Source organism: Balaenoptera borealis (assembly GCF_965194805.1).
Source record: "Balaenoptera borealis genome assembly, chromosome: 1".
NCBI classification, from domain to species: Eukaryota; Metazoa; Chordata; class Mammalia; order Artiodactyla; family Balaenopteridae; genus Balaenoptera; species Balaenoptera borealis.
The window spans coordinates 114,003,307-114,125,202 of record NC_138860.1 but is presented as its reverse complement, the minus strand read 5'-3'; the positions used below and the strand labels follow the sequence as shown (position 1 = coordinate 114,125,202).

Here is a 121,896-nt window from a genome sequence, read left to right as displayed (position 1 = left end):
ACTGAGCCCACGTGCCGCAACTACTGAAGCCCGCGTGCTCTAGGGCCCGTGCTCCACAAGAGAAGCCACCACAATGACAAGCCTATGCACCACAACAAAGAGTAGCCTCCGCTCACCTCAACTAGAGAAAGCCCACACACAGCAACGAAGACCCAACGCAGCCAAAACTAACTAACTAAATAAATAATTTTAAAAACCCCTTAGATATCATTTTCTCTCCCTTTACATTCATAGAACTTGCAATTATTCAGGGCTTGAGCATTAATTCTGTAAGCTAATTCAGAGACCTCAAATCCCTATTCTTCTCTTAAGTGCAACTGGCCTTTAGGTTATTTCCCTGCTCATTAGTACCTCGACCACAGGATGGACAAGGAAAACAAAAGCTCTGTTCTTTTCTAAACGCACTCCTGGAATATAAATGACTGGTGATGCAATAACTCATGTCCTTTATTTAGAAAGGAAGTAGATAGAAAAGAATTAAAGATGAGATATGTCTGGCACAGCTCTCTGTACCAGGCCCCACAGGCATAGCAAGACTGAGGCAAGTCCTGCTTTTAAAAAGCAAATATATAAGATCTTTTTCCAGGTTCTTGGAATTTCCCTCCATTCATATTTGTGAGCATGATTAGAACTGCCTGAACTTTGGTGCTTTCCGTGATCGTTCCATTTTGTGAGCCCAGAAAAGTAGCACACAGGCAATGTCCATGTTTCTATAAAACCTCCGTTTTATTGTATATTCTTGGGTTTGCATTATTTCATAAAAAACACATGGAAAGTTAACGCTACCCTGGCTGCATTCACAAAAGTTCAGACTTACTGAAATATTCCCAATTAATCTATCAACCACAAATACATAAGGTGAATATAACAGCAATTGCCTTGCAGAATTATTAGAGGATATTATTAGAGAATTACAGACATGGATAATGTATGTAACACAATGCCTTGCATATTAATAGATGCTCAATAAATTAGACTATAATAAAATATATTCAGCAATGATAATAGTCTTAATTATTTAAGTATTTATAGTACTTACTAACAAATTTATATCATTATTAGATAATTCAGAAGTTAACTCAGAACCTGGAAGTACGTCAAGGTCATTGTCCCCTATATCCAGTTAGTCACCATTATCACCTACAACTCTGAGAGCACCCAGGAGTCCTATATAAGCTAGAACAAAAGTGCTTCAAAACCCCATCTAAGGTTCCTTAGTATTTCTACCAGACTCAGTCTGCCCTCTCTCTGCCTTCCATATCTTTTTATTTCCCATCCATAGCTTGATTCCCCCCCTCTTCCCCTACCCCTATGGATTAGTAACCCTGCTTTTAGTCATAGCTATAATCCTGGCATCCCTTCAAGGCACAATTTCTGTAATCTCATCAAAGAAAAGAAGTAACCAACACACCGCCTCCACCCTTGCTAGAGCCTTGTCTGATGGTAGAGAAAGTTTGGGCACCAGACTCTACTGATTCTGATACAAGTAACAGACACATTTTGAATTAGCTTCAGCAAAAGGAATTTATTGGTAATGATTCTGACTCCAATTCCAATGTGTGTGTGTTCACGGGATTGGTTCCCCACACCACCAAGCAATTCTCCTACACCAGCTGAGCGTGCTACAATTCAACTCAATTCTGACACTATCTACCTGGGGATAGTGTCCGATTCCACAGGGTAAGGGCTCAGTCCCACAGGACTGTCCACTCCTGCCTTCAGACACCAGTCAAAAGTTCAGGTTATCACTTGTGCTTCTGACTAACCTGCTATACATTGGAGGTTCCAATAACCCCTTTCTTGGGTTCAATTAATTTGCTAGAGTAGCTCACAGAACTCAGAGAAACATTTTACTTACTAGATTATCAATTTATTATAAAGGGATATAACTCAGGAACAGCCAGGTGGAAGAGATATAGAAGGCAAGGCATGGGGAAAGGGCATGGAGCTTCCATGCCCTCTCCAAGCATGCTACGCTCCCCAAATTGCCATGTGTTCACCAACCTGGAAGCTCTCCAAATCCCATCCTTTGGGGTTTTTATGGAGTCTTCATTATGTAAGAGGCATGATTGACCAAATCATTGGCCATGAGCAATTGATTCAGTCCCTCAGACGTGGGGGGTAGGGATGGGGAATAAAAGTTCTGACCCTCTAATCACAAGGTTAGTTCTCCTGGCAACCACCCCTTATCCTTAGGTGGGCTCCAAAAATTACCTCATTAACATAACATAAGACACATTTATAGCTCACATCACTTAGGAAATTCCAAGAGTTTTAGGAGCTCTGTGCCCAAAATGAGGATGAAGACCAAATACATACATCTTACTATAAATCACCCCCCACCCCCTTCTATCTCTGTCTTTGTTCCAAAGCTGCCCTCAGTTTTTATTTTCATGTGGCCAACATAGCTTCCAAATTTACACCATCTTCGCTCTTGGGAAGATTTCAAACCTACTAGATGACTCAATCCAAATTTCAAATTCTCAGGAAAGGATGTGATTGGCCCAGTTTAGGTGAGGTGTAATCCACCTTGGTCCAGTCAGCTATGGACAAGGGGCAGATTCAAGTAATACAAATATGGCAACAGAGGGTCCACTTTTATGTTCTCAGAGAAGGGATGGGTCGTCAGACCTGAATGGTGTCTCCTACATCATGTCTCACCCATTCTTCCCTTCTTTTCCATTCCCACTGCCACCATTCCTGGCCCTTCAAGTCAAGTAGGCCTTCCCATTCATTTCCCCCAAAGCTTTCCTCCTCCTTTCTCTTCCACCTCTGACTTTTTTCATTCACTTTCACCTATTTTTGTTGTTGTTGTTGTTTTTAACTTTTTAAAAAATTGAGGTATAATTGACATATAACATTATATTAGTTTCAGGTTCCAACATGATGATTTGATATTTGTATACACTGCGAAATGATTCCCACAATAAGTCTAGTTACCATTTGTCACTCTACATAGTTACAAATTTTTTTTCTTATGTAACTTCCGCAATTTACTCTCTTAGCAACTTTCAAATATGCAATGCAGTATTATTAACTATAGTCACCATGCTACACCTTACAACCCCATGACTTATTTTTTTTATAACTGGAAGTTTGTATCTTTTGACCTCCTCCCATCCCTCTCCCCTCTGGCAACCACCAATCTGTTCCTTTTATCTATGAGCTTGGTTGTTTTGTTTTCTTTTGCTTGTTTGTTTGTTTTGATTTTTTAGATTGCACATATAAGTGAAAGCATACAGTATTTGTCTTTCTCTTTGTGATTTATTTCACTTCACATAATGCCCTCAAGGTCCATCATGTTGTCACAAATGGCAAGATTCCATTCTTTTTTATGGCTAAGTAGTATTACATTGTGTATATATACCACATCTTTATCCATTCATCATCCATCAATGGACACAGGTTGCTTCCATGTCTTGGCTATTGTAAATAATGCTTCAGTGAACATGGGGTGCATATATCTTTTTGAATTAGTGTTTTCATTTTCTTCAGATAAATACCCAAAAGTGGAATTGCTGGATCATATAGTAGTTCTATTTTTAGTTTTTTGAGGAGCCTCCATACTGTTTTCCATAGTGGCTGCACCAATTACATTCCCACAGTACATAAGGGCTCCCTTTTCTCCAGTTCCTCATGTGACATTTGTTATTTCTTGTCTTTTTGAGAATAGCCATTCTGACAGGTGCAAGGTGGTATCTCATTGTGGCTTTGATTTGCATTTCCCTGATAATTAGTGATGTTGAGCTTCTTTTTCACCTCTTTATTTTTAAATTTTTGGTTCATACCCCAGCTTTTATTTCTGCTCCTGGTCTCTTTGTGATTTTGTGACCCTTGACCACTCACTGTCACATTAAACTTCAACTTGCCCTTATGATTTGTGACTCAGCTTACTTCTCTTGGTCCAGCAAATCCACTGGCCATCTCAGATGAAGGGTTCTGCTATAGTCCTAATCCCTCAGAACCCCATTCCCTTCTCCTCTGCCCATTTCAGCAATGGTCCCATGAGAGGGAAGACGGAGAACATGAGCCTGCAAACTGCTTCCAGATGAGTACAATATTCCTAAAACACTTCTTAGATCATATCACTCCTTGCCTCAAAAATTCTTCCATGATTCTTTAGCCTGATATTCAAAGATCTTTCAGAGTCAGGCTCCAAGCTATTTTCCCAACCTTTTCTCTATTTCCTTAATGAAGGGTCTAATCCACACACATTCTCTGAATGCTTTGCACAGAATTGTATTGTAGGTCTATTGTATACCTGGCACCTGGGAAGCAATACATACTTGTTTCCTGTATGAATAAATGCAGAGTAAATGTCGGTCTGGCATAAGTTGATTTATTTGACCTTGAACAGTTTTTACAGTATAGCTATATGGAAGATGTGAGAAATTACATTAAACCTATACTGACCCTATGGCATATGTTGGTGCTGGTTTTTAAACCAAAATTCTGACAACAGCATATTTCCTATTTGTCTTTTTTCATAAAAATAGAGTGCAGAATATGACAGGAAAACATCTTAACTATTTGCATATGCTGGTTGTTTGAATTCCAAGCTAAACAAAAGTTTACTGTATTTCTAAATCCATCCTTTACTAGATGCCAGTAACTTGGGCTGTATTGTGAAGCCATCTGTAATTTTTTGCCTCTAGGATCTTTTGGCCTCTGGACAATACTGTTGCTTATCCTCTTTATCAAGTTTAGCCAAGTAAAATGAGACAAAGCCTGTTTTGTATGCTATAAGAGCAACCGCTTCAAGTTAAATTCTTTCGAGTCTGTTCTCACATAATTTCGTGTCACAGATACAAAAACCTTGACCTTCATTCTCTAAAATCTGTCTTTTGAAAGGTCATAATGAATCACAATACCAAAAAATGATGTAAGCATAAACATTTTTTGCCGATGTATGAAGATACTCTTGTCAAAGGAATATTTTACTATGAAATATACTATATCTGTTTTAGCTCACCACATAAACCAACTTTAGTGTGGGTATCAATAAATACTTGTTAAATGAATGAATGAACAAATATGGAAAGTAAGAGAATCATGCATTTCCAGTCAATGACAGCTACATTAAATGGAGTTAGATATAGGTTAATTAATTTTAAAAGTAATTAAAGAAAATAAAATACCTAGTTGTGCTAACTAAATTTATTCTATATTATTCATTCCATAACTGTCTTTCTACCCTTTTCTTTTATCTTCTCTAAAAAAGAAAATTATATTTAAAAAATTTTAGTGTTAAGATTTTTCAGTTTTTACATTACTGTATAAATTTATAATGCTTATTCACTGCTTCCGTATTGAATTTTAAAATATGTTTTATCTTGGCATAGTGACCTTTGAATTATTTTATTCAACTTTTTAACTGTCATGTATGCAAGGTGGTGTTGGGGCAGGGGAGGCATTGTGTCTCAGCCTGAGTTCCTAAAACTGATGCTGTGACGAATTTTGGATGAAGCTTTCTCAGGCTACTTTTGTAGTGGAAAAGGGCTGTCTTTTTAAAGTGTCATTCAATCCTTGCCTTTTTAAAAATCATAATCAAAATCTCTTTAAATATTCTTTAAATTTTAGAAATAGATTTTTTAATATATGAGGCTCATTCATTAAGCTAAGATTCCAATAAATTTTCACTTATAATATTGGAAATCTTATTGCCAATTATGTTAAATTTATGATAATATTTTCAAGCTTTTAAAATATATCTAATAATACTAATAGCTAACATTTTTTCAGGGTCCTTGGTCTATGTCAGATACTATGTTGGGGCTTTAACGTGAATTATCTTACTTAAGCCTCACAATAACCTTATTTGTGCCCATTATACAGATAAGAAAACAGTAATTGAGAAACAAACAATGCTCAAGATCATACAGCTGGCAAATGGCAGGACCAGGATTTGAAACCAGATCTGTCTGATGCCAAAGCCTCCAGTTTTCAAATCTGCAACATTATGGCGAAGTCCCCTAGTAACACAATCCTGAGAGAGGGCATTTCAGAGAGGCAAAGCCTTGAAGGAGGTTGATTGCTTTGGCATACCTTCCAGGTCTTCAGTACAGATTAGTATTTGCCTGCTTGCCAGAGGCAAATAGAAATGGTACAACAGGAGAACGAGTTAGAAGCCATTGCATTTCCAGGGTTCGTGCACTACAGCAGCTGCTACATCCTGGTATACCGGATTCTTGCCCTTTGGAAAGTGGGTTACAAACAGTTGTGCTCAATTATGAGGTTTAGATGAAAGAGAATGGAAAGTCTGGAGAGCTATTTTAAATTGTGTGAGCATGAGGATGTGGGGATGACTGTTTAAGGAGAAGTAAAGGGACCCTCTCCCTGAACCTCTCTAGCCCCAAAGGAGAAAATACCCACTACCCTACTGCTCATGGGTACACCTGGATTTTCCTCTTTACCTGGTACTGCAGGAATCAGACATCTCTGGGAATTTTTCAAAGTTAATTTGTCCCCAAAGGGAGTACAAAGGAATGGCATGCTTTTAGATCTCTTTTTGCTGGTTTAAGCCAAGAATGATGCTTCTAGACAGCAGTGGAAGTTGAGTATGTGGCTGAGTGCAGCATGTGGTCCTTTAATTTCACTAGAGTTCCATCCTGCAGACTGAGGCTGTTAGATGTCATCTTAAGTGTGTGTTTAATTTTTCTCAGTTTTGAACTTTGACCTTAATCAGGGCAGGCATATGCAGCTACCTGTTTTTAAATGGGGACACCAGCATTCCTTTTGTGTCAGTGTTTCAGGTCATACTCCTTGGGTATCAGATATTCCCAGAAAAAGTCTAGCATTTCCAGACTTAATTTTTTAAAGTCATCACTGATGGTTCTTGAAAAGAAAGATCCAACTAGCATGCTAAAGTGAAATTTCCAAGGCTGAGTATACAATAACTGTTTAAAAGGTATTTTGCAAAACTCTGATCCAGTTCTTCCCCTCATGTTAAGTAACATATATTTGCCACACACACTCTCCACCCGCTCTTCTAGGAGCGGGCCTTTGGTTTCACATCCCATTCTCATTCCAGCCTCATCACTATGCTGAAACTGCTTTGTTAAGGTCACTAGAAAACTTTATATTGCTACATTCTAAGATCTTCTTTTAGTTATTTTATTGTTGTTGCTAATCCAGTCAAGTTCCTTATCCCCTTTTTATATAGTGAAACATGCATAAATTTAGTCCAAATGAAATGCCTCCCACCCCCTACCGTGGCCGGATAGATGCAGTGGATTTTTCCAAGACTCCTCAAAATCCCCACAGGACATATTGCTGCCAGTGACTGTATCTGCACCAGGTGGAATCTTGCTAAATCCGAGACACTTAACTCCGTGCAGTGCCAAGCCATTTTATACTTGGAACTTACATCACCGTTCAGGAAGTACCTACACGCCTGTCTATAAATGGTTTCTGGTTTTGGCTCAAATTTTCTCCTCATTTTCTTTCTATTTTTTTGGCTGTTCTTTCTTAGTCTCTTATGTCAGCTTCTCATCTGCTACCCAACAATTAAATGTCAGTGTTCCTCAGAATTCTGTCCTAGGCCCTCCACTCTTTGCCCTCTATACTTTCCACTGAGAAAATATCAATTCCCGTGAGTTCAGTTGTCTATACACTGACAAATCCCAAATTTGTATCTCTGGCACAGATCACACTTCTGAGTAACACATTTGAATATGGAACTGCCTACAGGACACTTCAGTGTGGATGTCTCAAATGTATCCCCAAGTCATTCAGTATGTCCAAGACTGAACACACTGATCAGTGTTTCTTACCTGAGTTTATGGCTCCATTATTCATCCAGTTACTCAAGTCATAATCCTGGGGCCCATCCTTGACTCCTACTTCTCCCTCATCCCTCCCATCCAGTCAGCCAATCAAATTCTTAGATATGATTTACCATTGTCATCGTCCAATGGAAAGTGTCCTTGGCCACAGATGCAAGCATCTTAGTCTTTGAGATAGGTATATCTCATTTATGGTTTACCTATTACCAAACATGGAACTGAAGAAAGACCATCACATCTGTGACAAACACTCCCGCAGTGATGATAGTTCACTGCTGGATGCCCCAGCAGTAACATCAGCTGCAGGTTATGTGCAGTTGCTGGCACTAACACCAACTCCATCCATTTCTCTCTCACAGATGTATGACACATGGAACTCTCCTTACTGTAATCCGTACTCAGATTTCATTTTCTAAGCAAACATTCCAGTCTTTGGGACAGTTACTAATATATAGATGTTCTGGCTTTTTCCATCAGTCTTTGTGGGCTGATTAATGTAAGCCACTGATGACAAATAGATCTACGTTGTAAGTGTTGATAAAATCCAGTTTCTAAATCTACAGGACTGAGAGCCAGATCATAGGCTGTGGTAAATTCACCAAGATAATCCATCCTGCGGAGCCTCTTGAAAGGAGGCCAGTTGATCTTGCCTAGAGATACCCATGTGCTTTCCATTTGCAATGTCTCTGAGGTCTTCTTGTGAAGATGCCTAAAGCCCTTGAACATTTGTTGAAAAAAATATACAAAATTGCTTGATTTAGTATAATACATGCACAGACTCCCTTTAGTGATGGGGATTATTTGCAAAAATATGCCAGAATCTGGGATAGCAAAGGGAGTTGTTCACCAGCCATTCAGATTGCCTGGATGTGGTATTCCTCCTACACTGGTAAATATAGTGGCTACACAGAGAATTAACAATGTGGTGTTTCTCATAATAGCAACCTGAATATAAATGCCTTTGTTCATCTAACATTTTATCCTTCTCCCAAAGAGGACTGACCACCATATGAAATATGCCTTTGGGGTCCATTTTGTGACAAGTAACCTCAGAGATGGTTCAGCCCAAATACAGCTGGCTCTAGCACATACAGTGCCCGTCCAAGTCAAGTTCACCATGGCTGCGACACTGAATTGGGTTCACTAAAAGCATCCTGCTGGAATCATTGCAGCCTACATGGGAAACAACTGGCCATTCTCTGTGTGTGGCAGGCATTTTAGGGCTTCAAGGACACCTTTCGTGGCCCATCCAGTAGAAACCACAAACTGCTTTAGGAACTCAGAACGATGAGAAGCAATGAGGCTAAAAAAGACAGGACTTCAAGGAGGAAACAGCATTCCCTGAGTACAAGAGGAGAAGGTAGGGCATTCCAGACAGAGACAAGTTTTGGAAGCAAAAATGAGCTTTAAGAAGACCAGCCTGCAGAAAGCAGAGGGTACAAATCATGCCAAAGTTTGGAAAACAGTGCAAATGGAGGGTTGGTGCCAGATTGTGGAGGGCCTTGAAAGCCAGGAAAAGGGCTTTAATCTTGACCGGTTGGAAAAAGGGAGCATCTTGAGGACAGCTTGGAGAACAGAGACCAAGAATCAGGAAGACTAACCAGATGACTATTGTAATAACCAGGGTCTAAGGATGTGAACTAAACTGGCCGCTGTAAGAAAGAGAGGCATTTCTGAAAGGAAAATGGTACAGTAGAAAATAACCCAATTCACAATTATAACCAGCTATCATGCATAAGAGATAGTGTAGGGCTTGGCACTATGAGTCTCTCAATGGGGTCCATAAAATGTTCATAAGCACCCACCTTGGCTTTCATTCATCACACATGCCTTGACTCAAAATTCTGGAACATTTTCATGTTCCCTATCTGAGCTGCAGATAAGGGAAAGGGGAAAGATTTCTAGGCTTCCAGAAAATTGTTGTCCCACAGGGCAAGAAAATTACCTTGGTTCTCCCTCTTTGTCCCTCATATTTAACGTCATCAAGCCCTGCAGATCCCAAACCTCCCTTGTATCTGCCCTTTTTCATCCATCTCCACTGCCTCTGTTCTCATTGCTGCATCTGGGTTCCTACCATAGATAACTAACACATCACCCATCTTCCTGTCTTGCCCCTTTCCAATATATCCTCCATACTTCTATCAGTGAACTGATAATCTTTGCAAAACTCTAGTCTGACTATGTCAATTCCACTTTAAAATATTAGTGATTTCCTGCTAAATGTGTTTAGAAGGAAGTTCAATCTCTTTATCCTAATATACAAGGGTTATCTTGATTTGGCCCAGATGTTGCAGACAGATGTATTTTGTTTGGCCACATGATATTTTAAGATGTTTGGGAAAATTCACATAAAAATCTGTATGTTAGATTTCTCTTGAAAAAATAACAAAAAAATATTTGACAATATTTGGACCTTCATTCATAATGACCACATCAGGCTGGAGTGAGGAATTGTTGCCCATTTGGACAAAGCATGTGCTCTCTGGTTTATCACTGTCTCCACTCTCCATATTGTATTTTACCCAACCTGCTTCACTCATTCACCTTATCTGCTTAGCTTCGGAAGCATTTTTGTTTGCAGCCTGTGGATACCCTCATATCATCCCCTATTACTTCTTCCCACACCCCTTATTTTACTGAACTACTTATAAGAAGAGGTAATATTGCAATAGGTAATGTAGCTTCCGGACTGTGTGACTTTGTAAATGCTGCTTCCTCTGTTTAGAACATTCTGCCTTTACCCTTTACCTATCTAACACCAACTTTCCTTCAAGACAGTTCAAGGGCTCCTTCTCTAACTTCCCCTTAGTTCCCAGGCTCATTTCTTTGCCCTTCTCTGTAGTTTTCAACTCTTACAACTTGACTTTTATTGCCCCCATCACACCCTATACCTGCTCATTCACAGCACCTATCATAGTGTGCTACAGTTAATAATTAGAATATTTTCCACACTAGACTATAAATTCCTTGCTAGATTTGCATTTCCTTTGCTTGGCACAGTGCCTGGCATCTTATAAGAGCTGAGTAAATATTAAGTGAGTGCTGTTGGAAAAATTTATTTAGAGGTAACAGGCAAAATTAGTAAGTACAAAAAAGAATGTAATGGAAAGAAGAAGAGGACTGAACAATAGTTAGTAGGTGAGAAAAGGGAAAGGAAACAAAGAAGAATTAATTTAGAGGAGAATTTGTCTAAACAATCTTAAAGGCAAAAGGAAGAGAGAGTTTCAAGTTCCAAAGGGAGACTCAGAGCCGTCAAATGCCCTAGAAATACCAAGGATGACGGTATATTGAGAAAGTCCAGGCTTTAAACAAACTGATATCCAACCCTCAGTTCCACCACTTACTAGCCGTGTGATCCAGCAAGTTACTTAAGTTACTTAGCTCTTTTGAAACTCAGTTTCCTAATTTGTCAAATAAAACCTACCGTGGCAAGGGAGTGATTGATTAGAAATAAAAAGCCAAAAGCTGAAAGAACTATTTTCATTAAAAATTCTATCATACACTGGTACCCCTTTATCAGTGTGTGGCAGGTACATTCTCCCTCACTTCTCCATAGAACACCATATAAATTTGAAACCCTCAAGACTTCAGGCCATTGACAGTAGTAGCCAACGGAATTGATAGTGATGCCCAGCAGAAACAATGGTACCAATCAGGAGCAGCAGTGCAGGACAAGGCTGATGCCCATCAAAGCCCAGAGGAAGCAGCACTAGTGCCTGGCAATCTGCAGCAACGTGTGCGTGGTAGATAAAGCGGTACCCAGGAAAGATGGTCACTGGCTGAACTTGTCTGTGAACATGTGAGGCCCCACTGAGGACTCTCAGAAATATTTTAGGGTAAGCAGGGAGTTTTGAAAAGCATTAGTAGGTAACAGCAAAAGCCAGAAAAACTCAGGTTAAATTACCATGGACAGTTGTTAGGATTCAAGATAATGCATAGTAAATTAGCTAGCAGAGCACCTGGCATTTTGTAGGCACTTTATAGTATTCAAAAAAGATGTGTATTGCTGTGATCATTATGAGAAGAGCCAATCATCACAAAGACCTTGTCACAGAAACTGCCTTCCACTTGCTTTTTATAAGTACCATGTTTTACCTTTTCTTTGCCTATGTTTATCTCATCTAAACAATTCAACCAGAATACCAGCTTCTTCTACATACCTGCCCATGCTTCCTATTTTATTCTTCCCCCCATCTTGGATTCCAATGTTGCAAAGTGTCAGAGAAGTCCAGTTGAAAGATTTCACTTCGTTTAGCCAATAAAACATATCTTCTGTCTTATTTGCAATGGAAAATATGCCACCTATTCTAATTTCCCACCCCTTCCCCACCAGGCAGAACCTGCTATCTCCTGAGAATTTCCCCAAAATCTTCAAAATACTAGCAATAGACATTTAATGATGGCCAAGTAGGATGTTCAGTTTTCCTGTCTCTTCGCTAGGAAGTGGAGTATTTCATCTTCTCCACGTATGACCTGAAGGAATAAATGAGCTCCTTCATGTTTCTAATAGTCTCTGCTGATAACTTACTCAACAACCAAAAGATAACAAATTACAGGAGTATGCACTGTTTCTTAAAAAAAATTCCACTCATATAATTTTTATGTGATTGTCTTGATAATAATTTGATTACAAGTTACATTATCCAGTTTTAATGTAAATTCTTTTTTTTTTTTTTTTTTGGCCACACCGCACGGCATGTGGGATCTTAGTTCCCCAAACAGGGATCGAACCTGCACCCCCTGTATTGGAAGTGTAGCATCTTAACCGCTGAACTGCCAGGGAAGTCCCTGCCATATTCTACAAGTTCCTCAAAGCAAAGAACAATTAAATTTTATCTTTGAAATATTGTAAATTATAGAAAGAATTATTTCATAACACGTGACCTCTTAAAATTGTTTGAATAGTAGACATAAATTTGAAGAAATAGAGTCAATATATTTCTTCATCAAAAGTGACCTTTAGGGAGTTCCCTGGTGGTCCAGTGCTTAGGATTCGGTGCTTTCACTGCTGTGGCCCGCCGGGTTCAATCACTGGTCGGAAACTAAGATCCTGCAAGCTGCTTGGCAAGGACAAAAAAAAAAAAAGTTACATTAAATATACTATAAAGGTAGAGTGAGACATTTAAAAGAGTAACTGTAGTGCCATGTACACACAAAAAAAAGCTTATTTATTAACAAAAATTAAAGAACTACGTTTCCTAATAATAAAGCTGAAAAACAGAATTTCCGACATAAAACCAAAGGTTGCCAATGAGGATAACCAACAAAATTGTCTAGCAACAAGAAGAAATGAAAGAAGGCAGGGAGTTGTTCTAAACTCTAGAGTTAGTTCATTAGGTTCTAGGATGACTAGTTGACCTGCTGACTCTCTGACCATTCCTGACAACCTGATCTCCTAAAAAGGCAAGAGGTGCTTCATGGGAAGAGGGTAGTGGACTAGAGCAGAGAATCTGTGTTTACTGGAAATCATCATGGCTTCAGGTCTCTTATTTTGGTCTTCAGAATATAATCAGCCTCATAGAATACAAAATATACAGACATATATGCTGTCTATGGCTAACATATACAAATTTGGTAATTTTGCTAGATATTGTCTTAGTGAAAGATCACACAGTGGTTGAAAAGGAGGATTTTATCTAAGTAGCATTATTTTTATTTTACTCATGGATAATTAAGAACTCTAAATATATTGGTATGAAACATAGAACCACAGATGATTTGAGATTCTCTTCGCCACTACAAGTTGAAAGGGCAAAGGTTTATAAAACCACAGTGATAGATGTGTATAATGAAACAAAGGAGAAATGACTAAATAGTATACATTTATTTATATACATATTGAAGTTATGATTTTAATATCAAAGTAGCTGTTGACTTACATCATCCTACATTTAAAAACAAAGATCCTTCTTGATCTCAGGCTCTTGAATGATTACATCAGGAAAAATCTTAGTAATTAAGGCTTTTGGTGTCTCTAGCATAGCTCCAAATGGGAACATTTTAATAGACTTATATAAACTAGAAATAGGGTGATCACATAATTTATTGTCCAAGCCATGACAATTTTGAGAGAGAAAGGGGGCACTGACCAGATGGCACATGAGGAAATTAGGCATAAACTAGGACTGTCCCAGGCAAACCAGTGTGTGTACTCCTTCTAGTCTAGTGGAGATAAATCCCTTCTCCCATCTCAGCTTTTTATAGACATTTCCCAGTTTCAGCCTTGTCCTACCCCATGGCTGTAAGGTAGTGTGGAGGGAGAAGTCCATCTTTCACCCCTACCCTAATTTCCCCCTTAATTCAAAGAGGCTTCATCTTCCCTTTGAGAGATTTCCTCACTGGCAACATTCAGCACTTGCCTACATGTCCAGCATCAATAAATCAAATGATTATCAAAATCACATACAACATACCTGTCAACTAGAGAAAAGATAAAAGACTTTCAAAGACTAAAGACAAAGAAGATTGTAGATTATCACCTGATGACTCTGCTTAAAATGTGGTGGAATATTATCTATGAAGTATTAACAGATTATTTTTCTTTGACACTTTCCCATCTTTTAACACTTCCCCTCCTTCGTTGCCTCAGGGAAGGGGTGTTACAGAAGAAAGCAGATTTTAAAAGAGCCTCTTCCTTGCTTTTAAGTTTCAAAACCCAGGGCCTCAGGAGACCTGAACAGACTCAGGGCAGTTTTAAGAAAAAAAGAAAAAAGGAGAAAAGAAACAAAAATAAGAACCTGGCTTCAGGCCTGGAGGGTGGAAGGAGAGGAGAGTCAAGGGGAAGAAATAAGATCTTAGAAGCTTGGGGTCCTTGAGAAAAGAGCATCTGCACTTCCTCACCCCATCCCTCAGGTTGAATTGAGACCTGCAGGGGTCTACAGAAATTTGGGATAGGTTTAGGAGAGCCAAGAACAGAGGGGAGGTCCTGCAGGTGGCAGGACCCTGGAGAACAGGCACCTTAGACAGCCTCACCCATCCCCCAAGATGGTGCAGAAAGCATGGAACACCTTCTGTGTGCCCAAGAGGGTGATGAATGACCCTGACACCTTACAGAGTTTTCCACTTCCCAGCAGGTCATGGGAGCACTTGACTCAGCAGCAGAATGACCACTGTTGCCCAAGAGGAGGGGCCAGACCCAAAGGGGGCTTTAGGAATGAGCCTGAGAGCTGACTCAATGACAGCCCGCATAGCGCACAGACTGAAGACTCAGTGAGGCGATGGTGGCCCCAGAGGATGTCAGTTTGGCCAGATGATCTAATGCCCAACCCCTACCTCACACCCTGGCACTCCTGGAACATAGGTACAACCATGGGAAAAGGGAGGAGAAACCCCAATTTAACTGAAATTATGTTTCTGCCATCTGAGGGGAAAGCTCAAAACAGAACTTAGGCTGAGCTAGAGAAAAAGACATTTATATTTCTTATTCATATGTGTTTGTGGATGAGAATTTGAGCCCAGTACATATAAACAAGGACATGCAAAATGACAGATCGTAGTGCGACCTACGCAAAAAGAACAAGGAGGAAGAACATCAACCAGAACAGCTTTGAATCCAGACCTCCTCCACTCACACAGTGAATTCAGATAGGTCCTCCGCTCCTCCATTCTTTTCAAACCACTTTAACCACTATGTTAACAAGTCCTTTCAATGCCATTTCCTTGACACCATCCCCTTCTTTCTATCTCCAGTGCCACTGCTTTAGCCCAAGCACTCACCATTTCTCTTTTGCACTAATGTATTGTATTAATAATAATAACAATAACAGCAACAACAAGCTAACATTTATGTGGGCCTCCTATGTGGCAGGCATTGTGCTGTTTGCTGTATCTCTACTAACTCTTTTAATTGTCACATCAATCCTATGAGGTAGTTACTATCTTTATCCCCATTTCACAGAGGAGAAAACTGAGGCACAAAGAGGCTAAATAAACTATCCACAGCCATAGAGCTAGAAAATGATAAGTCAGAAAATCTGGGCCCAGGCACCTGTCTCCAGAGCTATTTCAAATGACTACTCTATACTGCTTCCTCTTAGTTTCCTAACTCTCCCTGCATCTAATATTGTGCCTCTGTCTTCCACATTATTACCTACATAATCTTTCTAAACCATAAACCTGAACAGAGTACATCTTTCATAAAATCCTTTAAAGGCTTCCCATCATTTTTAGCATAAAATACAAACTTCTTAGAAAGCTGTCATGATTCAGCTCCTGCCTGTCCAGTCCCATCCTATAGGCATATTTTCCTGGCAGTGTAGAATTTTCCTGACATATAGTACTGGCAATATTCCCTGACCCAAATGAACGGACAGGATGTCTCACTCACACACACCCCCAAATTCCCACTTGCTCCTTTTAAGAGTTCACTTATGTGCTTCCGGTTTTGGAAGCATGTTTTTTTATGATCCTAACCTAAAATATATAATAATAAATTCTAATCAGTAACTTTCTTGTCTGGTCAGTGAATTTTTTGTCTATCTTCCCAATACACTGGGAGCATCCTAAAGTCAGGCTATATTTGATTTTATTTGTATTGGGCCAGAATGTGGCAGGCACTCAATACAATTGCCGAATGAAATAATCAAAATATCTTTCATATCCTCATCCATTCGGCTCAATTCAACAATAATTTCACAAATATAAATGCCAGGCACTTTGAAATACTTTCAAATTCAATTCTGCCGGCAATATTATAAGATAGCCATTAGCATTCCAGTTTTAAAGATAAAGAAAACTGAAACTGAGAAGTGCATATAGAATAAAACAAGGTAATAATGTATTATCTTGCAGGATTTTTTGAGAATTAAAAATAACATAAATAAGTACCAAGTACCAAACATAGCAGTAAGTCAATAACTGGCGATCCTTACAATTATTGATCTGTTGTAAGTACCAGGACTTATTAATGTTTCCTAACTATATGTGAAGGCTGGTCCAGATATACCACATCTGCTCATAATTTAAAATTAATGTCTCATGTTTTTTTCCTAAGAACGTTACTTCCATTCTTTACTGCTCATTCTGATCCTTGGTGTTAACCCTTGGTTCCCACAAGGTCCACATTTCTAATATCTACAGATCATTTCACAAAATGAGACACAGCTCCCCCCCTGGGGACCTCCTAACCCCATTTTGCGAAATACATTCTTACATTTTTCCCAGCATTTTAAAAGAATTTCCTTCCTGGCTTTAAGAAACTGGATGCTGCCTGCTTCTCGTCATTTTAAGAGTTGATGAGTTACAGCCTTGCCTACACATGGCCATGGAGGACTGTGAGAGAAGCAGCTGGCTCTGCTCAGATGAACTAAGCAAGACTCCCTCAACCTTCAGTTTCACTCTCCAGCCCCTGTCCGCTAGCACCTGGAAATGCTCATGGGGTACCATAAAATATTTGCTTCCCACTTCAGGGTGGGGTGGGGTTGGCGCTGCCCAGCCCAGATGAGCAGTGTCCAATTTTAGGATGCCAGTCCCAACAGGCTCCCACCCTGACTTCATGCTCCCTCCCTCCTGGCACTTCTGAGCCTTCTCCTCAGGAATTTAGGGAGAAGGGAAAGGAAGAGAGGAAAAGAGTGCAAAGAAAAGCCAGGAGCGGGTCCCAGATGAGCTCACACTCACTCAGAAAAGAGGATCTAAATTTGAAGATCCATTAGAGTAGGAGTGAACGTTGAAGCCAACTAGTTTACTGGTGAGTAAACGTCTTTGCGTTTGGGCCACAATGAAAATGTCTGCAGGTGTGGCAGGAATGAGTCTTTGCAATTTAACAGACATTTTTTACTCCACATTTCCTCATACCTCACAACCCTTCTCTTTACACAGGTGGCAGATAGAATATGAGGCATGTATTACCTCAAAGAAAAGATGACATAGCAGGCCACGTAAAAATTCTTGGCTTATGAATTTCAAATTCATAGGCTTAATAATAATATTTTATCAAACTAAACATTTTGCATGTATTCTCTTATTTAATCTCCATAAATATGTGGTGTGGTAGATAGAATAATGGTCCCCTCAAAGATTTCCATGCCCTAATTCCTGAAACCTGTGAATAGGTTACCTTAGTTGGCAAAAGAAACTTTGCAGATGTGGTTAAGTTAAGGATCTTGAGATGGGGAGATAAGCCTGGATTATCCTGGTGGGTGAAATGTAATCACAAGGGTCCTTATAACAGGGAGGCAGAAGACTCAGAGTCAGAGAAGGAGATGTGATGGTGAGATGAGGTGAGTTGAAGGGGAGAGCAGGGGAGGGAAGGGAATGGAGTTCAAGGAGTCATTCACTCTAACCAGGACCGGGGAACGTTTGTTTACGTGATTTGGACAAGGTTCATGTTCTGTTCTGACATAAGTATAGAGTGGACTTGCTTTTGCCTTGATCCATCCCCTTCACAGACTGGCCTTGTCGGATGTTGCTGTTTTTTTTTTTGTTGTTGTTGTTTTTTTAAAACACAAATATGTTTATTGATGAGTCAATAATCATACAAAAATATTCATAATCATACCAATAAGTCTCATTGGTCAAATCTTTGAAGGAAGATAGATAATCCATTTTTTCTTTTGAAAACGTCAAAAATTCAACATGGATGAACCTTGAACACATCATGTTGAGTGAGATAAGTCAGACAGAGATAGACAAGTAACGTATGATATCATGTATATGTGGAATCTAAAAAAGCCAAACTTGTAACAACAGAAAGTAAAATAGTGGTTACCAGGGGGTGGGGAGTGGGGGATAGGACAGATGTTGTTTAAGGGTACAAACCTGGAATGGGTAGTAAATAATTCCTAGAGATCTAATGCACAGTATAGTAAATATAGACAACAACAATGTATTATAATCATCAACCTTGCTAAGAGACTAGATTTAACAATCCTAACCACTAAAAAGAAAGGATCATCATGTAATGTGATAGAGGTGCTAATTATCACTACAATGGCCATCAGATTACAATATATAAATGCATTAGATTAACATGCTACACACCTTAAACTGTACAACATTATATGTCAAATGTACAGTCAGCCATCCGCATCCACAGGTTCCACATCTGCAAATACGGAGAGCCAACTATACTTTGCCATTTTATGTAAGGAACTTAAGGATCCATAGATTTTGGTATCCGAGCGGGGGGCGGGGGGATCCCTGGAACCAAACCCCTGTAGTTACCAAGGGACAACTGTATTTCAATTTAAAAAAACAGTAAATGAATAAAAAATTTTAAATTCGAAGATCAGAAAGAACCATGCATTTATTCTCTCTTTCCTATATGAACTGTTCCTCATTGATGTGGGGAAGTTTCTTTTTACAGAAGTATTCCAGCTAATAAACAAAGGAGTAACAAAAGTTGAATATTACCACTTTGTAATCCCCAATGAATTAATGATCTAGGCAATGCTCATCAACATTTGCTAATATCACAAAAAGACAACCTCCTCTGATAGATTGCATTCTGTGAAATATTCACACTGAATCTGGGTCTAACCAACCTTCTACACCTATCTGTGAATGTAAAGGAAACAATGTGTTCTCAGGAAAATATTAAATGATGCCATGGAGCTGGAATCAGCAAAATCCAGGCTGTGAAAAAAATCTATGGAACACAGACTCAGTTTCTTCACTCAAAAATTTACAAGGACGGAGGGGAAAATGACTTAAAATAAACTTAAGAGATATGTCAACCAATCATAATGTATGGAGCTTACTTAGATCCCAATGCAAACAAGCAAAATGTGTGTGTGTGTGTGTGTGTGTGTGTCTCTGGGACAACCAGGAAAATGTAAACACTCACTGTATATTATAAAAATAGTTAGGAATTACTGGGGGTTTTTTTTAGGCATAATAAAAATAGTATTGAAATTATGCTTAACTTTTTTTTAATTGAGGTATAGACATATAACATCATATTCGTTTCAGATGCATAAAACATGATAATGAGATATTTGTATACAATGCAGAATGATCACCGCAATGTCTAGTTACCATCCATCACCATAAATAACTACAAGTTTTTTTCCCTTGTGATCAGGAATTTTATGATCTACTCTCTTGCAAATTTCAAAATGCAATTCAGAAGTTATTAATTATTGTCACCATGCTGCACATTTCATCCCCGTGACATATATTTCATAGCTTAAGTCTGTAGCCTTTTGACTCCCTTCACCCATTTCTCTCACCATCCTCAACCCCTGCCTCTGGCAACCACCAATCTGTTCCATGAGCTTGGGGGGTCTTGGGGGTTTTTGGCTTAACTCTTAAGAGTCCTTATCTTTTAGAGATATATAGAAACACTTATGATTTGGACCTGGAATATGTTTCGTATGACCTGGGGGTGGAAATGGGGATGCAAAAGAAGATACAGATGAACTAAGACTGGCCAGGAGTCAGGAAATATAAAAGCTGGATTATGGGTACACACCATTCTATTTTTGTATGTATTTGAGATTTCCCATAATAAAAAGATTTTTAAAAATCAAGGCAGTGTTAGGCAAAAAAGTCAGATAGTAATTTCTGAAAATTAAATTCTTGTTTTTATTCGGTTGTATTAATTAAGAACAAGCAGGGAGTAAATTGATACAGCCACTACGGGGAACAGTATGGAGCTTCCTTAAAAAACTAAAAATAGAACTACCATACGACCCAGCAATCCCACTACTGGGCATATACCCTGAGAAAACCATAATTCAAAAAGAGTCATGTACCACAATGTTCATTGCAGCTCTACTTACAATAGCCAGGACATGGAAGCAACCTAAGTGCCCATCGACAGAGGAATGGATAAAGAAGATGTGGCACATATACACAATCGAATATTACTCAGCCATAAGAAGAAACGAAATTGAGTTATTTGTAGTGAGGTGGATGGACCTAGAGACTGTCATACAAAGTGAAGTTAAGTCAGAAAGAGAAAAACAAATATCGTATGCTAACACATATATATGGAATCTAAAAAGAAAGGGGGCGGGGGTGATTCTGAAGAACCTAGGGGCAGGACAGGACTAAAGATGCAGACATAGAGAATGGACTTGAGGACACGGGAAGGGGCAAGGGTAAGCTGGGACGAAGTGAGAGAGTGGCATGGACATATATACACTACAAAATGTAAAACAGATAGCTAGTGGGAAGCAGCCGCATAGCACAGGGAGATCAGCTCGGTGCTTTGTGTCCACCTAGAGGGCTGGGATAGGGAGGGTGGAAAGCAGACACAAGAGGGAGGGGATGTGGGGATATATGTATACATACAGCTGACTCACTTTGTTATACAGCAGCAACTAACGCAACATTATAAAGCAATTATACTCCAGTAATGATGTTAAAAAAAAAAAAAAAGCAAGGAATATCATTAGAAAGATTACCAGACCTGTAACTTTAAAAGACTGTAATTTTCATGGCAATACAATTATTTCCAGTCATTCCAGATCCAACTTTAAATCACCAAAACTGAAAGCCCATGACAAGTACCTTATATACAACCCTCTGTCCCAAACCCACCATTTTACCTTTAACATATTATAACCTAGACCAAGTCCATAACCTGCCCATGCCACTTGGAGTGCTAGAAGAAAAGAGTCTTCACCGTTGGTACAGAGGTGAGTGCTTTTCCTTCTGAACTTCCACACTCCCCTGCATATGCCTCAGTTATAAACAACACTTTGTATTATTTGTCTCTAGTCTGTCTTCTCTACTAAACAAGAGGCTTCTGGCAGGAATGCATTCCATTCACCTTCATATTTCCAGTATCTAGCAGAATGCCTGTCATGTTGCAGAACTTGAAGCAAATGATTGTAATACTGTTTCTGAAGGGCTGACATCTCCACCCTGAGAATCTGTTCCACTTTGGCAGGAAGGGATTTCTCCACATCTTTTTTCACTCTCCGGAGAAGGAAAGGCCCTAGCACCTTATGAAGACTCTGATAGCCATTCTCTCTCCCTTTCCCATGGTCTTCCTCAAAATCTTCCCAGAACTCAAACTTCTCCGGCATAATAAAGTGCAGCAAGGACCAGAGCTCTTTGAGGGAATTCTGAAGAGGGGTCCCCGTAATCAGGAGCCTATGGTTGGACTTGAAATCAATCAGAGTTTTATACAATAAAGAGTCATCATTCTTCAACCGATGGGCTTCGTCCACTCCCAGAAAGGCCCAGTTAATACTGCCCAGCACAGTCTTATCTTTTAAGAGGATCTCATATGTTGTTATAAGTGCATTGAACTTCAGCCTTTTGGTCTGACAGTGAATCCATTCATATTCTCGTATCGTATTTCTGCTCATCAGGTCACCTATGTAAACCACTACGTTAATCTCTGGTGCCCAGATTTCAAACTCCCTCTGCCATGAGGTGAGGGTGGATAAACGGACGACTATAAGAAAGGGGCCATACAGCTGGTGTTGGTGGAACAGGTAGGAGAGGAATGATATGGTCTGGATGGTCTTTCCTAGGCCCATTTCATCAGCAAGGATTACACTGCTACTTTTGCACCAAGAATGAGCAAGCCAGTTGAGACCTTCTAGCTGATAATCTCGGAGCTCCAGGTTCTCTCCTCCTAAATATGCCGGCTGTTTCTTTAAAGCCACAAATCATGGTCTCTGCTTCAGGGCCTTGCATTCTCTTGTTGGGATGGTTTTTGAGTTGTTCCGACTATGGAAGCTGTCGATGCAGCTCTGGAATTTCTTTCCAATCAAGGCTTCATCTTCCCAGCTGCACTCTGAATAGGGCAGTCCCATCCATTTGCATAGATATTCAGGTTCATTGGAAGGTGCCGGCTTCCGACTGTGAGCTGGAAAATCTGTTTGACCCAGCGTAGATTTGCTCGTCTTCACAGCTATTACTCTTTCTACTATCTGATACTGTTTGTTCAGCTCTGAGGCCAGCTCTTGTTGGTAGTTGAAATATTCCACATCTTCAGGAGTAACCTTCCCTAACCATTGCTTGATTTCATCCTCTTTCTTCTTGAAGTTCTCTAGTTTTTTTAGGCCCTTCACTTTCTGCTGCTGTAAGGACTCTTCACTCTCCCACGTGCTATGGATATACGACCAGCCCTTCCACTTGATGAGGTACTGGACTTCGCCTTCATCCTTTTCAGGTTCAAAGTCACCACTAGGGTCTCCGTTAGCTTCAACTGCATATACAGTAGTAGAAGCTCCAGTGGCTCCTTTCTTTCCCAGCCTTGAATCTAAGACCTTTTCAATAGTTTCACTATTATCCTGCTGTTCATCAACTCCTTCTCCAGTCATTTCAATGAGGTCATCTGAGTCAGTCTCAAAGTCATCGTCTTCTTTATAACTAACATTTTTAGCCGCTCTGCGGCGAGTCTGCCTTTTGGGAGCTTCATCATCTTCATCCTCATCATCAGAAGAATCTTGCTTTTTCCTCTTTCCACGCTGAGCCTTAGGTTGCTTTTTAACAGGAGGTTTGGGCATTGCTCTTCTGGGGACAGGTCTTCTGGCTTTCACTTTTTTTTGCTCTGGTTCGCTCTCTGCACTGGTGCCTTGTTCCTGTTCATCTTCTGAGGGTTCCCGTTTCCATTTTTCTTGTTTTTTCAGCTGCCTCTGGCCTCTTCTTTTTGGGCTCCCACTCTCAGACCCGCTACTTGCCTCCTCCTTAATATTAAATCGTGATGGTTCTTGTCTGCTTCGGTTTGACCGCCTAACCCCATAAACATCAGGATATTCTTCCCACATCTTCTTCACATCAGCTATCCGTTCCTTCTTAGAGGCTGGCTTCTCTTTGGCTTCTGGAAGAACTGGCTGGGATTTGGACCCTCCCGATTCACTTTCAGATTCTGACTCTCCGAAGATTCAGAACTACTGTTTGACTCGCTGCCATGTCCACTTCCTGGATCGCTGCCCTGCTCACTCTCCGACTGGCTGCCTGAGTCTGAACCCGAAGCTTCTTCAGATGCCGAATGACTCGATGCATTGCTGTGTAGCGAACTGTCCTCCTCTTGGCTTTTGTCCTTATTTCTCATCATCTTTTAATTCTTAAATATTAAGGGGGAGGGGGAATCTGTGTTTGCTTTGAAGTCCTGTGCCCAGGTATTTACTGATCCATGTAGTAGGTCCAAAGCAAGAGTCCTATCTAGTAGTAGAAAAATATCAGATCCAAATAATTAAAAATAAAAACAAAATTCTCCGTTAAAAAACAAAAAATAAATAAAATTATCCTCAAATATGTTAACTGGTCAAAAAAATACAGCAACAATTAATCCTGAAACGGGTTTGGAAGAAAAAAAACCTCATTAGGAGAGCGCACAAAAATGGAGGTGCGCCATGGCTTCTAAGCTGGAAAAAACAACCGGATGTTGCTGTTTTGCGAAATTGTTTATGTTGAACAGGGGAACAGTAAGGCCTAGCCAACAGTACCAGGCTAGCTCTTGTATGTCAGGGGCTGCTTCTTTCTCATTTTTATAGTTTGTATAATCATCCATTTGATGTTTCATTCTTTATTTAACTATGCCCTTCTCTTGAACATATAGGTTGTTTCCAGATTTTCAGTATTACAAATAAACCTGTAAACTTAGGCCTCCAGCTGCCTTAAATAATAAAGGAGATTTACTGGCTCCTGTAACTCATATGTCAAGAAAATGGAAAGACAAGCCACAGACTGGAAGAAAATATTGGCAAATCAAATACCTGATAAAGGCTTTGTGTGTCTAACGTACACAAAGAACTCTCAAAACTCAGTAATTTTTTTCTTTTTAATGAACAAAAGGTTTTAACACATTACAAAATATATATATACATTGGGCATACAAACAAATGAAAATATGCTTAGCATCATTAGGCATTAGGAAAATGCACAATGAGATACTACCATACACATATTAGAATGACTAAAATGAAAAAGACTAACCATACCAAGCGCTGGCAAGGATATAGAGGAACTGGAAGTCTCATAAACTACTAGTGAGATGTATAACCACTTTGGAAAACAGTCTGGCAGTTTCTTAAAAAGTTAAACACATACGTACTGTGTTATACAGCCACTCTACTCCTAGGTATTTACCTAAAAGAAAAGGAAATATATGTCATGCAAAGACTTGTATACAAATGATCATAGCAGTTTTATTTGTAATAGTCAAAAACTAGAAACAACCCAAATGTGCATCAGCAGGTACGTGGATAAACAATTGTGGTACATCCATACAATGGCACACTACTCAACCATAAAAAGGAATGAACTTTTGATACATACAACATGAATAAATTTTTTAAATAATTACGTTGAATGAAAGAAGCCAGATGGAAAAAAGTACACCTATTTATATAAAAAGTACATTCAAATTATATGAAACCCAGAAAACGCAGCTAGTCTATAGTGAAAGGAAGCATATCAGATGTTATCTGGGGAATGGGAGGGGTGGGAGTGACTGATTACAAAGGGGCAGGAGGAAACTTCTGGAAGTGATGGATAGGTTCACTGTCTTGTTTGTGGTGATGGTTTTACAGGATATACATACATCAAAACTCATTAAATTATACAATTTAAATATGTGCAGTTTAAATCATTATTTTTTAAAAGGAGGGAGAGTGAGGATGGGCTTCAAAGAAGCCAGTGACTGTCATCAGAGATCCAATTTCTTTCCCATTCTCCACTGTGCCTCTTGGTCTGGAAGACAGAAAGCATCCCCTGATTGACAGGGGATTTCCAAGCAAGATGCCTGAGACCTGAAATTCACCCCAACTGAATATGCTTAGGTCATGTGGCTATTTTCCAAACAATCACTATGGTCAGAGGAACAAAATACAGGGAACTAGGCTCACCACTGGAGAAGGGGTCATATATCTTTGTAGCTCTGATTATTTCCTTGTGAGAATATTATAAGTAGAATTACTCTGAAAAAAAAAGTTACCAAAATTTGTAAGTCTTAATGTCCTGGGGGAAAAAAAAGAAAGGCAGAGTTAGAAGGGTAATTGAGGAGAGTTTAGTGAAGGACTGTTTACAAAGATGTGAGGAAAATTAAGGGCTAATGAAATTCCTGGGGGTACTAACAACAGTGAGAGAGATGGGGAGATGGGGCAGGGAACCTTTTCCATTTTCTAGACCTGAAGGTGAATGGAGGAGCTTCTCTTGCAACCTGGTGAGAGAGAAGACTATGGGAGAGGAAATACGGGTTGCTGCAGCCTTATGTAGGGAACATAGCCAGTCAATTTGGGGCCCAGCAGGGAGGGAGATACGGAAACAAAGCCCCAACCTCTCTTTCCTTCTCACCTCTCTCCTGCCGGTTAACCAACCTTGCCCAGAGTCTGGAGGTTAAAGGATCCTTGGTGATGTGGTCCAGTCAGTAGGGATCAGCTTCCCAGGGCACAGAGTGGAGAAGGGTGAATAGGGGATATTGAACAAAGAGAATATCCAGCACAGTACTTCTTGCTCAGTTGCTTTCCTCAAAGCTACATTTTATTTTTATTCTTTTATAAATTTATGTATCTGTTTATTTATTTTTGGCTGCTTTGGATCTTCATTGCTGCTTACGGGCTTTCTCTAGGTGTGGCGACCGGGGGCTACTCTTCGTCGCGGTGCATGAGCTTCTCATTGCAGTGGCTTCTCTTTGTTGCGGAGCACGGGCTCTAGGCACGTGGGCTTCAGTAGTTATGGTGCACCGGTTTAGTTGCTCCGCGGCATGCGGGATCTTCCCGGACCAGGGCTCGAACCCGTGTCCCCTGCATTGGCAGGTGGATTCTTAACCACTGCACCACCAGGGAAGTCCAAAGCTACCTTTTAAGTTTTTGTATGTTCCTTTCTTAAAATACCGCTGGCAGGTGGTTAATGAGGGACTTCCATGCCCTGCTAAGAAACAGCCTCCTGTCTTATCCCTGTCCCCACATTGTTTGCTAAATATGTTTGAGGTTGTCCTACAACAACTGAAGTTCTCTGAAAGGTAGGACAGCTGGGCATCTGGCAGCACAAATGGGGAATGGCTTTTTACGGGAGTGTCTTGCCAGCTCCAAAGGCTTAAGTCAAAAGAAAGTTCAGATGATCTCTTTCTCTCGGTTTCTGCCCTCTCCCCAAATTCATAAGCAGAATAGTCCTAACTGGATAAAAATGTAAAATAGCAGTCTCCTCAATTTGTCATTAAAAAATGTAAACACATGGTAGGTACCACTGAATGGCCATATTAGGAAATAGGAGAGGAACTGAGAAAAGATAGTGACTTCCTTTCCATCGTAAAACAAAGAGATTCATGCCTTTACTTTCCAAGGTTTGGTATCTGTTATAAAATGATATTGTTGTTTTGTTGGAGCAGTAGGGAGCACAGTCTAAGCAGTGAGTCACTCTGCAGACCAGACTTGTCTGAGTGTGTCTGCAAATCACTAGAAGATGGGGGCCGTGGTGGGGGGAGGTGGGGGTGATGGTGGGAGTCCTGGTCTGAGTCAGAAAGCTGAGATCAGGAACACCCACGTTCAAGGACAGGAGAAGGTGGATGTCTCAATTCAAGCAGAGAGGGCAAATTCACCCTTCCTCTACCTTTTTGCTCTACTCTCTTTTGGTTCAATGGATTGGATCATGCCTACGGGAACTGGCAGGGTGCTCTTTACTCAGTCTACTGGTTCAAATGCTAATCTGGAAACACCCTCACAGACACACCCAGAAAAAAATGTTCTACCAGCTATCTGGCCATTCCGTAGCCCAGTCAAGTTGACACATAAGTTTAACCATCACACTGTGTTTGAAAAAAAGAAAAACCTGCTTTTACTACCTGCCTAACAGGATTATTGAAATATTACACTAAAAAATTTAACGTGAAAAAAAGCACAATGTCTGGTTCATAATAGGCAAAGTTAGTTTTCTTCTTTTTCATACTATCTGCTTCCCCATTCAATGCCACTGTCTACGTAAAACCTCTTTTCATCAGTCATAAGAAGTTGTTTTTAATCACTTGACTGCTTTGTTCATTTTTTTTTCTTTTTGTTGAGATTTCAGCTGCCACTCAGTCAGGTATAATTTGCTAATATCCTTTTGAACATACTCTGATTTAAGTTAAGATAAATGCTGTGTACATTTAAGGAAGGAAGGGAAAATGGGACAGTCACTATAGTGGATTGAATAGTGCCCCCCAAAGACAGGCCCAGCTCCAAATCTCTGGAACCCGTAAATGTGACCTTATTTGAAAAAAGGGTCTTTGCAGGTGTAATTAAGCCAAGAATCTCAAGATGAGATCATTCTGGTTAATCTGGGTAGGGCTCAAATCCAATGACAAGTGTCCTTATAAGAGACACATAAGGACAAACAGGGAGAGAAAACAAGAAGATCACGTGAAGGTGGAGGCAGAAATTGGAATTATGCTGCCGCCAACCAGGGTATACCTGGAGCCCCCAGAGGTTGCACCAGGCAAGAAAGGACCCCTCTAGAGCTTTCAGAGGGTGAGTGGCCCTGCTGACACCTTGATTTCAGACGTCTGGCCTCCGTAACTGTGAGAGAATAAATTTCTGTTGTAAGCCATCCAGTGTGTGGTAATTTATTATAGCAGCCACAGGTACTGATATAAGAAATCACATCTACTGCATGCTAGCGCTCTTACAGGAGCTTCAAACATGCTGTGTCATTTAGCCCTCAAAAGAACCCGTTCAGGTAGTATTACAATCAGTGCCTATTTTTAGATGAAGTAATTTATCCACAGTCAGAGAGTTAATGAATGATAAGCTGAGATTAAATCTAATAACTTTTATCATAAAGCTCATACACTATCCATTGTATCATGCTACCTGTCAAATACATTATGCTATTTAAAGAGAATGTGACATTGAAAAAAAATCAAGTTTTTTTTTTTAACCCATAAACATACAAAGTAGTCTCACCATGTAAGTGTTCATAAATATTTTCCACCTGCTTGATAATTGAATGGACAGGAATGTTTAAGGAGAGATAAGATGACAATACCCTATTAAGTATGTCAAGGAGTGCTACACTTCAGTATTGGTATTTATGTTTCTTTTGAATCTTTTATCTTTTCCTTTAGGTGACCTTAGTTTTTCATTTATTCATTTAATAATTCATATGTGCCAGGTATTGTGCTAGGTGATAGTGATGTAAAAATAAATATTATTCCTGTCCAAGTTACTCCAAAAGGAAAATTAATTACAGCTTATAAGTTGTATAAAATAGATTGTTCAAACCCTTTAACCATCGATAATGTAATGTTGCTAAAATTTTCATACCTTCTGCTCTTTACTGCTATTCAAACAATGAAGATTTCCCACCTTGGTGTGAAACATAAATTTACAAAACCTCTGTTTTACATGTATGCATGGAACAAGTTGTCAATATGACATAAGTACATGTAGTTATTAGTCATGACGATAATGTGTGGGAATGGGTAACGGTCAAGGCAGACCCATAGAACTTCTAAGGTTTTTCATAGTTTAGCTCAGATCATTGCGTGAATTCTCCCAACCCAGGAACAAGAGACTCTGAAGAGATTATCTCATTTAAGCAAGGTGACCAGTCTCAAAAGACTCTTAACATTTCTGTTACTGAAACCTGTTAAACTCCATTTCTATTGAATACCACTCGTAAATGTTGGGAGATAATTTTCTATTGATCTCTCACTTTTCTGCACGTCCTGTTAGTAGAATCACTGATAGCTACTGTTCTAGGCTGTCTTTTTAAGGATGTCTGTCTATATAGCAAACAGCTTGGGACGACTGAGATAGTATTTGTCTCTAGAGTAAAGGGCAGATTTATTTGCTGACCAATAAAATAAAGATCATGTCTTTCACCAGGGAAAAGTTTGAGCAGGTCTGCTTGTGGCCACTCTGGCATGTGCAACTTGGAAGGGAGGAGGGAGTTGACCAACGGGGAAGAGAAAGCAGTGAATAAATACTTGCTTCCTCTTTTAAACCTGCGTGAAAAGTTCTATAACACATTTCAAAAGACCCCTCACAGGATTCTGCAAGATTGTGCACCAGTCACCCACAGGGGTGGCCAGACCCTTAACACATCCTTGTCTTGGCTTCTCCGCCTTCCTGCCTGGTATGCCTGCTCCCTGGAATAACACAGTTTAATAAATGTTACTGGCCTTAAGGGGAATCCACACAAAGATACCATCTTATATGTCTTGGTTTTAGCAATTGTTATTTTCCTGTAAATTAATGTCTGGAAAATTTGAAGAGTTATTATTATCAGTGTTGGGACTAAGCTGTTAGTGCAAAAATCCTGGGTTCTAACAGAATCCAATGCTTTTCGGGTGCCTTAAGAAGGGTGGTCAGTTCCTCTCTTAATTTCTTTCATAGGACTCCCTAATTTCATATTGAAAAAGAGAAAATGTAAACTGATAACCACAAAAGAGCATGGAAGAGAGAAGTGGGCATATTCCATGAATACATTAGTTTCTATAACTGCCTACTCAAGATTAACTAAAAAAAAAAAATAAGAAAAAAGACAGGAAAATTTGGGATGCTGGTTGTTAAACCAGTTTTACAATAAAGTGTTCACTTTGTTCAAGCAAAGTGTAAAGTTTAGGGAACTTATCCTTCATTTTTAATATTCATGATGACTATCCATGGGTAAACTGCAGTGGAAATGTGGTAGAAAGAACTCACTGGCCAGAGGTCTTGCTACAAGGAACTATCTTGTAAAGTTAGCTTGCTTTGACAAGTTCCAGATGTGCTTCATCTGACCAGAATTATTGACATACTGGAGCTGAGCATAGATCAAGGAGATGTGATTTCTTGAAATATAGAAGATGTGTGTTTATATAATCAATTGTTTGTCTTATAGAATCTAAAACTAGAATATATATATTTTTTATTTTAATCATTTTTGGTAAGACTGTTGTTATGCTTTATGTGTGTGTCACATGAAAGAAGGCACCAATCATTTTCATTTCTGGGCCTCTATTTTCCCTTCTCTTTTATATTTTGGTTGCCACCTTCCACCACTTTCTTAGCTATGTGATGGCTTGAAGAGATAGTGGCTATACCTTCTTAAAGCCAATAACTCACTACCTTCAAGGATGGCTAGTAGGCAAGGGACCCTCTTTAGGTCCCTCTAACATATTCTGAGATCAGAGTTACCCTTTCTGAGGAACTTGCAGGTTTCTATAGAGGTGCCATAAAAACTCTCCAAGAAAGTTTATGATGTAGCTTACAATCTGCTCCAAATTTTAAGATACATGTGCTACTCTACCCTTTTCATGTGGATATGGAGAAAGCATGTATTAGAATGTATGAGTAACAACATAAGTGTGACTTAAACTGTTAAGAAGGATTAGAATCATTGCTGTTGAGAACACTGAAGTAATTTTACTGGCTTTACCATAACCCATTACCAGCTATACAAATGCAGGAAGGAAAGGCTCAGTGGATCTTTGCCTTCACTTCAAAGAGGCACTGAGTATTTGCTGCCTTCTCCCTCTTCATATCAAAATTAAATACCAGGGGCTTCCCTGGTAGTGCAGTGGTTAAGAATCCGCCTGCCAATGCAGGCGACATGGGTTCAAGCCCTGGTCCGGGAAGATCCCACATGCCGCGGAGCAGCTAAGCCCATGCGCCACAACTACTGAGCCCGCATGCCATAACTACTGAAGCTCATGCGCCTAGAGCCCGTGCTCCACAACAAGAGAAGCCACCGCAGTGAGAAGCCCGCGCACCGCAACGAAGAGTAGCCCCCACTCGCTGCAACTAGAGAAAGCCCGCGAGCAGCAACGAAGACCCAACTCAGCCAAAAATAAAGTAATTAATTAATTTTTTAAAAAAAGAATGTCACTTCGTTATCAAGAGTCTTAAAAAGAGTATTTAAAACAAAAAAATTAAAGACCAAAATCATTGTCCATCCAGAGTCACACTGTTAAAGACTTCAGGATATGGATTTGTGCCATATTTCCTCCACTCTGCCTTCTGTACTTTTTTCACACGGAGAGGGTGAATTGGGGCTCTCCTATCAAGAAAAAGAAACTACCGTTAGAAAGTACTAGTCTCAATTCTTAACTGTTGTAATTAACAAATACTAGTGCACTTGTATCCTCTCTTTTTCTGTATTAAATAGCTGATTTACTGTATGGTAAAAATTTCTTCTGCACTCCTTAATGGCATTTGTTTAATTCGTATGTTCATGCTAAAATGCAAGCTGAAAAATAAACAAATGGGACCTAATGAAACTTCAAAGCTTTTGCACAGCAAAGGAAACCATAAACAAGACGAAAAGACAACCCTCAGAATGGGAGAAAATATTTGCAAACGAATCAACGGACAAAGGATTAATCTCCAAAATATATAAACAGCTCATTCAGCTCAATATTAAAGAAACAAACACCCCAATCCAAAAGTGGGCAGAAGACCTAAATAGACATTTCTCCAAAGAAGACATACAGACGGCCACGAAGCACATGAAAAGATGCTCAACATCACTAATTATTAGAGAAATGCAAATCAAAGCTACAATGAGGTATCACCTCACTCCTGTTAGAATGGGCATCATCAGAAAATCTACAAACAACAAATGCTGGAGAGGGTGTGGAGAAAAGGGAACCCTCTTGCACTGTTGGTGGGAATGTAAATTGATACAGCCACTATGGAGAACAATATGGAGGTTCCTTAAAAAACTAAAAATACAATTACCATATGACCCAGCAATCCCACTACTGGGCATATACCCAGAGCAAACCGTAATTCAAAAAGACACATGCACCCGAATGTTCATTGCAGCACTATTTACAAAAAAAATAAAAATAAAAAAAAATAAAATAAATAAAATAAAATAAAATGCAAGCTGCTTTTGTGAGGCTCTAAAAGCTGACAAACTTTTTCCATAAAATATTTTAGACTTTGTGGGCCACACGTCTCTGTGGCAACTATTCAACTCTGCCATTGTAGGACAAAAACAGCCATAGATGTTACATAAACAAATGAGCATGGCTGTGTCCCAATACAACTTTATTTATGGCATTGAAATTTGGTTTTCATGTAATTTTCATGTGTCACAAAATAGTATTCTTTTAAAAAAAAGTGTTTTCAATAATTTTAAAATGTAAATTCATTTTAGCTTGCCGTGTGTACGAAAACAGGCAGCAAACTAGATTTGGCCCACAGATCACTGATGCTCCAATATCAAACTTATGAGAGTTACAGTTTATCATTGTGCTTAAAGCTTCAGAGTAAACCATGCCTGTGCCTCCATTTTAAATTCTATTTTAGTATTTTGGGGGAGGGGCAAGGATTTACAACCTTACTGTAAAATTCTTCTTTGGGATAAAATTTGGTATTTAAAACCTAAAATAGAGAAGACAATTGTTCTAAATCTGAAATATCACTAGGACTGAACCCCAACTAACGTTGCTGTATTAAACTATATCTTGCTTAACTGTCTTAAAAATAATGAACATTCACCTCTTTAAGTATTTTAAATAAAAGTTGACTAAATATAATTTTCTTCTGTAATTTAAAAACATACAGGAGGGACTTCCCTGGTGGCACAGTGATTAAGAATCAACCTGCCGGGGCTTCCCTGGTGGTGCAGTGGTTGAGAATCTGCCTGCTAATGCAGGGGACGCGGGTTCGAGCCCTGGTCTGGGAGGATCCCACATGCCGCGGAGCAACTGGGCCCGTGAGCCACAATTGCTGAGCCTGCGCGTCTGGAGCCTGTGCTCCGCAACAAGAGAGGCCAATAGTGAAAGGCCCGCGCACCGCGATGAAGAGTGGCCCCCACTTGCCGCAACTAGAGAAAGCCCTCGCACAGAAACGAAGACCCAACACAGCCAAAAATAAATTTAAAAAAATAAATTCAAAACAGTGATCAAGAGAAAGACAAATAAATCATCAGAGAAAGCTGAGCAAATACACATTTAAAAAAAAAAAAAAAAAAGAATCAACCTGCCAATGGAATCAACCTGCCAATTCAGGGGACACGGGTTCAAGCCCTGGTCCAGGAAGATACCGCATGCCACAGAGCAACTAAGCCTGGCACCACAGCTACTAAGCCTGTGCTCTAGAGCCCGCGCGCCACAACTACTGAACCCGCGTGCTGCAACTACTGAAGCCTGCGTGCCTAAAGCCCATGCTCCACAAAAAGAGAAGCCACTGCAAAGAAAAGCCCACGCACTGCAGCAAAGAGTAGCCCCGGTTCACCACAACTAGAGAACGCCCGCACACAGCAACGAAGACCCAAAGCAGCCAAAAAATTTTTTTAAAAAAGCGAATGGCGGTGCCATTTAAAAAAAAAAAAAATACAGGAATATTAAAAGTTTCATACAAAACTGATATATCATTTAAAATTTTTCATCAAGCATATTTCTTTTCTAGCAAAAGGGCGCCAAGACAAAGGCCCTGAACTTGGAAATTCTAGCGATTTTTCAAAACCTTAAATCATCTTCTTTAAAGATAACAGAAAATGGAAGTCAAACAATTATGACTTCACTGTAGTGGATATTTTTCCCATTAATGGCTGAAGTGAAATTGTCAGCTCATTTTGGAGTGATACAAGATGCTAGCAAGATTTAGTCCCAGGAGATGAAACTTGACACATCACAGTACTTGCTCCTTGACCTCCCTGTCCTAACAGTATTTTACATTATATTGGAGCCCGGTGAATGTAAAGAAAATCTCAACTTTCATAAGTTTGCATTTGAACTTTAAAAATATGAATTTGGTCCTATGAGTCTCTCTGAATTTTAGTGATAATAACAGGATTTATTCCAAAGTGTTTGAAATCTGCATGTTTTAGGGGGGAAAAATATGTTGTTTTCTTTGTATGCTTCAATCACCTTCAAGTATAGCATGTTTATTTCATCTTATGAATACTTTTTCTCCCTTGGTAGATTGCCAGTTATTTCTTACAGATCTTTCCATTCTTCATGTTTTTAATTTTGGAACTGAGTTACAACTACCCACATGTACCACATAGATGGATAGATGAACAAGTATACAAAACAAAAAGAGAGATAAATATTATACTAAATAGGTTGGCTTCTTCTTTTTTTTTTTTTTCCTAATCCTGAGAGATTTGTCTCTCTTTAAACTATGCTACAAAACAGTATGTTCTTTCCAATAATGGAGCATGCAATTACTTATACTGTACTTTCATACTGAATTACAAATTTAACTTAGCCTGAAGCACTTATTTGCTAGCTATGTTAAACAAAACATTTTTGAAAATATAACTGAGGTATACTGGAAAAACTGGATATCCACATGCAAACAAGTGAAGTTGGACTTTTACCTAACACCATATACAAACATTAACTCAAAATGGATCAAAGACCTAAACATAAGAGCAAAAACTATATATCTCTTAGAAGGAAACAAAGGGCAAAAGTTAGATTTGGCAATTTCTTGAATATAACACCAAAAGCACAGGCAACAAAAGAAAAAAAAATAGACAAATTGAATTTCATAAAAATGAAAAACTTTTGTAAATCAAAAGACATTATCAATGGAGTAAAAAGACAACCCACAGAACAGGAGAAAATACTGGCAAATCGTATATCTGATAAGGGATTAATATCCAGAATATGTAGAGAACTCCTAAAACTCAACAAAAACAAAATGCAATTCAAAAAGGGTGAAGAACTTGAATAGTCATTTCTTCAAATAGGATATACAAATGACCAAGGAGAACTTGAAAAGATGTTCAACATCACTAATCACTGGGGAAATGTAAATCAAAACTACAATGAGATACAATCTCACATCCATTAGTATGGCTCCTATCTAAAACAAAACAAAAAACCAGAAAATAAGAAGTGCTGGCAAGGATGTGGAGAAATTAGATCCCTTTATGCACTGTTGATGGGACTGTAAAATGGTACAGCTGCTGTGGAAAACTGTACGGAAAACTCAAAAAATTAAAAATAGAATTACCATATGAGCCAGCAATTCCTCTTCTGGGTATATACCCCAAAGAAATGAAAACAAGGTTTTGAAAAGATATTTGTACATCCAAGTTTATAGCAGAATTATTCATAATAGCTAAAATGTGGAAGAAACTTGTGTCCACTGATCGATTAACGGATAATCAAAATGTGGTATACGTATACAGTGGAATATTATTAATCCACAAAAGGAAGGAAATTCTGACATATGCTACAACATGGATGAACCTTAAAGACATTCTGCTTAGTGAAATAACTCAGGCACAAAAAGACAAATACTGTATGATTCCTCTTTTATGTGGTACATAGAGTAGTCAAATTCATAGAGATAGAAAGTAGAAGGGTGGCTGCCAGGGTCTGAGGGAAGCAGGGAATGGGGAGTTATTGTTTCACGGGTATAGTTTCTGCTTTGCAAGGTGAAAAAGAGTTCTGGAGATGGCTGGTGCTGATGTTGCACAACAATATGAGTGGACTTAATACCACTGAACTGCACGCTTATAAATGGTTAAGATGGGTAAGGTTATGTGTATTTTATCACAATAAAAATTTTTGTTTTAAATATAGTCGAGGTCTAATATAAACCAAGACCTTTGTAAACAAAGAGTCCTGGATTCAGATTCCAGTTCTGCCACTTACTGGCTGGTTGTCGTCAGCAATTTACTTAGTCTTTTCTAAAGCTCATTTTCCTAGGCCATAAAATAGTTTCAATAATTAAAGAATTAATGAGATAGCACATATAAAGATCTTACTACAGGGCCCGACTGAGTGCCTGTGACAGTACCCATTCAATATATCCTTTTCTCTTCTTCTCATTATACCAATAATTCAAACATACATCAAACGGGATTGAAAGGGAATTCTTGGAAGTTTTCCCTTATTGCACTGCTATTGAACTTTCCTAATTTCTATTCAGGATGCCTGGATGAGAGGGAAGTCCCCTAGTTTGGTTGCTAGACTTTATGTCCCTCAATGCCACTACTGTTTACCTATAAATGTCCATTTCTCTCACTATTCCAATTTAAGACTAAGCTTAAACATTATGCACCTACCTCAACTGGAGCTCAGCCCTGAGAACAGGGGTGGGGTGAGAACCATTTATCCCAATTCTCTCTCAACTATCCACCAGGTTTTTAAAAACAAATAGGCCTATTTATTCGAGAGGCAGCAAGCCAAAAAGAAAGTAGTGCCAACAGCTGTCAGTCTCTTTTTGTGAGCCAGCACCTGCATACAGGGAATATCTGTTCTGTTTGTTCATGTTCTCCCACCATGGACCCCAGAGCAGCGTAGCCTCCTGTTTTAGGTGTTTTCTCACAGGAGAGATGTGTCTGGAGGCAAGTGCCATGTTAGTGACCTTTCCTGGCCTGTGACTTCAACTGCTACTAACTCTCATCTTCAGGGGGAAGCAAGCAAAGGTAGAATCCAGTCTCAGTCATCACCCAGACAAGCAGAATACACATAGGAGGTTCCTCCTGTGCCCAGGCTTCAGGCTGTTCCCTCTCCAGCCCCTACTCCACACAGGGCCCCACTGCTCACTAATCTACCTCCCTCAAAAACAGCTACATCAAAAGAAGGGATGTCTTCTTCATTGACTAATTTGTTCCTACATCCACTCATTAGAATCACTGACCTACTTATTATTGCTTCAGCTGTTTTCTCCTGCAAAGGAGACCACATTTGGCAACACTAGAAATAACATTCTTGTGGTCACATCAGCAATGATGAGAACAGGGTTGTTACTTTTGCTTTCTTGTAAACTTTTTAGTTTATAAACAAACTAGATGCGTCTCTCCTTTCAACATCTCTCAAGGAGAAATAAGCACAAACAAAATAGAAAGAACTTGTATGCAGCATAAAGCATCATGTAGGAATAAACTCCTTTTGAAACTTTTTCATAAAGAGACCATGACAGATCATCTATTTCAAGTTTTCACTCTCGCTCGTTCTCTCTCTAAACACTTATTGAAAAGGGCACCTTGCTTATAGCTACTTCCTCCTACACTCTCTCCTAAGTGTAATAAACTTGTGCTTTTCTCTCTCTCTCCTGCAGTTAGTATCCTTTACTAGCTCTCTACTGCCCTCATTTTGAGAATAGCATACAAGAAGCTTCATGATGAGGTTCCTGTGTACTCTCTAGCTTTTCTGCTACCAACCTTTCTCTATTTGTGCTGAAATAATACCAAACAACTTATAGTTCCCTGAGCAGTCCTCTTAGAAAGCCTAAGAGAATGCCTCTTCCTTTCCCCATCACTGGGGAACTTCTATCAAATTTTCAAAGCCCAGCTTGGACTTCAATTCCCCTGGGAAAAGTTTTCTGATTCAGAATTAATAACTCCTTCTTCTATGCACTTATTCCATTCTACTCATTCACTTATTTGACAAATTCAATAACGTTCGACAAATATTTACTGACCTACTTAACACATGTCAAGTACTGTGCTAGAGAATTTCATCACCATTATTGTCATCCTGGCTAACACTCACATAGAGTTCACACTGTGCCAGGCACTGTTCTAAATGATATACATGTACTAATTCATTGACCTGAGTAACAACTCTCTGAAGTAGATACTCTTACTATCACCATCGTGTAAATGAAGCAACTGAATCCCAGACAAGTTAAGTAACTTGCCCTTGCTCCCCCTGGCAGTCCAGCTTCAGAGTGCATGTTCAAGACAAGCCTCATCCATATCGTAACAGAGATAACAAGGCTAATGAGGAAGATGGACATTAACAAGCAATTATAGCACAATGTGATAAAAGAATGAATACAAGATTCCATGGAAGTGTGCATTTGAAGAACTAAACTATTCAGTTGGTGAGGCTTCCCTGAGAAGGATGTGCTTAAAGCTGGGTTGGTGAAGGATGAGTATGGAAACTGTCCACTTCAACCCCTAGATAGACTTCAAACTACTTGAGGGAACAGTCCTCTTTTTAGTTATCTCCGTATGACAGGACCTACTCTACTGCTAGGCACACGAAATGTGAGGAGGTATTATTTACTGAATAAATACATAAATTAAAATGTTAGGTATCTTCTATGAGCTCCACCAGGAGCTTTATTTTTATTTTTTTAACATCTTTATTGGAGTATAATTGCTTTACAATGGTGTGTTCGTTTCTGCTTTATAACAAAGTGAATCAGCTATACATATACATATATCCCCATAGCTGCTCCCTCTTGTGTCTCCCTCCCACCCTCCCTATCCCACCCCTCTCGGTGGTCACAAAGCACGGAGCTGATCTCCCTGTGCTATCCGGCTGCTTCCCACTAACTATCTGTTTTACATTTGGTAGTGGATATACGTCCATGTCGCTTTCTCACTTCGTCCCAGCTTACCCTTCCCCCTCCCCGTGTCCTCAAGTCCATTCTCTACGTCTGCGTCTTTATTCCTGTCCCGCGCCTAGGTTCTTCAGAACCTTTGTTTTTTTTTAGATTCCATATATATGTGTTAGCATACGGTATTTGTTTTTCTCTTTCTGACTTACTTCACTCTGTATGACAGACTCTAGGTCCATCCACCTCACTACAAATAACTCTCGTTTCTTTTCATGGCTGAGTAATATTCCATTGTATATATGTGCCACATCTTTATCCATTCATCTGTCGATGAACACTTAGGTTGCTTCCTACCAGGAGCTTTAAATATTTTACTTAATCTGTATATAACAATTCTGCAAAGCAGTTATTTTTCTCTTCTGAACTACTAATTGAGAAACTAAACTTCAGTTCATTCATGGACCTTTGTGTATTTCAAAATTCCTTGCTGTTCTGCAGTTTCAGAATTGACTCATGGACAGCTCTCTGACTTTTAAATAATTTATAATTTTATTTTATTTTTATTTATTTATTTTTTGGCCATGCCACGTGGCTTGCAGGATCTTAGTTCCCCAACCAGGGATTGAAACTGCACCCTCTGCAGTGAAAGCATGAAATCCTAACCAGGGAATTCCCTATAATTTTATTTTTGAAATACACATTTTCCCCATGAAACTCTAAGTGTTTTTTCTTATGTATATTTTACAATGAAAATCTAGGATTTTATTTTGTAACATGTGGGTTTATTTCATTTACCTATTTCTTAGTCCATTCAATCTGCTGTAACAAAAATCATAGATTAGGTGGCTTAAACAACAAACATTTATTTCTCACAGTTCTGGAGGCTTGGAAAGTCCAAGATCAAGATTTAGACAGAATGAATATCTGGTGAGAACACGCTTTCTGGTTCATAGACAGGAACTATTTATGTCTATTACTATTGCTATGTCCCCACTTGGCAGAAGAGGTGAGGTAGCTCTCTGAGGTCTCCTATATAAGACCCCTAATCCCATTCATGAAGCGCCACCCTCATCATCTAATCACCTCCCAGAGGCCCTACCTCCTAATACCACCACTTTGGGGATTAGGGTTCAGTATCAACGTGTGAAGTGGCTGGGGCAGGGGGAGCGGGGGGAGGCATAAACATTCAGTCTACAGCAATTGCCCTAAGAGACAATTTTTGTTCATATTCAAAAGCTATGTACCTTGAACGACCTTTAAAAAACACGGGGTTAGGGGTGCTAACCCTCTATGCAGTCCAAAATTTTTTACAGTCAGCCCTCTATACCCATGGTTCCTACATAATCATGGTTCTACATCCGTGGATTCAGCCAACTTCAGACCCTATAGTACTGCAGTACATATTTATTGAAATAATCATCATATAAGTGAACCCACACAGTTCAAACCTGTGTTGTTCGAGGGTCACTTGTAATTGCTAAGTTGTCTATCTTTGAGGACTTTCTAAGAGAGTACCTCAGCTTCTCAGCTTAATAGTGAAAATAAAAAAAATAAGTGGGGAGAGGATAAGCCTTCTCATAACTTTTCCTTTTTATACACTAGGCGTTTCTTTCTTTCTTTTCTTTTTTTCTTTTTCTTTTTTCCATTAGTAGGTACCTCCACGAAGAGAGAAGAGATGAACAGAATTATTTGAAAGTTGTGCTGGGAACTTATTCTGCGTTGAATGTACAACTAACCAGGAACTCCACACTCTTCCCAGAGTGAGAGACTGTACTCAACTCAAATTAAGTCTCTACTTGGTGGGCACCTGGTTTTCCCCATACTAGCTGTCTATAATCACTTGGAATCTAAACACAGATCGCCTGGTGCCCAAGTAGTTTGAACCCCACTAATAAGATTGTTCACCCCTGTTGCACATGGGAGACAAATGGGGAGTTTTAAGAGAATCTGATGTTTGGATCCCACCCCCAGAAATTCTTATGTAACTGGTCTGGGCTTCGGCATCTTTAACAGCTTCTTAGGTGATTCTAATGTGCAGGCAAGGTTGAGAACCAGTGTTCTAGAACACTGGACTGTAGATTCTGATCCAGGAGGTATGGGGTGGGGATGAGGTTCTGCATTTCTTTCCTGTGCCTATGTGCTGAAATGGCTGCAAGCAGAAAGTACTAATGGAGCCCAGAGGAGGGGCTACTACTTACTGCCTGGGGAGAAATTGGAATAGGCAAAATAACTGAGCCTGAGCATGGGAATCAGGATATTTTAAATCAGGATAATTTGGTCTTTTCACACCAAAACACAACTTTTCCTCCAGCAAATTTAACTACCCTCTGGAATACTCTTATCTCTGAAATTCCAGTTTTCACCATTCCGTGAACCATCTACCACTTCTATTCTTCTAACTCAACCTTATACCTCCATTATAACCAATCCTTACATTACAGAGAGAGTTCCAATTCATTGTTCCCAGCACTTCTTATCTACCTATCTATTGATTCAACAGTCCATCAATCTATATATATCATTATCTATCACCTTCCTAAAAACTTTCCTCTTCACCTCCCAGAGATTCCGTGGTGCATCATTACAATCACTTCCTTGTAAATATCCTTACTTGCCCCTCTCTGTGTGATGTCCATCCTTAGTTAAATCCAGCTATTCCTTTCCACATCTGCATTCTCTTGACTGAAGTTTACTTGAGGACTCTTGACTGAAGTTTACTTGAGAAAATAAACATAACACTATGCTGTCTGGACTCACTTTAAATTTCTGACACAAATAGAAAATGGGCATTCAACCCTGCTGGCAATGTCACAGTCTTTCTACACTTCACCTCCTCACTCTCAGAAGATACCTCTGGCCTTCTCAGTCCTCCAACCTTTAATACCCCCTTCTTGCTGAAGACTTCATCTCATATTTTATTAAGAAAATTGATGTGATCAGGTAGGAGCTATCTTATTCTCCCACCCAAACACAAACCATTGCATCTGAATTAAATCTTCTGTCTTTCCCGCCTGTTAAAAGGTTGGGAATCTGGGTTCTTTTCAAAGGTCCATCCCCCCTCCTTATGCTTTGGATCCATTCCTTCATCCTCCTCTATAATTTCATTCCTGTAGGTATTCCCTTTTTCTCCAGCATCAAATATTTCTTTCTGCATTACATCATTCCCACAAAAATATAAGCATTTATCTGCCAACACAACATCAACAACAAAAAACTTCCCTTGCTCTATTTGACCAACTATACCCACCATCCTATTTCTCTGATCTTCCCCCTCCAAAAAAACAAAAACAAAAAGAAAACAAAAAACAAACAAACCCAGAAACCAACCAACCAACGAAACAAAACCTTAAGACTTGTCCTACTTGTACACCTTTTGTTCTTCATACACTTCAGTCTTTCTGCCTCACTATACCTCTGAAACTACTCTTGCCAGAGACTAATGATTGCCATGTTGCCAAATCCGTTGTCACTTCTGTCCTCGATACTTGACTTCCATGAAGCATTTACTATCGTTGACCACTCCTGTTCAATTATAAAACGCTCTCCTCTTGATTACTATGACATCACCTTCTTACCTCACAGGTTATTCTTTCTCATTCTCTTGCTGGTTCATCTTCCTCCTCTGCCCAACTTTGAAATGTTGGAGATTCCCCTAGCCCAGTTGTCTATCTACAATCTTTGATTAGATAATCTCATCTAGTCCCAAAGTTTTAAGTTTCATGTATAAACTCATAACTACCAAATTTATGTCTCCAGCCTAGAATCCATTCCAGACCAGTATATTCATCTGTTTACTTGACATTATCACTTAGATATCTAACAGGCATCTTGGACTTGATTATTGTCAATGCCCTCCAGCAAAAGACCGCTAGGAACACAACTGTAATTGAACGAGTTAGGTTTATTACTTGCTTCTATGAGAATGCAAACCATGGAGAACCATGTGACATCTCAGTAAGAGGGTGTTAGAAACTTGGGTTTGTGTTATGTGATTTAGGAAAGGGTTCAAGGAAGAGGGATTTTACTCTGGATTGGAAGCTGTAGGAAGGCAGGAGTAATTCTATAATTGTGTATTTTAATTAGTACTATCTAGAATGACTGAGTATTATCTGCTGGACAGAGGCTAAATAATTAGTACAGGAGCAGCAGTTCAGTCATATTATCCAGGATAAGGAAATGTTTGCTCATTTTTGTGGCTTGGACAATGTTTATGTTTAGTCTATATCCAGGCATGATTACGGAGTGATCTTTTTTTTTTTTTTTTTTTTTGTCTTGATCAATCATGGTCACAGAGTAGCCTTGTCTGGTGTGATGTTCTGTGAATTTCCCCCCTCTAACTTACCAAGCTCATTTCTACCTCTGCACTTACTCTGTCCTTTGCCAATTAGTCTCTTTCCCATTTGGCTCCCATCTTGGTGACTCCTTCTTAGTCACCATCACATCCTTCCACTTTTTTTCCTTCTTTGGAGCCCTAATCAATATCTAAAAAGAATGTTGCTCATTTGTTTATTGCCACTGCCTCACTGGAATTTAGCTTCATAAAGGCATGGCGGTTTTTTCTATCATGTGTTCCCCGCTGTAACTCCAGCCTCTAGAAATCAGCCTCAGAGCCAAGGGCTCAAATATATACTGACTGACGGACTGAATGTCACTGGGCTCATTTCTTCGAATACAGCCATAAACAATTAGTACTTGCCTTTCTCTGTTTGCTTGCTTTTAACGGAGAAGTAGGGCACTCAACAAAAACAAGTGAAGCTGGGAGTCAAGAAAATGAATGTCTTTTATTCAGCGGGCCCAATGTCTCTGTAAGTAGGGATGTGTTACGACTCCAGTACCTGAGACTTTTCTGTCTCTGAATTATCCTGTTTCCTGAAAATACTGTTAGATCCTTAACCTTACGTTTCACTCTATTTTTCAGTAAAGGATTATGCCCAGACTTTATATCTGTAACCGTTATTTCAGCCAGCCACAGCCTTGGGAAAGAAACCCAACCCGCTTGCGCAAGCGCCCAGTAGCAGATAAAGCGGCGCACAGGCATTTACAGTGCGCATGAGCAATTAGAAGCAGCAAGGCGGGAAGTGCTGCGCAGGCGCGTTTGGCAGACTCGCTAGGTGGGCACTCTCGGCGGCGGCGACCCAGGCGTTTGGGGAGCCAGAGAAGTCGTATTCCTTTAAACCGTGAGTTTCCGACGGTTTGCTCCATGGCGCGGGATTGTGAGGGATTAGAAACGAATTCTGGATCGTGACTTCGGTCTCTTCGCAGCGCAGTTACCACCCCGCCCCCCACTTCGGATCCCGCTGACGTGCGGCGGGAATGTCGTGCGCCTGCGCACTAAGCATCCCGTTCGGTCTGGCGTCTGAGGGAAGAAAGTCCTTCCCCGCGGAGCTCTCAATCCGCGCTCGCCGAGGGATGCCGTTCATTCCCCCTTCTCTTCCTCCGCCCGGCGCTCGTGAGCCGTGTCGTATCAGTTCTCCACCAACTTGCGTGGGGCCTTGGACAAGCCGCCTGGCGCTGCCTTTCAATAGTCAAACGATCTCCTCCTCCAGCCCTCTTCCTCAGGTCGAACCGCTCTCCCCACTAAGGTCTCTCCCCCCGCATTCGCTGCCTCTGCAGTTCCCACCGCCGCCCTTGCCCCTGACGGCGGCCGCCGGGGAGACTTCTCGGTTAGGCACGTTTCCCTTTGGCCCCCTGCCGGTGTTTCTGGGAGGTGAAAGTGAAGCCCATGGAATCCTTAGAAATGGCTCACGGTTTTCCTTCCTTTGGGGATTTGGACATATGGTGCGTTTTTAATTGTTTGCCCCTTTGGGGACAGTAGCATTTTTTAGTGCTTAGTTCACTGAGTGATTTAAACTTCTCATCTTCTCCAGTATGCCGAGTTTCACAGCTGCTTTGCTCCCCCTGTGGACATGACCCCTTAGCTGGCGTTTTGCGCCGCAGTTGCTTTGCGATGGAGGCTTCTTTGGGGATTCAGATGGAGGAGCCAACGGCTTTTTCTCCCCTTCGTGGCCGGTTTCTGGCGGATGGCTCATTAAAAAAACATGAGCAGAATTTTAAACTACCAGGTATGTGTTCATTGCCAAAGATGTACAGGCAACAATTCTGTAATTTCGATTATTTAAAAACAAACAACAACAAAAAACACGTCCTGAATCTTAAAGTGAGTTGTATGTTTATATAGCAGCATTTTACGAATCAGTGAAGCTTCATAAGATCTAGATTTAGGATTGGATTGCATTTTAGAAGGAGGATTGTAGTCTAACCATGTCATTTTACAGATGAAGTTGCTAGAGTCTAATATTAGTCGTTGTCTAAGAACACAAAGTTTGTTGATATCCAAACTAGAATTTCTCTTCTAGACCTGTGTTCTTATTTCTAATCACCAAATTGCATTAAGCTTGAATTTAGAAATCGGCATTGGAGGGACTTTCACTTACATATTCAAAGGCAGAATTAGTTGACAAAAGTAAATGAAATGTTTGTAGCAGTAATGAAGGACTGTATCTCAGTGTACATCATGAAGTGTTGCTTCACCCTTACCCAGACCTTGAAATGAGAAGGAGAGGGTCAAACAATGCCTGATCTTGTACACTGTAACATGCACCTTCATTCCTGCAGTGTGCCTGGGACATAGCAGGCATTCAATAAATATTGGTTAAATAGGAGTTCCAATTGACTGTTGTTTTTTTTTTTTTTCTTTTCTTTTCTTAAAATGTAGCTAAATGTTCTTTTCTTTGTCTTAAGCATATTTAGTGCTTTTTCAAAAATATTAATTTTGACCTTTCGTCCATGATATATACTTATACACTACAAAATAGACTTTAACTCGACCCTAGAAAAATATGACATCCCATACTTTTGCTTTCTGACTAAGGGTAAACTCATCTTTGATGTTAAAATGCGTACCATTCCTGATGTCCCCATTTGATGAAAGCCACTATTATTCCAGTTAAAGTTTCTATGCTTAAAACTTTAGAGTTATCTTTGACTTATGCTTTGTATTTGCTCCTCTCATCCAGTCACCCAATTTTATCTTACTTCCTTTTAGTAGGTATAGTGTTGCCTCTTCCCATTCCCACTTTCACCACATTAATTCATTCCCTTACACTTTGCTCCTGAACTACAACAAAGTTTCTTACTTAAACTGCCTGCTTTCACTTCTTTTTTCATCCTCCAGTTCATTTTGTACACTGCCACTAGAATAATCTTAAAATGCCACTTTCATCCAGTTTCGTGGATGCTTTCCCTCTTCCCTTCCATTTTTCTTGCAATTACCTGTTTTTCACGGTTCACCTTTCCCTATGTCATCAGACACATAATACAATAACAGTCATTATATTATTATTCTTCTTGTATTGTTTAGCACTCTGTGTATTTTGTCTCTTCAGTTATACTATAAGGTCCTTGAAGGCAGTATCTTGTATAGCTCCTGATGTACATTGTGCATTAGGCAGAGTGTATGAATGAATGAATCTGACTTGGCTCTAGCATACGTTCAGGTAAAAAGTACTATTCTAATACTCTTCTGAAAATCTGCTAGGAAGTGAAGAGTGGTGTGAATTTTATTCCAGATTTCCAAAGTTTGGTGGCTTTTATATGGAACAGAACATTGAACATTATAAACAGTACCTTTGATAATTTATAAAACATGATGAAATTTTATTCATATGGTTCTTTTTTATTTGACACTTAATAAAAGCTAAGATTATATCAAAACCATAACTTGAATAAGGAGTAAAGCTGATGAAGTCCAGGCACATAACTGTCTCATGATCTAATGTGATTTACTCTCCTTTGATGTAATAACTTTTGGATGGTGGGATTTTTATATATCTTTGTATTCCCAGAGCCTAACAGTCTTCAACACATAGTAGGTGCCTGAAAATATTTGGTTGAATGATTAGATATCATTCATCCAAAGGATATAAAGTAAAATTTTTAGTACAATGGCTGCATAGTATGGCCCTTTGTTTTGGGATATTTGTCAGCTTTTTATAACTTTTTTTCTGATAAAAATTATACATGCTTATTGAAGAAAATACAGAAAGTCTAAGTAAGAAAATATCCCACTGTACAGATATTGCCACTGTTGACATTTTGTTGTATTCCTTTGGTTTCCTGTGCATATAGAGATACATTTTGTAAAAAACTGAATTAGGATCACAGCCAACTTATTTCTGATCTCCATTTTTAACTTAGCAATATATATCTTGAACATTTCTTAATGTAATTAAATACTCTGGGCTTGGACTGCCTGATGTTCCATTGCATGGTATACTATAATTTATTTAATTGCCTTTTCTTATTGAACCTTTAGATTGTCTTCTGTTTTTTCCTATTAAGAAAAATGCTGCAATGAACAAAATACCTGGCAAAGTATTAGATCAAATGTTTATTCTTTCATTATTTCAGCAGGCTTTTTTTTTTTTTAAGTATCTACCATATGCCAAGTTTAGTAAGTGATAAAGATCTTTTCAGTGAAAGAATGAAGTATAAACTGTATATATATTGAATGTCTGCTCCATACTGTTGAACTGTACTGGAAGGCTTGCTTTCATTGTGTTATATGGATGCTCTCAGCCTACGATTCTAAAGTGGGTTATAGGTAACGTCCTCGTTTGCCTGAGACAGATCCAGTTTATGCCTGTTGTCACAGTGTAATTATTAGTGCCCCCTTTCACTCTGAAGACTGTCCCAGTTTGGGCTAAATTATATGATATCCCTAGTTGTAGGAAGCATTATTTTAGGCAGTACATGAAGCCCCAGAATAAGCATGACATATATTCCTGGAGGTCAGTTTTACTCCATGGTAAGTAATTGAAAACATTTCATTTGTATGATGAATATTTCTTAAATGTCTATGTCTATCATGTGCAGGCACCTTTCTAGGTGCTAGGTGCTAGGAATAAATCCGTTCGTAAAACAGACAAAAATCAGTGCCCTCAATCTAGTGGATAGAAATAGAAAATGAATAAATAGTATGTTCAAAAGTGATTAGTGCTGTGAAGAAAATGTAGAGCGGAAGGGGAGATAGGAGGTATTGGGAGAGGAGATTGTGATTTTAGTAAGTGTAATTGGTTGGAGAAGGCTTCAGTGTGGTACCATTTGAACTAGGACTTGAAGGTGGTGAAGGAGTGAGCTGTGCATGTATCTGGGGAAGAGCATTCCAGACAGAGGAATCAGCAAGTACGAAGGCCCTGAGCTGGGAGTGTGCCTAGCATTTAGAAATAGCTAGGAGGTCATGTGAGTGGAAGTGCGAGAGTGATGAGAGTGAAGTCGAAGAGAAGGGTGAGGAAAGGAGGTAGTTCTTTGGCTTTTACGTGGCACAAGATGAGGGTGAAAGCAGGGAGTATGGTTAAGGACGCTGTTGCTATAGCCAACTTGGATATATTATGTAGCAGAAAAAAAATTAGCTTAAAATTTCAAAACAGAAGCGTAGATCTTCATAATATTTAATGAAGACCTAAACAATATTTTACTTTGTGGACTTTTCAGGGTCTTGCCCCAGTCCTCAAAGTATATATTCATTGGTCTCTGCCTTTAGTAGTATTTTCTAGCTTTTGATATGAGTACTCTCTTTCACTGTCTACTCTCATCTCCCAATTCAGAATCTGGGGATTTTTCATTCACTTTGGTCATCAGGAAATATTTCTGTTGTTCAGAAACATCAAAGTTGTTATGCAGTGACAGGAAACCTTAATATAAACATAGTTTGAGTTTTGTAGAGATATGTAAGTACATAGTAAGTGAGTGGTGGTGTGGAAGCACATTGAGCTTGCATAGTCATTCACATGGCCTTGTATTACAGTATTTTCTTACTACTTATATTTTCTTCCTGGTTATTTCTAACAGTTAACCAGCATCTCTACTACTAACTGCCAGCTCATGTTTATGCAAAGGGAAGTCCCAAAATGCGGAACTCGTAGGAAAAGCATAGAATATTGTAGTTGGAAGGTAAAGTTCATCTAATCCAGTTCCTTTGTTTTAAAGGTTAAAAACCTGAACACTAATGTGGTTTAATTATAGGAGTTGAATCCAGACTCTTTAGATTCCAGGCTTTTTTCTATATCAGCACTGTCCAATAGAACTTTATGCGCTAACAGAAATGTTTGTATGTTGTCACATGTGGCTAATGTGACTGAGGAAGTTGATTTTTAATTTTATTTAATTTTAATAGCCACATGAAACTATATCATCCTACTACAAAGCTTTTGTAATTAATCATGTATATACAACAAAACATGCACACAAACACTTCAATACATTTAGTAATAAAAAGACCACAAATGGTTCTTAAAATATTTCATCATACCTAAACACCATTAATTGTAAGATACACCATTATTTTATGTACTGCTCAGAAATACTGCCAGTTATACTGTGACAGTGCTTTCCTTAACACCTAGAATTTTTTTTATATAGTTATTGGAAGAGTTCTTTTAGATGTAATTAGACAAATAATTGTATATCTCTGGGACATACATGAAATGGAAAATAAACATTTCAGATCTGTCTCTTCTGAATCACTTTTTATACTCAGACTTGTTGATATCCTATTTTTTTCCCTCACAATATTGTTCTCATACATTAGTTTTTGTTTTTTTTGGCTGCATTGGGTCTTCATTGCAGTGCACAGGCTTCTCACAGCGGTGGCTTCTCTTGTTGCGGAGCACAGGTTCTAGGCACGCAAGCTTCAGTAGTTGCGGCATGCGGGCTCAGTAGTTGTGGCTCACGGGCTCTAGAGCGCAGGCTTAGTAGTTGTGGCGCATGGGCTTAGTTGCTCCGTGCATGTGGGATCTTCCCAGACCAAGGATCAAACCCGTGTCCCTTGCTTTGGCAGGCAGATTCTTAACCACTGCGCCACCAGGGAAGTCCCTGTTCTCAAACATTAGTGATACAGAATTTCTTTGAAGAATTCATTAAAAAAAAAAGTCATTGTTAATGAGTTCTTAAGAACAGCCCAGTTATGTGGAGCTGGCCTAGGTTTGATTTCTACTTCACCACCTCTACTATTCCTCCCTACAGCCATTTGGCTCTTAAGGGTTAAATGTGAATGCTCCTCTGTGATTTCTTGAATTTTCTTCAGGTCATTGACACCTGTTGTATAAGTTTTGATGCTGGCCAGCAACAGTTGTAAGTTGCATCCCAATTTCAGAGTCGTTAAAATTGTGTCTTAGAATCAAAGAAATGTAATAACAAATTGAATATATCATTTTAGTGCCTTTTCATGATGCCTTTCCTATGACACTGGAATTTGAAGCTGGTTGGACTTGACACTCATTAGGAAAGATTGCAATTGACTGTGGCAACTATTACTGCTAGAAAGCCAGCTTTTCCCCCAGGCCTTGGTTTTGTTTTCCAGGGAGAAGTAGTGTGGTAGCTGATGGTAAAGTGATTGCTTTTGTCTTTGGCTTCACTCTGTTGTAACTTGTAAACTTTTGCTTTTTTTTTTTTCCTACAGCTGTCTCTGAACAACCATGAGGATAGTAAGAATTCATTCATTCAACAAACATGCCAGGCAGTTTTCTAAGAGCTGAGTGCATTGTGGTGAATTATACAGACAGGGAGCCTGTACTGGTGGAGCTTATATTCTAGTGGGAGGAGGCAGACAGCAAACAAATAAATAAACAGGATAATTTTATAGTGGATAAGAACTCCAAAGACAATAAACAGGGTAATGTGGATAATGGGAGGAGCGCTAATTTAACTAGCAATGTCAGAGGAAACTGTGACAATTGAGCCAGCCATAGGAAGTTATAAGGGAAGAGGATTTCAAGTAGAGGGAATAGTAAGAGCAAAAGCCCTAAAGAAATAATGTTAATAATAGTTACCACAACAATAAGAATCACCAGTATAATTTAATATTTACAATGTGTCGGGCATTGTGTTAGAAGCTGCTCTTGTGTTATGTATATTATTTCATTTAATCCTCACAGTATTTCAGCGGCATGTGTACTGTTATGCCCCCTTTTCTATAGTTGGGGAAATTAAGGCTCACAGAGGATAAGCTGTGTGCTCTAGAAAGGTCATACCAGCTGGGTAATAGTGGAGCCAGCATTTTGATTTGGGCCTCTCATCTCCAAAACTGGTTCACAGGATTACTGTTATATTGCTTGTTATATTGAAATCCATGAAGCTTCTCCAGTTCATCTGCAAGGTAGATGGGAAGGTGAGGGTAATTTAAGTAAGTTCTTCCCATTACCTTAGATGGAGTGATATAGTGGAAAGGCTACTGGATTAGGTCTTCTTGGCCTCTTAATTTAATCTCCACCTCTTCGTATTCTTCACCTCAGATTTATCCTCCACTTGTCATCTTCCTGCTTAAAAACTTTACATGGCCTTCCTTTGCATCCTCTGCCTTTCCTTTCTCAGCCACATTGAATTTTATTATCTCTCCTACTCTCCCCTCCCTCCACAGTAATCCATGCCTTTTTCCTTTTCCATGTCTTTGCATAGATAGTAGTTCCTTCCTAAAATGCCTTCTTGCACTTTCTCTACTTGGTGAATGCTTCAAAACACAGGTTAACAGTCACCTGAAGCTTCCTGGCACCTTCAGAAGTGTTCATTCCCCTCCCCCCTTCTACAAAGTAATATGTGCATTCCTCTAATATTACAGTTAAAATCTTGTATTAAAAGTGAGCTTTTAACATCTGTCTCTTCCACCAGACTAAGCTCCTAGAGAACAGGGGCTTCACCACCTTTGTTCATTTGTATTTTTAATATGCCAATTGCTGGGCATTTTTAAAAACACAGTGTTTGTTAAATGAGTGAGTCTATAAACTTATCAGGGCTTCCCTGGTGGCGCAGTGGTTGGGAGTCCGCCTGCCAATGCAGGGGACACGGGTTCGAGCCCTGGTCTGGGAAGATCCCACATGCCGTGGAGCGGCTGGGCCCGTGAGCCACAACTGCTGAGCCTGCGCGTCTGGAGCCTGTGCTCCGCAACGGGAGAGGCCGTGACAGTGAGAGGCCCGCGCACCGCGATGAAGAGTGGCCCCCGCTCGCCGCAACTGGAGAAAGCCCTCGCACAGAAACGAAGACCCAACACATCCAAAAATAAATAAATAAATAAATATAAACTTATCAGCAGTACCTCTGTGAAATTGGACAAATGATTTAATTTCCCTGAATATGGATTCCTTCTCTGAAAGATGAGGATAATTATTTCTGTTCTCCCAATATCACAGTGCTATTATGTAGATCTGAAAAGATAATATGTGTGAAGGTGCTTTGAAAATGTCTTAAAACTGTTGCATGATGCAGAGTGTTATTATAACTTTAAAAGTAGCTGATGCTTGGCCTAGATATTGTAATAAAATCTGAGGACTCTTATGTAGTTCTTTTTTGTATCCAGTAGTTTATCACATTTTGTATTATTGCCTCTCTGAATTTTAACCATGTAGGTTTTTGTAAAGAGCTTATATTTATTTAAAAGTAATGATTTTTCTGCTGTCAAGATATAGGATACTACTGGTAATTGGGACAATTTTTAAAGAATATTTTTTTTAACATTTTGGACACCTTTAGTAGACCTTCTTTCTAGAGTATACTGTGAATATTCAACATGTAAAACTTTTCCAAGCCTATAAGATTTTGTATCTTTGGGGGAAAGAAATAGTTTTCAAGAAGATTGCATTGTGTCCTTGTCATGCCATCTAGTGATCGCAGCACAAATTGTTTAGTTATTTTTTAAATTTAGCTTCTTCATTGTGTTGCACTCTATGCAGTGACAGTGTATCTATATGTTAGTATGTAATTTCAGAGTAGCAGCAATTGGGTGTGAGTGATTCAGTTACTTTGCAGTTTTGTCTGTTCAAGAGGTGTGTGAGTTAGAGCAACTTGATGGGGTTTTAGTCTTATCATGAGTTTAAGGTTTTTTATAGATATTTTTATTTGTAATATAATTATGTTTTAGAAATTATTTTATTGAGATTTTTTAACCTAAGTAATTAATTGTACCTAAATTCTTTTTTCCTTGATAGGTGTTAAGAAAGATATTCAGAAGCTTTACGAAGCTGTACCACAGCTTGGTAATGTGTTTAAGATTAAGGACAAAATTGGAGAAGGTAATCTGGGGATATACTTCATTATCTTTATAAGCTTTTTTTTCCTCCTGTTTTCCTTTGTATAATCTTGATTTTCATTATTATTTCTTATTGGAAAAATACCCCTTTTAAAAATACTAAGACCATGGTTATATTACTAATTATCAGATTTTCTTTTTTCCTTGGAAAGAATGGAAGAATAAATAAATATTTACAGTAGAATGAACAGTCCTATTTTAACCTTTATAATTTTATACTATTAAAAATGTTGCTATATTAATAATATGTTATTAATGATAATTATGAAAAATAAAAAGTTTAAGATTTAAGTGGGGGGATTTGATCAGGGAAAGCTGAATATTTTTTCTCTTTCTCCATTGCGTTTAGGTAGAATTGTATGTTGAACAATGGCAATTTTTCATGGCAAAATGATGAAAATAAAGTGGTAACAATATTTATAGGATAGTCAGTATTTACGTAAATACCATTGAGAGACTGGCAATCATATTGATTGAATGAAGGGTGAATTTGGCAGACAGATGTGAAGGGATTGAGAAGATAAAAGATAATAGAACTTTTTAGTGACTATACTGAGAAATAGTAAATAAAAACTTAACAGTAAAAAAAACCCAAAAAGCAACAAAACTTCCATTTATTCATTGCTTGCTTTTCACAATGGAAAGTGTGAGATGAGAAAAGGCTGAGTCAGAGAAATTAGAAGATGAGATGATTTGGGATGTAAGAAGCAAATCTTTACGTTTTTTTTCTTAGCTTTTTTTGAACACTGACTTAGTGTTCAAAAACTTTGTTCTGGAAAACTGATGTCCTCATAACAAGTAGTTAACTATTCCTGGAGAGGGGGAGGAGTGGAGTGTGATCTAAGGCTAATAAGTTTGAAAACTATAGCATGTATAGCTCCCTTTTGGTTATTTATGTTGTACTTCAGTACATTAAAGGTCTAGAAATAATCTATCAATTTGCTTTAACTCAGTATTTCTCAGATTTAACTGACCACCAAATCTTATATTTTTTCTGTTTAGTTTCATGGTGAATTTAAAAGTTTAAAAAAACTTTTTAAAATAAAAAATGTAGGTTTTTTTTTCCCTCTAAGACTGTTATCATTTTTACTTCTAACAGAACTGAATCCAAGTCTTAAGAAAGTAATTTCCAATGATAATATTGTAGAAAGATACTTGGTAGATTGGGTCATACCATGGAAATATTTTATGCTAACTCAGTCAAACAGATTTACTGTATAGCTTTGCTGAATTAATATACTCCCTAAAGATGTGAGGACAGTTAAGAATGTATTAAAAATTGAAAATAAGTTGTATTTACAAATGTGTTTGCTTTTTGTATTCAGTGTCATTAAAATATTGATGACAGATTATGATATTTTTATGGGTTCCAAACAGTTTTTAAGAATATTTTAGCATTGTCTCATAAACATTTTTAAAAACCAAATATTGAAAAATCTAATAAATTGTTTTACAGGCACTTTCAGCTCTGTGTATTTGGCCACAACACAGTTACAAGTAGGACCTGAAGAGAAAATTGCTTTGAAACACTTAATTCCAACAAGTCATCCTGTAAGAATTGCAGCTGAGCTTCAGTGCCTAACAGTGGCTGGGTAGGCAATTTAAAGATATTTTTAATTGAACTGCTGTATATAATTTTTAAGATTTTTAAGTAGATATCTAATAGGGATGATGAGATTGTGGATTAAACATATTCTTCAGTCAGGTATTTGCAGTTTGCTAGTACTTTTCCGCTAATCTTGGAATGGCTAGTTAAGTTTATGTTAATTTTTAGAGTGGATTTCTCCTGAGGCTCAGCTTGACTTCCTGCTCTCTTACCACTTCTTTTTCTAATCTTCCTGCCAAATCATAAACCTTGGCTTCCATGGTGTAGATATTTTTTTAAATGTGGGGAACTCATTTCACATCTCCCCAGATATTGACAGCCTCATCTCATATTTTATTTTGAACAACAGAATCCTCTGGCATGTCTTTCTATTTGGTTTCTCTCTGCTAGGTCATTCCTGTCAACATAGAGACATGATGTAGTATCTCTTATCCTCCCTGTACCGCCATCCCTCTTCCAGCTACTCCATCATTTCTTTGCTTACCTTCATGGCCAGACTTCTCAAAAATTACCTGCACAGACTGTTTTCACTTCCACACCCGCCTTTTGCCACACACACACACAGTGAGGCTGCTCTCCGCTATGCTAAACGGAAACTACTTTAGAGGCAACCATGACTTTGTTTTGCCGGTTCTTTTTTCTGTTCACATGAACTCCTGGCAGTGTTTAGCATAATTGATTTGAACCATTGTCTTTTGACTTCTGTACTACCATATACTCCTTGATTTCTTCCTGCTTTATTTGGCCTTTCATTTTCAGTATCCTTTGCCAGTTCTTCCTCTTCCACCTGACCCCTAAATGTTGGAGTTCCTCAGTGCTTGATCCTGGGCTTTCTTTCTCTAGACTTCTTTAGGTGGTGTCATGTATTCCATGTGGCTTTAAATATATAGTAATGATTCCCACAAGTGTATATCTAACCTCAGACCTCTTAACTGCAGATTTGTATATATCCACCTGACGATTTGATATTTCCATTTGGGTACCTAATAAACATCTCAAACCTAATATGCCAAAAACTAAATTTTAATCCACCTTCACCTGCCCCAAAAATTACCTGTTGCAACAATCTGTTTTCATCTACCCATCTCAGCAAATGGTACCACAGTCTACCTAGTTATTCAAGCCAGAAACCTAGTAATCACACTCAATTTCTCCATTTCTCTCCTAGTCCACTCCATCACCATGTCCTGGCAATTCTGCCTCCAAAATATATCTAAAATCTCATCCATATCTTTGTCTTCTCAACTGCTATCTCAGTCCAAGTGTAGATTACTACGATAGCCTGCTTCTTCTCTTCCCCTCTTAATCCCATAGTCACAAAACAGCCAGAGTGATTCTTAAAGTATAAAAATATGTATGTATGTAATATAAATTGGATACTATTACTTCCACTACTTAACAATTCTTCAGTGGTTTCCCAATGTTCTTTGAAAAAAAAATCCAACTTTATCCCATGCCAGCCTTTCCACCTCCTTCACTGTGCTCTATTTTCTTTAGCTACTCAAATTTGTGTCAAGAGCTTTCTCACTTCAGGGCCACTACCCATACTTCTTCCCTATCCAGGAAGATCCCTCCCAGTCCTTGCATGCTGACTCCTCATCTTTCTGCTCTGAGCAAGAATGGTACCACTTCAAAGAGGTCTTCTCTGAATTAGATTCTATTTTTTATTGTCACAGCACCTTTTGATATATTTCAAAACCCTTACCATAATTTGTCATTATTTGTTACCTGGTTTATTATCCATATTGCCCACTATTTAGTAAAGTCCATGAGGGCATAAATCATGTTAATTTTTATTCACCTTCTCATCCTTAATGTCTAACATAGTGTCTGTCAAGTAACAGTGCCCACTAAATATCTATTGAATGAATAAACACACCTATTAATTTGTTTTACACCTCTGTTTATTATAGAAGACAAGAGAATAAGATGGCTTCTGTAAGGCATGATTACATAATACCTTCTAGGAATAATAAGATTATTCCTTTTTCCACACTTTAAATAACTCCCTCTACCACTTTTTCTTTCCTTGTTGTTCAAAAATGTGCATGCTAAAAAATGTCTACCTGATCTTGCTTCCTTTCTAGCTCCCACACTGGTTTTTATTCTTTGACAGATATTTCAGGAAAATTGTCTTTATGTTCTGTTTCCATTGTATACTATTTTCCCTCCTTAAATCCTGTTTGGCCTCTTCCTTTCCACTTAAACTGCTTTCTGAAAATTAGTTAATTCCTTTTTGCCAGTTAATTCCTCTTTGCCAGACTGAAAGCCTTCCCTCAGTCCTTATTCTAATTGACCTTGTTGATCATCCCTTCCTTGAAAACTCCTCACTTGCGGATGTCCCTATCTGGGCTTTCTGCTCCTTCCTTATTTTGCCCTCCAACATGAGACTTTTCCAAGGCTCAGTTTTCTCTTCTCTAATAATTTCACAGCTTTAGGTATCATTTTTCTATAATACTGTCACTGACTTACACTTGACTTCTCACTTAAGATATAGTCTTGTATCTAGATATCTCTGTCAAAATGGTGAGGTTTTGGTTTTTGATGCTTCTTTTCCTGTTTTCTCTACATATTTTGTTGGTATCCATGTTGTTTTACTTACTCAGTCTCAAAACTGTGACAATCCAGTTTACCCTAGTTTCCTCACCTTTCTCTGAGGTAGTATAGTATAGTGGTTAATAGTCTAGGTCTGGAGCACACTGCCTGGATTCAAATTCTGGCTCCATGACCTACTAATTGAGTTACCTTGGGGAAGTTCCTTAGCCTGTCTGTCCCTCAGTTTCCTTATATGTTAAAAAAAAGGGGGGGCGGGTAGGAAATAATGGCACCATCCTTATAGGGTTGTTGTGAAAATTAAGTGAATTTGTTGATAGGTGTGAAGTGCTTAGAGCTTGGCATGTAGTGAATGTTCAATAAATATTAGCTATTATTAATTTTTACTTGATTTATTTATTACTGTTACCATCTTATCTGCTACTAAGTCTTGTTAATTCATTTTTATTATTCCTCTTTTCCTTCCCATTCTATCACCTCCCCAGTTAAAACTGTAATTATCTCGTTTTGAATTATAACCTCATAACTGGTACTGTTTTTATTTAAAAAAAAAAAAAACCTTTATCTTGTATAAGTCAGTTAAATGAGTAATCTCTCCTATATGGTGACGGTTTTAAGTTAGTTTTCTGGCATTATTTATGCATTGCTAAAATTGCATTTTTTAAAAAACTGCATAAAGTTTCAGTTCATTTGACCTTTCTTCTTAAGTTCGTTGTGCATTTTTCCACTAGGGGGCACGACAATGTCATGGGAGTTAAATACTGCTTTAGGAAAAATGATCATGTGGTTATTGCTATGCCATATCTGGAACATGAGTCCTTTTTGGTAGGTTTTAATATTTCTTGAATTTTTATTAGCTAAATATTTCATTGAAAACAATCTTATAACCTTATTCATAACTTTATTCTAGGACATTTTGAATTCTCTTTCTTTTCAAGAAGTACGGGAATATATGTTTAATCTGTTGAAAGCTTTGAAACGCATTCATCAGTTTGGTATTGTTCACCGTGATGTTAAGCCCAGCAATTTTTTATATAATAGGCGCTTGAGACAGTAAGTATGGAAAGTTACCAGCAAATACTTAATACTTGACTGAATCTGTGCTGTGGGGTCCATCTCTTAGATGCAGAGCATCCTGCAACAGCCACACACATCTTTTTCTGTTTCAGATTTTCATTGTGGTTGAGGAAGGGAAATACCCTCAAGGAGAAGAAAAAATTGTATTAGTAAAACAGTGTACGTCATGAGGTATAGCATGGCTCAGTGGAAATAGCTAAAAGAGACTTAGAAAGGGTCTGGTTTTTTGTTGTTTGTTTGTTTAACCTTATACATTTATCTCTGGGCTTCATTTTTGTTTTCTAGTAAATGAGGGGATTGGACCACATGATAGCCAATTCCATGTTTCAACACTAAAGTTTTGTTTTTTGAATATTTTTTATGCTGATTATATACATAGAGGCATTGTAAGCTGAAAACTTAAAAACTGCTGTTTATATAATGGCTCATATTGAGTATAATAAGGATAATAGAACCATAACTTCTTGGGCTTTTGTATTCCTGACTTTTAATTTTTTCTTTAATTAATCAGATTTTTAAACCATGATTTTAATAAATTTTTCTTTTAAACTTGTTAATTAAAACTTATCTGCTATGATGCCATCTCTGCCACCATCAGAGGACAAAAGATTGTGTTTACATCCTGCATTCCTTGTTGCCTTGTCTGCACAAGCCATTGGAAGAAGGGGAGAAAAGATGTTTTCTTGTGTGGGATACATCTTTCCTTAATTTTCAGTAGTTAGCTATTAAATCCTTACCTTGTCTGTAAAACTTACTCTTCTTTTTTCAAGAATGTTATAAATCCTTAATTTATCCCCCACAGAATACAGTTTCTGTGTGAATATGGTTTGAGCATATTATGATATTAACTAAGCTTTGTTACAGAGAAGTAAAAGTGCTTATTTTTGTTTCATAGGTATGCCTTGGTAGACTTTGGTTTGGCTCAAGGAACCCATGATACTAAAATAGAGCTTCTCAAATTTGTCCAGTCTGAAGCTCAGCAGGAAAGCTGTTCACAAAATAAATCCTATGTAATCACCGGAAACAAAATTTCATTGAGTGGCCCCGCAGCACCTAAGGAGCTGGATCAGCAGCCTACCACAAAAGCTTCTCTTAAAAGGCCCTACCCAGATGCACAAATTCAGATTAAACAAGGAAAAGATGGAAAGGTTCTACCTCTTTTATTTCTTAAGTACTAATACGGTTCTAGACATGTACTCCATTCAACAGAGGTAGTTACAATTCTAGGATAACACTTGCAACAAAAAAAAATGTTGTTTACACGTGTTATATATTCAGTTGGTTAGATTTCACTAAGATTTACAATGGATTGTTTTATGATTTCAGAACTGAAAATTTTGCTTGGTAGATTTATAATGTCTTTGTCATTATAATTGCATTATATAACAAAAATGGAAAATAATAAATTTTCCCTGCATGTTATAAAGTTCATATTAATTATCCTTTTTAAAAGAAAGCATTAGTTATAGGGGAAAAATTCTGAAGTGTCTATCTCCATTTTAGCTGCACAGCAAAATGTAACATCCATGCAGGTGGTTTTAGAATTTTTTAGTTATTTATATTTGTGGACTGTGATAACATTGTATGGGGGTTAAGAGTTCTGTCTAGACTGTTTTCTCCTTTCACAGAAGTGTTTTGGTGCCCGAGAATGACTTGGATGCAGCTGTTTTTGTTTTATGTCACTTAACTCTTTCAAAACTATGGCAGAGTACAGCTGGCAGAAAGTGTTAGAGATATAATCCTTATTTTCCTTGTTTTTGTTGGTATTGTAGGAGGGATCTGTAGGCCTTTCTGTCCAGCGCTCTGTTTTTGGAGAAAGAAATTTCAATATACACAGCTCCATTTCACATGAGAGCCCTGCAGTGAAAGTAAGTAATGTAGCTTAATAGTGCAATCATCAGTCAGTCGTACACTGGAGAGAATTTGTGGAATGGCTAGCTTTTATTATCAGTAAGTTTTTAAGAGTTTTGCTTTAGCAGAAGGTATTACTGCTTTGAGCATTTAGTCAATGCTTTCATTTTCTCCAGTTCTGAACTTTTCTTTTGGAATTTTTCGTCATTTTTGATTAGCTGACTATTGTTGCTCTTTCTCTAAAGGAACATTTAGAACATTAAGGCCTTTTCTCTCATTGGCTGGAACGTGAGCTCCCAACAGCTAACACATTTCTGACACACAGTTGATAGCGTAAAGATGTTTGTAAAATTTACAAAATTATCATCAATGTTAAGTGGTTTTAAATTGACTTATGATATCCTGTAGCAGCTAGATAGCATGAGGAACAAATTAAAACTAATTTTAGCCAATGTAATTGTGCAGTTTACAGTTCTGAAATGCAGTTAGACACTAGAATGTAACTGTTTTGTAACATTTCAGGAAAAGTTCTAATGAAGTGTAATACAAATATTCACCAAACTAGGAATGGTTAGTAAATTTTTAATATGTTTATTCAACACAGTAACCTAAAGAGACCTTAAATATTTTGATAGATGAGTGTTTATTTACAATCCAACAGCACATTCAGCAGTTTTGAAAGTTACGCTTCCCCTATTGCTTTTTGCTCTACTAGCATCTCAAAGGCATCATGTTAAATGCCATGAAAATAGAGAATATGACTTTTCTTTTACAGCTTATGAAGCAGTCAAAGACTGTGGATTTACTCTCTAGAAAATTAGCAACAAAAAAGAAGGCTATTTCTACAAAAGTTATGAATAGTGGTGTGATGAGGAAAACTGCCAGTTCTTGCCCAGCTAGCCTGACCTGTGACTGTTATGCAACAGATAAAGTTTGCAGTATTTGCCTTTCAAGGTAATGTGTTTTGATGGTGCTATAAAATCACCAGCATGCTGCCAGACAAGATGAGAAATTGCATTGATTTTGGTGGACAGTTGATTTGAGTGAGTGAAAGGGAACAATGCAGTTCTGTGAACTGCATAGGCACTAATGCAGATTGGTACCTTGAAGAGCAAAGGACAAGTATTGTCATATTTGTTCTATTGACATGCAAATGCTCTTTGCTTTTACATGCAAATAATTTTGGTAGGGGTAGGGATAGCTCTTAATGAAACTTCAGAATTGCATGTTTTACTTGCTGATTTAATCTTGTTTTCTTTCTTTATTCCTGCCTGTGTAGAATAACCTGAACCAAATACTAGAACTCTTCTCTCACTCCCACCTTCAGCTGTTTGCCACATAAATTTCTTTCTTCCCTTCGACTTTTATAAGCTTTCATGAGCCTTTCCTGATTAACGCAAGTATATAAGTGAACAGGTATCTCAGAAATTAATCACTCCAAACAGAAATAAATTTTTATACCTCAGAGTTCCCATTGTTTTCTATTTTTCTGTTATGGTTCTTACCATGTACTACCTCTTTTTATGCCTGGAAGTTACCTTAAAACCCTTCTGGAATAAGGCCTGGGAACTGGTGTGGGGGGAGAGACCTATAGAAACAAAATCCAGGATTTTCATCACACTGGATTATCATTTGCTTTGTAATAACTTATATTTATATAGATATCAAGGTAGAATTTACTGTGAACTAAATTGATAAATGTTTTTTTTGGTCTTAAATAATTAAACTTTACATAACTAGAAAAATCTTATTTCATCATCATAAGGCAGCAACAGGTTGCACCTAGGGCAGGTACACCAGGATTCAGAGCACCAGAGGTCTTGACAAAGTGCCCCAACCAAACTACAGGTATGTTGCACTAGAAATACAGAACCCAGTTAAATTGGTTGCCGTGGGTGTATTTTATTTTATGATTTTTGTCTACTTATGATTAAATTTGAGCTCTGCTGCTTTTAACTAAGTTATGTAAGTGGTTCTAGCAGTGTGGCAATCCCATTTTTGAGATAGTGCTATTTATGAAAGCTCCTAATCCTAGTGTTTCCTTTTTTTTTTTTTTTAACCCGATAGATTGCATTTTGCTTATCTATTTACAAGATGATTTTACCAGGAATAATTTTAACATCACCTTTGTGGGGGAAAAAATTGTGTTTAGTAGTATTTGCTAACTTAAGACTTGAAACATTTTGTGTTTGTCTAATACCTCAAAATTCTTCTGTGATACGCATATGATTGTGTGTTTGATTAAAATTTTTTGTTATTTTGAAAACAGTATAATAGCATTAAAGAGATTTTTGAAAAAGAAAAAAGTCTACAGCCTGAAAGAGTTGTCATGGAACATCTTATTGAATAGATGAACCCTGCTATTCACTTGGATTATGGACCTTACAGAAATGTATTCATTTGTTCTATGTTTATTCTGTGCTTGCTAATGATATAAAAAATGAATGAAATTCTCTGCTTACACTCTGGTCAGGACACACTTGCAAATATAAAATAACCTGTTAAGTATGGTTATAAAACTTCATACAGAGTATTTTAGGGGTATCTAACCTTATCTGAAGGGATTATGGAAGGAAGTTCATGGAAGATAGAACATCTGAAAAGAGAATGTAAATTGGAGTGAGGGGTTTGCATGAGCAGAAGAACTCAAGAAATAGCATGGTCATACGGGAATCAATAAAAGTTTAGTGTTGCTGGAATGTATGATGAAAGTCAAGGAGTGTCAGATCACAGTTGTTATATGGCTGGGACTGTATCCTGTAGGTTTTGGAAAGTTATTCAAGGAAAAGGGATGGTAATAATTGTATTCTAGATGGGTCATTCTGGCAGGTGTACAGAGGGGACCAGGTCCAGGTGAGAGATGATGAAAACCTGAACGAGGGCAGTAATAATACAAATGAACAGTAAAGTGAAGAACTGGGGACTTCCTGGCAGTCCAGTGGTTAAGACTTCACCTTCCAGTGCAGGGTGTGCAGGTTCGATCCCTGGTCGGGGAGCTAGGATCCCGCATGCCTCACGGCCAAAAAACCAGAACATAGAACAGAAGCAATAGTGTAACAAATTCAATAAAAACTTTAAAAATGGTCCACATCAAAAAAATCTTTGAAAAGAGAAGCGAAATATTGGAAAGGCAGAGCTTGATGGATAATTGGATGTGGGATTTGGGTATGAAGTGGTGGGGAAAAGGCATCCAGGATGTTTATCAGACTCCTAGATTGGGAGATTTGAATGGGTACCAGTAACCAAGGGGAGAAGAAGTAACTGGTGTACAGGGAAAGATGAAGATGATTGGGGGCATAATTGGTTTGCGATATATGTGGAACATCCAGATAGAGATGTCCAACAGGATAAAAGTAAGTGAAGCACAGGGAAGTCTGGACTGGAAATACAGTTGACTGTCATCATTACTATATAAAAGGTAGTTGAAGCTGTGAAGTGTATGGGCCAATAAGGGAGAGTATATAGGGTAGAAGCCGGAACTCTGGGTAACCTCAGCCCTTAAGGCTTGGAGAAAACATTGAAGGAGCAGGCGGAGGTACAAAGGGAACCAAGAAAGGCAGATGACGCAGTGGCCAAGGGAGTAGAGCCAATAACTTGATGATACTGGGAGTTCAGCCATTAGGAGAGAAGATGTCCCTAAACATTTTTTTTCTGGCCACACGGCATGTGGGATCTTAGTTCCCCGACCAGGGATCGATCCCATGCCCCCTGCAGTAGATGCGCAGAGTCTTAAGCACTGGACAGCCAGGGAAGTCCCCCTAAACATTTTTTTAAAAAATGAGTTTCTTCACATGAGGCTGAGCTGGTCTTAATCATAACTGCCAGAATTCTAGAGATTAATAGTTTCTACAGCAAAAGTTAGGGTTAACATCTTGCTGAAGACGAGCTTCTAATATTTAATACTTTTTGCTAAAGTGAAACACTTTCATTACTATGGTGTGTAACTCTTGGGGTACATCCAGATTTTTTCCTACATAGCTACTTTGGATTTATTTTGATGTTATAAAATGTGCATTTACTTAATGATGAAATATCCTTTTAAACTTAGCAACTTTCATGTTGCTCAAGAAAGAAAATATTTTGCATTAAGGATGTTAAACCAGGGATTCTTAACCCTGAAATCATTAAAAGCACCTGAGGAGCTTCAAAAAAAAATACTGATGCCTGAGCCCTACTCCAGAACAATTAAATCAGAACCTCTGAGGGGATTGGCCGGGGCATCAGAATTTTTTTAAGGCTCTTAAGAGGATTTGAATATACAGTAAAGGTTGAGAACTACTGATGTAGGAATAAAATTATAGATTGAGGATTTTTTTTTAAGTTTGTTTTCTGTTACAGCAATTGACATGTGGTCTGCAGGTGTTATATTCCTTTCTTTGCTTAGTGGACGATATCCATTTTATAAAGCAAGTGATGATTTAACCGCTTTGGCTCAAATTATGACAATTCGTGGATCCAGGGAAACTATCCAGGCTGCTAAAACTTTTGGTAAGCAATTTTATATTATAGAACAAAACAAATACCTTTGATTATCTCCTACAAATCACTTAATAAATTATTATGAAATTCTCTTTACAAATAAACATATTCATAATGTTCTCTGATGTTAGATACAAAGTTTCTCAATTGCTTGAAAATTAATTGCATTGTGTAAGAAAATAATTTATCACTTCTCTTCTCTACATGTAATCAGTTTATCTTATCAAGTGCAGAGTACTACACTTTTCCAATATTTAAAGTTCAACTTTATAATCTTAAACAAAAGAATAAGGAATAAAATCTTAACTCCCTGTAGTTATGGTTTCACTTTATTCCATAAATATTTTTCATAATATGTTTTAATTTGTTTATTGTATATTTATTAAGCATCAGGTGCTCTTGGGCCTGCCCTAAATACTCTTAGTCTGTATTAACAAGTAAATAGTTAATTCTAATACAGTGTAGTAAGGACTGCAGTAGGGGACATAATAGGATGCATGTTGTTGTCAGGTTCCTTAGGGTTAGAGTAGCTGAGAAGCGAAATGAACAGAATACCTTTACTGATGGAGTAATATTGTAAGCATTTATTGGACGTGGGAAGTCATCTTAGCTACACAACTTCTTGTACTTCAAGTCTGGGATATGCAGTGTACCTCATAGGGCACCTGAGAATTATCTCAGCCTTGCTCTTGCCAACAACTTGAATTCAAATGGCCACCTTGTATTTATTCTCCATGCACAATTATAGTTAATACTTTCCAAAGTGGGTGGGTGTGATTGAGTCAGCATGCTGCCCCAAAATATGGAACACTTCTTTGGGACAAAATTTCAGTCAACCCACCTCAAAAGTTGTTGGGCTGCCTCTTGCCCAGCCCCCAAATCAGTGGGTCTTAATCAGGGGTGCATATCAGAATTATCTGAGGAACTTCAAGAAATACATATGCCTGTCTCACCGCACCTATTCCTGGAAAATATGGTTCAGAAAAGTATGATACCTAGAAAGCGTTGAGACTTGTTAGTTTGAAAACACAAGTGATTTTGACCAAGAACATTTCTGAGTAAGAATCACTGCAAAAATGATTGTCCCTCGCTTGGGCACCAGTGCCGTGGTCTGATCCACCAGGAAGGCTTAGTGGTGATTGTGGTTCTGCAGCACAGTCTACGACTTGCACCTTTCTTGAAACTATAATAAGAAAATTTTATCTGAGGGTGATAGGGTGAGATATTACGTACACACATGGGAAATGGAACCATGAAGCAAAGCCTTGGAAATTGTATTCTTACATGAGAATGTTTATTTTCAACTGATGGGGAAAACTATCATCTGCTATTGAATAACTTCATAAGAAGTTTATGAACATGAAATTTATCAAACGCTAAAACATTTTGTTGAAGAGCTCAAATCTCCCCCATTTGTAATAGTAAATAATGACCAAAAATGGAAGTGCAACATCTAACAAAAAAACATTGTAGGGCAAGCATCATGATAGCAGGCAAGGGCTTTTAGAGATTTATCATTGTAATGCTTGTTCTCATATTTTTAAAAATGCTGTATAGCACTTGTCTTAGTTTCATTAGTATGACTTCTGTAGTTACAGCTGACCCTTGAAAAACGTGGGTTTGAACTGCTTGGATCCACTTATTTGCAGATATTTTTCAATAAGTACTACAGTACTGCACGATCCACAGTTGGTTGAATTCACATATCAGAACTGCAGATACGGAGGACAGACTATAAATTTATATGTAGATTTTTGACTGCGTGGGGGTCAGCCCTCCTGACTCCCTTGATATTCAAGAGTCAGCTGTATTGCAGTCAAATCTTACTATAACTTTGGGCTGAATACAAAAGGATTCAGAACTTCAACAACGATGACCTTGTTCCCCTTTATGACCCAAAGAGACTTACCAGAACAGCAGGAGCACTTCTCTACTTCTCTTGTGTTGTGTGTAACCTTCCCCTCTGTCCTCAACCCCTAGACCTGGCCCCATTGTAGACTGTCATTAAGTACTCGTTGAATTAAATAAATTCAGAAGAAAAACCTTGAGCTATTCTCCTCTGGCTATAATTTTTTAGAGAGAATAAGAATAAGGAAATAGATTTAAAAGTAAAACAGGATTAACATGCTCTACCCTCACAAACTTAGTTTTGGGTAGTTTATTTCCTTTGTCCCTCACTGCTTCCCCCCACTACCTTTTTTCCCACCACCTTAGTCCACCTATCCAGCAGAGATGAGTGTATGTAAAAGTAACTTTTTATCACCCAGAGATAGATTGTTTTGTTAACAATCCACATACCCCAGAAAGGAATCTAAGTGCTATGCAAACTCATTGTTTAGAGCCATTTCTATTTAATAAGGAAATAATACGGCAAAAGTAACAGACTATTGCCTATTTGTGTGCCTAGCTTATTTTTGCCGATATCTAATAATTTTGTTGGGGAATTGTTTCAAAGACATTTATATTTTTTAAAACAAAGATCTGGTTGGTTTATTAACTGATTTAAAAACATTTATTGAGACCATATGTGTACTAGGTTAGATAGACTATTATTGCGTCTCTTCTCATAGAGCTTAAATTCTAATGGGAGAGAAAAAATAAATACATACTGTCAGACAGACGGGTGGTATTGAGAAAAATAAAAGGGGAAAGGGAGTGAAGAAGGCTTAGCTATTTTGAATAGGTTGGTTAAGGACAGCATCTGTAATAAGGATGTGATATTTGAACAAAGATGTGAGAAGCTGAATAATGCCTTTTTGTCTAGTCCAACAGGCATTAATTGAGAACCTAGTATGTACCTAGTATGGATGTCTAGGTTTTGGGGGTTCGAAGATAAAAAAGACAGTCCCTATCTTCAAAGGCTCATAGTCTAGCAGGTGAGACAGACATATATTTTATCAGTTACAATACAGAATAGCAAAAGTAATAATAGAAACCTTCACAGGATATAGCAGAAGCTTAGAATGATCAACTCTGTGAGTGTCAGGCCTCTTAGAGGTAACGCTTGAACTGAGTGGTGCCCTAAGTGGGAGTATTCTGGGCACGGAGTTGAGGGGGAGGTGCAGGGCATCCTAATCAAAGACAGGAACCATGTAGTCAGAGGCATGTAGAAGCTTGGAAGAGGGAGAGGGAATGGGAGCTGCAGCTGATTAAAGATTACAGAAGAATATAATGAAGCTGGAGACTTTGACAGAGTCAAGTGTGTCCTTTACTTATTAAGCCACTGTTTTCTACTTACTATCTTTCACTTTATGATTTGACCTTCAACTATGTAAGGTAAAACACAAATATAGCACGTGATGTTCTATCTCATATTCAGTGTAAATATATCCAAAAAGCATGCAGTTGGACTTGCATGTTTCTCATGGGAGAGACTTCTGCTATATTCAAATAATATAAAATATGTATATTTTTTCTCTTTTAGGCAAATCAATATTGTGTAGCAAAGAAGTTCCAGCACAAGACTTGAGAAAACTCTGTGAGAAGCTCAGAGGTGTAAATTCTAACACTCCTAAATTAACAAGTGATATACAAGAGCTCACTTCTCAAGACCCAACTTTTTCAGAGAAGATGGACCATAAAGCTGCTCACCTCATACAAACACCTAAAGCACAACACTCAGGGAATTCATTGTATAAAGGGGACAGTAGTGGCTGTGGGGGTAATTTTGATGAGTCTCCTACCAATCTAGAAGGCTGGGATGAGGTACCTGATGCAGCTTACGACCTGCTTGATAAACTCCTAGATCTAAATCCGGCTTCAAGAATAACAGCAGAAGAAGCTTTGTTGCATCCATTTTTCAAAGATATGAGCTTATGATTATTGTTCTTTAAAGTTTGCTGTTGTGTATTATGAGGTGAGGTGAAAAAGAGTTATTTGTAATAGCCATAAATTCTTGATTGGAGACCTGGGCAGGGTGAGTAATTTATTTAAAAATTTTAGTATTTGCTCTCCTGGCAGATTCTAAAATATGGATTAAGATTATTTAAGATGACTAGGATAGTTCTTAGACTAACAAAATGATCTTTGAGTTAGCTCTACCCGAGTAGAATCAGATCTTTCATTTCCCTAATTGCTTGTCACTGCCATATGCAGAAATAAGAGCAGTCTTAGCCTAGTACATAGGGGTTCAAGGTACGAGTCTTAAAATTAAGGGTTGTGACAGGGATTAAATGAGTCAAAAGACTTAGCTTACTGGTTTCTTTGAACTATCTGTACTTTTGGAAAACTCCACCTGGTCCTGGTACTCTAACCATTCTGTAGGTAAAGAAGATAATTTCCTTTTCTAGAGGCATATATTATACCTTTTATGAACACTAAAACAATGAAAAAATATTGGGGGGATATTACTTGAAATTGAATTTAATTTATTCATCTTTTAAAAGTATTTTGTGAAAGCATTTTTTGTGTGAATTGCCATGTTTTTCTTAATGGTTTCTCTTGATTTTTCTGCCTTCTCTACCCTCACCTAACACATTCTCCTTGGAAATTTTATGATACTTTCCACAAAGTTTCTGGGTGCTTTGTTAAATATTGCCTGTGTTCACAGTTGAGAAATTAAAATAGTGTGTTCACTGGTTGATAAAGGGAAGCTGCAGGACTAAGGTAAAGATTGATAGTCCAAAATGCTTTTCTTTTTCTCTGAATGTGTATGGTTTTTTCATACCATCTTAGATATGATTAGGTAGCTGCTAAAAGGAAAAGTGAACACAGAATTGAGAATATTATTGGAGATTTTTCCTCTGGCTAGAGCCATTCTATACCCTGTTTTGACCAAGTTGGTCCTGCTCAGAGAAGGATGCTTACTAGAGTCTTGGGGTAGGTTGGGAAGAGTTCTAAAGAAGTAGGCAATGCAGAAAAGGAACTAAGAGGTTTATGTATTATGACATTCCAAAATGATATACATATCAATGACAGCATATCAAATTTACTATGGGAAATAAGTCTGCGAGTGTGGGTCTGCTGAGAAGTTTCCCACTTAGTAGTCATAGAGTTATAGTACAGCTAAGGTAGATACAACATTCTTTTTGTTGTTTTGAGCACTGAAGTTAGTATGTCTTATCTATACTCCGTTTGGCAAGTATTATATGTATATATATATATACCATTGCCATTGATCTGCTAGCTTCTCATGCTGTAATCTTTTTTAAAAAAAAACTTTAATGTTCTTGAATTTGTATGTTTAATAAAGTCATCCTTTTATATTTTTTATGTCAATGTCAGACTACTCATTTGAAAAATGCCCTTTTTTAAAAAAGTATTGACCACTAGGAGTATTTGCCTTCTGAGACTGATGAATTCTCTCTGTTCAACAAATAGTTGGTAGTAAGTTAACAAACATTGACCTGACTCAAGTAATATATGAAAGATAGATGTATTTCTTTATAGAAATGTGGCTCACAATCAAGTTAACATATTCTCAGAAAATTAACAGGAAGAAAAATTTACCAAAAGTGCAAGTAAGGAGACATTCTCTAAGAAAGTTTAATATTCAGGGCTGTGGTTTCAACTTTCCATTAATGTCTTTTGAATAGAAAAGTTGAAATACTCGACTTTAAGAATAGAATTTGGTTGATATGTAAGGGAAGGTAAAAGGAGCTAGTGTTTTAAAAGATATCCAGTGTTACAAGTTAGTTCTCAGGGAATTTCAATCCCACTAGAGAATGTTGCCTCAATTTTTGGTGTTTTGTAGTTAAAAATTAGGAAGGCGCTTCCCTATTCATATTCTTCAGGTTTTTCAGCCTTCTGAACACTATTTTACAACAACAGATATCTCCCTAAAAGATGATATTAATAGGCAGAATTGTCATTTCTAGGGAAAGACTGAGAAGGTAACTAGTTAATGCCATTTCCTATTACTATGGAATCTCCCAGATATTCAGCTATTTTTCATTGTCAGCTTTTTAAAATTCTTATTGCTCAGACTCTTGAGATAAAACTGTTATGGGTGTTTTCATTTAATAAGCCTTAGACATTTATAACTATTAATACAACAAGCTACAAGTGTTGGTTTTCAAAACAGGCTGCAGCTCTCTAGCATTTTTAATGAAACTTTTCCTTATAAGGAGATGCTTATGGTTGTCTTAATGACCTAAATAAAAATGTGGCTCAAGAATGGTTATTCCAAAGAATTAAACTTAGTTTATTCAAAATCTGAACATAAGTCATCAAGCAATGTTATTAATCTCTTACGTTCCTGGCATCAGTAACAAAATGGTGTTACAGATGTCAGAATATTGATTGCATGAAATCTTGAAACCCACAAAACTCGTAGGCTTAGGTCTTAGTAATTTCTGCTGTTTATGTAATTTCAGCCCTACGCGTCACCGAAAAGTTATTTATCTTAAGAAACTGTGGCCAAATTTGGCGGGTAATGCTGTCTGCCAGTGTCTGCAGATGTATTGTTTCCGCCTACAACTGTGTGTGCTGTCTGTGGTCTTTAAAGAACACTAACACCAGGCAGAAATGTCAATTCTCTGTTCAGATTTTTTCCTATGTTCTTAGAACTGATGTTGCCATTTCCTAATTTTGTCAAATTAGGTGTTTGAACTATCTTCCTTTCTTGAAAGGTGGATATTATCACCCATGTACTAGATAAGTAATCAGTAGTTAATGCTGTGTCAAACTACAGCAAGATTTTCAACAAAGTCACCACAAAGTTCAGTGCTAAAGCAAGTATATAGTAAATAACGACATTTTAGATACCTGAAGTAAAAAGGCATGATCTTCGCAAAGCTGTTGGAAGTTGGGTGAGAAAATTATAAAAATGAAGTTCAGAAGAAAGAGATTGCAAAATAGTTTGTGCTTAAAAATAGTTTGTGCTTAATGTGAGCTGCTATTTTTTTTTTTTTTTTCTCAATAGAAGAAAATGAACTAAGAGAATTTCCCTGATCTCTGTTTTGAGTACTTTAAAAAATCAGCAATGTATGTAAAAGAATTCGAGAGGAGCGAAAAACTTATTTGGAGAGTATGTACAAACCCTTTATAAGGCAAGAAAGATGACTACAAAACAGATGTAAATGTTTTATCTTTTGGGCCGTGCTGGGGTTTATGGGATCTTAGTTCCCCGATCAGGGATCTAACCCAGGCCCCCAGCCATGAAAGCACTGAGTGGTAACCACTGGACTGCCAGGGAACACCCAAGATGTAAATGGTTTAGAATTTTGATGCACTGAATGCAAAACGCCCATTTAAACTTAACACATGACACTGTCCTAGCCCTTAAGCAGATTCCATCTCAGACCCTACTGAAGCAATTCTTTGAGGAAAGTAATGGATTTAACACTAGAAAATTTAATCCTATCTTATGAAGGGAAATGAAGACCAAATAGTGTCTAGATTGATCTCTACTTCTAGATTTAGAGAAGGCCAAGGTCACCCACTCTAGTAGGGAACGAAGAAGATGAACCAAGGGATAGGCTTCCCTTGAAATCAGAACAGTAATAACAACACTGTCAGCTGCAGGGGTGAGTGGCACAAATCAGAAAATGAAAGAGCCGTCTGATAATTCTCTCTAATTTTTGCATATGTTTCTTGTCTACATTCTATTCATGGTGTGTTTTTATATGTGTGTATTTAATTATGTATTCACCCTTTGTGTAAATTCCTTCTGTAATTTCTCTGAAGACTGTAGCATATGATCCAGAAATGACTCCAACTAGGACAAAACTAAGACAGTAAATCAGAAACAGATGTATGGCTCTGTAGCTTCACATTGTTGTTTCAGCTCTGTCCATAAGCAAAAGGAGCAGGGGGCCCGGGAATCCAGCCACCTTCGAATTTCTCTAGACACTCATCTTACTGCTTTTTTACCCGATGGAAGTTTCTCTGTTTCTTCTGGCATGTTGCTGGTCTTCCTACACACAAACGTTCTGACTGAAATCAAAACCAGTCCCACTGTATGTGTATGTATATGAGTCATCTTTAGACAAATATGATCAATGCTCCTTTACGCTTTTCCCCAAGGTTAGTGAAATGAATGTCTGGTGTTCTGTGAGTGTCCTTTTTGTCATTTTCACTTTTTATTTTAAAACTCCATAAATGGCCATATCAAATGTGTACTCCTCTTTAAAATTTCAATCACTTTTATGTGTTAAACACCAGCATCTTTACATCTCTATGTTGCGTATTATGAAGAAACATCTTTTTTGTTTGCCCCTGTACAGTGTGAGTGACTAGGCATTTATTGAGTGGGTGTTCAATGGATATTTGTTGAGTGCATGCATTTAAGTTACACTTAATTAATCTGCTTCTTTTGGCAAGATATAAGCCAAAAGCCTCTCTTAAGAAGGGTGCCTATTTTCCTGTTTGGTACAACTTATTTGATAGGGAGTGACACCAAATGGTAAGAAAAATGAAATGCCTCATCCCTCCTTACATAATCTCTTTCCAGTCGACCGTCTCCTCCCACTCCCCACCCCCTAACAAATATGTAGTGTAAAGAAGGCACGATTTTGATGCCAGGCTTTAGGTTCAGCATAGCCCTAAAGGGGTCTTTGGACTTTTAGTTGCCCTTCCCTCCCTTAGCCCAGATGCATTCATTGTTACTAGGCTATCAGTAGTCCCACTCCTTCCTCTACAAAACCTTCCCTGATCACTCCAATCCGAAGGATCGTTTTCTTGGTTCCCTGTACCCAGATTGTAGGAAGGTAGAGACTGTTTTATGTCCCACCGCCCCCCCACCCCCACCCCCCACACACACACATTTCTTATCAACGCATTAGAGACTTAAGTACTCAGTCAAGAAAAATGGGTTGACGAAGGACCTGACACCAGGGGTTATTTCCAAACCCCACCAAAATAATCTCAGCCTAAAGGCAGCCACTTTCATTCTTAAACATCTACAGGATTATAACATTTTCCCGTGGTAGTCTGTCCTAAAATTTCCCAGCTTCTCACCCCCTTCCCATCCATATCATTTCTAATTTTTCTCCAGTCCAATTCCCATCGCTTTGACCTCAGAGACAGAGAACAGCTGGTGGACATTCTGTTTGTAATAACCCTTAACATCCTTGTATAAGAGGCAAGTGAGCAAAAATTTTATAATTATTATAGTCATGGTTTTAGCGCCTACTGTGTGCCAAGCACCATAACAACAAAATCAGTTTGTTTTAATGACTTATAAGCATGTGTAAATTCCTATGGGAAATCATTATATACACACTTGATTATGCTTTGCTAATGCGATTCATCTTCATACATGCAGGACCCTATTCATCTTGGATTTTTCTGAGGCAGCTTCTGTTACAAAAATATCAGTCCTCATTGATGTGTTCTGAGAATTCCAATATTTTCTGCATCCAAATTGCGTTGGAATGTCTTTCTAACTAGAAGTAGTGTGAAATTGTTAGAAACGCATTCTTTTTTATCTTTGAAAATGTGTCCATTATAACATATGTGGCATTTGAGGTTCTCTTCTTTGGGAACCAGCTGATGTACATATTATTGAGTAAAATGGAGAGTCTTTTAATGCCTTTTGAGCACCAAATGGGGCCTTAAGTATTTTCATTGAGGTCCTCACACTTAAAAGTATAGATGTCACAACTGGGGAACTAATGCCCTCTTACTCACCCTTTGTCCATTAAAAATAAACCCTAGGGAATTCCCTGGCGGTCCAGTGGTTAGGACTCAGCGCTCTCACTGCCAAGGGCCCAGGGTTCGATCCCTAGTCGGGGAACTAAGATCCCACAAGCCGAGAAGCTCGGCTAAAAGAAAAAAAACAAACAACAATCGAAAAAAACCCTGCCTAGAGGCAGTATAATGTAAAGGAGTCAGCCAAGGCTGGCTTTTCCCTTTACTGAGAGTCTTGGTTTCCTTAACTGCAAAATGGGGTTGATATGCCTATCTATTGTTTGGAGGAATGAGAGCCTGCTTCCTAAGTATAATGTTGACACAGTACACAGTTGTTCTCCTTTCTGCCCCAATTTTCCCTTCATCTCCCCCATACAGGGGAGTAGGGCCTGAGAATATTTGTATATATTTCTTCCTTAACCTTTAAAACAATTTTAGCACATCAGGGCTTTTATACCTTTGAATGGAAAACTGTGATAATCGGGGATGCTGTGAGCCCGACGTTATAGTAATGCTAATTTTCTATGCATTGTGATGTTCTGTCTGTCCACCAGATGGCAGGAGTTCCTCTGGCAGCTGCCTAGACCCGTTCGGACTGGTGTATCAGTAAGGCTACTAAAACAGACAAGAAGGTACCCCAAAATACTGGCCCTTACACAATCAAAACAATTTTACCAGGCAAAGGAGGAGCTAGTGATCATCTACCACACACTCATGTTTTTCAGTCACAAACTTATATGTTCTGCTCCTTCTCTCCTGGGCTTCTACATATCCTGCTTCCTTTGCCTGGGGCAGTTCTCCACCAAACCCCAGCCACCATCACCTGGATAACTCCAGTTCATCCTTCAGGGCTCAGTTCAGACATCACTACCATTAGGAAGGCTTCCTTGACTTCTCATTCTGGGTTCAGTGTACCATACCCTTCTTCCCTGATTCCTGGATCCTGTCACTATTCAGTACCCTGCTCAAATGTTGCCTGCTCAAACAGGCCTCCCAGTTTACTTATCATCTCTTTCTCTAGGCTCTAGAACAGTGCTTGAGACAAGTAGACACTCAGACCCCTATGGTAAGGAATGACTGTGCTCCCATAGCACCCTGAAGCCTCCAGTCATTCCTATGTGGTGCTCACAGCCTATATCATCAGTCTGATCTGTATCACCTACTAGATTGTAAACATCATGACAACAAGAATCATGTCAATTTTATGTACCATCAAATCTTCAATGCCTGGCACAAAATTGGGTCTCAATAAATCTTTGTCGAAAAATGAGCATATATAACAATAATATACACATAGGCACACAGTATGACCAAAGTGAAGCAAATAATTTTGTTTCGTTTTTTGAAGAGCTCAGTGAAGCAGAGGAAGAGAAATGGTAGGAGGGACCTATACTAAGCCTTTTTTTTTCCCCCCTACAACAGCATCTGTACATTTGGAGACAGCCAGGTGGGCTTTTGACAGCTGCTGCACTAAATGAATAGGTTTTATGTTGGCCTGAATTCTCTAGTGGATTTAGAATTAATGTCAAACTTTGTAGGAAGTTAAACGCGGTTTGCAGAGCAAGAGTTTGGGAGGCTGCAGAAAATTTGAAGAGGTAGAAAAGATGTTTGTGAGATGTTTGTGGATGTGCTCTGGGTCTTGACCAGCACGTGATGCTCATGTAAATGTGTGTCAGAGGGTCCCAAGATAAAGGTAGAACCAGTTTTAGCCAGAGTCAAGAAGGGTCACTTCCAATTCCTTAAAGATCCCAATATATTATTTTTAAAAGAATGACAAGGGACTTCCCTGGTGATGCAGTGGTTAAGAATCCGCCTACCAGTGCAGGGGACACAGGTTCGAGCCCTGGTCCGGGAAGATCCCACATGCCGCGGAGCAACTAAGTCCATGCACCACAACTACTGAGCCCACGTGCCACAACTACTGAAGCCCGTGCGCCTAGAGCCCGTGCTCCGCAACAAGAGAAGCCACCGCAATGAGAAGCCCATGCACCGCAACGAAGAGTAGCCCCCACCCGCCGCAACTAGAGAAAACCCGCGCACAGCAAAGAACACCCAACGCAGCCAAAAATAAATAAATAAATAAATAACTTTAAAACATAAAAATAAAAAATAAAAGAATGATGAGATGACAAAGCAGATTTACAAAAATGATAATTTTTAAATATTTCATCTAACAAATTATCATCAACATATATAATATACAGTGTATGTTATGTATTAAGTTAAGCCATATGATATTACTGATATTCAACCACTTTTTTGACCTAGAAAAACAACTGTTTCATATAGTTCCGCTTAATACAACCTCACCTGGAGATAAATGTCAGAAATCTAAATGGGAGGCTCTGCTCTTCCTTCTCATGACTATGAGTGGTGAGCTAAATCCACCCCTGCCCACTCTGACTCCCCCAGTACTGACCAGAGCCTTAAGATTGAGGGCGTCTCATTTGTGTGTGAGCATGAACTCTCAACTTCCAAACAAAAGTGGTCTCAGCTTTCTGACCCAGGGCCGGAGGCCGAACATCTGGCTAAAAGAAAGCCATCTTACAAATGTTCTAGAGATGAAGCCCATGTATTCATTAAGGGTGAGGTGTCTGCTGCATCTCTGTATGTCTCCAAGTGCAAATGCTGGAGGTTTCTCTGTCCCTAAGTAAGTTCCCAAGTCAAAGAAGATGCAGCTGTGCCTGACCCAAAGTGGGCCTACAGAAATATTAATTGACTGGCTTATTTTCTCCCTCAGTGGATCACCTCCTGGCTCTCTACTGCTAAAGGTGAGACTGATTGTTTACTTACTCTCCCCTACTTCAGTAGTGAAAACCGTGCTAACAACTCCTGTTCTTCCTTTCCTTTCCCACCTGTTCCCAAGCATATGCACCCTCCTTCCTCCTTAATCTCCCTGCTTCTTTAGCCTTCCCTTCCTCTGCATCCCCTACGTCCCCGCCTCCTCCCGTAACCACTGACTAAAGATAAGCCAAATGATTGGTGGTAATTGAGGAAGACCCCATATCAGATTCCCCGCCCCCGTATCAGATCCTAAGCTGATCTTTCCTGACCCTGAGAGGTCATGAGGTGCACCTGGTACTCTCAATAAAGAGGTTGTTTGGATAATCCCAATGGGACCAGATGTTTAAATTCTTCTTCTCACTCTCACCACCATAACGTGAGATGGATCCAAATATGTTGCAACAGCATGGCCTTGGGCCTGCAGTTCATGAGTTATGAAACGTTGCAGCAAATTCCTTGTATGGTGATGTTATCAGCAAAGGACTCTGTCCTTAACCCTATCAGTAGGAATTGCACACGGCTTTCTTCTTGTCTGTGCCCACAGACTTTCAGAAGTGTCTCCCTGAACATCTGCAATCTTCACAGGAGATTCTCCTCTAGCAAGTCCCTTTTTCCTTCCCAGGTACCATGTTTATACAGTCCACCTAAGCAGGGCTTGGCAGTGGCACATGAGCCCCCTAAAACTGATGCTTCCCTAAGTGCACATTTAAAGGGTGACAGATGTTTGAATTGACAGCTGGGCTGCAGTAGGTGAATATAAGAACATTGTGTTCCTTTCCACATGGAGTCATGCATGTATAGATTCTCCAGCATATGATGAAGTTGCAATAAGAAGGAAAATACGGACTTTAGTTTTTTGGTTTTCCTCTGCATATAAATTTTAGGAATCTCTCCATATAGTAAAACCTCACAGCACTTTGTACCTCTTGGAGCATCGCTTCCTTTATCCTGACTTGTATTGTCGTGATTTATATGCTTATCTTATCCTTGAGCCAGATCTTACTGATGTTCATATCCCAACCTTATTTCTTTCCCCACCCAGTGTCTAGCATAGTACTTTGCACAGCGTAAGCATTCAATGACTATTTGTGGAACTGTTAAAGATGCTTTGCTTCGGAGCTGTTTTCATCCAACCCTTCCATTATCCAATTTTATTTGGAGAACATAGTATTTAAAATATTAGAAAGACGGCTGTAGGCGACTCAAGTTAGGGTGTGTGCCCGGGCCTCAACAGTTCCCTTTTCCTTTGGGAAAAGTCTCTAATACATGGGAGTGATAATCATATTAGTGTTTGGTTACCTTGCCCCCTCCCAAACACCCTACCATAGCCAAATGATCCAGGACTTACACCTGACCAGGTGGGGGTCCCTCAAATTTTCACCTTCAGATATTTGAAACTTTAAGGGAGTAGACTTGACCTGAGTCCTATTAAAGACTGGGATCTTAAAGGAAGATGCAAGGACTCATATCACTGGGACTGCCTTTGTTCCCACTTCATCCGAGGTCTAGTCCTTCAGCTCCTCCAATTACCTGAGCTGCCCGAACATCCTTCCAGGAAATTCTTTTTGTGCTCAAGTTGGCTAGTCAGTTTCTGTTGCATATACTCAAAGGACCTGAGCCAATACAATGATTGAAAAGGACACAAAGAAAGCCTACTAGGCTTTGAGGCCTGACCCTGTCTTCCACTTACTGTGTGACATATTGGGTTGGCCAAAAAGTTCATCCGGGTTCTTCATGTTACAGAAAACCCAAACGAACTTTTTGGCCAATCCAATGGTACCAGTCATGAACCACTGTGAACCTCGCACACTCATCTTTAAATCACCAGTGATTCAAGCCAGTGCTGGTAAGAGTACATTGAAGGAAGGATAGAAATGTAAGATGCAGAAATTGCAGAGGGAGAATGAAGAATAGCACGGGCAAAGACATGGGTGCAGGAGAGCAGGGGCTTATTTGGGAAGCAGAGAGAGCTCCTCTAGAACAAGTATAGGTTTTATTATTATTTAGGTCTGGCAAGAACAACCGATTAGGAGAGGACTGCCATTGAAAAGATAGTTATACTCACAGGTCCCAGGAGAAGGTGACATGCCATACCACAGGGGGCCACACAGGGAAGACTCAGGGTTGGTCAGGAAGCAGAAGGAGTAGAGGAAAACATGAGCAAGAGCTTTTATTGTGGTTTCCATGGGAAGAAATGGGCAAGACAGAGTGAGCAGGCTTGGGATTGGCAAATTTGAATAATTTCAGTGGGCTCAGGGGCACAGAGATCATTCCTAGTTGTTTGGTATTTGGCCCTGGGGTGTTTCGGGCAGAGGAATAGTAGCCCTAGGTGGGAAAGCCCAATAGAGGAGGTGGTTGGGAGTGTGGGCTCTGGATTGATTGCTCTGCCTTTGAAAGGTGCACTCAGGGGCTCGTCATTTACCATCTCTAGGAATTGGTTAGCCCCAGGAGGAGCAGTCCCTCTGGGGTCAGCAAGCCCCAGATGTCAAAGAACCAAAAAAAAAAGACATGGTTGATATACAGGAAAGTAGCAGAACTTGAGAGAGGAAGTGGGAGAATGGGAGTTGGGAGTAGATCATGAGGAAAAACAGATGTTAAGCTAAGGAGTTTGGGTTTCATTCTACAAATTCTTCTGCAACACCCTGAAGGATTTTGAGCAGGGGAATGACATAAGAGCTGCGTACTAAGAATACTACTTGGTGTCTTTGGACAGAATGAGGTAGAATTTAAGGATCAGATCAACAGGACCTAGTCACTAACTGCATGTGGGGATGAGGAAAAGAGAGGAATAATATTTGAAGCCTTTGTGATTGGAAGATATTACTACTATTAATAGATACAGGTCTCCGAGGAGAAGGCACCTGCAGTAGGAGACTGGGGAGAAAAGTGGACAGAAATTATCAGACAGGTTTCAGAGATATTGAGAGGGAAATGGTACCATCTCTGTGACCATGACCAATGAGCAGTTCCCATATATCACTGCTTTGTGTGATTATATGGCATGTGTGCATCTCAGCTCTCCAACTATATCAGAAGGACCCTAAAGACTCGTGTCTTACTGTCTTTGTCCCTCCCCAGGACCTAGCACAGAGCTTCACTCCCTTGGTGCCTGCCCTTTGAGAGGTTAACCTAGACTGTTTCTCACGGGGCATATCCGCCAAGATTTGTCCACGTGAAAAAGGAACCAGTCTGGGCTCTCTCACTATTTAGCAGGGGTCTAAATGTGTCACAGATTACACACCCAGGACACAGATAAGAGGCTTAATTCCAGTGAACTTTGACTTCCCATCTGTAAATGAAAGAGATTCCTAAATGTTCTCTAAAGTCTTGTCTGGTGCTAACATTTTGTGAATCATTTTTGAGACTTTTTATGCTAGAAAGGTACCTAGTGGATTAGAGAAGTTGCATGCTCTTGTTTTGTCAATATCAACTTTAGGCACGCCTCTTCCTTCTTGACCCTTAGCAAACCTTATTAGCCTGAGACGCAGTCAATTCTGAAGGTGTTAGTGCCTTCCTATTCCCTTCATCATCCTTTTAATTTTGGCCTCCCTTTATCCTGGGGTAAGGACCCCCCACAAAGTTGGCCCATCTGTTGGGCTGAGTGGTTTCCAACTTCTGCTTTAAACACAACAGGCAAATTTTCAGTCACTGAATCAAATCAGGACTTCTCTGGAGCGTCCTAATTCTACTCTAAGAACATGGATACAAGTGGGCTATTCAGTGGCAAAGGAGCCATGATGAAGACAACAGCCAGGAGAAAGAAGAGGAAAAGAAAGTCACATTTATTAAGGGCCTTCCATATGTGGGCCTCTACTGTATTCCCTGGATCCCCTTATGAACCACACCCACAGGGCCTTGAACTATTACATCGCCAGATTTGTAAACATTAAGTTCAATGACTCTCTTCCCATTAGAGTATGTGCTCCATGAAGACAGGGACGGTGCTATGTCTGTCTTATTCACTTTTCTATTCTGGTTCCTCAGAGTGCCAAGAAAATGGTGGCTGCTTGGTATACAGTAAATGGAGGAATAAATAAATGCTTTTAATCCTAATGAATTAAATTAGTTCTGCAAAGCAATAGTATCTCCATTTTACAGAATTGAGGCTTAGAGGGATTTAATGACTTGCCTGTGGTCACATGGTTAGAAAGTTGAGGAGTCGATAACTAAAGTAGGTGACTGAAGCTGGGCTCTTTCTGCCCCCCTTACATGTCCTCTATGAAAACTGCCCCGAGCAAGAGTGCCGGAGCCGTGTCCCATGTCTGTTCTTTGAAACAGAAATGGACCACAGCTAACTTAAGCAAAACAGAACTTTTTGGAATGATTATCAGGGGCTCACAAAATAGATGGAGAGTTGAGAAACTGAGGCAGGGCTGGGTTTCATGTTGTAGGTGTAAGTAAAAGTTGAGTCAGGGCCTGGCATCATTTCCTCTCCAACAGTTTTATGGGGTTTTTTTTCCCCATCCTTATCCATCACTCATCTCAACTCAGAGTCCAGGAGGGAGAGTTTAATTGGCCAGAGGAGGGCAGTTTACCTGTATTGACAGTCCCACCTAGACTGTACATAATGAGAGGAGAAAATTCCCAAAAAAAAAGAATCCAAGTGATTTTACTAGAAAAGGGTAGGAGCTTGTGCTGGGTATCCAGAAGTATAGCAAGCGTCCACTACACACTGTTACATGGAGGGCTACCAGTGTCCTGAACAGAAATGAGCTACCCCCTCAAGCCACTACTTTTCCCTCTGCTCCTCCAGGAGAGATTAACGGAGGAGAGGAAGGGAGGTGAAGGAATCTATCACAAAGCCATCTTTGAATACCAGCTGGGCTCTTCCTCAGAAATTCCTAAAGTGTTGAAGAAAGTGAGAACTCACTTGTCTCTCAACCCAACACGCCCCCAACCCACCCCCAGCCAGACCTGGCCTGGCTGGCTTTGTTTGTTGCTTCTGTTGTTATTCACACCTTCCTGTGGGATCATTTTAAATCCCTGTTTCCTGATGATCCAACATCCTTCTTCAATCAACCGGCAGGGGGTGAAGCCTGCCAAAACCTCAGGTAGCAGCCCTGCCCGTCACCATTTTCAGTAACATCCTGTGTTCACATCTTTCCCGTTCAGCTTCAAATGCCAGTTTAGTTTGTGAAAATTTCCATGGCCTCCTGCTAAGCTAATATTCACATATCCCAGCCCATAGACACAGGGACCTTGGTCAGATTATATTTCTTTCACACTGGACTCTAGCCCCCAATGTGTGCTCGGCGCCATCATTACCTTACACAGGACACAACGTTGGCAGTGAGCTCTGACTTCAGAAGCATCCCAACAACCCTATTTGGGAGGTGGGGTATATATTAGGAACCCAGAGAGGTCAGGGAACACTGTTATAAAGTACGATTGTGATAGAACCAGTACTGAACCCCAAGGCTTCTGGCCCATGCTCCTAGGCTTCTTCATTAATAAAGCTGCTAAATCAGGTCAGTGAGAGACTTATAATCCTGCTGCAACACACCAGAGAGCCCGTAATTCTACAGTTACTGCCAAGCCCTGAATCATCTGCAGAAGTAATTGGTCCAGAATTTTCCCTCAGCAAATACCTACTATGGTGTCAGGCTCTGAACTAAGCACTTTACATACATCACCTTCAATGCTCACAATTCCCTTGGTATTTATCAGGAGCCCCATTTCACAGAGGCTCAAAGAGGTTAAGTCATTTGTCTCAAGTTCATACAGGTAGTAAGTGGTAGAACCAAGATTCAGACCCAGTAACCTGGCTCCAGAACCCCTGTGTTTTTCCACTGCAATTAAATTCATAACTATCTCCCATAGATGTTTTCTCTCTTCCTGTGACAACTACACACACACACACACGCACACACACATACACCCTCTCCCCAGAGATCTCTCTAGGAGTCTCCCTGTACTTTATTTTAAACAGCTTTATTAAAGTATAATTTCATACTATAAAATTCACCATCATAAGTGTACAGTTTGATAATTAAAGTAACTTTAAACAGTCATGCAATCATCACAATTACCATAAAATCCAGTTCTAGAACTCTTCCATTGCACCAAAAATTTCCCTCTTATTCTTACACAATCAATCCCATTCCCACTTTCACTCCTCTGACTTGCTTTCTGTCTCTATAATTTTGCCTTTTCTAAAAACTTCATATAAATGAAATCATACAAAATGTCTACTGTGTCTGACTTTTTCTACTTTGCATGTTTTTGAAGCTCATCCATGTCATTGCATGTTTTTCAGTAGTTCATTCCATTTTTTTGCTAAGTAGTATTCCATGGTATGGATGTACTAGATTTTGTTTATCATATATCAGTTGATGGACATTTGGATTATGCCCAGCTTGGGGTGTAGGGGAGGGAAAAATAATTTTCCTTCTACCCTTCTGAGTTCTTGGCTGAGACCCCTGTAATGAAAGACAGATTAATTTTTTTTTTTTTTTTTTTTGGTCACACCAGCGTGGCTTGTGGGATTTTAGTTACCCGACCAGGGATTGAATCTGGGCCCTCAGCAGTGAGAGTGTGGAGTCCTAACCACTGGACCGCCAGGGAATTCCCAGACAGATTTTTTTTTAAAAAAGGAAGTGTATTAACATGTATACCTTCAAGTACATATGGGAGATATCCAGGAATAAAATGAGTAACTCCCTTAGGTGGCCTAAGCTACTAGCTTAAATACCATCTTCAGCTAAAGACAAAAGAAAGTTGTGTATGGGGAGGCTGGTAGTGGAGTTATGAGAGGTTACCAAGAAAAGCAAGGTAAACAAGGGTGAGGATTAATATGCATCTTTAAGTCAGTGTTTTCTCCATTGTTTAGATTCTCTTGTGATTCAGAGTCATCCTTTTCTTTACAGAGAGGGAGACGTTACAAATGGAGACTTCCTTCATAAATGTAAATTTCACTTACAAAAGAGTAACTTCTACTGTTTTCTCCTGTGTCTGATGTTTCTCAAAATAATCCTTATGCCAAAAATGTATATTTTGGGGTGGCATATTTTGCTACCCTTTGAGGGCTATTATAAATAATGCAGCTATGAACATTTGCATATGTTTATACAGATATTTATCTTCACCCCTCTTCAGTAAATACTTAGGAATGAAATTGCTAGGTCATATGGTAAATACATAGTTAACAGTTTGAGAAACTGCCAAACTGTTATCCAAATTAGGTATACCATTTTATATTCCCAGAGGCAATGTATGAGAGTTCCAGTTTCTCCACATCCTTGTCAATACTTGACATTGTCAGTCTTTTATTATAGCCATTCTAGTGGTGGGTAGGAGTGGTTCAGTGTAGTTTGCATTTCCTTATAACTAATGATGTTGAGCATCTTTTCATATGATTATGAACATTTGTATATCTGCTTTGGCTAAATGCCTACTCAAGTCTTTTGCTCATGTTTAAAAAAATCAATTTGTTTATCTTCTTATTGAGTTATAAGAGTTCTTTATATAGTCTGGATATGAGTCCTTTATCAGATGTATGATTTCAAATATTTTCTCCCAGTCTGTGGCTTGCCTTTTCATTTTTTGAGTGGTACCTTCTGAAAAGCAAAAGTTTTTTTATTTGATGAAGTCCAATTTATCAAAATTTTATAATTCATGTTTTTGGTGTCATATCTAAGAAATCTGTGCCTAATCCATGTTCAAAAAGGCTTTTTCCTATGTTTTCTCCTAGAATTTTTATAATTTTAACTCTTCCATTTTGCTCTATGATTCATTTTGAGTTAATTTTTGCATATGGTGTGAGGTAAGGATATAAGTTCATTTTTTTTTTTGCAAATGGATATCCAATTGTTCCAGCATCATTTATAGAAAAGACTATTGCATTGCCTTGACAGCTTTGTCAAAATCAACTGACCATAAATGTAAGTGTTTATTTCTGGAATCTATTCTGTCCCATTGATCTACGTACCTATCTTTTGGTCAATGTCTTGATTACTATAGCTTTATAATAAATCCTCCAACTTTGTTCTTCTTTTTCAAAATTATTTTGATTTATCTAGCTCCTTTGCATTTTCATATAAATTTTAGGATCATCTTACCAAATCCTACCCCAAAAAGAGTTGCTGGAATTTTGATATGGATTGTGTTGAAACTATAGATCAATTTGGGGACAATTCCTATGTTAACAACATTGAATTTTCCAATCCATGAACATAGTACATGTCTCTATTTGTTTAGATCTTCTTTAATTTCTCTCAGCAATGTTTTGAGGTTTTCAGTGTACAGGTCTTACACTTCATTTCATTTCATTAAGTATTATATTCTTTTTTATGCTACTGTGAATGGAATTATTTTCCTAATCTCGTTATTTGATTATTTGTTAATAGTGTAACCCACAACACTAAACTTGCTTATTGGTTCCAGTAGACTTTTTTTTTTAATTAATTACTTTTATTTTTGGCTGCATTGGGTCTTCGTTGCTGTGCTGCACACGGGCTTTCTCTAGTTGTGGTGAGCGGGGGCTACTCTTCGTTGTGGTGCGCAGGCTTCTCTTGTTGCGGAGCCTGGGCTCAGTAGTTGTGGCACACGGGCTCTAGAGCACAGGCTCAGTAGTTGTGGTGCATGGGCTTAGTTGCTCCACGGCATGTGGGATCTTCCCGGACCAGGGTTCGAACTTGTGTCCCCTGCACTGGCAGGCAGATTCTTAACCACTGTGCCACCAGGGAAATCTCTCCAGTAGACTTTTATAGGTTCCTTAGGCTTTTCTACAAACAAGATCATGTCATCTACAAATAAAGACTGTTTTACTTCTTCCTCTCAAATGTGTATGTCCTTAATGTCTTTTTCTCGCCCAATTGTTCTGCCTAGGACTCCTGTATAAAATTGAATAGAAGTAGTGAAAGCAAACATTCTTGCCTCTTTCTGTCCTGTCCTTTTGACAGATCCTGGATGTTCTCTTTTCAAGGGAGCGCTGATGTCTCTTCCAGAAGGAGGAGGTATTGCAGATACCCAGGAACTCACAGTGCGGCACCTTTATAGCAGTGGCCTGAGACTCTCACGTTATCTAGCTTCTCCCCAGTCCTGCCCCTATCTTAAAGCCCAGGTTCCTGGCCCCACAGCCAGTCCTGTGCCCAAAGCCTTTCTGCTTCCTTAGGGTCTCCCCTCAGCATCTCCTCCTGCCTTCTTGGGTCCATGCTTAAAAGACTTTAGAAACTCCTAAGACACCCATATTTCTCTCTCAAAGGTCCCTTTGGAGCAGCCTCATCCTTTCAGCACCAGAGTTTTAGTACGCCTGGTAAGTAACACCAGCTTTTTTGACTCCCATCCATGGAAATTCAGTGAGAGGGAATTGAAAATCAACTGAAGTGTTTGGAACTCTGATGAAAGATCTCCCTAAAGCCCCAAAGGAGCTGAGGATGCATCTCAGGAGAAGACCCTGACAGCTGAGGCCCTCCTAAGCACTGTGGGGTCCAGCAGTGAGCTCCTCTCTAAGCTCCAGCTACCTGTGCTCTCTTCTCTCCCATGCTCTTCAAAGTACCTGCTAAACTCCAAACAGCCTAATCCCTCTAAAGCCCCATAAACTCACCATGTTCATCTCAGGGTCTTTGGTTATGCTGCCCCTCCCTCCCGGAATGCCTTCCCACTTTCCTCTGCCTATCCATAGTCTGCCCATCCATCAGCACCTATGTCCAGCTCTCCCCCTTCCACAAAACTTTTCCTGATCATTCTGGCCCTTAGGGATCTCTCTACTTCACCACAGCAGTACTCAACTGCCACCCAACTTAGCACACGATCACAGCAGGTTTACACCATGTAATTAGTATGGATTTTCCCAGACCACTTGAATGTAAGAAACTTCATATTTATTTGTTCTAAATCATGACCTCTGGCTTGGCCACACTCACCAACACTGATGAGAAATCCAGTATCGGCCATCAACAGCGATGTCTCCTCCTCTTTGAGGTTTAGGTAGTGGCTGAGGGGCAAGTCTTCAATATACCTCATCCTTGCTAAGTCACTATCTACACCCCAAACCCATTAGTTAGGCAGTGGGAGCCAAATTCAGCTGCCACGCTGAGCCCAGTGGAAACACCCAGTGTCTTGTTGACCAATTGACAGAGAGGGTAGACTAGCTTCCCTCCTGCCACAGTCAGAACAAATCTCTGACTTGTTCATTGTGCCCTCCCTCCCTACGGGGAAGTCTCCCAGCTCTCCTCAACATCCCACAGCACTCAGCTGTGGCCATCCTGGATTGGCTAACCTTGCCCCGTGATTACAGAAGTGGGCAGAGCCAGCTGCAGCCCCTTCTAGCCCAGCAGGCGGGGCTGCGGTAGAGGCAGAGGTCTGCAGGGGCTGCCAGACCCCTACCCCAGCAGTCCCTGCCTCCCCAAGGCTGCCCTGGCACCTTGGGCAACCCCATCCTTGACCTTGGAGCTGGAAATTGTCTCACGGTTCATGCTCTTTCTGCCTGAAGGGTGCATGCCTGTCTCACTGCTTTGCCAGCATTTCCATAGCACGCAGAGGGCCATGAATTACAAAAGTTACTTTTCTCCAGTCAATTTAAGCCAGCCTGGCACAAGTCCCTCATTCTCCTTTGTCAATGAGGGAAAGAGTCAGTTGTTCACCCAGCTTTGTCTTGCAGCGAGGCAGCCCTTTCTCTGCCCTTCCTCTCTCCCTCGGAAATTCTGATTGTGCCTTTCATTTGACCCTGCTCTGAAATGCGTGGAAAATCTGCTTCTTTCTACCATTCCCTTCTACCCAAGTGAGGCCACTCCAGGATAGGTGAGAATAGGGACAGGGAGGGAGGAAGTAATTCCAACAGTTTGCAATCAGCAGCTCATTAGTTGGGTGTTATTTTACTTCTGGGCAAGAACGATCAAAATAACACCTGTGGGGAGTCTCCAAAAGCCCAGGCACTGCAGGTGTCTGCACTATCCTGAGCAGGAGGGCAGGATGTGGTCTGGTCACTGCCCCAGGCACTCACCATCCTCACCAACAGGAGCTGTTGGAGGAGAGTGCCCTGCGGGTCCTTGACAGAGTGAGGTAATTCTCTCCAATTTTTAAAACCCCTCCTCGAGCTTGTTTCTTCCTGCCTGGGTACCTCCACCTTTCACTCCCTTAACTTGGCAACATCCTCCATCCACTTCCGCTACTGCCCCTGGATTATCCCCTGCAAGACCCAGTGTGAGATTCACTTCTACCCGGAAGTCTCCCTCTTCTCACCTCATCCAGTTCAGTTCCCTACAGGTTTATTTTTCAGCACCCAGGTATTCTGTGTGATTTCTTTTGCATGTGTTAGCCGGGACTTTCAAAGGATCTGAAATCCTATCTCTTAGTTTAAAATTCCCTAAAGCCAGAGAGTGCGGCTTTCCTCGCCCTCCACAGTGCCTCTTTCAGTACTTGGCCCTCAGTATGTTAACCAGGTCCCACAAAGCCTCACATGTGTCTCCCAGCCAAACCCCAGGACATCTGAAGGACAGACTCCAGAGTGGCTCCTTGGACCTGGTAGACATGCTACCCTCCCAGGACCTCATAATTGCCAGGTGCCTTGATGCCTTCCCCTGCATGTAGACCAAGGTGTGTTCATTGAGGTTAACAGGTTGATTTTCTGTTTGTACTCCCTTAGCGCAAAGAAAAGGCTTGGTAGAAAAGCAAGTAGAAATTCACAAAGCGGAGTTATTTCACAGCTGGTCTTTCTGAGCCCTTGAGACACACCAATAGATGGCTGGGGTCTCAGAGGCTGCAATTTAAAGGTGATACTGACTACAGTTACCTTTAAGAGTCAGTGGTAGATCCTTGCTGCTGAAAATGTGGTCCTTGGACAAATAGCATCAGCCTCACCTGGGAGTTTTTAAGAAATACAGAATTTTAAGCCCCACCCAGACCTACTGAATCAGAATCTGCATTTTAGCAAGATTTCTTGGTGATTGGTATATACACTGCTGTATTAATGTTTGCATTGGGACATGAGCTTAAACTCGGACAACCTGGACTTACGGTCACCCTCCCTCTAAGGGAGATGGTGCGGGGAGCAGCTAAAAGGGGTGGAAGAGAAGTCTGAGCAGCCACAGCTCAAACTGGGCCCTGGTTTGGGAATACTATGATCTCAAGAGCCTGTCTTTCTGTCCCCAGCTCTCCCAATAGGCAAATATCTCATAACTGAACTGTTTGCTATGCTGGTTGGTTTTGTGTGTCGCTAGAAGGGGGCCGGGTGTGTTCATGGGAGCAAGGAGGAGCGTCAGTAGCCCGTGGAGCTGGTCCGTGCTCACCCGTACATCCACCACCTCGTGCAGAGGCCTCCCCATCAGTAACCTTAGTTTCTATGAATGTTCTCTTCCTACATCCTGTTTCTGCTTTTTCTACTTTTTTTTTTTTTTTTTTTTTTTGGCTTGCGGGAGCTTAGTTCCCCAACCAGGCAGGGAGCAAACCCTGCCGTGGAAGCACAGAGCCCTAACCACTGAACTGCCGAGGAAGTCCCTGTTTTTTCTACTTCTTGATATTTTGGCTTTTTATCCTGTTCCAGACCCTTAGCTTGCTTTCTGGCCTCCAATCTGACTCCTCTATTAACCTTTAAGCCTTCTACAGAAAATCCTTTTAGCACCTTCTGTGTACTAAGGCCAGCACCGTTTATTCAAAATGAATCCAATACACAATCTCTGCTTCCGAGGGCTTACAGCATTGCTGGATGCCCATTGCATGCCAGGGGCTGTGCTAAGAGCTTCACTTACATAGTCTAATTTAATTTTCACAAGCACGTCTTTGAGGTTGTCTCCACTTTCTAGTTGAAGAAGCTGAACTCAAAGAGTCAAGATATTTCCCCAAGGTCACAGCTAATTAGTGGCACAGGCAGGATTTAAGCCCAAGTCTGATTGCTTCAAGTCTCCTAAACTGGATATAAAAGACTGTCTTCTTCGTTACTGTATCTCCAGTGCTCAGGACAATGCCTGGGCATGTGTCACACAATCAACATTTGTGGAAGGCAGAATGCTGTTTTGAACCATCTGTTGGGCTCCACCCTTCAACCACAGAGCCCTTCAAGCCCAGGTCCCTCAGCACCTCTGGGCATTACAGTCTTCCTGATGCACAGACCCCTAGCCCAGCATCCAGGGCCCTCCCTGATTTACCTCTGCCTCTCAGGGACATGCAGGCAGACCAGGAAACTGGAGTTAATCCAAGATTTTTACCTAAAAAACACCAAAATTATGTTATCCTGAAGCTTTATAATTTGTACAGTAGATAATAAAAATGTTGCAGGAATTTAAGTAGGTGGATATGACACAACCTCTACTCTCCTGGCATTTTCTAGGCTGCTGTACTATACCAGCTGCCTCCCACTAGAGCTAGAGGTGAAAACTTGGTGTCTACCCCTCTTCCAAGCTACCTCCTGCTTAACCTGGACAAGTTAAGTTAATCCTCCGTGGCATGGATCATAAGATTTTACATTTCCTATTTATTCCTCTAAAGGGAAAAAGCACAATATAGGCCACAGAGAATGGTTTAGGTTTCCTGTAGTGCAGCTGAGATTTTTATTGTGATTATATGGTGGCTTTTTGGTTTTTTATTTCCTGTGCTCCTAGTGGGTAGCGAAAAAAAGTTCTGGAGGCTAAAATGGATTGAAACAGTTTTAGACAATCTATGTTAGAATCCTTCTTCTGTTAGGCCTTTCAGAAAGTTTTTTAGGACTGGGAAATACAGAGCAGAGATTAGTCCCATCTGATAGACTAGGAAACTGAGACAGAGAAAGTGAGTGAGGGACCTAGAGTTAGAGGAGTGGTTAGTGCAGGAATGAGACAGGACACAGAGGCCTTGACATACTTTACACCTTCCACAACACCACATGCTGTCTCCTGAATTGAATACTTTGATCCTCTCCATTATAAGAAGACTCAAATGAAATACATCTCTATCTATACATTTTCATATCCTATGCTTTTCTTTTCTTTTTTTTTTTTTTTTTGGCCACTCTAGAAGTGTTACTATTTTTCATGAATTCCAATGAATGTTAAGGTTGGAGGGGTCATAATTAAAACCTTGAGTTTTAGAGTCAGGAAAATCTGTCTATACCTGGACAAGTTAATCAACCTCAGCTTCCTGGCCCATAAAGAACTGATTTATCCCTCCTTTATTGGCACATGCCATGAGGAATTAAATAAATGATTCATGTAGAGCACTTGGCAGAGTGCCTGGCATACGGTAAGCACTCAGTAAGTGTTAGTTGATATAACTGTTATTAAAGCTATTATTATGTGAGGCCATCTTTAGTTGGTTAGCAAGGCTTGAAATGGGTTTCTCATGCAGCTTCCTGAGAAGTCCTCCTTGTTTGGTGAACCAGTAAGGCTAGTCCTTGTAGAATCCAGTTCCATGCAGTTTTTGTTTGTCAATTTTTTTCTTGACCTATTTTCTGTCTATAGCTTCTAGCTTCAGGACTGCAACCACATCCTTTTAAATCTTTACACTCATTGCAGACATGACTTTCAAAACTGAGATTTTAGTTGATTGCCTGAAGATGTTATTAGGTCATGGAAGAGACCCCCCTACATGTTATTATGATTTCCTGATAACTCAGATCTGAAATGCTCATGCCTGAGGGTGTAGAGAAGTTAGGTCAGGTAGAGGAGGTCCAAGCCAAAGAATTCACATCCCTTTTGAAAGAGAGATCTTGCTTCCTTCAGCCTCTACAGCAAAAATTGCATCCTAGGCATCAATTTATCTGAGACATGTTGCAATAGAGGGGTTTAATGTGTATCAGCTATGTTAGATTCAAAACTATTTGCATCTCTGGGAATTTTTCAAGTCTAAAGAAAGAATTCTCCAGGAATAGACTTGCTCCAATGTGTCATTTGAGAAAATTTTGCAAGATATCGATGTCAATTGACATTGGGTTTTTTTGATACAGAATGATAAACATGGCTACTTCATAGTTCTCATTTGAAGCACATCCCAAGCTTGGCCATTCAGATTTGCAAATCTGTTTCAAAATAAAACATCTGATTTTTCACTCCTGTTTGGCTGCCTTCCATTCATTTATTTGATAAACATTTATGGGTCCCCTACTATGTGCTAGCCACTGTTCAGTATGCTAGAGATAATGTTGATCAAAGTGTTATTTCCCCCATTCTAGTGAGAGAAGACACCCAATAATAGAACAAACAAATTCATAAACAGGAAAACTATCAGATAGTGAGAATTAGAGAATTAGAGAATTAGAATAGGGGGATTCAATAGAGAGTAACTCGGTGACTGCTTTATATTGACTGCTTTATATTGAGCTGTCAGCAAAGCATTCTCCGAGGAAGAAAATGACAAGAAGAACCTGCCTGGAAGGGGAAAAAAAAAATCTAAATCCAAGGCTCTAGGGCTTGAATGAATTTGACATTTTATCTTTGCTCTCCTCTATTCTACACTTAAGCTGTAAACTCCAAATAGTCAGGAAGTAGATGATCCACTTTTATGATAAGAAAGTGATTTCTTCAACTAACCTGTTACCTCCTTCAGTCTTGTTAAAACTTTGTAAAGTGTGAATCAGAGTTTTTCAGGAAATTTCTACAATCTCTACTTTGATGAATGCAACCACTGTACCCAGTTGTTCAAGTAGAAACCTGGGGTTCATTCAAGGCTTTGTTTGGTAAGCTGGCTATTTTTTGTATAGTTTTTTTTCTAGCTGGAAAAATATAACTAAAAGTGCTCACATTACTTGACTTAGCCTAATTTCTTCTTTTCTTTCAGTATTAAACTTAGACAGCCCCACGCTTAGAGAGTGTGTATTGGTTAGGGAAAACGAGGCTAGGTTACAGCCAATTCCAAACTGCAATCTTTCTGTGGCTCTCCTCCAAGTGGTGACTCAGGGATCCACATTCCTTTCATCTCATATTGCTGCCATCTGGATTCACCAAAGAAGTGAAATTAAGAAACTGGACAATTGCACAATGAATTTTACGGTCAGACCTGAGAGTAACATACATCATTTCTACTCTATCCTATTAGCTAGAATCCAGTCATGTGGCCCCAACCTGAAAAGGACTCCCAAAGGTATCTAGGAAATGTGCTTGGAAAAGAGATGAATGGCATGAGATTTGGTGAATTCTGGGTTAGGTTCCCTTCTTTGTGTGTAGCACAATGTCTGACTTGCAGTAGGCACTAAATAAATGATTGGTTGGATGGAAGGAAGGATGGATGGATTGTAACCTAAGGTCTTATAGTTAGTAAAAGAGTGGACTAAAATGAATATGTGTTGAATTAATTAGTTAATTAATAGAAAATTCCATATTAATTTACCATATGCCCAAGAATTATAGGAAGAAACCAAAACCATACTGTTCAAAAATAGACTAGATTGGGGATTCCTAGGAAATTCTTTGTAATAGTTCATATTATTTCAACATACAACCTACTAGCCAAAGTCACTCCAACTCTCCTCCCCTCTGAACCCTCTGGCAATCACTCTGTAGTTGTTTCAAATACTGGGAAATTATTCTGAAGGCAGCATGGTCTATCGATGGCATTGACTTTGGCTCCCCTCACCATCACTCTCAGTGTTGCCATAAGCTCGTTTTTAAGTCCCTGAAGTTGGCTGCCCTTGAAATGAAATGGGAAAACCTGAGTTTGTGGGCCAGTTTGGTTCCCAGCCCAGTTCTCCAGCCAAAGAGAGTGAACAATCCTGTGTTTGTGGCACCCTGAGCCTGCAGTGACCTTCCAGGCCAGCAAGGATGCTGGAGGGAGCATACATTCTCTGAAATGACAGTAGAGGAAGAACCAACCCATTGCCCAAGGACTGATGAATAGGCCCCTCTTTTCCCCTGGGACAGCCTCTGCAAGGCCCCATGCAGGGCTTAACTCTTTCCTATCTTGAACTCTATACCTAGAGTCTCATCTATCCTCTTAGCTGAAAACTAATCAGCCTGACAATAAATAATATTTAGTCCCCAGTGCTAACTACAGCCAGTTACGTTTTTGAGTAATGATTTCATTAATGTATTTCTCCATCACTATATCAGAGGGCAAGGACAATGTCTGCTTTATCATTTTATTCCCTAGTACCTAGCACAGTGCATGGCAAAGAGTAGGTACTATGGACATTTATTAAATGCAGAATGACTATGGGCAAACCTTGTCTCAAAGCTTAGGCTCTCGTGTTGCTTTGATTTAGCACCATCTGCCCCAAGAGTAATCATTTTCATTTCTCATTATAAACACAAAATATACATTAAGCGGCTTCTGCTGTTTGTTTTTGACTCAGTGAATCTCAGAACCATCAGGGCAGAAGCGTGAGGTCAGCACCTTCAGCAACTTTCAATTCTGGGCTGGTGGTGAAAACTTCTTGGCTTTCAAATTGTTCATATATACACATATCCTGGATATAATAACCAGTAGGATTGCTCCAGAAATCCAGGGGGCAAATACTGTCATATTTAGTTTTTTCACATGAAACAAGTGGCTTAATTTCCCATCATTTAATAGATTGTGGGATTAGCAAAAAGTCCAGCATCTCTGTCATGGGGCTGTCTCCCACCCCATGCCTTGTCCAAAATCTTGAAGACTCTTTTTGGGTTTTCTTGTTTTTTGAGATTTATTTTATTTTATTTTATTTATTTATTTTTGGCTGTGCCATGGGGCATGTGGGATCTTTATTCCCTGACCAGGGATTGAATCCGTGCCCCCTACATTGGGAGTGCAGAGTTTGAGGACTCTTTTTGGATTAAGGAAGGGTCAGCCTGACTTCTACACCTCAGTGGAAGAAATGTCACTGATCGCTGCCTTGTGGCTGTGGAAGATGCCCCACACGAGCCTTCAGATGATGTTGTGCAGGGCTCTGCACAAGCTGCTGAAGGTCTGTGTGGGAAGGAGATTCTTGAGACCTCATGCTCAGCCCAGCTGAGACTGTCCCTTGCTTAGGTTCCCAAAATTGCAGCTCTTAGTGCTAATTTTCAGTCCCTTATGTGATCTTTCCCCAAAGATCCAGTCACCTGAGAGGGCTGCATCAGATTTTATCAGGCTGTCCAGCTCTGCTGACCCCAAACTTCCATAAACTTTCCATCTCCAGGGACCACGCCACTGTAGGTCTGGCAACATTTCCTTTTCAACCTTTGAAATACAAAAGGTCTTCATTTCCAGCAAACAGGGTTACCCATCACTTCTTATGTTTGGGCATCCTGAGGGCCTCTAAGCGGCCCTGTTGCCCTCAGACGGAGGGAGCTACTGCAGTACCTCAGGACAGCTCACCCTCCCAGACTTTCTGATTTCTTTCTTGGTAGAAGAGAGAAGCAGGAGGAAGAGATGGAGTAGGGGGAGAACAATGAGAACACTACCACCGAAGCTAAGTATCAGCAGATCACTTCACTACACAGTTCTTCACACATTGACTGCACAGGCAAATTCCCCGCTTTGAGCAGAAGGCAGATTTCCTTCTCTAATTTGTACATATTCCAACATGTATGATACAAATTTACAACCAGGAAGAAAACTGAGAGATCGTCCTGTTGAGTTGTCTGGCTTCAAGGTGCCAAATCTTCACTGGACATTACAGGAAAATAATTGAAATTTTTATGCAAAATAATATTTCAGGTGATGGAATGGACAGGCTCCTGCAGTAGAATAACAGTGTGCTTGGTGGAGGTTGTCCAATTTTTTCTTTTTAGAGTAAGAGTTTTATTTTGTTGGGAGGACAACTCCTTCACAGACACAGCAGCACGTACCGGCTCTTGAGTCTGACACAGGGCTCCTTTTCAGGGCCTGTGGCATGTCCTCCAGGCCCTACTGCCGTCTTAAAGATATCACCAGGCACCTAATTGCAGCTGTCAGCATCTGGCTGCAGTCGGGGAAGCAAGTACTGATTCAAAAGGCATGATCCAGAGCACTATGACCATCAGTAGTGGGTTTGAAAGGAAAACATCAAACCACGTGGAGGTGGGAGAAGTTGTCACAACTTGTTAATTTATGAGACCAAACTTTAAGACCAATGAAAATACCCCCAAACATCCTACACTCCGTGAGGCTGCTGTGAGAAACAAATGAATCAAGTGAAGAATCAAGCATAGAAGCCTTCCAATGTCACAGACCAGGCCCCCAATTGTGCCTTGAGCTCTAAGACAGCGGTCCCCAACCTTTCTGGCACCAGGGACCGGTTTGATGGGAGACAATTTTTCCATGGACGGCATTGGGGGATGGTTCAGGCGGTAATGAGAGCGATGGGAAGCAGCAGATGAAGCTTTGCTCGCTCACCCGCTGCTCACCTCCTGCTGTGCGGCCCGGTTCCTGACAGGCCGAGGCCAGGGGGTTGGGGAGCCCTGCCCTAAGACATCAGAGCATGAGACCCCTGCGAGGGAGAGTGACTCAGTTTCACAGATTAAGAGCCTGTGAGCTAAACCAACTGTGTTTCTCCTGGAACGTGCCTCGTTGCTGAGACACACAGGTGAGTTATCATGGGGTTTCTTCTTGCATGGTTTGCTTCTGTAACAACCATTTCAGAAGTTAAACAACAACAACTGCTACCTGTTTCCTCTTTCAGTCCTGCATTTTCACAGAGCAGGAGCCACTGGCCTTCCTGAGGATTTGCAGAGGGGAATTCCATTGTGAAGGAGCTGTCACCATTCTCCTTCAGTTGGTTAAATGTGATTGTATTCAATTCCATTGCAAAGCAGGCATGGAGCATCCGGTGTGTGCACACATTGGCACCGCTGGGGCGGCCAGGACAAGTAGGATGCTGCCAGCACCCAGGGAGGGCACATCATCAAGCAGGGGCCACGGATAGGTATGGAACAGAGGAGGGGGTGATACTTTTTGTACCGGGTGAGTCAGGGAAGGCGAGAGTAAAGGTGATGTTTGAGCTGGGTCTTGAAGGATGAGTTGGTCTTTTGGGCAAGATAGGAAAGGGCCCATCAGCTGATGCAGAGGATTAACAAAGACCTCAGCAGTGTGTGAGGTCTACGGGGAGCCGTGTGTGTGGTGGGTAGGAGGTGGGGCAGATACTAGAACAATGTTAGGAAGCAGGGGTCGGGGTGTGGAGGAGCTTGGATCCTTGTGCAGTACTTAGGCTTCCGACAGAAGCTCACTAATATGGGCCAAAACCTCGTTGCCCTCCAGCATAGCACCCGGAGCGCCTGGCTCTCACAGGATGCTGGTTCAGGATGGAAGTTATTTCCTTGAGGTTTTGCCGCTGGTGCCAGAAATTCCCGGCATTCCACTCACTCCTCAGAGGCCTTCTGGAAATGTGCACATACCTGTTCCCTGAAGGGGGTTAATAGATGAATGCCCTGACCCCGTCCCCTTGAACTCACTGTCAACTACACCTCAATCAGTCACATTTCTGGAACTCAAAGGCGGGCTCTGGGGCTGGGCTGCCTAGTTTCAAAGCCCAGCTCTGCCACTTGCAGCCTTGGAGTGTGGGGCAAGCTACTGAAGCAGCGAGGCACCAGTGTGTGAGGCTCTGCAGGTGGAGATTCCTGGCAGGGAGCAGCACACCTGGGCACATCTGCACGCCTTTGCTCTTGGGCACCATTTCCCACGCCCTGCCCCCTCGCAGCAGACCACCCTAGAAGAGTGCTGACGAACAGAAATATAATGTGAGCCACATATGTAATTAAAATTTTTTCTTGATTACAAAAAAGTAAAAAGAAATTAAGAATATATTTTATTTAACCAAATACATCCAAAACATTGTCATTTTTAACTTGTGATAAATATAAAAATTATTAGGGAGATATCTTACAGACTTTTTTGGGTACTAAGTCTTTATGTATTTATTTGTTTGTTTGTTTGTTTGTTTTTGGCTGTGCCGCGCAGCGTGCAGGTCCCCGACCGGGGATTGAAGCCTGGCCAGGGCAGTGAAAGAGCCGAATCCTAACCACTAGACCACCAGGGAACTCCGGGTTACTAAGTCTTTAAAATCCAGTGTGTAGTTATTCTTACAGCACATCTCAACTTGGAATAGCCACATTTCGACATTTTGAGTGACTATAAGTAGTTCAATGGTCTCACCTGGCTAGAGGCTACCATATTGGATAGCACAGCTTTAGAACAATGGCCCACATAACTGGACTGAAATAATAGCAATAGTTAATATTTCTTGACTGCCAGCTGAGAGACCTTGGGCGAATTACTAAACCTGTGCCTATGTCCTCTGTAAGAGGGAAGAAATAATACAACATAACACCTAACATTGTATTGGGGGCCTTAAATTGGAACACATATCTGAAACCCTGAATGTGATTATCATTTCCTCTTTACCTTTGTGCATGTAATTTCCTCAGCCCAAAAATGCCCTGTCTTTTCCACCTGCAAATCCTTATTCGTTCCTTAAGACCTTGTTCAAATGTCACCTCCTCTGGGACACCTTGCCTCTTAGTTAGCATCAGCTGCTCCTGGTTCTGGACCAACTTAGCACATTTTCAGACCTCTCTAATGGTGCTTCTTACCTTGCTTTGTGATTGTTTCCCTACTTGTGTTCCAGGTGAATCTGGAAGGAATTACTGCATCTCATTCATTGAAGATGCAGATTTTCAACTTTTTAACATCTCTGAAATCAGGATGCATTTATATTACAACTGGCAGTGTTTTTTCCTCTCTTAATGAGGTTTAAAAAAAAAGGATCAATGGCGTGATTGCAATATATAGCATAGATTTGATATTTTTTTATTTTATATTTTATTTATTTTCATTATTATTATTATTATTATTGGTTGTGTCGGGCCTTCGTTGCGGTGCGCAGCCTTCTCTCTAGTTGTGGTGTGTGGGTTTTCTCTCTCTAGTTACGGTGCACGGGCTCCACGGCACACGGGCTCTGTAGTTTGTGGCACGTGGGCTCTCTCATTGAGGCACGCGAGCTCAGCACTTGTGGTGTGCGGGCTTAGTTGTCCCGGGGCATGTGGGATCTTAGTTCCCTGACCAGGGATCGAATCCCTGTCGCCTGCATTGGAAGTTGGATTCTTTACCCCTGGACCACCAGGGAAGTCCTAGATTTGATACATTTTAGTATTTGCCTTTGTAAACCCCTGGGCAGTGGGCTCAATTAATGCAATAAATGTGTCAAATGTTCTGACAACACTAATAAAAGTTTATTGCAATTACCACATGTGTAAATTATTTGGCCGGCTGCCTCTGCTCCATTCTGAATGGTAACCTCTCCAAGGGCAGAGACTGTGGGCTCTTTCATAGTAATGGGCTGGGCATCTTGTGAGAGGCCAAAATGTAATACCTGGTTTTTGAGGAAACTGTGTCCTTGAGTTACGTGCTAGGAAAGAAATCCCACCTTCCCACTACAGCATGATTAGGCTTTAAAATTTTGTTCACCAAAATATCTGATTACTGCATCAGGAAGCAGAGCGATCCAGCTAGAGTGTCAGGTTGAGAAATGCACACTTGTGGGACCAGGCGGGGAGAGAGAGCATTTCCCCTCAAAGCTGCATGTTTCCTCAGAAACTCCATAGGGCCCCAAACAGATTATCTTTCAAAGGACTCATTACAAGGCAAGAAGAGCTTTTAAATTCCAAGTGTTTTAACAAAGTCTTTTCTACCTAATGTCAAATTGTGCTATCTCTCCCCAATTCATAAAATGATACACAAATTTTTTAAATGCCAAAAAACCCTCTTATCAAGAGAGCTCCAACTATAGCCAAATACCAATCATTAGGGGGATAAAAAATAATGCGTCATCCAAAAAAAAGCCAAAGGGTTGGGAGGGGTGGGGGGAGGCGGGTAGGGGAATAAGGACCGTCTTATGAGTGGTGATGCCCAAGCAATACCCCATCAGAAACAAGGAATTTAGAAAGACCCAAATATGAAATGTCTGGAATGTACATAGAGTTTCTATAAGCAAATATTGACTTGTAAGACTTTGAGCTTACCTCAAAGCTGTTGTTTGAAGGTATACCTCGATTCTTCCTTGCTGAGTGGCTTGGAGTTCCTATCAGGTAAAAAAAAAAAGGACTCACTCTACTAAGGGATTTTACCCAATTAAATACACACAGAGACACCATCCCTCAAACTATCACCATCCCTCCTTAGGGGAAATCGCATCTGTTCTATCTTTGGCAAACAGTGCAAACACTTTCATTCAACTAAGGGTGTATGGTTTTACCTTTTTTACCTTTTTTTTTTTTTTTTTTTTTTTGGCCTGAAAAGAAAACGTGGTTTTACAAATTCAGTTAACATAAATTGCTCCCTGACTTACTAAACTCTCAAGTGGGCTCAGGGTTTAGAGTTCCAGGGCTGGGCCTGGCTAGATTTGGGCTGCAGGGTCTCCTGGGAGCACTGGTTAAACTGGGCCTCTCTGGAGGTTCCTGCATCCTGGATTTGAAAAGGAACCAATCACACACTCTTTAACTTCCTTTTTTCCCTTCTCTTCCTTCTCTCCTCAAGTTCAGTTTAAAACAAATTACTCTGGCTGATGGACCTAAAATGATCAGCAAGTAGATGATCACCAGGTCCTTCCTGCGAATACTCCCACTGTTCTCCTTTCTTCTCCCATATTAATGTGTGCCCATATTAATAAGCGTCCCATACCCACCTTCCTCCTGGAGAAGATTCCTGCTGTGGGACTGAAGCCCTCCTAAGTCTGCATACTAATGGGTTAGGCAGCTGCAAGACATTTAATGTAATGCCACTCCACTTGCTGAGCTCTGAGAAGAGTTCACGACCCCCATTCAGCAGGTACCCTCAGTCCTGTAAAGAGACACAGTTTCACTAGGGTAGGGCCTATAGCAGGTGGATGAACAGAGCCCTTGACAGGAGGAACGAGGAGCTCTTAACAGTCTACATAGTAACTACCCATCAAGTGCTTGCTACATGCAGGCACCTTTCACACAGGATTTCCTTTCGTCCTTATGTAAGGGCCAGTTGCCAAGTCTGACTCCCGAGAAAGGCAGACTCAGCTGACACGGTGCCCAGCTGCCCTCTCTTTCTTAACCATCTCTCTTGATCAATTCTTTTCCCCTTAGTTCAGCTGAAACAAAACCAGGATTTTTTTTCTCCCCCACAAATAATTTTACTGGAACTAAGGAGGAAGCTAAGGAGGGACATACAAAAACACAGAAGCAGATGAGTTTACAGAGACAGATTTCTTATCTGGCAGAGCTTCCTGGGGAATCGGCTTCCTCTCCCTACCCGCACCCTCCATAAAAAAAGGCCCTGATCCTTTGTGTACAGTGAGATAAACACATTTCCAAAGGGGGATGGGCTGCTCTCTTCTAGAGATATTTCTTTCCCTTCATCCTGCTCCACCCTCTCCCCCAAGGTCCTGACACCAATTAAGAAGAACATGATCACCATTAATACATTTTAAAAAACCCAAAAAAACCTAGTAGTGCTATGAACCCAAATTGAAAAACGTACAACAACAAAAAAAACTGACTTGTCATCATCAAACATATTGAGGTCATAAAAGCTTAGGAAAGAGAGAACAGTTCCAAAATGAGAGACTGAAGAGAGGTTACACCAACATATAATGCATGATTCTGGACTGGATCCTTTTGTTTTAAAGATTATTATTGGCAAAGATTGAATGGAGTCCAAGGATTAGATAGTAGTATTGGACCAATGTTAATTTCCTGATTTTAATAGTTATATTGTGGTTATTCAGGCAAATGTTTTTGCTTATAGGAAATACATACTAAAGTATTCAGTGGTGATAGGGCATCATGTCAGCAACTGACTCTCAAATGGTGCAGGAAATAAATGTTCTTTGTACTCTGCAATTTTTTTAAAGTTTGAGATTGTTAAAAAAAATTTTTTTAAACTACTCTATATCCAGCAATTCCATTTTTAGGAACCTATTCCAAAGATATACTGCTGAAAATACAGAAAGAAAGGAAAGAATGGAGGGAAGGAGGGAGGGGGGAAGGGAGGGAGGCAGGAGGGAAGGAAGGAAGGAAGGAACGAACGAAGAAGGAGTACAAGGCTATTACTTTTGCCAACAAAGATAAAACAACTCAAATATCCATCATTAAGGATAATTCAACCAATCTAAAAAAAAAAAGAAATATCTCTATATATCACTATGGAGTGATCGCCAAGATATAGTAAGCAAAAAAAGCAGAGTAAATTGTGTATATATAGTTGACCCTTGAACAACACGGGTTTGAACTGCAAGGGCCCACTTATACACAGGTGTACTACACAGTCCCTGGTTGGTTGAATCTGCTTATGAGGGACGAGGATTCTGGGGGCCGACTGTAAAGTTATACGCAGATTTCCCACTGCGGGGAGGGTGGGCACCCCTAACCTCCTTGTTGTTCAAGGGTCAACTGTATGTCTAAGAAAAGGAAATATGTATCTGTGTGAATGTGTGTGTATATGTAACATTTTTAAAACAATCAATAGAAGAATAAATCATAAAATTTAAAAACAAATGATTACTTATAAGATGTAGAAAGAAATAGGGTTGAAGAAGATATGAAATAGAAGCCAAACTACTTTAAATATATTTGGTTTATAGACTTGGCTTTCAAACCATGTAAATGTTTTATAAAATTACGTGTTAAAAAAGTAATCCTGGGGCTTCCCTGGTGGTGCAGTGGTTGAGCATCTGCCTGCCAATGCAGGGGACACGGGTTCAAGCCCTGGTCTGGGAAGATCCCACATGCGGCGGAGCAACTAGGCCCGTGAGCCACAATTACTGAGCCTGCGCGTCTGGAGCCTGTGCTCCGCAACGAGAGGCCACGATGATGAGAGGCCCGCGCACCGCGATGAAGAGTGGCCCCCGCTTGCCACAACTAGAGAAAGCCCTCGCACAGAAACAAAGACCCAACACAGCCATAAATAAATAAATAAATAAATAAATAAATAAAATCTAAAAAAAAAAAAAGTAATCCTGGAAAATAAAATGAAACAAATTATCCTAAATGTCAATACAGTTTACATAACCACAGGCAGAAAAACTATTCCATGGACTTGAAAACTTCAGCTTGACTTCAGGTCCCTAGGGAGATGTATCCTAGGGGCAAATAGAACTACAAAAACAAAAACAAAACCCACTTAAACTCTTTTCAGGAATCATATTATTGGTGGAAATGGTGGTGGTTTTTCTGAGACGTGTGTGTGTGTGTGTGTGTGTGTGTTGTATGACAGAACAAATGCATAATTATGTGATAATTCCCAGTGTCTTTGAAAACTAGGATTCTCAACTTTGGGAGAGAGGAGATACAGGATTGAAGACATTAAGCAAAATCTATGTAATCCTGAACTTGAATTGGAAGTATCGATATGAACTCATAAAACTTATGACTTTAAGAAATGAGTATATTTTCTAGTTCCATCTGCTAAAAAGGCATAGAAACAAGTAACCAGTTATGACAGAGCACCCCTGTGCCCAGAGTGAGCTCCAGAAACACCATTTCCCGCTGAAATGAACAAGGTTTCTTGGAGAAATAGTTGATTTCAGAATTAGAGCAGGAAATGCACAAGGTGTGGCTGGAGCATCTTGTCATATACCAGATAGAAAGTTATCAAAGATTACTAGGATTTCATCAAAGGACTGAAGAATCTACCTTAAGAGCTTCCCACTGGCCAAAGATGGGACAGTTTGAAAATCAATAAAGATAGTAACTGCAATAGATTGAAATGCATCAAATGTTTAAATTCATGAATTCATGTTGATTCTAAAGGGATAATAATTGGTCACACTTGTAGAAGCCTGGTGAATCAATTCTTTTCTTTTTTACCACTGCTAAATAAGGGGGAAAATCAAGAATTTATCTTACCTTTCCTACACAGACAATTGCACTGGTTAACCAAATAGTAGAAAAGTTTCTCTTCTCTTTATAGAAGTATTACAGCTAATAAATGAAGAATAGTAGAGTATCATCATCACCATTTTGGAACTTCTAATGAATTAAGGGATCAATTGAATTGATTGTCAATAGCTGCTAGTATCACAAAAAGAGAGAAACCAGATATTATGTGTTTCCTGATGGAAGAATACAGCAACTATAAAGCAGTCCTACCAAAAAAAAAATCAGACCTGAAGCTGATCAAGCCCAAGATCCAACTACCAACTGACAGGAAAACCAGAAGGCAAAGAAACATGTACAATGACACCATTGGGATGAAGTCAGAAAACTCTAGACTGGAGAAACTGTACATAGTTAATAACCAGTTTCTTTAAGGGAAGAGAGAAACAGAGATGGAGAGGGAGAGGGAGAGAGAGGGGGAGAGGAAGGGACAGAATGAGAAGGCGAGGGGGAAATAAATAGATGAAGAGAAACATAATGAGACATAGCAACCAGTCACAATGTGTAGACCTTATTAGGGTTCTGAATCAAATCAGGAAACTTTAAAAATAAATTATGACACTTTGGAAACAATTTAAAATTCGAACACTGGCTAGATATTTGATGATATTAAAAACTTATTGTTACTTTTTATTTATTTATTTTTTTTAAAGGGAACGCTATTTATTTATTTATTTATTTTGGCTGTGTTGGGTCTTCGTTTCTGTGCGAGGGCCTTCTCCAGTTGCGGAGAGTGGGGGCCACTCTTCATCGCGGTGCGCGGGCCTCTCACTCTCACGACCCCTCTCGTTGCGGAGCACAAGCTCCAGACGCGCAGGCTCAGCAGCTGTGGCCCAAGGGCCCAATTGCTCTGCGGCATGTGGGATCTTCCCAGACCAGGGCTCGAACCCGTGTCCCCTGCATTGGCAGGCAGATTCTCAACCACTGCGCCACCAGGGAAGCCCTATTGTTACTTTTTAGATGTGATAATGGTATTGTAGCCATGTTTTTTTTTTGTTGTTGTTGTTGTTTTTAAGAGTCCTTCTCTTTTAGAGATTCATACAGAACTGCTTATGGAAGAAATGCTATGATCCTGGAATTTCCTTCGAAATAATTCAGATGGGGTGGAGGAAGTGAGTGGGGTGTACATAGCACAGTACATGAGTTCATAGATGTTGAAACTGAGTGATACGTACTTTTTACATGCCTGACATCTTCTTGTATATTCTCTCCATCTTTGTACATGCTTGGAATTTTCCATAATAAAAAGTTAGAAAATAACACCTACCATATACCAGGGACTAGGCTGGCATTAACACACCTAAGTCATGAATTGGCATCACAGAAAAACAGAACTTTTCCTTCATGACTTGCACATGTGGGAAGGGAGAAGAATTTGGTGGCAACGCCCTTAACTCTCCCCTTACTTGATGAGATGAATATGCAGTTTCCTTTGCCAAATTGGAAATTGAGAGCAGAATGCAACCCTGTCTAAACTGCTCCTCCGAGGAGCTCATTGAAGGCCAGAACCATTACTCAGGGTCCAGCTGCACTGCATTCTCATCCACCCAGAAACACATGCAGATATGTGCGAGATCAAAATAGGCCCACATGTGGGCTTTAACAAAGAACAACCAGACAAAGCCCCACAGAGCGTCTGACCTCTCCCTTGGCCTCTGGACCTTCCATGGAAATGTGAACTTTCCTTTGCCACTCAGATGACACCCTTTGGCCGTTAACAACAGTCCTATAGAGACTGGGCAGTGCCCTTTGGCTGCATCAAGGTCAGGGGGCCCAGTGCTGTAAATTACTGGCATTCACACCACAATTTCCCCTTATTTCTGGGACCCACCCTATTTGGAGTTTAGCTCCCTCGGTCCTTGAGGGTAAAATCATAAATTCAGCTGGACATTCCCCAGCCCCGCGTGGTGACCTTTACTGTACATGCCTGGTATGTTTTCCCAAGGGATCAGAGAAAATGTCTTCACCAGAGAGAGACATGTGGTGTCACGGGAATGCCTGGAAGAGGACCAGACCTGCGCACAGGTCTCCTTGAGCTTGTACTTGCCTTGCATTTAGCTTGCAGTGAGGGGACACTCCTGTCGGGATCCATATGACTGTCTACCCATTCAAGCACTTACTTAGCCTCTGAGCATTAGAAACTCTGGAAAATGCAAGGGCAAACAAGACAGTCTTTGCCCTTCGATTTAAGTCAAGGTACAATCAGACCATGACCGAGAAGTTTAGAGGAGGGAGAGACAATTTCCAACTGCAGTGGTGAAGTTGCAGGAGGTGAAGTGTGAAGCAGACCTTAAAACTAATAAAATTTCCAATTTCAATGTTCAAGAGACTGGGGGTGGGGTGTGAGGAGAACAGAGGATTCCAGGTGGAGGGAATGTCTTGAACAAAGTCATGCATATAGTATATTATAAAATCTTCTGCAAGTTTAATGAGTAAAACTATGGTGGTAAGGAACCTCCATAAATGCAAGGAGGGCTGTCGGACCTCAGGAACTATCGTGGCCTATTTTATTTCCTTGTGGTTATTCACTTGTCTTTCAGAATGCCGGTTATCTTCTTTGCAAAGAAAGAGGAAAAGCACAGGGGTTAAAGTAGTTGACTACTGCTTGATAATACGTGCAACAGATTAACCAATCCTGAAAGTAGAATTTGAGGATTGGGTCAAAGTGATGTGGGGCGCAGCCTGGCTTATTGATACCAAAGAGGCTGTCTGCTAACCTTTTGAATCCAGCTTTTCCAATCTCATATTGTATCAAATAACTCACCAATTTCTTGGTAAACAATGGAAGATCCACATGGTTGGTTTTTATGAACCTCGGCACTATGAACATTTGGGCTGGATAATTCTGTTTTGTAGGGGCCTGTCCTGTGCATCGCAGAATGTTTAGCGACATCCCATGCTTCTATCAATCAGACACCAGTAGCATTCGCCCCCCAAGTTGTGACAACTAAAACTGTCTCCAGACATTTCCCAATGTCCTGGGGTGAGGGCGGGGGGTGAAAAATTGCCCCAAGCTGAGAACCACTGTATTATATGAAGAAACCAAAATCATATTAAAAGCTTACGTTTATTGGGTATTTATTACGTGCTAGGCTCTTTATTAAGTGTTTTCACACATTAACTCATTTAATCCTCACAGTACCTTGATGAAGTATAGGTACAATTATTATTCACATTTGGCAGATAAAGAAATTGGGGGTCAGCAGTGTTTATCAACTTACCCAAACTCACACTCCTCACGAGTAGCCGATTCAGGATCTGACCTAAACACTTAGACCTGACACCCACCCTCTTAGCCACCAAGTTATACCCTGGAGTCCCCAGACCGCTCTCTCCTGGTAGGGTAAACCAAATAGTGTGGGCACCAACAATACAGGAGCCCCTGCCAGCAGTCCCAATTTAATTGCTGGGAATCAGACTCAGCAGGCCCCCAGGGTGGTGCACACGTTGCTCAGGATAAGATCTGGGAGCCCTCCTCCCTGCCACTCCCTGAGGACCAAGTGGCTTGCCTGTACCCTACACTGACAACATCCCTTCTGGAACAGCTGCTACCCCTGTTAATGCTCCATGATCATACCCCTTTGCTTATCATTTGCCACCTTCTTAATGGAGAACTAGTCTCCCTTTGGCTTCAACATGGAGATGGGGGAAATTTACCCAGAAGGGACAAAAATTATCCTTTAGGGCAAGAACATCAAGGTTGTTTACATAGTCTTCAGTGGCCATTATACTTGCCTCCCAACATAAGTTTCTCCTCCCTCAGTAGCTGTGCTGATTGTCATTTAGGTATTCACACCACCCCCATGAAGCCTTGATTTTAGGCAATATGTAGGTGACCATTCTGAAAACATTCACAGATCCTAGTTCCACTAGGTACTAGATGTGTGAACTTGCCCAAATTTATCGCCCGTTTGAGCATCAATTTCCTCATCTATGTAACATATGTATTTTTAAAAGGCTGTCATGCAGAGTTATCATATGGATTAGAAATAATATATTCTATAAAGTTCCTAGTACACTATAAGGGCTTTTTAGTGCTATTATTCTTATTCTTGGTCATTAATCTCCTCACAGGAATTGGTTTGCCATGTTGCTTCTTAGTGTTATTTACAGTCAGCTGAGAGTAAATGGAATGCACAGATGAGCATTCTGATGGCAGATGAGGCTGGGAAAAGATGCAGAGCACAAGAGCCAGGGGGCAGCCTGGACTGAAAGGTGGCAAACATCAAAACTTTACAGGTACTAAAAGGATGCCTGGAAGTTTCCTGCTTCTGCATTTCTGACAACACGGTGCCATGGTTGTATTTGTAGGAACCAACTGCTGGAGAAACACTTTAGGGTGGGATAGGGTGGGATAGGGTCTTTAGTGTCCCTCAGGTCATATTGTGCATGTTCCACTGACATGTTCTCATCCTGGAACCCTGCTCCTGTGTGCTCAGCACCCACAAACCCACAGGAAAATGACGCTCAGCTCTCTGAGAGACCCAGACATTTCCTATTTCAATCCTAGTTCATTAACTTGGTTCCCAGTACATGAACTTTTATAGCTTGATCTTCATTGAGTTGTGAGCCAAGACCAGTCCAACACGGTACTGGAATTGAACTTCCCATTGCCTTATATCAATTTCTGAAGTACCAATTCACTTATTTCTTTTCAGTCTGTATCCATCAAAAACACAGATGACATAACTCATTCCTGAGTACAGAACTATTGTGAACAGGTATCCAGATCATAACAATGTGTACCACTTAGTGGGCACCTATTATGTAGATTTGAATTCTTATATTGCCCTTGTAAGTTTTTTATCCCCATTATGCATCTGAGAAAGGAACAGAAGCTCAAAGAGGTTAAATGACTTACCAGAGATCTCCCACCTAGTAAGTGTCTGGGCCAGAATTCAAAGCTAAGACTGCCTTCTTTTTGATGATTCTAAGCTACCTCCCTCTCCTATACTCCTTTGATGTGTGTGTATTAGGTGGGGGTGGGGATAGGGGTCCACTGGGCCCAGAACAGCTTGCAGAATCCTCTTTTATTTTACATACTGCTCATGGAGCCAATCAATGATTGAATTAATGATGGAATGATTTGCAAAGTAGGAGTAGGATATGCGAGTAGACCGCTCAGAAATGAGAGCCACAGGAAGGAAGGAAGAAAGGCAAGAAGAGAAGGAGGCAGAGAGGAAGGTAAAGAGGGAAGGAAGGAAGGAAGAGAGGAAGGAAGAATGCTGCTTCCTCCTGCTATGGTAAGAGTGACTCAGAGGGATATTTCCAGATGGCTTGTCAGTGAAGGGGGTGGAGCCCATGACAGCTGGTGGCGTTCATCACTATCACTCACAAAGCATGTGCTTTCTGAGGAGGGGTGCTGACAGCACCATTTTCACCTCAGAGGGAGGGCATTTCCTGCTCACATGGAAGGGCACATGTGAGGGGTATTTGACAAGGAATACATTACAGACTTAATGAAGAAGCTGTGTGCCCCACAAGAAGAGTCACTCCAAAGTGCTGTGGAGAAAATAGGACCAAGATGTTGTCTCAGACACTCACAGGAGGTTGCCAGAGACGTCCCTGAGTTCCCAGTTCTGAACCACTCTCTGTGTACCCAAAGCTCTGCATCACAAAGGCTGTATTTAGAAAGCAGAGATTTACAATTGGCACTTTTCTGTAAACACATAGATTTAATTCCAATTTTACAGCTCAGCTACTCCCTGTAACACACAGTCCATAAAGCATGTGCAATGTTGTGCGAAATCTATTACCATTTACATTCCCTGCCCTCCAGCAGGTAAGATGGATCTAGGAAGTTGGCCAGAGTCCCGGGGAAAGAGCCAGGATTAAATAGAAACCACAAAAACTACAGCAATATAACAAGAACCCCGAATGGGATGTGCAGAGAACAGGAAACTCCTAAACACAAGTCCTCTAAGTGAAGAGGATCCAGGTCACAACGGGGCAAGATCAAGGAGACAGGAGAACTTGGGGGCCTTCCTTAGGTGACAAGATCGATGTTCAGCCCTACCTCACGCCCTACATTTTATGTAAATTTGTTTTTCCAACACTCCATCAAAAACCACTTCCATTTGGTACTCAGCAGTGGATGTAAATGTCCACTGCCTCATGTCATCCAAATTTCACCAGCAGTAACCTGTACCCTGGGACCTTTCTCCTAACGCTGACCTTGGTCAGTGCCCTGGGTACTGTTGATATGGAGACTGCACCCAACATGGTTTCACAGCTCAGCAGCCCCACCCACAACCCCTCAGGTAGGCTGACCCCAGAAAGCATAGGGGTGGCAGAATCCTTTGGCCCTAGAGTCAGTTCACTCCTCCCAGGAGTAAGCTCAGGTTTGGTGAGACCTCAAGTTCCTATCGTTTCTGGCCCTTTAAAACAAATGCAACATTACAAATACAAAATCAGGTACAGGGCCTTGGGAAGGGTCTGTTCAAGAAAAAGTCCCTCAAGCTTAAACCTTACCTTTGCAATAAACCCACTTTTGCCCCTCGTTGTGCTCTGACCACACGAGAAGATCTTTGATGGCTCCTGTCTGGTGGTAGGAAGCAAGGCTTGACCTAATTTCCATGGCACACAGAGATGTCTAATTGTTGAGTTTCAAGTTCAGGGTGGAAATCAGAAAGCTCAGAGTAAGAAATAAAAAGAAACTGGGCAATGCTGAGGACTATTAATAGATTGAGCACTGGGTTAATCAATTCCAAAGTAATCATTTAAGAAGGTCATTTTATCATAGAGTGAAGTAAGTCAGAAAGAGAAAAACAAATACCATATGCTAACACATATATATGGAATCTAAAAAAAAAAAAAAAAGTGGTTATGAAGAACCTAGAGGGGGGCTCGAGTGGCTCCCAAGGCGCGAGGCTTTGGATCGTCGTGCCTGGCGGCAGCCCCATGAAAACCCTACGTAGCGGGGTTCCGAGAGCTTCCGGGTCGGGGAACCGGTCCGCACGTTGGGAGAGTGACGCTCCCGAGACTCCACGGAGACAGAAGCTCCGGCGCTCGGGGCCCTCCCGGGCCTCGCCGTCCACCGCTCTCTCTGGCTGTTCGTCCCTTTCTGATAAACGGAAAGTCTTGGTGTTACCCACAAACACTGCAGTTCTTTCCCCATGCACGTCTAGTTCTACCAAGCCTTGAGAAGTTCCTGGCTGCCTGGCGGTGTGGATGAAAGGCTCTTGGTGCTCCAGCCAGGCATCAGGGCTGTGCCTCTGAGGTGGGAGAGCCAACTTCAGGACACTGGTCCACAAGAGACCTACCAGCTCCACGTAATACCAAACAGCGAAAATCTCTCTGAGATCTCCATCTCAACATCAAGACCCAGCTTCACTCAACGACCAGCAAGCTACAGTGCTGGACACCCTATGCCAAACAACTAGCAAGACAGGAACACAGCCCCATCCATTAGCAGGGAGGCTGCCTAAAATCATAAGGCTGCAGACACCCCAAAACACACCACCAGACGTGGACGTGCCCACCAGAAAGACAAGATCCAACCTCATCCAACAGAACACAGGCAATAGTCCCCTCCACCAGGAAGCCTACACAACCCACTGAACCAACCTTACCCACTGGGGACAGATACCAAAAACAACGGGAACTACGAACCTGCAGCCTGTGAAAAGGAGACCCCAAACACAGTAAGATAAGCAAAATGAGACGACAGAAAAACACACAGCAGATGAAGGAGCAGGGTCAAAACACACCAGACCTAACAAATGAAGAGGAAATAGGTAGTCTACCTGAAAAAGAATTCAGAATAATGATAGTAAGGATGATCCAAAATCTTGGAAATAGAATAGACAAAATGCAAGAAACATTTAACAAGGACGTAGAAGAACTAAAGAGGAACCAAGCAATGATGAAAAACACAATAAATGAAATTAAAAATACTCTAGATGGGATCAATAGCAGAATAACTGAGGCAGAAGAAAGGATAAGTGACCTGGAAGATAAAATGGTGGAAATAACTACTGCAGAGCAGGATAAAGAAAAAAGAATGAAAAGAACTGAGGACAGTCTCAGAGACCTCTGGGACAACATTAAACGCACCAACATTCGAATTATAGGGGTCCCAGAAGAAGAAGAGAAAAAGAAAGGGACTGAGAAAATATTTGAAGAGATTATAGTTGAAAACTTCCCTAATATGGGAAAGGAAATAGTTAATCAAGTTCAGGAAGCACAGAGAGTCCCATACAGGATAAACCCAAGGAGAAACACGCCAAGACACATATTAATCAAACTGTCAAAAATTAAATATAAAGAAAACATATTAAAAGCAGCAAGGGAAAAACAAAAATAACACACAAGGGAATCCCCATAAGGTTAACATCTGATCTTTCAGCAGAAACTCTGCAAGCCAGAAGGGAGTGGCAGGATATACTTAAAGTGATGAAGGAGAAAAACCTACAACCAAGATGACTCTACCCAGCAAGGATCTCACTCAGATGTGATGGAGAAATTAAAACCTTTACAGACAAACAAAAGCTGAGAGAGTTCAGCACCACCAAACCAGCTTTACAACAAATGCTAAAGGAACTTCTCTAGGCAAGAAACACAAGAGAAGGAAAACACCTACAATAACAAACACAAAACAGTTAAGAAAATGGGAATAGGAACATACATATCGATAATTACCTTGAATGTAAATGGATTAAATGCTCCCACCAAAAGACACAGACTGGCTGAATGGATACAAAAACAAGACCCATATATATGCTGTCTACAAGAGACCCACTTCAGACCTAGGGACACATACAGACTGAAAGTGAGGGGATGGAAAAAGATATTCCATGCAAATGGAAATCAAAAGAAAGCTAGAGTAGCAATTCTCATATCAGACAAAATAGACTTTCAAATAAAGAATATTATAAGAGACAAAGAAGGACACTATATAATGATCAAGGGATCGATCCAAGAGGAAGGTATAACAATTGTAAATATTTATGCACCCAACATAGGAGCACCTCAATACATAAGGCAAATACTAACAGCCACAAAAGGGGAAATCGACAGCAACACAATCATAGTAGGGGACTTTAACACCCCACTTTCACCAATGGACAGATCATCCAAAATGAAAATAAATAAGGAAACACAAGCTTTAAATGATACATTAAACAAGATGGACTTAATTGATATTTATAGGACATTCCACCCAAAAACAACAGAATACACATTTTTCTCAAGTGCTCATGGAACATTCTCCAGGATAGATCATATCTTGGGTCACAAATCAAGCCTTGGTAAATTTAAGAAAATTGAAATCGTATCAAGTATCTTTTCCGACCACAACGCTATGAAACTAGATATCAATTACAGGAAAAGATGTGTAAAAAATACAAACACATGGAGGCTACATAATACACTACTTAATAACGAAGTGATCACTGAAGAAATCAAAGGGGAAATCAAAAAATACCTAGAAACAAATGACAATGGAGATACGACGACCCAAAACCTATGGGACGCAGCAAAAGCAGTGCTAAGAGGGAAGTTTATAGCAATACAAGCCTACCTCAAGAAACAGGAAACGTCTCGAATAAACAACCTAACCTTGCACCTAAAGCAATTAGAGAAAGAAGAACAAAAAAACCCCAAAGCTAGCAGAAGGAAAGCAATCATAAAGATCAGGTCAGAAATAAATGAAAAAGAAATGAAGGAAACAATAGCAAAAATCAATAAAACTAAAAGCTGGTTCTTTGAGAAGATAAACAAAATTGATAAACCATTAGCCAGACTCATCAAGAAAAAAAGGGAGAAGACTCAAATCAATAGAATTAGAAATGAAAAAGGAGAAGTAACCACTGACACTGCAGAAATACAAAAGATCATGAGAGATTACTACAAGCAACTCTATGCCAATAAAATGGACAACCTGGAAGAAATGGACAGATTCTTAGAAATGCACAAACTGCCGAGACTGAACCAGGAAGAAATAGAAAATATGAACAGACCAATCACAAGCACTGAAATTGAAACTGTGATTAAAAACCTTCCAACAAACAAAAGCCCAGGACCAGATGGCTTCACAGGTGAATTCTATCAAACATTTAGAGAAGAGCTAACACCTATCCTTCTCAAACTCTTCCAAAATATTGCAGAGGGAGGAACACTCCCAAACTCATTCTACGAGGCCACCATCACCCTGATACCAAAACCAGACAAAGATGTCACAAAGAAAGAAAACTACAGGCCAATATCACTGATGAACATAGATGCAAAAATTCTCAACAAAATACTAGCAAACAGAATCCAACAGCACATTAAAAGGATCATACACCATGATCAAGTGGGGTTTATCCCAGCAATGCAAGGATTCTTCAATATACGCAAATCAATCAATGTGATACACCATATTAACAAATTGAAGGAGAAAAACCATATGATCATCTCAATAGATGCAGAGAAAGCTTTCGACAAAATTCAACACCCATTTATGATAAAAGCCCTGCAGAAAGTAGGCATAGAGGGAACTTTCCTCAACATAATAAAGGCCATATATGACAAACCCACAGCCAACATTGTCCTCAATGGTGAAAAACTGAAACCATTTCCACTAAGATCAGGAACAAGACAAGGTTGCCCACTCTCACCACTATTATTCAACATAGTTTTGGAAGTGTTAGCCACAGCAATCAGAGAAGACAAAGAAATAAAAGGAATCCAAATCGGAAAAGAAGAAGTAAAGCTGTCACTGTTTGCAGATGACATGATACTATATACAGAGAATCCTAAAGATGCTACCAGAAAACTCCTAGAGCTAATCAATGAATTTGGTAAAGTAGCAGGATACAAAATTAATGCACAGAAATCTCTTGCATTTCTATACACTAATGACGAAAAATCTGAAAGTGAAATTAAGAAAACACTCCCGTTTACCATTGCAACAAAAAGAATAAAATATCTAGGAATAAACCTACCTAAGGAGACAAAACACCTGTATGCAGAAAATTATAAGACACTGATGAAAGAAATTAAAGATGATACAAATAGATGGAAAGATATACCATGTTCCTGGATTGGAAGAATCAACATTGTGAAAATGACTCTACTACCCAAAGCAATCTACAGATTCAATGCAATCCCTATCAAACTACCACTGGCATTTTTCACAGAACTAGAACAAAAAATTTCACAATTTGTATGGAAACACAAAAGACTCCGAATAGCCAAAGCAATCTTGAGAACGAAAAATGGAGCAGGGGGAATCAGGCTCCCTGACTTCAGACTATATTACAAAGCTACAGTAATCAAGACAGTTTGGTACTGGCACAAAAACAGAAATATAGATCAATGGAACAGGATAGAAAGCCCAGAGATAAACCCACGCACATATGGTCACCTTATCTTTGATAAAGGAGGCAAGCATATACAGTGGAGAAAAGACAGCCTCTTCAATAAGTGGTGCTGGGAAAATTGGACAGATACATGTAAAAGTATGAAATTAGAACACTCCCTGACACCATGCACAAAAATAAACTCAAAATGGATTAAAGACCTAAGTGTAAGGCCAGACACTATCAAACTCTTAGAGGAAAACATAGGCAGAACATTCTAAGACATAAATCACAGCAAGATCCTTTTTGACCCAGCTCCTAGAGAAATGGAAATAAGAACACAAATAAACAAATGGGACCTAATGAAACTTAAAAGCTTTTGCACAGCAAAGGAAACCATAAACAAGACCAAAAGACAACCATCAGAATGGGAGAAAATATTTGCAAATGAAGCAACTGACAAAGGATTAATCTCCAAGATTTACAAGCAGCTCATGCAGCTCAATAACAAAAAAACGAACAACCCAATCCAAAAATGGGCAGAAGACCTAAATAGACATTTCTCCAAAGAAGGTATACAGATTGCCGACAGACACATGAACGAATGCTCAACATCATTAATCATTAGAGAAATGCAAATCAAAACTACAATGAGATATCATCTCACACCAGTCAGAATGGCCATCATCAAAAAATCTAGAAACAATAAATGCTGGAGAGGGTGTGGAGGAAAGGGAACACTCTTGCACTGTTGGTGGGAATGTAAATTGATACAGCCACTATGGAGAACAGTATGGAGGTTCCTTAAAAAACTACAAATAGAACTACCATACGATCCAGCAATCCCACTACTGGGCATATACCCTGAGAAAACCATAGTTCAAAAAGAGTCATGTACCAAAATGTTCATTGCAGCTCTATTTACAATAGCCAGGACATGGAAGCAACCTAAATGTCCATCGACAGATGAATGGATAAAGAAGATGTGGCACATATATACAATGGAATATTACTCAGCCATAAAAAGAAATGAAATGGAGGTATTTGTAATGAGGTGGATGGAGTTAGAGTCTGTCATACAGAGTGAAGTAAGTCAGAAAGAGAAAAACAAATACAGTATGCTAACACATATATACGGAATCTAAGGGAAAAAAAAAAAAAAAAAAAGGCCATGAAGAACCTAGTGGCAAGACGGGAATAAAGACATAGACCTACTAGAGAATGGACTTGAGGATATGGGGAGGGGGTGGGGTGAGATGTGACAGGGTAAGAGAGTGTCATGGACATATATACACTACCAAATGTAAAATAGATAGCTAGTGGGAAGCAGCCGCATAGCACAGGGAGATCAGCTCGGTGCTTTGTGACCACCTAGAGGGGTGGGATGGGGAGGGTGGGAGGGAGGGAGATGCAAGAGGGAAGAGATATGGGAACATATTGTATATGTATAACTGATTAACTTTGTTATAAAGCAGAAGCTAACACACCATTGTAAGGCAATTATACTTCAATAAAGATGTTTTAAAAAAAAAAAAAACTTAAAAAAAAAAAAAAGATTCAATGGAAAAATTAAAACATTTACAGACAAGCAAAAGCTAAGAGAGTTCAGCACCACCAAACCAGCTTTACAACATATGCTAAAGGAACTTCTCTAGGCAGGAAACACAAGAGAAGCAAAAGACCTGCAATAACAAACCCAAAACAATTAAGAAAATGGTCATAGGAACATACATATCGATAATTACCTTAAATGTAAATGGATTAAATGCTCCAACCAAAAGACATAGACTGGCTGAATGGATTTAAAAACAAGATCCGTATATATGCTGGCTACACAAGACCCACTTCAGACCTAGGGACGCATACAGACTGAAAGTGAGGGGATGGAAAAAGATATTCCATGCAAATGGAAATCAAAGCTGGAGTAGCAGTTCTCATATCAGACAAAACAGACTTTAAAATAAAGACTATTACAAGAGACAAAGAAGGACACTACATAATGATCAAGGGATCAATCAAAGAAGATATAACAATTGTAAATATTTATGCACCCAACATAGGAGCACCTCAATACATAGGCAAATGCTAACAGCCATAAAAGGGGAAATCGACAGTAACACTGTCATAGTAGGGGCCTTTAACACTCCACTTTCACCAATGGACAGATCATCCAGACAGAAAAGTGATGTGTCTCAGGGAGATCAGCTCGGTGCTTTGTGACCACCTAGAGGGGTGGGATGGGGAGGGTTGGGGGGAGACGCAAGAGGGAGGGGATATGGGGATATATGTATACGTATAGCTGATTCACTTTGTTATACAGTAGCAAGTAACCCAACAACGTAAAGCAATTATACTCCAATAAAGATGTTAAAACAAAAACACCAAAAAAAAAAAAAAAAAGAACCTAGGGGCAGGACAGGAATAAAGATGCAGACGTAGAAAATGGACTTGAGGACATAGGGAGGGGGAAGGGTAAGCTGGGACGAAGTGAGAGAGTAGCACTGACATATATACACTACCAAATGTAAAATAGATAGCTAGTGGGAAGCAGCTGCATAGCACAGGGAGATCAGCTCGGTGCTTTGTGACCACCTACAGGGGTGGGATAGGGAGGGTGGGAGGGAGACGCAAGAGGGAGGAGATATGGGGATATATGTATATGTATAGCTGATTCGCTTTGTTATACAGCAGAAGCTAACACACCATTGTAAACCAATTATACTCCAATAAAGATATTTTTTTAAAAAAAGGTCATTTTAGAAATTTATTATGCAGAGTATTTACTGTTTTAAATAAACTTATGAGATATTGTTTACTAGCATATAGCATTTTACATTTAGAGATTTATGTTGTTGCTGCTGTTATTCTTCAATCCCATAAAACCCTGGAGACACAGATCACCCATTGCCTTGAAACGCAACACCCAAGAAATTGAGCTATTACTGAGCCACACACCAAGCAATGCTACCACATTCTGCCTTTGCCTTTAGAGCTGTCCTGGCTGCCAATAATAGGGCAAGTATATGGCATGAAGCACATCTCATCTCCTGCTTAGGTTTGATCCTTTGGCTACTGAAGCTACTGTGATGTGATGAGTAGAAGAAGGAAACATTTCAGGATCCATAGTGAATTGAACCAAATGAGCCAAGTAGCCACATCTAGCAGGGACAAATAGTCCCCATGCCAGCATAGGAGATGGAATCTAAGCCTACAAAAGTAGAAGCAGCCCCTTAGACCAATGCAGGTCTTGCAAACAGGGGCTTCAGCCCAGGTCCCCAAACAACCTTCATCTGCACTCAGCATCTCCAGGCCAGGTGACTACACATCAGGCTCAGCTGGAAGGACCCCAACCCAGCAGTAAGACCTGGATTGAAGAATATGTCCTCTGGATGTCACAGCCTTTGTTATTGGAAACCCCAGGCCAGAGAGGGAACTGAAACTACTAATTAGGGACACAGCAGCATGTCAGGAAACCATGTGTGACCTTGGGAGCAGTAGAGTAAGGTTCCAGTTGGGAGGAAACTCAGGTCAGTAAGGGGAGGGCAGGGGGGAAGACAGACACACCCAACGGAAGGAAGGAACCAAGATAGGGCCAGCCAGTTACCCTTGGCTCCAGGTCCTAAGGAGTCAGTGTCTCTTTGGTGGCCAGAAACAGTTCCCCAAGGGTTGGAGCTGGGCTGCCATCCAGCTTCAAGCTACCCAGGAGAGCAGGGGAGGCTGGGACCATCCTTCTGACCCCTGTTGACTGGAAGGGAATAAAAATGTTCTAAGGAGGTCTCTGCTCATATCAAATCTTCTCACTTTGGAAACTTCCTGCTGGCATTTCCTGGTTGTGTCTGGCTCCTTTCACCAGATTGGAAGGTCCCTGGGAGAACATGTTTTATCTAAATGATAATAGCTTCCTCTCATTGAGCTCTTGCTGTGTGCTAGGAATTGTGTCAGGTATTTTACCTTAAATTGTCTCACTTCACCCTCCCAATGCCATTTTATACCTCAGGAACTCATGACTCAGACCATATTTATTTGCCTAAGATCACGCAGCTAATTAAGCAGTGTGACTAGCACACAAGCCCAGGATGTCAGATTCTAAAGCCATTTACTAAATATTTGTCAAATTCATTGAACTAGTTCCTACTGGATATGAAATATGAATATAGCTAACTCCTGATTTGCACCTATTAAAATAATCCTAAAGCAATTAATCAAAAATTCATCAACATCTGACCTCAGAGTATACTTTCATCCATATATTTGAACCATATGTTTGAACATGGGTGTATTTGTTATTCTAGGAGTTTACAACTCTAAACTAAGTAATGAAGATACTCAGTAGAAGAGCTCAAAATTGTGAGTTTTCTGACTCCGATTTTCCTGCTAGAACTTCTCCCTACACAGAGATCAGTCTTGGGCCTGCTTCTCCTCTCCATCCCAACCCTCTCCACTTTTTATTTCCAGCCCTGAGCTCCCCAGAACTTCTAGATTCACATATTCTACAGCTTATTTGACATCTGCACTTAGTTAACAGGCATCCAGGACAGCAGCCACAGTAGAACCCTGTGTTCTACCACCTTCCCAAGCTGTTCTCCCAGTCTTCACCATCTCAGGAATGATATCACCATCCCCTGCAACTGCTCAAATCAAAACTTAGACGTCACCCCTGATTCCTTTTTCTCTCCCTCCACATCCCATCCATTGCTGATTCTCGTTGGTTCCTCCTCCGACATACATCCTGTGTCTCATCTAAGCTGTCGTCTGTTTAGTGGATTCACAGAAGCCTCAGTCCTCTCATCAACCAAGTGGGCAGCCCAGCTGTTTTATTTTCTTTATTTATATTTTGGTTATCAAACTGTTAAGAGAAATCCTAATGTCTTCCAGGGATAGCCCTGCTCAGGAGAGGGGAATGGTCCTTTCCAGTTCTGTGATTCTGATATATAATTTGAGATGCCATTCATTCCATCACCAAAATATTTCCTGGTATATCCACCAATTCAGTACCACAAAATTCCCCTCCTGGGAAAATCATTTACCTATTTTAAGTGAGGTGTGTTTTTTTGCCTTTCTGATGACGACTGTTTGAAAAATAATAAAACTTTAGAAAGATAATATAGGTTTATCATTTTTACATAAAAACAAGAGCCAACAGTTAACTCACTTGACAAGAATGTATTTTTTCTAAATGACAAAGATGGTCTCAAAGTAAACTGGGCAATCACCAACTCCCTTAGCAGCATTAAATAAATTCCTCTTCTGTGAAGTATCAGGAACTGTTTATTTCTCCATGCCCTCAAAGGCAATCTGGATTTTCAGTTAGCCCTCACAGAGGTGGACTGAAATGAGAGCTGTAGTCGCTGGTAGATTAATTATAATTTTTTTTTCAAGTATTTTGAATATACCCCTCCAGTTATGCAATCAACCTTAAAAAGCAGATCTTAAAATCTTGGAGTCTATTACACTTTGGGTCTGTTTATATAAGAGAGAGAGAGAGAGAGAGAGAGAGTGTGTGTGTGTGTGTGTGTGTTTGTGTGTGTATGTGTGTAATCTTGCCCAGGATTCCTTAGAGATCTGCTGCTGGTCTGTGTGAACTGACGGGCCCCAAGCAACACTGCAGAAATACAGATAGCACAGCTCCAAGGCTGTGGTCTTTCATATACATTCCTGGGAAATGTAATCCTTGTGGTTTCCAATCTCATTTCTCTTAGGATACAGATATGAGTAAATTTTACTTTGAAAAGAACTCATGCACTTTGGTTTACGTTAAGACTAATTTCAGTTACATAAAGAAAGTAGAGCCATTTGGGATCAATATTTACTAAATCTAAATCTCCATTATACTGCATCAGACTTAATTAGTGCTTAGATTCTAACTTAACTGTGACAGGCTTCCTTCTGTTTACATTTCTGAAATTAAACATCACCTCCTCAGTGGTCCCTCTTGAAGAAGGACAGCTGGCTCCAAGTTAGTTTTTGTTCCCATTCCCTCCTTCTTTACCTTTTTCTCCTCATAGATTAAACAAACAAACAAAAACATGGTTCTGCTCCCAGCCCAGCTTTTAAGGAAATATAAGCTTTTATGGACAATTAAATTAAACATATAAATATCTTCAGTCTATTTAATTCAAAATTTGCAGGAGTGGATGAGGCAGTGGGCGGGGGTTGTCATTCAGTGGCTTATAATTTAATTCTACCCCATTAGTAATGGAGACTACTTCCTGGTTGTTTTCCTGTCAGTTACACAAGAAGCTACCAATTAATGGTTTAAACTTTAAAAATAACAGAAGCAATTAACTCACACTCCATGCCTTTCCATTAGACAGCTCTTGGTTAACTAAGGCTACCTACAAAAATACTGTAAGAAAAGTAGATCTCTCACTGGGATTCTGGGCCCATCATTTGGTATGGTATGAGACACCATCTTCTTAGATTAGATGGAGTGTGATGGGTTAGGGCTCTATTCAACTTCCTGGATAACTGAGAGGGGTAATTCTAACTGAGGAGAGAATTTGACTTCCAATCTCAGTGTGCTAAGTATGGAGATATTGATAATTCCCTAAAAAGAAAGACCAGTTTGAAGCAACTTGGAGTCATGGTTAATAGAGCAGAATGCATCTGTGGTCAGATACAACGAAGGGAGAGAAAGAAGGCAGTCTGAAATTGTAGGTATAGGTTAAACTCTCTGTGGTTAGGTGGCTTTTTAGGGCCGTGACTTTGGGTTTACATGACTCACTATCAAGTGGGAAAGAAGGTGTCGACTAAATCACAAACTGAAGGCAATAAAGCTGAAACCTCAAGGTTCCAATATGCATAGGTTTGCGTCAACCTTTCTCCCACAGATCATGAGTCCAGACCCCTTTTATTTTCTTTATTAAATCTTAAATATTTTTATGCTTAGTTTTACCCACAGAGTTGCCGTGAAGCCTAGTGGTTCTGTCAGAGGAGGCAATGGGCATATTGGTTAAAATCAGAAACTTAAGTTTGAACCTGTTTTCATGACTTTCCAGGTTGCGTACACTCTTTGAGCTTCAACTTCCTCTTCTTTAAAATAGAGGTGATAACTCTGTGCTCACCTTGTAGACTTAAATGCCTGACAC

General features: G+C 40.0%; 1 protein-coding gene and 1 pseudogene across 4 annotated transcripts; one reads left to right on the top strand and one right to left on the bottom strand.

Annotated features, from left to right (window-relative positions):
* Positions 1 to 18,260: 18,260 nt before the first annotated feature.
* Positions 18,261 to 24,057, bottom strand: LOC309625114 (chromodomain-helicase-DNA-binding protein 2 pseudogene; annotated as a pseudogene). The gene has a single exon. The product of its transcript is annotated as a chromodomain-helicase-DNA-binding protein 2 pseudogene (transcript).
* A 14,843-nt stretch (positions 24,058 to 38,900) lies between these two features.
* CDC7 (cell division cycle 7) lies at positions 38,901 to 69,705 on the top strand. 3 transcript variants are annotated; one of them, XM_082378931.1, is made up of 12 exons: positions 38,901 to 44,028; positions 44,719 to 44,913; positions 52,828 to 52,911; positions 54,385 to 54,520; positions 57,819 to 57,912; positions 57,998 to 58,140; positions 59,060 to 59,312; positions 59,937 to 60,032; positions 60,791 to 60,969; positions 61,781 to 61,863; positions 64,354 to 64,503; positions 67,919 to 69,705. In XM_082378931.1, the coding sequence occupies exons 2-12, from the start codon at positions 44,799 to 44,801 to the stop codon at positions 68,311 to 68,313; spliced, it is 1,728 nt and encodes a 575-aa protein (XP_082235057.1). In that variant the 5' UTR covers positions 38,901 to 44,028; positions 44,719 to 44,798; the 3' UTR covers positions 68,314 to 69,705. The 3 variants fall into 3 exon arrangements, with proteins under 3 accessions (XP_082235057.1, XP_082235058.1, XP_082235059.1); XM_082378932.1 differs by lacking the exon at positions 38,901 to 44,028 and adding an exon at positions 44,071 to 44,410; XM_082378933.1 differs by lacking the exon at positions 38,901 to 44,028 and adding an exon at positions 44,444 to 44,629.
* The last annotated feature ends 52,191 nt before the right edge of the window (positions 69,706 to 121,896 follow it).

Bases quoted from the DNA above. Each gene is read 5' to 3' on its own strand.
- CDC7 (XM_082378931.1), top strand. From the start codon at position 44,799: ATGGAGGCTTCTTTGGGGATTCAGATGGAGGAGCCAACGGCTTTTTCT. The intron at 44,914-52,827 runs GTATGTGTTCAT...TTTCCTTGATAG, and splicing joins GCAGAATTTTAAACTACCAG to GTGTTAAGAAAGATATTCAG. The intron at 59,313-59,936 runs GTTCTACCTCTT...TTGGTATTGTAG, and splicing joins AACAAGGAAAAGATGGAAAG to GAGGGATCTGTAGGCCTTTC.